The following is a 143,857-nucleotide window of genomic DNA, read 5'->3' as shown; positions in this document are numbered from 1 at the left end:
ATTAATAATCCTAGTCAGCTAGCCCACTTCTGAAATTTATTTGTCCCACTGAATTTCATCCTCTTTAAAGGGCTGACTAAAATCTGGACACATGAAGAGTATTTCTTCTTTATTTCATTGTCTTATTTACCTTTGAGCTAGTTTCTGCCTTTTTCTGATGATCTGACTTGGCTGCTAAAGCTGCTGGCATCCCCGGGGGCCTGGGAGCAAGGCAGTCATCTGAACCCTTCCCTTTACCCTGCTTTGCAACATAAATTTCAGGGAATGGTTTCCACTTTTTATTGGAACTGGGATTAAGAGTGGCTGCGTTTTGAGCGACAGACAGTACTGAGGAACTGTAAAAGCCTTCATTTCACTTACTCCTTTCTTTTCACACCGCTCAGACAGCCTTGTAAAGTTGCACCACTGTTAAGAGTGAGAAACAACTGCAAAGCAGCGACTTTTAAGAACCCAGCTGCCTTTTGGCACCTAGGCATTCGGGCTGGGATAGGCTCGAAACCTTAAGCCTGCTCACTGCCTGTGGAACACTTACGGAAAACAAAAATAATGCTTGTCCTGTTCTTCCTGGAACCAGCTATGTCTGTTGCAGTCACCTCACTGCACAATGTCATCTAACACTGATATCCCTTCAAGCTAAACTGATCACCAAGTGAAGGCAATGAAAACCCAAACTTTCAGCAGTGGCTTTGGATCTCTGCAGTAATCTGCGTTTGTTTGGCCATGTGTGTCTTTGTGGCTTTTAAGTGTCTGCCCAGGCCCTGAAGTTTCAAGCGTAAGCTAGTAATTTATTACAAGCTTTGCATTTTAAACATTTTTTTTTCACTTCAAGTTCTACTGTTATTGTCCAACTTCTGCTCATGCAGCAATGTAGGTACAGGTTAAACTGGGATATTGGTATTTCTGGAGGATATTGTTTAGAATTAAAACAAAAACTGATAAAACCCCCTAGCTTGCGGCAAGTCCTTTGTTTGCAAACCATTTTTGCTACATCTTACCTGGAATATCTCCAGCTCCCTTTTTTCCACTGGCTGGTCATGACAGTTTCCCAGAACTAATAAGCCATCCTTTCTTCTAACAAGAGGAAGGCTCTGGGTCTGCCATAATTGCTCCTAGCATCCTGGCTCTACCTGGAGTGCTTCCATCTCCTGGACGGAGTCCAGCGTCTGCTCTGCAAACCACAGTGCATAGCTTTGGTTGTTAAAAATACTAAAGATTTACTTTCTCAAATATGCCTGTATAAGAGTTCAAGACTTAACAGTTCTTACTGGCATATAAAGCAGAGTTGTTTGGTTTTGACTTTAAACTTGATGCCCATTAACACTTTGATTAAGAAATTATATTTTACAATAATTTCTTTAATAATCCTAAACTCTGTCTTTTTGCATAATAGCATTTGAAGTATTTATAGTGTGTTTCAATACAAGACAACACAGAACATACTTTTCCTCTTGATCACTCTTGTTCTTCTACTTCTCTTTAGATGAGAGTTGTTTTGTGTCTTTATTAACCTGACAGATTTGGTATAAGTATTTCCAGATTTTTATTTGCATTTTTTTTGTTTTGTTCTTTTTTAAGATAGCAACCTTGAAATCCCAGGCAAAAAGTGCTGTGTAGTTGAAAAGCTTGTTATCATTTTATAGCAAAGAAAAACTGCCAGCTTTTGTCTCAAACCAGGAGTTTGAAAAATGCCAATGTATAAGTTACAAAAGGTATTAGGTTTATCCCCTCTGCAACCAGCATGCTTCTCTGTGGCTGACGAAGGTACAGCATTGTCTGGCTGCAGTCCTGAGGGGTCCCTGCTGATGAGGCTGCTCTCTTCTCCATCTCATCTCTGCTTATCCTACTTACTGTTGGTAAACTCACTGGACTTCTGATAACGCTGTACATCTAAGCATGGGAAATGGCTTCAGGCACTTTGTCTCAAAATTTCCTTCTCTGAAAGATAACGGGTAACTGAGGACATAATATACTATTACCACCAGCTGCAGGCTGGATGTGACCCAATAACCTGGCTCACAAGTTTAGAGGCATTGGTCCCATTAAACATTGTTGTGTTTTGTTTTGGTTTTTTTAAATGGTACAGACCAAAACGAAACACAAAATTTACTAAGTCATTGCTTATATGCTGTTTCACTAAAGCATTGAATTTGTTTACTTTTCGTATTTGCTCTTTTTCATTTCACTGCTGCCTGCTATGTTGTCATCAGCATCTTCACGGCTGTAGGAGACTTTTGGCCGCGTAGCATACACACTCTAGCTGATGGAGACCTGATTATGCGGGGCAGTCGTGCAGTGTGAACCAGTCTGCCTGCACTGGCCATGCAGGATGCCTGGTATTTTTCTGTCAGCTGGATGTAAGTCTTTGCTTGCACGTAGTTTCTGCTGAGAAGCCTTGGGAGGCAGAGAATGGAACTGAAATGCACTTTTCGTCAATACTCTGCATATTTGTATGAACTCCTATACATCTGCGTACTCAGAAAGACACCCAGTGATTTACATTGCCAGCAAAGCCAGCTGTATATAATGAGTAGCCAATCCTTGTAATATACTGCTCCCCTACGATCTGCAGTGTAAAAATTATTTGTAGGAAGGACTTGGCAAACAATTTTTGAGACGTTAATACATCTGCAAAAAAACTATGACTAAACTTAACAAAAAACTAAGATTACTGAGTTTTACTTTGAAAATCCTTTCCTTCAGAACATCTTCATTTCATCACTCTCTTGTGCTGCTTTCCAATCTTTAATAAACATATCAATAATATAATTCATAAATAGAGATTTGGTTATTCAGGTATTCATTTTTCTTCATCTGTGGAAGAATAGATTTTGGTTTTATATTATTTCTCCCCTAGCAGGAATATGCATGTATGTCTCTGGTTACATGCATGTGTGCTCACAGCTATTTATTTTCCTCGTTAATATTTATGAGACAACTCTTCACAATGCCTTGTGACAAAGCACATAAACTCTGTTGTTGCCTATTCTGTTAACTTTTCAGCACAGCCAAATTGTTGAGGGAGGGAACAAATTTTCTTTAAAGAAACCACACTGCTTTGTCTGAGCAGTTGATGCTTTTTATCTCAATTTTGGACTTTGAATCTTTGAATTGACTGAAGCTATATACTGACAAACTTTCTCCAAGTAGACATCTTCCTACATCTATCTGACTTTTTTTTTTTTTTTAAACAACACCAATCAAGAAAGCCTTAGCAGGAACATTGAGAAAGAAGACTCAGGGGGAAAAAAAATAAAGATGTTTTAATCGCCATTAGAGAAAAACTGGTCTCAGTTATTCTAAAAACAACAAACCCAAAAGTATAGGATGCCAACATTTATTTCATGATGCTTCATGAAACAATTTACAAATGAAAAATTTAAAACAGCTGCTAAATTTTAATGTGCATTGTTAGGATAGATTTTTTTTTTTAAAATTGTTATTTCCTTTCTCTAAAAACATAAAAAGTATTTTCCTCTGCTTTGAAGCAGTATATTTTGAAATACCTGAATTTGCTGCCTCCTACTACAGGCTATACCTAGCTTAAGGATAAAGTGAGAATCTAGTAGTTTGTTTTGACCACTGGTTACTTAAGACCCAGTGATTCTGTTGCTTGTCCATGTTGTCTACATAGACAGTAAGTTAGTTTCCTGGAAGGTTTTTGATGATCTGTCAGCAGTTAACACAGCTATTCCTTCCCAGTTTTCACCAAACACAAAATATGGTATAAGTGTAACAGGCTGTGGGTTTTTTTTTTTTTTAATCTTCTCAGTAACTTATGATTAGGTGAGATTCTGTAGAAAAATTATGTACAAAGATGACCAGAAAAAAAAAAACAGTTTCTAATTTTTTAACAGAAAAATAATATTTTACCATGGACAAATTTATTTCATATTATTATTCTTCTTTGACTGTTTTGTCCAATATCTGACACATCATATTAGATTTTTGAGATTTAGCTCAAGCTAGATTGTCTGGCAAAATTTGTCCAAAACGCCTTGCATTTGCTGTTAACTTGGGGATCTCTAGGGATACATAAGGGAATTCATTATTCAGACGACTCTGTGCATGACTTAATTTTTTTTTTTTTTTTGCATATCTTGCTCTACTGTCTTGAAAATAGTCATTGGTTAAATCTCCTCAGTGCTACAAAAGCCTGAAATTTTAGATAGAGATTTGAAACATTCTTAAATTGCATAGCTGTTGAGGTGAAGGGGGTTAGTTTAGTTTAGCCTCTTGAGTGTACATGTCAATGGAGGCTACGTATTGGTAGAATAGTAAACCATATATATTTATCCTTTGGCCAAGGATTGGCCACAATGCAGCTTATATAGACAACACCACAGCAGTTTTTTCCAATCAGTAAACCACAAACCTTAGTCTTACTCTTACAGGACCATACTTCTCCAGCGTGAAGAGAAAACCATGTAATTCTAACAGTGTTTGGTACATAGCATCTGTACAGCCGTACGACCAAATGGATGCATGGACACTTGTGTTTTTTGAGTTCTGACCACTTGCTTTTCTTAAAATATCAATTTTTAACCTCAGCTATGGTAGCAAATAGTCCACAAATATCTCCATTTAAATAATTTGGCCAAAAATACTTCGTGTATTTCTATACACCTATTAAACACACTCTGTAAAATATTTGCTAATGCAGTGTAATCCTTTTAGGTAATTACCTATTAGGACTTGCTGATGTGTTCTTTCTCTAAGAAAGAAGAAATTTCCTTCTTACTTTTTACTTTGGTGTAGAAATACAAATTACTTATGTTCATTAGCTAAACCAGGGTGAGTATAGATCAGTAGTTACAAGATGTGGAACACTGAATTTTGATGTTAGTACAATGGGCTTTTGATAAATGATTGACAGTGTTCCTATACTGCTGTACTGAAAAAAAAAAAAAAGAAATTCCTTTGCTGCTCTGCAGGATATTTAAAGCATTGTGTGTTAGTATAGCCTGCTATTTTGAATGAGTTTCGTATCAACATGAGAAAATATTCGACCTGACTTCGTTAGTTGCAACAAAAGTCAGGCTTTGGGAATGTTATCTTCTTTGCACCTTGGATAACTAATGAGCAGGGAAAGGGATATCTTTACCTATCTCAGAAGATTGTTATAACTCTAGATGCGTTACTGTCTGTAAAGAAATGTGAGGTCTTCTAGGAACACTCTATAAATGTGAGTTTTCACAACTCATGTTCTGGCTGGTTTTCCACTTTCTATTCAGTGTCCAAAATTCTCCCCTTCTTTGGGGAATTTGTTTTCACTGCTGTGCCTACCAATCTTTTCTTTTTCCCCCCAAAGAGCTTGATAAACTAAGAAATTTTAAACCTTTTAGCTGCTGAAGTATCGTCTTGGAAATGAAACTTTGAAAAGTATGTTACTGCTTGGATTAAGAAGGGCTGCATTGTTGCTTAGAGAGCTCCCATAAATGCTGTGTTGAAGCATCTCATAACAAACAATGGATACTGGGAAGGAAATTAACAGTGATCCATTGATTTCTTACTACACTTCTGAACTGTTTGTCTGTTTTCAGCTTCTAAATAGTGAATCAATACACAATAAAGTCTTGATCTTGAAGAATAATTGCTAGTATGCAGCAGCACATCTTGTGGTTAGGGCAATAGATGGGACTTGGGAAGAGCTGTGTTCCTATTACTCGTTCAGCCACTGAACTACTCTATGGCCTTAGGAGAATCCCTTCACTTCTTTCGTTTCACTTCCTTTGTCCATTTTTTTAGATTGTTTGGCCTTTTTATCAAGGGACTATCCCTTGTTCTCTGTTTTGTCAAGGTCAGCACAAGGCCTGGCTGGGTAGTCCAGTCGCATCTGTGTAGCTCCATCTACTGTGTCCATTACTGTTGTCCTATAGGTTAGTTTCTAAGATCAGAAATGATCATATCATGTAGTTTGCTGTTGATAGGATATATAAAGATCACCCTTCTCCTCCTTACCTTGAACTGTAGCTATTTCACTCTCTAGCACTTTGCTTTATGATGAAGAGTAAAATTATTAAGTGCCTTTATAGTTAAATTTTCCTCCCTACCTTGAGGTTGGACACAGTGGGTTCAAATAAGATTAAATGTTTGGGAAGACTAAGCATAAAACCTGACACTGAGAACATTCCAGTTTTAAATCAACTTCATGTCTACTGTGCCTAAAACTCATATGCAAAATGCTGTTGTGCACTGGCTACACTGATAACAGTCCGACTGGACAGGTTTGGGGTGAAATAGGGTGGCTTTGTCGTACTCTCCTTCGGGTCAGAGTTGTCAGTGAGCTCTAGCTATGACATGTGGAATGCACATACTTTTTTTAGAAAAGAACCAGCTTAGTTGGGGGGGGTCTTCTCATCTGCAGATATTTCCTAGTGGGATCATGATTAGGAAAAAGTGTGACATGAAAAGCAGGGTAATAGGTTTCCTTCATTGTTATGTTGGTTGTAGTGCAGAGGAATAGGAGGGAAAAATGAATGGCTCTTTTAAATGTTTTCAGATTAGTTCATTGGTTTGACAAATGATGCTGAAGTATTTTCATGGCGTTTGAAAAACATAGGCTATGGTGAAGAACACAAAAAAGTAAAAAATGCTCCTTACAAAAAAAAAAAAAAATAGTCCTAAACTGATCAGTTCTTCATCTCATTGCAAATTATCAAGAGCGCAGAGTATAAATTTGTATCTGACCTGGAATGTGCCAGGGTGTTCCCTGGCTGATCTTTCTGAAACAAATAGAAGAATCAAGGTCAGAAATAACCAACTAGAAAAATATGGTGATCAAAAGAAAAAGGGAATGCTATGTATTCTACCCAGAAAATACAGTGTTTGCCTTTTGGCAGTCAAATGTAGGTGTTCAGGAGGTTGCCTTCCGCCATACACCTCTTTCTTGCTACTCGTTTGGCTCTTAAATTGCTTAGAGAAGGACTTTTAAACATGTAAAGATGGGATGTTTCATGATGGGATCCTGGGTATTTCCAAGCTCAAATACATTTTTTTTTTTTTTTCCTATGTCTGCAGTAGTATGCAGCTTTGTGCAGGCACAGAAGATCTGTTGATCAAGGATTTGATAGTGTGTTTTCTGGTGTATTTTACTGATGTGTGGGTTTATTCTCTTTCAATGTACTCAGTATTTTTCTTGAAGGAATAGAAAAAAAAAATCCCTGTTATATGACTCTGTCAGTTGTCTACAAAAAGACTTACTTAATTAGTTGACCACTCAGCCCTGCAGACATGGCTGGAATATGGTTCAGTTCCCTCGGGCTTGCATTTTAGCAGTGGGTTTAACTGTTTCATTGTGTTTTTTGTGTGTGCTCATATTTCTTCCCTTCTACTGCTGTGAAGTAGCAACCTTATAAAAATACACTTGATGTTACTAGATACCTTAGTGGATAATGGGATTTTGTGTAGAAAAGTGAATCAAAAACTTCACCTCAAAATGCTGTGAGGAAGGTCTGACTCTTCACAGAATTTAAAGCTGGCAGAGGCTATGGAAATGTTTATCCTGAACAACTCTAGTATGCAGGCCATTGAATTTTGCCAAGAATTGTATAATCTTTCTAATATCTTTTGCTAAAAATATCTTTTTGATCTGAAAAACACCTCTGCAACAGGTCAGGCATCAATTCCAGTGATTAATCACCCTCTGCATTAAAAGTGGCGTCAGCCACTAGTTATCAGTTTGATTTGATTTTTTTTTTCTTTTTTTTTTTTCTTTCCCCCACTCCCAGTGGGGAAAGGTAAAGGTAAAGATGGTTTTTTTAATTACACAGCGCTTTCTTTCTATGGAGGTTCTATTGTCCTGTAATCACATTGCCTTTTCAATTTCCTAGATTAAATAGTATAAGGCCTTTTCTTACTAAGTAAAAAATTAATTCAAAAGCTTTTTTATTTCAATTTAAGTGTTTCCTTTCTGCTACCCTGCTCTCCAAACTTCAGCTGGTCTCATTAAAATGTGGATGTTAGCTATACATGGTATTCTAGTTCACCTAACCAATACCATATATAGAGATAAATCACTTTCCCACTAAAAATCAGCACATCTACTCAAGAAATTGCATTGCCTGGAGCACATGGAAGGATCATGCTAGTTGCAAATTCCTTTTAATAGGAATTTGTCAGTCCAACTGCATTTCTTGCTTCTGGATATCAAAGCTTTGTATACCTTTTTGGACTTGCAGGAATGATTTTTTTTCTACAGGTAATTAAGTGGATTGGGGGATTTTTATCATCTGACTTCTCAAAAAAAAATCTTAAAGTAAAACTTAAAGTCTCTAGAATCTGAATCCTTTAATGACTTCCATATACTTCTTTTCCTTGTCTCTCTGTACCCTTAGACTCAAAGCTGAGGACAGACCTTCTCCATCTTACCAGTTTAAAGCCAGGCAATAGTAGTATGTGTTGCATACCACACCTGCAAGAAGTGCATGGAAAGATAGGAAGATGAATGATGTACTTCAGTACATGCAGTTGTTAACTTTTGACTTTGTTATGTTTATGTTGAATCAAGGGAACTCTTGGAGAATAAATTGACCAAATTAGCGCATACATGGGTAACCTTCCTCCATTCCGGGTTGAAGCCAGCAGTTGGAAAGCGATAATGAAAGGCTCACAGAGTAGAGGATTGATATTCTACACCTTAGGGGAAGATGCTATCAAACACACTCTCATTTTGCACGATGCCTCCCCCTCACCCTACCTACTCCATTCCTCTCTTCACATTTGGTGCATATCACGTTTCATGACAATTTAGCTTATGATCAATATGATTAGCTTGGTTCTCGCTCATAGTTTGATGTGTCTTCAGTTTCCATGCTTCTCCAATAGGCAGTTCTTACAAATTTAGGTTTGAAAGAAGGAAACGGACTAGACTTTTCCAAGCCTTACTGTGTTGTTCTGTAGGTTCCCATTTGGAAAGTTGATCTATGCAATAATAACACTGCTAAAAACCATAAATGGAAAGAAAAGCAAGACTGGAGATATCAAGTGACTAATTTGGATATAGTGTCTTAATATATTCAGGTGACAGGAAGGTGATAGAATAATGAAGAGGTTTTTTGGTTTTGGGTTGTTTTTTGTTTTAATCAGTTTACTTGCTCCAGAAATTCCATTTTATTAGCTGAAAAAAGCAGGAACGTCTTTTTGAACAGTAAACAAACTAGAATGTGCTGGCTTATATTGCAGTGCAGTTAGGCCTTTAGCACTGTACTCCCTTGATTTTGGCAAAAAAGATGTTTTAGTCAGAATAGCGACTAGATACTATAAAGCTTCCTTTAAGGAGAAATTAAGATAAGTTATCAAGCTGCACTTAATCTTTTTCAAGCATTTTTATTCTTTTTGATAGAATCTTTGATACTGCTTACACATAGAATGTGTATATGAATAAAAATATGAAGCAAAGCCTGCCTGGAAACATTCCTGCTGCAACAGGGTTCACTGCTGCTAACTGCCGTAGGGTAACTATGGAAGTCTCTCCTGAGGTACTAGAGTGTGAATTACTACTGTACATCCTAGCAGCCTTACTGGTGCGGTGGTTTTCAGGGAAAACCCTAGTGAGACCATTTCAAATTTCTCTAAGCTGTCTGAGTGGATATTCATAGAAGCAGGACTTTGTCTAGCTCTTGTAACTATTGGCTCTTAATAAATTATCAGAGGTAATTTGTTGATTATTGTTGAGTATTTAACTGGTTGGGATAGGAATACTGGAAAATGTAATGCAAGGGGAAAAAAATGACAGCACAGCTGTGCAAACAATGCTAAGATGTTCTTCATACCCTCTCCTCATTGATTTGCATCCCCCCCTGCCATGTGGTCAGAGAACACACTGTTGTATATACTTGATGTGCAGAAAATAGATGCACTTCTAATGTGGATTATTATTGGCATAACTTATTAATGATCATTTAAAGAGCACACTGAGACTTATTCTGTTACAGCCCCTAGGGCATCAGCAGTAGTTTGAGGGTCCAAGAGGATTCTAAACTATGATCAGCATGACACATACCAGTAGGTGTATCTTCAACAGAGAAACTGCCACGGGGCTATTTTTAGTGTAGCTATCAGATGTCTCAGGGTGGAAAATTGCAGAGCTCTGTTCCAAAAGATCCTACAAAGCCAGACAAGATGACCTCAAAAATATAAGTAGGTTTTTAAGACTGTACCAAGCATGAATACATTCTCAGAAAGATGAAGGGCAATTTTCGCTAGTCGTGCAGGAGAGAGGGGGAGATGTTTCCCTGAATTGTGATAAATCACAAATTTGTTTCACAGTTTGTTTCTTTTCCTCAAAGTTCATGGGGTCGAGTCCTAATACCTTCCTAATTTACACCTGCATCATGTAATCCCCTACCTATTTTAAGCCTTGGCTGTACAGACTGAGCTGGTACATTACTGCCACGTAGAGTTCAGTGCCAGCTACTGTATATTTTTTATAATAATTTATACAGTCAATGGTAATCAAGAGATCATTACACAGGACTGCATTCACTAATCCTGCAAATAAATGGATGCCATTTTTTCTTATTCTTTTATATGCGCATTCTAGCCAATAAAAGAGAATACTATTAGTCATATGCAGCTAAGTCTAAAATAAAAACTCCAGTAGCACATATATATGATAACTGCCACATTTATTTGGAATATAGAATGCATATGCATATACAAATGCATAGACACATACTCTGTGTAACTACTCCGAACTGCATACTACTGAAGAAGCATATGCTGAAGACTGTAATGAGAGAAGTAACTATGCTGCAAAGCATGGCATGTGGCTCCATGTTCTTAATTTTAGTAGTATCTAATCTCTCTGTGGCGGTAATGCAGCAGCTCAGTTTCCACAGTCAGGTGTAACTTCTTGTTAAAGTCAGGCCTGATTACATGAGAGTAGAAAAAACCTAAAGATATTTCTTTGAAATTCCTTCCCAAACTCATATATGCATATGTGAGAATGCTTGCTTGGAATGAAGAAAAATGACAGTTTATTTGAGGACAGAACTTAAATATTCTCTTGCTTCACCAGTACCATGTCATTGGTTGTATTTTCTGGAAACTTTCTGGAATATGCTGGTGTTGGTTTTCAGAAGTTTTTCTACTGTCTGAGATATAGAGGAAAAAAAACTGGTTTTACTTTTGAAATCATAGTTGTAACAATTGAGTGGCTGCATAATTGTAGTTCTGCATAGGAGTTTTAATAGCTTAGTCTTGTTGTTTTCATGCAACAATTGATACAAACTTTATTTTAATCCAGGAAATAATTGAACAAAGCCCAGATATTGGTGACTGGCAGCAAAAGGTTACCTGAAAGTGTCTGTAGTCTGATACGTGTTCATCACACTTTACTGAGTGAAGTCTGAGACTCTATTTCCTGGAGTTTACAGGTGGTAATCCATAAGGATGCTTGCAGGTTAGACTATGGAGCATCTTAACTCTCGTTTATACGTTACATTTTTTACTACTCATAGTATTAAAAGCGGTTATAGGATTGTAACTGTTTGTTTTATTGTCTATTTGGGCCCTCTCTGAAAATCAACATTTTGAACGATGGTAATGTGATCTCCCCATTTCCTGTTCAAAGTCCTTTACTGTGCTCCCCAGCTGGAATTTCTGGCTCTTTCCTGTTTCAGAGTGTTCTGTGTACGGTGACTGTCAGTATTTGTAAGTTTGCTGTTCCCTACCCTAAAGATTTTGTTGATAAAATGTTAGCGCTTTTCTGTTGCTTAATTTTCTTCCCTCTCCTTTGGCAGCTGTCCTCAGCTCTTGGCAGTTCCAGTTCTTTGTCCAAGCTCTCCAGCAGGAGATATTCTTGTTCTGGGTACATTTCTCAGAAAGGACAACTTTTGTTGCCTCTCACAGAAGCCTCATAGAAATCCACACAATGTTTTCTTTTCAACCAATAGCCTATGTAAATCTGTAGGATCCAAAGGAGTCTTCCTGCTATCAAACTGTAGCAGAGGTGAAAGTCATCTCTTTCACCTTACTCTTGACCTTTCATTACACACCATATTAAGCAGTTAATTATCAATTTATTGCAATTACACTGAGGACTGAGATTTTTTTTTTATTTTTTTTTTCCCCCTGCCAAAAGTGCTTTGCAGACATTAGATGGCCTGTTGAATGGAAACCTCAATGCTTGTGGAATTATTACACATATGAAGTGGCTTTTGTACCTAATCAGTAATAGGCTCAGTAGCTGTGTCAATTTAAATGATAATTTATTAAGGATAGGCTTAGTAAGAGCTCACTTGACTTTGGGAGTGGAGTTAGAACCTTGCTTAAAAACCCACCTAAATCTCCTGTGACTTCCCTTTTAGCTTGTCCTTGTTTCATTGTGTTCAGCTGGTCATTCAGCAGAGGTTAAAATTACACACACTGAATTAGGCACTGAATTAGAGGTTTTATTATTTTTTTTTAAAGTTAGTGTTTACTACTCCCTTGCAACTTTCAAGCTGTCTTACAAGCAGAAATGCATCGCAGTTACAGTAGCAGCTGCTATTTTCTCTTGTTCTAAGCATGCATTCTCTGCTGCTCTATTCCTATCCCTCTGCATATCCCATTTCCAAGGGAGGGCAGTTAAAGGGTTATCTTGAGGGGACATCTCCCGTACTTCAGTGGGCCTTTCCTGACTAGAAATCCAAGTGGATTTTGAATGTAAACTTTCTTCAAAAACGTCAGGAATTGTTTTGCGGAATATTCTGAAGCAAGTCCTCTTACCCACGTAGCTCAGCTTGGGTTTTGTGTGATATGGTCATGTTAATCTATTATTACCTATTAGACACTAGTATCTAACATGAATACTAGATTGCTTTAAAAAGAAATAGTGTCTTGCTCCTTATATATCAATAAAGAAGGTAAGTAATTCCTGTTAATAACTTGTATCTAGTAACCTGGCTGCACTACTAAAGCCTTTCCCTGCTGCCCACAGATCCTGGAAAAAAGATTTTAAAAATGAAGTTGCTCGACTCTTCTATTTCTGATCATATAGGTAGAAGTGAGTCTAATTTGACACAGATGGTAAGTAAATGGTTTCTTAAGCTTCTACTACTAGGACTGTAGAGTTTCAATTGATAAGCTTCAAACAAATTTTAAAAGCCTAGAGTATAATAAATTTAGAGTTCAACTCAGGGTTAGAAGCAATAGATTGCAAATGGAAGGTATATAGTGGGAGATAACACTGAACAAATGTTTATTCTGTTTTTTAATCTTGCTTACGTAGATGAACTACTGATTTTTAAAAACATGAATTGAAAGTACATCATGAGCCTACTGTAAAAGAAAACAGGAGCAGAATATTAGTAAAATATTCAGATAATACCAGATTGAGAGGAAACTGTAAATGTTAGAATGGGCTGAGAAATAACTATGGAAATAAGATGCTTAAGTAAGAAATGAACAAATTTGAATTGCTATGGATCATTGCAGCTTATATGCTGCCATTCTTTTAGGGAAGGATAGTTGGAAACTAAAAATTACAGGAGAGTGGCAATAATGTCATAGCTTAGATATGCTTATTCAATGTTCTGGCAATGAAATACATATGATGCAAGCCTGGTGTTGTAGGTGTGTTCGTTGAAGGTAGTGACCAAAACTGGTCATTGAATTCAGTACCCAGTTATTATATTTGGATAATATGGACAGACTAGAAAATATATGCAGAGGAAAGATTAAGCACCTAATTAGCACTTCATATAGTACATTAGTAGAGCCATGAATAGGGAATTTAGTTTTTTCAAGCCCTCAAAGAATTGAAGGTCTCCCTGCAGAGAATTCAAGGTAAATGCCAGCAAATACGTGATGTACACAAACATTGGTGAGTGAAGTGAGTAATTAAACGGTGGTATAATAGAGACTAACAGGTTGTAGTCAGGAAAGGCAAACTTCTCTACTCTGCTGATGGTGAACTCTATTAGACTGCAAAGATGGAGGCAGTGGAACCACTTTTTCAGACACAACAGTAGTTTGGCTGGAGCATGAGTAAATGAGTTGAGATCAGTCTTGTTTTGGCATGGAATACAACTAGACAAATCAATGATATTTCTTCCCCATTTCTAGCATCTATGATGTCACTCCTGTAAAAATATTTCATTATAGAAAAATAGATAAAAATCTCTCATCTGATAAATTTCTTCAGTGTACTGCAGGGGTGGAAAGTCACCGTGCTGACCTGTCAGAGTCCTGGAGAGTAAAACCTTCCTTTACTATTCATCATAGGCAATGGCAGGCCATGATGTGGGCCGCGATGGTAATTAGGTTTTACAGCATGTGTATCTGCGGTCTTTTTACAACCTATTGCCAGAATGTACTATTTTAAGAGGTGAGCATGTGCCTGTTGAGCATTGATCTGAGCTCACCAGCTAGGGTCTTGCACGCTACCAAACAGCTGTCAGAACAGAGAATTCGGTCCACTCCTGTACTGAATTTCATGCAAGCAGCCCCTGCACCCTGTTTATGGATCTGCCTGCACAGAGCTCGCTGAGCGATTCAAGCAGGCATCAGGATGTTCCCTGTAGCTGTTTTTCATTGTGTGTGAAGTGAGATGGTCCTTCTTTGAAGCTGGTTTACTGATGAAATACTCTGTTGCCAGGATCCTTGGAAATGCTAGAAAGAAATGATGGTGTTTCTACATATTTTCTTAATTTCTTGCTTTGAATCGATTTTCCAAATGTTAAGTTTAGAAAGCCATGTCCTGCAGGATGATGCACTGTTTCTGGCTCAACTTTGTCTATGTCCTCCTTTCCCGATCGCAGGAGCAGGCAAGCCAGGTGCCTCCAATGCAGAGCTTCCTTTGGGGCGATAATAACGCAGAAAAGCACCGGGAGGAAGGAGAGAGCGGCCTTTTCCCCACTCCCTCTGCGGCTGGGGCTCCCCGCTAGCTGCGGGGGCTGCAGCTCCCACAAACGAAGGCTGCCTTCATCCCCTCCTGCTGTTCCATCCTACGTACTACAAGGGATTTCTCATAGGAAAGAGTTTTGTTAATTATCCATAAAAATCCCAATTCTGGGGACTATCAGATTCTATCAGTTAGTCAAAAGCCTTGCCTTCAGTTTCACATCCAGAGAAGAGCTATATTTCAAGTTCATGTCCCACACCAGGACAAACCTGACAATTTCAGACAATTTCTTTGTTATTTTTAAGATGCTCCAAGGATGCTCTGTGGCCAGACAGCAATAGAAATGTGCATGAGGGATGGATCATCTTGGTTTGAACTGTGGTTCCAGCAGTCTTAGAAAAAGTGAGACCTATGCCAAGTCTTCACGTGTAATTTGAGTGATACCTGGCTGATAGAAACCGTCTTAAAATTATAGCCCTCTCCTCTGCACCAGTTTCAGAGATCACCATCAAGCCTTTCAGATGGATGTCTAAATTACATCTCCACTTGAACTGATTAAAAAAACCAAAAAAAAACCACCAAACCCCAAAACTGTGTTTCTCACCAGTCGTTTTCTTTACACTTCTCTTTGTAATTTCCATGCTTTTGCTGTTGCCCTCTCGTTAAAAAGATCCTTTTAAAATACAGCATATTAAGGGAAGACTCTTGAAGATGTTAGTTCCTTTGAAATCACTACTTTATCTGAAATATAGCAGAGAAACAGAGTTATGGTAAATCACTGGACATGTTTGACCTCTAAATAACTCAGAACTTTCAGAAAATTGTATGGGGTGAGGAACAGCCTCCCGTTTTGAGCATAGGTGAAGCAGTTTGTGGAAAAGGAATAGTGATGCCAGTCTTTAACAGCTGGTTCAGGAACTGCTGCCTGAATACCTCTGGGTTCATTCGAAAGCATATGTCTGTACTAAGTGTCTGGTAACCTCATATTACCAGGCTCGACAAGTGGTAGTGGAGCTACTCTGACACAGTAAAAATTGCTTTGACTAAGCAACAGACAAAAGACGAAACTGAAATGCCATATCGATCACTTTACATTTATGGATTTGAAAGCGCAGTTTAAATCCTGAGGTGGTCACTGTTTGAATTCAACTTGTTTCAGCTGTGGGCCTGAGTTCAGGTTCTGATGGACTCGATACAAAGATGACAAAGGTTTCAGTCAAGAGCACTTTCATTCAGCTTTGTACTGTCTGACTCTGTTGCAGTAGTACAGTAGTAAATCAGCTCAGAAGGCTTATGCATACAGCTTGTGTCTTTGAAAAAGCTTACTGTGTTGTCATGTGCAAAACAGGAAACACGTAATGGTATGAACCCCAGAGGAGAGCTGAGCCAGGGCAAACTCTCCTGACCTTGCAGAAGACACATCCATCCAAACCTCGCAGTGAAATGGAAGCATGCAAATTAACCACAGAAGTTAAGAAATATCCTTGTCTGCATTGTATTGCTTTAACATGGGAAGTTTTCTACATGAGAAGCTGAGTGACGAATAACACAGCCCGCAAGCTGATGCCGCCACACAACTCTCTTCTTCTTCGTAGAAGCCATATAGTACACCAGTTTGTTTTCATTTTGCAAGCAAAGTGGTATTTTGGAGTGAGTGACATACTTTCAGATTTACGCACTATTAAATATTGTTGCTGTCCCCAAAGAGTAAGAAAAATGTAAATACCCAGGAGGGAGAGACATGATTCAAATTAACCTGGTCAGGCAAAAACCGGATGATTAGTTAAAACTGAGTAGAGATTTGATTGAGAACAGATATTTTGCTCCAGAAATGATCTCTTCTGGACTAGACCAGTTCTCCACTCTATGTAATTTGGCACCTGTCAGAATGAACGCAAGGCATTCTTAAAACCAAGTGACCTTTCACTCTTTTCCTGCGCAGGTATAACAGGATCTAAATCATGTTCCCAGCGCTACCTCAGGCCATATTCCTTAAAATACAAGGCCAAGGTTTTACTTCATATTAAACTAGAATTAGGGGAGGAATACACTATTTGAAACCCCAAAAGCTACATTCTAGTTTTCATATAAGCTAATATTTATAATTAATTCTTTTCAAAAGCCCTGGGAATAGATTTAAAGTTAGAAACCGTGTAAACTTTCAAAGTTTTATATATTCCAACTATAAAGCCTACTACAAGAGATGTGCTAAATATTTATGGACACACTGGTATGAATATCTTCTTTTAACATTTTCGTTGTTTCAATAGTGTGTGTCTTCACCTACTGATTGAAACAACATTCCCCTAGCAGCCTTTCTGTTAAATACAATGCTGAAGTTATTCAGTGCAATGTAAACATTTAGCTCTGCAGTTTAGTCTGTAAACACTTAAAAGTTTGGAATGTTTACCTAAAATGGCCAGGCGTCCAAAACTTGCAAAGCTGATCTGTTTGCAGTGTTAACAAGGAGTAGAAAATGAAGAGTTTTACTCATCTGAAAGTGAAGAAGAAAAAAAATCTCGTATTTGGCTCCCATCAACAATTAGGTTCAGTTTTGTTTCAGTTCTGAGTTTCCTTGGCACTGGTTTGCCCATTATGACCTGATTTCAGAAAAGAATTGGTTGGGATTAGGACTGCTGCTGGAATCTCAGTGTAAACCCAAGTCCCAGTGAAAGGAAGGGAGGGGACTGATGCAGGCAATACTGCTTTTCTATTTTTTTTTTTAAAAGACTCACTTTGATATGTCAAGCTGAAAAAACCCCAGAGGCTTAGGAGTTGCTTCGTGAGAACTTACGCCTTAACTGCCATAAAAATGGCAATATCTATGAGAAGGGAGGAGTTACTGTCACACAGATATGACTGTAACTTCGCATTTTTGTCCTTATGATACTGCTAGTAAGTCACCATACCTCTAAGCAAGTAAACATGATTGCTCTTTAGTTCTTGGTTTGGTTACTTAGTATTTCCACAGAACTCTGCTAGCCCTGGCAAGATACTGTATTTATAAAGAGTTTATTTTGGTGTAGTAAGTGTAAATGTTATTTCTGCTTATTTTTTGTCTTCTTTCAATGCACTAAGATGCTGAGTCCAAACTAACCTGGAACAGATTCATATCATCATCAGATCAGCTGTTGAAATCCTCCCATCAAGTCACAAGAGTATTGGCCACTTCACGTAGAGGGTAAGCAGCAGAAACAGTAATGATCCAAACAATGGCTCCAAAATACAAAATCAACATTTTCATAGTTCAAAAGAAAGTTTGGTTCATGTCGTGATGAAAGAGCAAGTGAATTTGGGAAGGTCTTACTGTATACAAGTCAGTTCGGTTGTGATTAAAATTACACAATATTTTAATGAAATTACAATGTAGAAGAAAGTTTTTTTGTTCTTTTTTTTTCAAACTGCAGCAAGGGTTTACTGAAGAGCTGCTGTTTGACAAGATCTGGCTACAACATTAGGAAAGAACTCAGATGAGTTTTACAGTTAAACAGAAGGGAACTATATAGTTATCTGACATAATTCCTCTCAATGTGTTTAAAAGTAATTACTCTCATAGATGTTTCATAGCTGTGCCCATAGATATAATTGCTGTAATGACACAAATGGCCACTTGAATTCTCCGGTGCACTTCTAGAGATTGGTTGGCTGATATTACCCCATATTTTGATCTGCTAAATGCCCTGAGGTGACTTTATTTTGCAACCCTTTTTCTTTCTTGCTATTAGTGCAATGGTAGTTGCACAGCAGGGATACAGTCATTCTTTGAAACCTCTGTGAATATTCACTTTGATAAAGTTTTAGTAGACAGTAAAAGGACTCCCTCTATTGGCAAATCTATGTGTAACTATAAGATAATAATTATTGTGTGCATGTATCTTCCTGGGATATTTGAATTTTGTGAAATCTCAGCAATTAACGCAGTTGACATTAAACAAACAAAACCAACCAGCCACAATCTGCAACTGAACTGTAAACTTTGACAACTCTGTAATTCTGGTCTATTTACATCTCAGCATCACATACATTATTTTCTCTTAACACATTTTTCATTCCTTGCTGTAGGATTAAGTTAAAATCGAAGGAAGCAGGAATGTCAGTGACTCATATTTGTGGGTGCTAAATATTTGTGGAGGTGAAATAGCACAACTATTTAAAGACAAAATGCTTTTCTCTGTTTCCAGGAGAGGGCTCTGACTCACCACGTAATGTATTTTAATAGACTGAAGGTCTGAATCTTACATGTTAGCATTGAGCTGTCATTTCTTTGTGCTTTGAGCCACCTCAGATAATAGGTTTTGCTGATGGTGGCTGCTTTGTAAAAATCAACAAATCTTTTTTTTCATGTTGCTCCTAAATATGAAAATGCAAGTCCAGGATATAATGAGGCTCCCTCTCTTACAACTTCAATCAAAGGAGGTTTGCAGGGCTTGAAGTAAGGGTGAGGGGTGCAAAACAAACCAACCAAACAAAAAAAGTGTTTGAGGCCAACTGTAACCATCTGGGACTGGCTGAGTTAGAGAGAGAAGGAAAGAGAGAAGAATTCCTTGGCAAGCATGAATTACCGTCACACCTGAGCCTGTGTTTTGCACATGTTCCCCTGGCTCCATGCACAGAGCTGTGGTGAAAGGACACTGCTGGGATCCTGGGTGAAACTGCAGAACGGACCCATGCGATGTGGCACGGCCATCCAATGCTGTACAGCTGCACTGCTCGCTCCCCACCAGGAGACTCTCACTCCCTGCAATTTAAAGGCAAGGGAAGAAGTATGTACTGATTCAAAGTATCAGCTAAGTGGGCAATGTTTGTTGGGAAAATGCTGTAACTTTAGATCTGAATTTACCTTCTTCCCTTTATACAAATACTGCCTTATTGCTGTCAATACCGAGAACATAAAACTGATTTTACTGTTTCAGTTAAAGACTGTGTCATCCAGCTCTCTCAGGGTCTGGTCCCTAGTCCATGGTTAGGGTGCTTACCTGGGAGGCTGGGACACCTATGAAAGGCAATCTTTCAGTGCTTGCTTTTCTTAATGGTTGCAGAATATTTTGAGCAATCTGGGGTAAAAGATCATCTGTGCTAAAGATGGCTTGAATTACATGGTTTTCCCTGAATGTGGGAAAGTCTCCTGAGTGAGTCAGAGCTGAGTCATGGGAAGATTATGCTACTTCTGTGTATGAGACCAAGTTTATTATGTTCCAAAAGTTATGCCCCAAAGAAGTGTTTTCCCGCAGCAGGACGCTGCTGCAGCTGGAGGCACGGTTTGAGGAGGTGCTGACCCATATCATTTCTGAGGTGAAGGAGCCCCCCAGAACTTGCTGTGCACATATGACCCCCGCAGGCATTAGATTCAATGATCCAGAAGGTCTGACAAGTTACAGCTCAAACTGTAGTTAAAAGTGTGTTTTGGTAGTCTTGGGAATTTTTTTATTAAGCCTTTCATTTTTGACTAATAATTACAAAGAAGAACTGTATACGTATGATATTTATGTAGTCCTCTTGGTTTTTATCCTCATGCTGAGGATGGAGGAGTGATATTGATCTCCAATTTTAAGGAAGGAAATCTGAAGCATGGACAGGCTAAAGTCACATACTAGGCCTATAGCGAGCCAAAATTACCCAGATCTTGAAGTTCACTGAGTAGTCATATTTCAGCTCCATGATTGTTCTGACATACTTAATATATGAATAAGATATAGACATTCCTTTCCCCACAAAATTACCACACAAATAAGAAAGAGGGGCATATAGTAGATGAGGGAATAGAAGGATAGTTTGATATGGCGTATCCTAACATAGGATTTAAAGGGGAGGAGAGAAGAGCAGAAGATACGGGAGAGGGTTCAGGTCTAGTGAATAGCACAGTAAAGGTGAAAAGCTGTGGCCTGACAGGAGGAGCTGTAAGGTGTCAAAGCCAGAATCAAGGCTAAACAGAGCTTTGTGAGTCAGTGACTCCAAATCCCATCTCCTTTTTCTGTTAGAAGCACGAAGTGATGAGAAAGTAAGGAGGAGGTAATCATAGAAACATTGCTGTAATCCAAGAGTATGGAACAGTTACATAGGAGGCAAGGGGATATAAGAATTGAGGTCTTTGCTTTCCAGAATTGTTTCCCAAACTGTACGGTGTGACAGGTGCACTCCCTCTGAGTTAACAGTACTTTGGTTTAGGCATTACCAACAAATAGGCCTGACTGAAACCAGCTCTGTTGTGCAAACCTTGAGAAATTGTGCTAAGCTGTATCTTCTCAGGCACCTAAAGAATTTAGGTCATGTCTTATCAGGAGCGAACAGTACCAGCCTGAGCTGGGACCAGAGGAAACTAAAACTACTACGGCTGCACACTTGCATGTACACCAAAGGGGAGTTTGAATACGAGTCAATCACTTTACGCTACAAATATGAGTAGCCCCCAGAGCCTGTTGAGCTCTCCTGTGTGGCAGCAGGCTACACGGTGGTGACCTCCGCCTGAGCAGGGGCACCTCTCAAGGTTACTCCTCGAGGTCGAGAGATCCCTTACCCGGCATCTGATATCTACAGTGAGGTAAGCAACATTTTATATTAGGTCTACATTGTATACAAGCTAGCTTAATTACTAGAAGTGTAGTAAGTAGTAGAGTGTTTGACCGCCATTTAATTATTGTTTAATAACTGTTTAATCATAATTCAATCATTTAATAAAACCTTTTGGTTAACCCCACAATGATGGCTTCTTCTAATAATGCACCTGTGACATATGGAAATCAGGGTCAGTTAAGAGGACAAAATGTCACTTGCATGACTTGACAAAACATTGGCACTTTTCCCATTGTTAATAATTTGTTAATATTTGTGGGATAATAACCTTTTTCTTCTAAACCTCTAGAAATATGGAGCATGGTGTCTGTAAACACAAGGATTGTCAAGTCTCTGATATCGTAGGTGTAGGTACTTGTAATAGCTCACGCTTTCTCAGTTTACATCCAAGTTATCATGAAAGTCTTTCTTTAATATTTAAATCTGCATTTGCAGTATGGAAAATCCCAAAGAAACTGGTAGTGCCTGAGTAACAGGAAAAGCAGTGCGATACCTTGCTATTGAAAATAACTGAAAGACCAGTAGTAAACACCATTAATCTAATGCAGTTTATAGGGAACCATAGCTGTTAAAATCACTGGAGTTACCCGCTGCCAGCTTAGTACAAACCCCCTGCCTTATGCAGATTATAATGGAGTATAGGAAGTGCTAGAAAAACTGTCTTCACTTGTGTTTGGTTTATATCTTCTCAGAAATTCTGCTGCAAACCAAGTATCCTTCAATTGAAAATGCAAAGGTAATGTTTTGAAATGTGCTATTGAAATACAGTATAAGGTTGGGTAATTCTCTTCAGCTTCCAGTGAATTTATCAGAGAACCTTGCTTTTCTTCTGCCCAAGAGGAGGAAATCCTCTGCTCAACTATTGACCTGATTCGAAAACTCTCTCTGATACCGCTGAGTGTTGGGTTGCCTGAGTTGCTTCATTCTCCATTTCCTGGAGACGGGGGGGGAAAAAAAGGTAGGTATCTGTGTTTACGTCATATTAAGTTCCACCCAGAAACTTTGTGGGGCTGGAAAGTCGTTTACAATGAGGAAGCAGAGTTCAAAATGGTATTGCAAACTGCCACAGTTGACACATAGGGACTAATGGCTGATCTAGAACCCATTCAGATGGGTTTCCCAGTTACTCAATTGAATTGCGTTCAGAAGTACTTAAAAATACTAACAAATACTTATCTATTTTCCCATATTGGGAGCTTAAACTCTGCAGGTATTATCTAACTCTATTACTTGGAATTAGATGTTAATTGGAGTTCAGAATTCAATTTTGCACAACCCAAAGCAGAAGATCTAAATAAACCGTAGAAAATCTGACCTGCAAAGGGCTGAACTAGTGAATTCTATGAGTGTGTGTTGCAAGGTGTCAGCCCACCAAAGTAAGTCGGATTATGTCCACCAAGCAGTAAAACACAGGGCTATCCAATTGTAATACTTTAAGAGTTTAATGACAAGTTTGTTTTAATATGAAATGGAAAATAAAGCACTCCCATCTCTTACTCCTTGATGAAACTGTTTATTTCAAGACTGTATTCTGCTGCATGTGAAGGGTAATGGTTTACATACAAATGCACACTCAAAACTCCATAACTTGTATAGCTTGGAGCGTAGAATTAGCTCATACCTTAATTTGCATGAATTTAGTAACAGTGGAAGGTGTTCAGTTAGCCCCACAGATCAAAGCTCGCAACATGATTGTTTTGGAAAAATGCAAAATATGTGCAAGCAAAAATCCTGTGCACTAAAGACCTACTCAGGTCTAAGGTAGATGCCTTTTGACAGCACAGTCTGTATGGTCCATCACAAATTCTGGTTCAGTTTACGAAATGGCTATACTGTTGCAATCCTCAGCATACATCAAGTCAAGCCATAGGCTGTATCATCTATATTCCAGACTAGGGGCAATGCAGAGTCATTAAACATTGCTGTTTCCCACTGCAACATGAATGCACTGGAAAAACAAAGCTGGACTGCAGAAATCAGTTCAGCTAGGCTTGCCTCCAAGCAATGGATTTTAAGCAGCAAAATTTTCTCTGGAGTGTCACACAGATTGAGGGTAATGCTACCTCTTAAATATCATCGACCCCGATATGCTAGGGGGTACAAAGAACCTGCAGAGGACCAAGTAGGGGAGAGGAAAACAAGTACATGATATTGTCTTGCAGGTATCTGGTTTAACTGAAGGCCCAGTTATAAAGAAGGAAAACAGGTGCATAGAAGAGTTGCAAACTGCATGATTTGGAAACTACATGAAAAGAAAGTCAGTATAAAACCTAAGGAATGCTCAGGAGTAGTAACGAAACTGAGGAAGGAAAATGAATGCCTTTTGTTGGTTAAAAGAGAGTGAAAGGATTTGGGAGACTGTCTCCAAAATCTCCGTCAACTAACAGGACTGTAAAGAAGTGAACTGTAACCCAGAATGGCTGTGAGAGAACTCCCTTTCTCATACGGGAGAGTTGGCAAATGATGCATAACAGTTCCTCAGGGCTCAAAATCAATGTAGGCTGTATGTACATGTATTTTCAGAGAATCTGAACCTGATCAAGTTCATGCAGGAAGCCTGTGAGGTAGCCTGGACCTCTCAGGTTCCAGGCTAGCACTCCCAAAAATGTACCACAGGCTGGCTGGTGCTCCAGGTTCCTAGGCTGCCTGAAAGACAGTGTTATAATACTTGCAGAAATCTTTTTTTTGTAGTTTCTGCTTGCCTTTAGTGTGTAAATGCTCAGGTATTTTATCTTTGGGTTTTCACCAATGGAATATTTTAGTGATGGAAATGAAATACTGAAAAATGGATATGGAAAAAGGAAGAAGACAGCACCTGTGAAATCAGGGGTGCGGATGTTGTATTGATTTAACATACTAGTTTCCATCACTTGGTTCTGGTTCGTGTGCTGTTATGGCACAAATCCACTTGGAAAAGTATGAGGTTGGAACTGAAGTTTGGAAGAGACACTAGGAAAATGCAGTGCTTGCAGGAAATGTTGCTGTTATTTTGTGGGTTCTCGCACGAAGACTTCTCTGTTTGAATTGGTACTGAGTCAATACCGGCACAATGTCAGAAAGCAGTAGGAGCATGCTTGAGATGATATGCAAAGTCTCACCTGTCCCGACACCAAGGATTCTAGGCCTCATTTGCTGCTGCCTTACCCTGTCTGTGGCATCACTGTCCATACGCACTTGGTTTGAAATCCTAATACAGAATGACAGTTGTTAATATGAGTAAAAGTAAACCTTGGTTCAAAATTCATACATAACACACGAGGTTTGGGGGTTCTATCCCAGCTAAATACCAGTTTAGATATTAAAACCTTGAAGACTAAAAAAAACCCACTAGATATTAAAACTTGCTGGTAGGTTTCCTGTAATTTTAACTGGAGAAAATATCCTTGTTTTCCTCTCTGTATCAGCTGCACATCATGGCTTCTGTGGTTACCTTAGGAACTGTGTGCTGGAGTGGTTCTAATTCCAGGCTGGGTTTAGGTTTCCTAAACTGACCTGATGGAAAACCAGTCTTAAAAGGTACGTAAAGGTATGTTATATTATATACATACCTATAATACATGTAGTATCGTACGCTATACTTCATGTTTCTGCATACTTTTCCTTTTGTAAACTCTTAAGGAAAATGGTTGCAGCTACATTCTGCTCTAGAGAAGTAGTCAGTCACATTGTGACATAATATTTACTTTACCAATAAACTGTTCTAATGTACTTTTGGGATGAAATGTGTTACAAAGATATAGAGGAGAGTCCTAGTCGGTAAGAATCCCTGCTACCGCTAAGCTGATCTAACAAGGATCAAAGAAAGCCCAGCTGGAAGTGAAGGGTGGAAAGGAGAAAGTGCTTTGTCCCTTTTTGGCAGCAACTGTACTGTGAATGTCTCCGTGGGAGTATGAGATGTAATGCTGCTGAAGGTGAGCAGAAGTGGGCTTTACTTGGCATTCCTGTTAACATCTCTTTTTATTTTAATAAACTTTATGGGAAGTAATAACTTAATGTGCAAATTACGTCTAGATCTGTAACTTAAGAGATTTGCATATCCTCCTTTTGAAAATGCTTTCCATATTTTATGTAACTGTATATTTTTATACATTTGCGGTGACAAAAATTTGCACTTTTCAGATTACACTTTGTCACTTGTTTGAACCAACCACCTATAAGGTATTAAATAGAATTGAAGAGAAGAAATAGTGGGTCACAGAATTGCATAAAATACATTGCTGGAGCTAGAGCTTCATCCTTGCATAAAATACAAGAGAATGACTGGTTAGTATTTAATGCCCTGAATGTTCACTTGTGTGACTTATTCCTACATAACTGTACACACCCACGGAAAAAGGAACATAATAATATACCAAAACAGGTGATCTCTATTTTTGTGTTGTTTTTTTTTTTAATCATGAGCTATTTCTTTGAAGGACCTATCAAGAGCATGACCAATACTTACAATTGCACATGGGCATCCTGTTTGATATTTCATAAACTGTTATATCTGTGCCATGTTATTCCTTCACACATGTGTCTAAAATATACGATCCACATGAAACCATTATTATTGTTTGATATACTTGTTCTTGTGATTCTCACTGTCTCAGATTTTTGCCCAGGAATGTTGTGAAATTCAGTGGGTTTAATGATTTTTGTCAGGTTGAACACAGCAGGGGATAAGGTTCACTGCTCCGCTCTAAACAAAAGTAAGGGCCTTGCTGTCATCTGCTTTCTTCTTCCAAGAATGGAGACATGTGTCTTCCTCCAAGAGTGAAGACATGGGTGTCCCTCTCTCCAAGAGCATCAGGAATCACTTTCCCCTGTGGAGGGGTGAGAGAAGCAGAGCAGGTAAGAGCCCCAAAAGCCAGAGAATGTGGTGGTGAATGAATAGTGAAGCCTTAGTCACAACATTCCTATTGCTAACAAAATTCCCCCAGTGCTTATTTTTTGCCTCAGAGGCAGTTTGGGAATTCAGACTCCATCAAGATGCCTATGGAATTTAAAGCCTACATTTCCAAGCAGGCTATACTATATTGCTTACACTTGGATCACTGTTCACAAGTTTTCATTTATCTGTTTTCATAACCAGAAGAACGATATATAAGCTGGGATTTTGATGTAACAGCATAAATCCTTTAGTCAGAGGTACAGGCACAGGCAAATACAGAGGTTTGATTTCTTCCTGACTCAGTTTCAGCAGAATGTCTTTTCCTGTTTTAAGCTCTCCACTCTTCAAAATTCTGCCCTTGTCTAACAAAATTATAAATATTCTCAGATATTCATGCAAATTTACAGCTTGACTCAAAATCAGTCTCTCTAATGAGAGACTTCATTTGTCTCAGGCTTTAATCCATCAGCTTCACATGGGTCTCCTAACAGTTCCCCTTATTCCACTGAAAATGAAAGAAACTCACCCTAACCACTTACAGAGTGTTTCCAATATATTAAAAAGTTCTCATCTGTCACTTAATTATAAACATGTTTTTACAGAAAATTTTCCCTTAATGGTGGTGTTATGCAACTTGATGAATTTTTACTGATAAAACATGCTGCCAAAGCTACTGCACTATGATACCTTTTTCTTCTGCTGACAGGAATATTTGCTGCCCATAACAGCTTTTGCAGGAAGAGGGATTTGCTCCAGCCAAAGGTCCAAAAGAGCGTGGGCTCAGAAGTTATCATTCCTGTGGAAAAATTTCCAGAAACGAAGTAAGTTAAGCAAATGCCTCACGCCCTGACTGTCTGAAAATGGCAGCTAGCGAGGTTTCCATACAATGGTTTCCTTGTCAGAAAAATATTCCGTATGCCGCCATAGCTAGCCCAGTTTTCTGTTTATGAATGCAGCGTGAAAGGTGTGGGACTTCTATGAATCTCTCTATTTATTCAGCCTCAGTGGCTAGAAGTGAGCCAAACCTGGACCTTAGTTAAATCCATGGAACATGGCAATTGACTTCAAAGTGAGCATAACCAGGTCTGGAATAAATACCAAGCTGGTTGTAGCAGTACAAGCTTCCTCATACACCCATTCCAGCCTAAGCATGATACTCAAAGGGCTTTTCTACATGAGAAAATAACAGTACTTAAGTTGCAGAAATGTTATTTTCCAAATCCTGCTGGAAGAAGTAACCCTTTGTAGAGGTCACTGTGTCCTCATCGGCCGGGAGTAGCAGCTCCTCTGAATGGCTGCTAACCGGTTTCAGTCAGAATTATTCTGGTTAACAAAACTGTCCTGTTAAAGCTGATGTGGCCCCTTTCAGCTGGCACAAGTCAGGTAAGCGAAGTCCCACGAGCAGCTCTCCCAGCGCGCTGACAGCACCATGATCCCTGGCCGCCTTTGCATGTGAGCTACTCGGTGGGCACGTCTTAATTTTTCCATCTGCCTGCATAGTGAACATCAGCCTACACTCTGCATCAAAACCTGCATTGATGTTTAGCTTTGCCTATTAATCAGAAATGACTTTAACAGTGAGGCTTAAGATCAGCTGGGAATAAACTTACAATTTTTCCTAAACCATAATAATCCGTTCTTAAATGGAAATATAAGTGTTCACTTGCTTTGGAATACTTTAAGTTTAGCTTTCTCCCATGGGTGCAGTCTTGGCCTCTGCAGTGCCAGTTAAAATTTTGATGAGTGAAAAAAAAAAAAAAGGATTTCTTTTCTTTAGTTCCATCACAGCTGTTGTATTTCGGCGATTGGCCATGATGGTATGTTGAAGATGTATGGAGGAGAAAAAAACCCAGCCCCTGCACTGAAAGGAGTTGGTGGTTGAACAGGACATGTGCTTTAAGAAGCATGAGCACGTCCATCAATATTAGTTTAGTTCTACATGCAATTGCCTGTTACAAAGCATCCCTATGAGGGAAGCAAGCATTGGAACGGAGGTTCCGAGACTCTGCTCGCAAAAATCCCAGCTGCAAAGAAGAGTTTATTCCCCTCCCAAGTTGTATAACGCTGTGATTCAGTCAGCAATGTTATTCTGATGAGTGTCTCGGCAAAAGAAATTTTATTGGAAAATGCTAGGCCTTTTTATTTTTCATTTTTATTATTTTGTTTTGTCTCTCTAAATGCTTCCATGTGAGCAACTTCACTCATCTTTAAAGAATGCACGTAGGAAAAAAGATGTTTATTGAAGCGTTTAGCTAGTACTGCTTGTACCAGAAAAGGTCAACATGAAAAATCTCCTTCCTCTAAAATTTTTGTAGAATTTTACTGAAGTATATTATACGGAACAAAACGGGGGCTTCTGTCCCACCTTGCCTGGAAAACATGTTTTCTGAATGTTTTATGAATTCGTGGCGAAAGCAATCAGTTTTTGGGTTTAAATCTAGTGTTACGCTGAATGGTTACAACCTTGACTTGGACCGTAACTTCCTTGATTCGGTTTTGCTGCATCGTGTCACCCAGTCCCTCAGGAGATGATGTATGGCAGGGGAAAGCCCAGGCTGCCCATGTGACGGGTGGAGTTACTTTTTTCCCTGTTTGTTTTGCTTTTTACGAAACGGACCTCTCCCTGGAAATCGCCTTTTTGTCCAGCCTGTTCTGCGGCACTCGCCAACTTGTTTCCAGCCAGCAGCCACCGCGGCTGCCGGGCCTAGGGCCTCCGCCGGACGGCGCAAGCCGCTGACAGGTGCCCCACAGGCCCCGTCAAGGCGGGTCGCCGAGGAAGGCCGCCTCCCTCACGGCCACAGCGCCGGGCCTGCCCCGCGGCGGCGCTCCCCGGCCGGCCGGGACAGCTGCCGCAGCGGGCGGGGCCGGCCCGCGCTGGGCCCCGCCGCAGCCGTCACGTTTTCCACCGCCCGCGTTCGGCCGGCGTTTCCCCACCCTCGGCCCTCCCTCGCGCCCAGGCCGGCGGCGGGGCGGGCGGAAGGAGCCGCGGCCGCAGCGGCTCCGCCTCCTGTCTCTCCCGCCGCCCCCCGCCACCGCCTCGCAGCGTGACCGAGCCGCCAGGAGGGGCGGCGGCCGCAGCGGCTCCCGAGGACCCGCGGTAGGAGCGACCCCCGCGGCGGGGCGGGAGAGGGGGCGAGGGGCGAGTGCTACCGTGTGCCGTAGGGCGGGGGCGAGCGGCCCGCGCGGGGCTGCGGGCCGGGCCGGTGTCCGCGGGGTGACGGGGAACCTGCCTCCGCCTGGACGGGGCGGCCGGAGCCGTGGCGCCTTCGGGGTGACCGCCAGCGGCCCGGAGTGACAGACGTGGGCCCGGGGGCTCGGGGTGACGCCGGCTCGGAGCTGGCGTAGGGGGAGGTTCGTAGAAAGCTGCGCTTGTTTCCTAGGCAAATGGGGTGGTTTCAGAGGAAAACACGTCTTTTGCTCTTGTAGTTGCGGTTCGGTACTTTGCCTGTAGCCTCAGTTTATCTTGAGCTTTTAGTTTTGATCTGTATGGTTAACAGGAGAAGGAAGCCCAAGATGGTAGTCTGCCGGAGCCGTTACACAACGCCTTTTTTTAACCAAACGTCCCTTTTCACAAACCGCTTGTAACGCGCTTTACTTTTTCTTATGCTGCGTGTACATAAAGTGCCTTAAAACCGAAACTGTTTGAACTCTTGCTGTACCTCAGCCACGTGAAAGACAGAAACAGCATAAACGTGTCAGCATTCAGAAAAGGGAGAGCTCCTCCCTGTCCCCATCCTGTCTCTGGGGAGCAGGGGCTGGGCAGTGGGGAGTATCTTCTTGGGATATTTTTTCCTTGTTCATCAGATTAACGGTAGTAGTTCCTGGAAGTCTCTTCCTGATAACAAGGAGCAGCCGAGGGAAAAGCTGTCTGAAGGGAGCTGCAGAAGCGTGGAAAGCAGCTCAGCCAAAAATGGGGACCGATGCATTGGGCCAGGAAAGGCTGAGGTGAAGGTGTGGAGAGAAAACGGCCTGACCAGAGGGAAAAAGAAAAGTGCTGGTGCAACGTGTTGTGATGGAGGAGCTGATCAGTAGGGTTTTATGCATGTAAAAGCCTGGATGCTGTAGGAGGTGGGGGGCTCGTTCCCTGACACCCCCCAGCACTGGAGCTCTACTGGAGCACGCAGGGTCACGTCAGAACTGGTACAAAACCAGTGCTAGTCTATGGCTGCTATAAAGCTTGGGTGCACGAATGCTTTCCCCACAGCTTGGCTATTTCTATCATTTCCTGGGTCTAGAGCTGCTGTAAGAGTCATGTGGACCACTCTCCTCCCACTGGTGCAGCAGATAACTTGTACTGGCATTGCTTCCAGTTTTGCTCGTGGCCCAGCCCAGCCACATTTCTGCTGAATTTTTTCTTCCTTAAAGTGCCTCTGGAGCTACTCTTGTGATTTCTTCCCCCGCTTCCCCCAAAGCACCGTATATAATATGGTATACCGTATATTATACAGATTCAGCAAGATTTTGAAGGGCCTAATGATTTTATGTCTATGTCAACAATGATATTTATGTACCTTTTTCTTGCCAGACCTCAGTATGAGGTTAGGAGCCAAAACATCTCTGTGAATCTAGACTTAAAATTTCTAGAGTAGTCATCACCTTCATTCATATGCTACGTCACTTCTCTAGCTTGTGCTCTATAGACCCCAGAAGTTTTGAATCGTCAGACTGGAAATTCTGTGAAATGTCAAAAGTCACTAACAGAATGAAACCACAGGGGGATGGAGATATTTCATGGAGGTATTTATGTAGTCGATACTAGTATATTAAAGAAAAAAACGTTGTAAAGACTGTAGCGTTAGATGACAGCTTAAAATACATAATCTGATCTACTACAAAACGTCAAGCCAAGAAGTCTGGCTGGTTTGAAGGCTACAGGAGATGCTGTTTCCTAGACCTCTAGCAAGCTTTAGAAGATGGAGCATCCAGGGGTCTGTTCAATAACATTGCATTAATCACAGCTAAGATAAAGCCTATTTTAGTTCTGTGATAGCTATCTAGGAATAAAAAAAGGAAGCTATAATTAAAGCAGAGATGTAATGAAAAAGACCAGGTGATTTAATGGTGGCTACAGAAATAGCAGGGCTTTTGAACAAATTGAAAATTTAATTTTTTTTAGCCAAGGCTCTGTGTAGTCATCCGTAGAAACTTCTCTGTCACCTTCAAATTGCAGTTAGAGGCTTGCCTTGAATTAAGTATACAACTGAGTAACAGCACCAATGTAATTTCTTTTGTTTGTTTTTATGTCTGCTACCTTGAAACATATGTTTCTTATTGGATATATTTTTAAATTGTATTATTTAAACTGTTGGAAATAAGGACAGAGACTTGTCAGCTGTATGTAGACTTCTGTTTTGGGTTGCTTTTGAAGAAGGTAGCAGAAGTCATCTTTTTTTTTTTTTAAAAAAAAAGAAAAGACTGTATGTTTACGCTCCTGTGAGCAGCAACTTTCACCAATTTGAAACTCGAGTTGTTCTTATGCTCTGAAGCTGAGGTGGTCCCTTTGCTATTGCTGTTGTCAGTTTATTTGAAAGCAGGTGTGTTTGATGTAAATGCTGAATTTCCTTCAGGCAGTTCCCCAAGCTGGGAAAGAATGTAATACAGTGCCGCAAGTGGCAGATAAATAAGTTAAAAGCCAACAGTAATATTTACAGTGTACTTCTATTGCTCCAGATTTGTTCCAGATTTTATTAGAGCTCACTATAAAAATCTTGATAGGAAGTTAGATCCTGGCTGGGGCAAGCCTGGAGTCAGTTATGGGTCAGCGGAGACCTGCTGGTGTCCTTCTAAGAGATAATTTTATTATGTGCCTGTGATGACCAGGCAGCCAATCCTATGCTTATGCCTATCCTAAGCCTATGCTTAGCAGCTGGGTTTTTGTGCCTATGTGTGAAATTGTATCCATATTACACAGCTGTCATAGATGCTGATTATGGACCAGTACTAATAATTAGATTGTAGGAACTTAGACTGAATAGGCTTCATGTGGTTTTTTTTAAAAACAAACACAACCTCACACAGTCCTGCTACCTGACTGTTCCCTGTACAGTGCAGAGCCTCACTGTGCTGTCCGGTCAGTAGCAATATTCTTTTGTAAGAGATACAAAGAAATGCAAAGAAGTCCTTCCCAGACAGGGCTTCCTTTTTTTCTTTTTTTTTTTTTTTTTTTAACGCTACAAAGCGTGGGTGGGTTTTATTTGGAGGGCATTGGGAAAGTGTCACTGCTCAGCTGTTGTCTTGAGGAAGTACTGGAAGTACCGTTTCCTTTGTTCTTTGGAGACGTTAATTTCATCATTAGGAGAGGTGGGCCTCTGATTCAGGCTTTTGGATCCCAGCTTCTGGCAGGCTTAAGAACTGTCAACCAAATGAATCCCATATTAAAGATCCAAGTGAGTTTTAAATCTTTGCAAAGCCTCTGTTGATGGTAAATGTTACTATAGCCATTCACTCAATATGCATGTTGAAGCGATACTCATTGTGATTAATTTAGGCATCTAATCCACATTCCCAAATACCTCACTGGGTTAAAAAAGCATGTTAGATGTCTAACTTTGGCCTAGCAAGTTGCTGTAAATTAGGTGCTGAAGTTGCCCAAAGCAGGCAGTGTGAATATCCCTTTTATTTTTGCTAGAGAGAACAACTTTAAGTTTGGAAGATTCCATCATTCTGTAAATATTGCACCTATCTATAGTCCAAATAACTGGTTATTGGCTGCCCTTGACACTGTTTTGAAAATACTCAGTTTTCCATTAGCTGGGAGAATAAAGGCATCTTACAAATGTTAGGATTTAGGGGGAAAAATACTGCTTTTTCAGTAATAAGCTTTAAGGACTAAAGTTTGCTGATCCCACATGCAGACTAGATTTGAAGGCAGTAGTCTTGCTTTCTTTTAACTTTGCTTGTTTATGTTTGTTGTGAAATACCTGGAGCTCTGGTTGGCTACACTAAATTGGTTCTTTCTTCGGTAAGTCCATTCCTGTAAAGAATTAATTGATCAGCTGAAAATGAGTATTTCATTATAGTCAGGAATGAACGAAGGGTGTCCATTTGCTCATTGATGAGTAATAATCTTCCTAGTGTTGCTGGATGGCTGTGTGTGTAAGCCCTTCAGTGTCTAGAAAGCCTGAAAGCTGTCACCTGTAAGAAAAAGTTGATGTATTTGCACACTCGTATTTACCTCTTTTTCAGCTGGGGAGTCCCAAGGCTGACAGCCTGGTGCAGAGCATATAGGTTTTGTGCGCAGCATAGGGTCCATCCGTACAGCTTTTAACCAAGGTCCCAGTCGCACAAGTGTGCCTTTCTTTGGGGAGTTGCCACTTGAACAGCTTGCTGTTATTTGGCTCCTTCTGCAGTCGGAACAATGTAAACGTAGGAAGTACCGGCAGAGGACCAAATGGAAAACTTTTGTCTGCCTTTTGTTCCTGTTGCCTCGCAGGGCTGGGGAACGCTGGAGCCCTGGAGCAGGGACACTCCCTGGCTCTGTGCTTCAGGCTCGGGCGCAGCAACTAACTACAAATCGGTGGTGTGAAATGAACAATTAGGTATTTTTCTAGTAACTGTTTTAGAGTACTGAATGTTACACCATTGCTTTAGTTCTGTAGGATTTCCCACACAGAGTGTACTTTGTGAAATGGAGTAATTTGTATTTACCTATTCTGATTTGCACTGCTGATGTAAAAATTTGTTCTTGCATGGTAGAACTTAAAATAGATGAGTATAAATCCCTGAGGCATTAGTCAGTTGAGAACATAGTTCAGACTATTTATATCATGACTGTTTTCTGCAACAAATTATTTTATATGACAAGTTACCAGTTTGAAAGAGAACAATGTCATTCTATTATTTCTTCAAACATGTCATAAACCTATTTTGGTATTATTTCTTGCTTGTTGTGCTGCTAGCAAAGTGTCTTACATGTTTTGACTGTCCGTATTGTGAATATTCCAAAGAGAACATTGCAAGAGTATGCTACGAAAGGAAACACTTGGATCAGGGCAGAGTAGGAAGCCAAAGTGAAGTTGGCCTCCTGGAATTAACTCACGTTTTTGATGCACGTGGATCTCAAGAGTCCATGCAGCTCAGTTAAGTTCTTTGGGTTTTGTTGCCTTGAGTGTATATGTAGGGACTGATACGTAAACCCAAATGGGTCCCAGAAAAGTCATAGATGCTGAGTGAAGCTGTATGCTGGGGGAATAAATGCTTAGCTACATAAGCAGGATCTTCACGACGATGGAATGCTGCCACTGAGTGGTAACGTTATACTATCTTTTTCTCTCTCCCCTGTTGTCTGCTGTTTGTACCCCTAAGACAAAGGTCCATAAAGCCAAGCACAGAAGTACGTTTCTTTCTCTTCAGCCACTTGCCATCTCAGTGGTTCAGTGCTGATGAATGGCGTTACATTGCCGTCTCTGGCAGACCCAGTTCTGCTGGCAGCTAGAACGTGTGATTGGCCTGCTTGCCCTTTCAAATTTTGACACTCTGTGAAGGATGTGGGTCTTGAGTTGTCGGGGAGATGTGCCAGTGAGAGGAGAGTACGCTCAAGCTGGGATGAGCCTGTCTAATGAAGGAGACAAGGGAGCTAGTTATTGGAGCTTCTGGTTCCTGTTTGCTCCTGTGGCGCGGCAGATGCTAGTTATTGTTACTAGGTGTTGAAAGAACTTTGTCATGAAGTGGCTGAGTTGCTTGTTGCATCAGAATGATCCTTTGAAGGTTTCTGAGGTGTTAGTTGAATGTGGTGTCATTTTTGTTTTGTTTTGTTTTCTCACTAGCCAATAAAAGCGAGCAATAAAAGGTACCAGTTGTAGGTCAGAGTGATCCATCTAGGAAATTTCTTGTGGACTAGATGATCTCAGAGGTCCCTTCTAACCTAAGTTATTCTATGAAATGCAGAGTTTGTACTGGTGCAGGTACCATCAAAGCAGTTGTTTCACTGTCTTGGAGAACCTTATTTTGGTCATACGTTGTCATGCATTTCTCTGTTGCATGGAGTGTTTCTAACACTGTTCAAATTACTCTTCAAGTAGTGTTTAACAGTATAAAATATTTGAAGTGGGCTAATCTTATATGTAATTTAAATTATGAGCAGTGGTTTTAAAACTTAACTTCTCATTGCTAGTGATCTGAGAATTGCAGTGCAAATATTTGCACTTTTGTCTAGCATCCATGATACAATCACCTCGTGTTAGCATCTCCTGCAGTGGTAAGGCTGTAACGTCATGGTTTATGCTTCTGTCACTGAAAATTATCAGTTACATGAATATTCTTATTTAAAATTTTTACAGCTTGGTTGTGGCTTGTGGGTCTGTTTTCCCATTCAGCTGTTGGACATAGCATCTCTCTTCTGCTCCACCTTCTTTTGACTAAAGCTTGTCAGTGCTGCCTTTCTGATGCTTTACCCCCTGCTTTTATCCTAGCAGCTCAAAAAATGCTAGATTATCTTCCAATAAAGTATTTCTGTGATGATGATGATGCATAATTAGAAGGATCATCAAAACTGGCAGTGCTTCTGACTCATAATACTAGCAAGCAGTTCAAATGGATAGTTTTAAAAAGCCCCCTTATTTGAATTTGTTTCTGTTTCATCATCTATTCAGAGCTGTGGGTTGGGTTTTTTTTAAGGAAACATTTTTTTTCTAGGAAATGGACAATGTGTTAGTGCTCTTTAAATATACATTTTTGAATGAAGATCAGTAAAGGTTCCTAAAGGCCAACTATGAGTGATACGTTCTGTGTAAAAGAGGTTTCCTGAGTTTTGGCTGGCCTGAACTCAGCTACATTAAGCCCTGTTGGAAGGGGAACCCATTCTACTAAATTAGTTGTTTCATAGGGAAAGCAACGCTAGACAGGGAGTCACATACACAGAAGACTTCATGGAAAAGCAAATTGCAGGGCTTTTGATCTGTCAGGATGAAGACTATTACACCAGGTACAGGAGAGAACAACTTCTATGCTGCAGTGCATAAGTCAAAGATAAATCTTGCTCATGCTGGTAAAACAGCAGTTAGCTAGCGTGATGCTGAGTGTGGCTTGTCCTCGTCTTGCAAAAGCACAGTGGTGGATGCCTCAGTTCACCTCTGATGAAAATCCACAGCATATTGTAAGGTGGTAAGTTCTGTTCTGCTGGTTTCATAATCAGGCATCAATCTCAGAGCAGGTTCTGTAATTTATAGCTTTAGGCAGCCTTTTGTACTACATCCTGGTAATTAACCTGGAGGAGGAGTAAAGGCCAAGGGTTTAACTTTACTTGGTGCTCCCTGGGAAACGGGCGTAATTAAACAAATTATTTTTAACAAATATAGGTCATGGTCTTTTCATCCTTTTTTGCCCGCAAATTGTTGGACCTTGGCGTAGCTGGAGCTTGAACAGCAGCCACTAAATAAATTCCAGGAATGGGCATGAATGCAGTTGCTGAGCTTGTGTCTATTGCACCTTGAAACAGATTTCTGGCAGCCTTAAAATGTTATTCTTTACTTCTGCCATCATTGTGTAATTTGTATTTTTGTTGTAAATTCCTCCGGCTGTAGTCCTTTTCTGCCATGGGAGGAAGTGGCAGAGGAGTATGCCTGTGGCTTAGAGGAGTGTATTTTCAAGATTTGCACTGAAAGTATACCACAGATTTAATCTCTTATGAACAAGTCTGTTCCCTATTAGCTTTGCTAAAGCAGCAGGAAAATGCTCAAGAGTCTGAGTGCTTCATGGCTTGCAATGTGAAACAAGATAGCGATGTCCACTGTGGGAGTAAAACCTCAGACCTTTATTTAGAGTTTTGAGGTGGACCTCCAGGATGAACACTGGGAACGGGGAGAAGACCTTAACAGTATTTGTTCTGTATTTTCGTTAAGGCACTCCCTCTTTCCGTGTGTGGTTTGGCTGTTTGGATTTTTTTTCCTCCTGTAATGCAGTACGTCTTTTATGGCTGAGCAAACACAGACCTTGCTGCTCCTCTGTCTTCCCACACAGTGTTTGTATAGCAGGGTGGCCTTCAGCATCTTCTGTTCCCTGGCCTACATTGCCACTTTGTTGTCAGCAGGCAAGTGCTGCTCATCACTAACACTTTTAGTAAGATGTTGGGGATGTAGCAGAAGAAATTTGGGAAGATGGGCTTAGAAGATGAAATGGAGACAAGGTTGTGGGAATGGTTGGGAAAGTTAACTTTGAGGGGTAGATATTTGCTGAGTTAGAGAAACGGCCAACAGAGCCTCAATGAAGTGTGGAAAAGGTGGTGATCAGGGACGTTTCTGAACATAAGAAGTCAGTGTGTTTGTGGATCTAGTTTTCCTGGAATCAAACCAGTGTGGGAAAATTTCCCCTTGGAAGAGTCCTGGGTAAATGCAGTGTTTGAAAGAAGCAAGTGGAACATTTTTATATACATATTAACATTTTTTTTCAGATTGTTAATGAAGTTAGCCGTTATTTCTCAACCTCAGCTTTAATTGCTGAAAGGCTCTTTTAATATTTTTTCAATTTGAAATGGACATTCTACATGGGATTAAAAGCAAGCAAACAATCCTGCTAAGAAGAACAACGCCTATCCCATTGCTCCCCACCCTCTACCTTTTTGCCTTAAATCCCAAGCCTTTTTGCCTTAAATTTGTACCTAAAGCTTTATTGAAAAGGCATCTTATAATTTTTTTTTGAGTGTCCTGTCATTATTGTATTTATATGCGAAGCTTAAAATAAATAAATAAGTAAATAAATAAGGCTGCACATGAAAGAAGAAAAAATCATTTTAATGCTGTAATAATTTGTATATCAAAAATATACATATTGACTAATAAGCCTGGTTCTGCACCTGGGTCACAGCCCCATGCAGTGCTACAGGCTTGGGGACGAGTGGCTGGAAATCTGCCCCGCAGAAAAGGACCTGGGGGTGCTGGTTGACAGCCGGTGGAATATGAGCCAGCAGTGTGCCCAGGTGGCCAAGAAGGCCAACGGCATCCTGGCCTGTATCAGAAATGGTGTGGCCAGCAGGAGCAGGGAGGTGATCGTGCCCCTGTACTCGGCGCTGGTGAGGCCGCACCTCGAATCCTGTGTTCAGTTTTGGGCCCCTCACTACAAGAAGGACATTGAGGTGCTGGAGGGTGTCCAGAGAAGGGCGACGAAGCTGGTGAGGGGTCTGGAGCACAAGTCTTCTGAGGAGCGGCTGAGGGAACTGGGGTTGTTCAGTCTGGAGAAGAGGAGGCTGAGGGGAGACCTCATCGCTCTCTGCAACTACCTGAAAGGGGGTTGCAGAGAGGTGGGTGTTCGTCTCTTCTCCCAAGTGACGAGTGACAGGACAAGAGGAAACGGCCTCAAGTTGCGCCAGGGAAGGTTCAGACTGGATATTAGGAAAAAGTTCTTTACTGAGAGAGTGGTGAGACACTGGAACAGACTGCCCAGGGAGGTGGTGGAGTCACCATCACTGGAGGTGTTCAAAAAAACATGTAGACTTGGCACTTCACGACATGGTTTATTGGGCGTGGTGGTTGGGTTGGTGGTTGGACTTGATGATCTTAAAGGTCTTTTCCAACCTTAATGATTCTCTGTTTATGCATGCTAAGAATCTGGGGGTTTTTGTTTGTTTCTTGAGTGACTTGAGTAACAATTATTCTTTTTTAATTTAGAACCATGGCTACGTTTTATTACATTAAGCCAGTCACTGATGTAGTGGTGCTCTGAAGAAGTGCCAGGCTGCCTTTTCCTGACTCTTTTTTTTTTTCATTTTTATTTTTGCTGGCCTCGCTCCCCTCCCATGCACCTGTACCTGCCCGGGGCAGCAGCAGAGCAGAGCAGTGAGGGCAGTGCAGGCAGCGGGCTTTGTGCCTCCCCTGCCTACGCCATCCCAGCGTGTGGCTGGGGCCTGGCAGCTCCCTCCAGCAATCAAGCACGCCTGTGTGCAGGCTGTTAGGAGCATGGCGAAGTGCCAGGAGGGAGGAAGCTGCCTGTTCTTTTTCCAGAATACACGTTTTGCTTTCAGCTCTAATCAGAAATGTTGATTTTTTGCTTTTTGGCCTCATGAGCTTAGGGTCTTAACAGTCATGTATGGGTAACAGCAGGCATTGCTTCCAGCAGCTATGATTCCCTTGGGATAGCAATATCTTGCAAGTGCTCTTTCGATGGGTTTTATAACCTGAATTTGCATCTACTTTCTTAAAATGTTCAGCTTTATCAGGTTCTGTAAAGTTTCAGTGAACTGCGGTGGCATTTTGAAGATGTTCAAGCTGGAACAGTGTCTCTCTAGAGCATTGAAAAAGACCCCACGCAGCTGCTGCCATACCTTTTTGCTCTGTATTTAGCATCAGTGAATATTCAAAAGTAAGAATCTATTATTTTGCTGAACTGCAGGAATGACCGTGAGAGGCCTTTTCCCAAGATTTAGCTTCTAGCATTAAAAAGGGACACAGATAGGAACCACATCTTAATGTAGGATATGCATTGGGCACGCCTGGAAAAATGAACTTTATCTCCCTGACAACTGCTGTGTGTGGAGTTTGTGCTCCCTTGTGGATATTGCACAGTAATTGAATGCTGGATTTGGTGCTGCAGGTCTTATGCACTGTGTTTGCATATGAAATGAAAAATTACATAGAGTTTAGTCGTGTAGAGAAGTGCTTGTATAATCAAAAGGTTGTTGTCTTTTCAGCTGTAGCAGCCTTGATATTTAAATATTCCAAAACTCCGAGATAGCACTGCAGTGAAAGATCTCATTGGAAACCAAGTCTGAAGGAAATGTGGGAAAAACATTTACCATGTTATGGAGAGCATCTTATAAGCATCTGATATGATGTAAAAATATCTGTGAGCCTTTACTGTTCAGATATAATCTGGTTATGAACGGTGTCATGTGAGCTAGTCTATAGTCTGTTCTTACAATTGAATTTGTAGAATTGGGCCATGATGACTGTGGGTGACTTTGACTTCCCCAGACCTTTCTTGATGTTTAAATCTAGCCATTTGTGATTGACAGTTTACTGATTTAAAGCCTGATTCTGTAAAATGTCAGCAAGTTTCCCAGCTGTGTGTCCTGCTTGGTTTCCTCATGTGTGCAGCTGGGTGAATTATTAACTCTGTTAAAACCATCGGAAGAGGAAAAGGGGTTAATGGTTATACCCCTGGCTGACCCCACCTTGCCCTTCTCTTTGTAGGGGGGATGGAGAATAAACAAATGGCACAAATGGAAGGGCAGTACTTAAATTTGCATGCACAAAAATTATTTTTTTCCAGTTAAAGGCATCCCTTATAGATTCACTGACAAACAGGCTTTTTCTGATGCTGAGAAACTGCGTTCACTTATTTGTTGAGTCTCGTAGACACTTTACACACTGGAGTAGAGGTAAGGTGGGGTTATAACTTTTAGTCTACTCTGGTCATTGTAATTTCTGCTCTATTTCCCTCTATTTAAATCTAAATGAGTACATGCAGCATGAAGTCTAAACAGTTTTTAAATAAATTGAAGATTTCCTAATTGTATTTTCCTTAAAAAAAAAAAAAGTATTTTTCCATTCTGCTGTTGCTATGCAAAAGAGCCATGCAAACCAGAAAGGGAAGTTAACATGATTATGCAAAACCAAAACAGTATCACAAAAACAGCACCCCCCACCCCAAACCAAACCCAAAACAAAACTCCACAGCTGAAATCCAAAACACAGCAAAACAAGCCAGATGCAAAAGGCAGTGATTTAGGGGAAAGAAAGGAAAGGGATACTGTTTGCACAGCAGTTTAAAAATAGCCTGGGAATTGTCACTAAAAATAACCTTGAAAAAGTTAAAACTGATGTGGATGTTTTCTTCATCTGGAACAAGCTCCTTGAGTTACTTTTACCATTCTTCCTGATAGTTGTTCTGTTTAAAATAAGGCTTTCTGTATTCTGGAAAATCATTTTTGTTTTGACCTTCATTTAGTTGTCCTTCCTTTTTGACCTCCACTTCTGTTTTGGACAGGTAATGACTGTGCACTTCTGTGCTGACAGAGGCACTGTCAACTTTGAGAGATCCAATTTGTTCTACTGGGCTTATCCTTTCAGTAACCCCTTCATCTTTTATGGCAATGCTCTAAGCATGAAGTGTATCCCTTCCGCTTCTTACTCTGACTTTGCACTTTTGCAGACATTTGCATTTAAATGCCTTCTAACACTTCTCAAACAATTACTCACTTGAAGACGTGGTGGCTTGTTTGTCGGATGATTTTCTACTCTTGATTAAGATGACTGCTCTGTATCGGTTGCAAACTTACGGAGACTTTAATAGCGTAATAAAGTAAGCATTTTTAAGTAATACATTCTTAACTGCCTAATAGGCAAAGTGAGCAGTAAGTAGTAACTGAAACAAATAAGAAAAATAGTCTGAGGAGTGACTCTACAACTGCTTAGATATCTGAACATGTTTATTGGTCCAGCAAAAGGAAATGGGAAGAGGTTTCCCAGGGAAAAGCCTGTGCGACTTGTGCAGTTTATGTCTAAATTTTGGTAACTGGCTACTGCAGGCATGTTGCCTGTTCATTTTATGTGGTGTAACTAGTGAAGCATTACAGAAAATAACTGTATCACACATACTTTTCAGATCTTCGCAATGAGTTACCCTGGCTATCCCCCAGCGGGTGGATACCCACCGGCAGCCCCAGGTAAGTTATTTAGGTGAAGTAAATATTAAATGGCAGTGGTGGTCCTCTCTGGAGTGGAAAGGTGGTGTGGACGAAGAACAAGACTGTGGAGGGTTTTCTCTACTCACTGAAGCTTTCTTAGCTTTCTTGTTAAGTCCTAGTTTATCTTGGCTGGGGATTCTGATCTATATAATACGGGTGCTGCCATGTGCTCATATAAGGTCCATTTTCATTCATCTCAAATGAAGCACACAGCACTAGGAGATGGTCATAATTTGTCCAAAATCAGTAAATGTCAACAGTATCCTGTCAGTACTGAGTCTTGAAGGCAGCTGGTGAGAAAAATGAGTACGGGGAGAAATCAGTCACACAATTTAAAACCATATCCCTCAAAAAACTAGGGCTTTAATTATGACATTATCCCTAATTCACTGTTCTTAGGCAGAGGTTGTATATGGAAAGGAGAGGGCTGTTAAAAAGGATATAAATTACATATTTCATCAGCTTTATATTACTATAACTACTGCTTGGTGTCAGGGTGAACTTTACAGTTGTCGGTAATGAACCTTACAGTTGTTAGTGTTGTTGGTAGAAGGAAAGGCCTGGAGTCATATGGGTATGGTGAAATGCGGAGTTAGGCAAGCTAACTCAGGAAGGGGAAGCAGTGTACAGTGAGAAGCTAAACTAGCATGGGAGCATAAATCCTATTTCTCAGGAGAATGTTCTGGCTTAGTTAGACTGCTATGCAGACAAGATTGTACTGCTGTGTGCAGCCAAGTTTTGTGACTTGGGTGGCTGTGAATGTACTGTGTCATGCTCTGTAGACATCTCTTAAATTAGCAGCCTAAAAGGAATTAATAGTATCTTCCTACTGGAATACCCAGACAGCTTTGTAGTTTAAGAGAAACTACTCTCTAGTCAAACTACGGTGTTTACAGTATTAACTCTTGAGTGTTAACCTTCAAGTATGTTTAGAGTTGTTTTAAATGAGAACTTACAGGTTCAGTGATAACTAATGTGGTTAGAAATATCCAGTGAGGCTTCTCTTTATATCATAATTGCACTGCTACCCTGCACCTCTTCAGCTGATTTTCCTTCTCCCAAACTGCTAGTGTTGAATAGTCATTACATTAGAAATGTAAGTAGTAAGAAATAAATTTAAAAAGGTGTAGTTTCTTGTTTCAGTACAGCTGTGTTTGATTTCAGGTAGCAGTCCTTGGGGTGGTGCTGCCTATCCACCTTCAAATCCACCTCCAATTGGTCTAGAAAACGTGGCTGGCTATGCAAATCAGTTCAATCCCAACTACATGGCAGGAATGGTGAGTTTGCTTTCATTTAATGTGTTTTACTGTGACTTCCTTAAGTGCAAAGATGTATTTCTGGCATTGCCACTGAGAAGTTTATCACTTGAGTTCTGTGCCTTTATGTCTAGTCTGTTTAGGTGTTGAGCTTTCAATATCATCTATTGAAGAAAATGGTTACTGCAAGCTATTTCTTATTTTAGGAAAGCAGACCACTAGTTAAATGTTGATTTAAGAGCCTAACTTAAGAGTCATGGGCATAAAAGTAATATAACTTGGCTTTTGCTGTGCAGAGGAATAGGGGAACAGACTATTAACACTGAGTATCCACTGTTAATATATTCACATTGGCAAACACATTCCAGATTTTGCCTATTACCTGCATTTTGGCCAGTCTGAATAAGGAACAAGGCTGTGCAACTTGAGGTATCAATGACTTATACCTGAAAAGCATATGGGATCAGCTGTCTCTCATAAGCACTGATGTTTAACAGATGGCAGTAAAAACTTTTTACATTGATTGAAGAAAATGCAGACGTTTCCAACTTGACTTTTTTTTTTTGCATGGAGTAGAAGAGAGTGACGCTTCTGACAACTTAGTCTTCAGAAATCTGTTATGCTGCATAATGAATGCACAATTTTTAGGAAGACATTTGCATTATAGATGCCTTTCTGAGGCAATGATTAAATGAAGTGATTTGGCAGCCAGCAGTCAAAACGAGCAACAAACTATCTAGGGTGCACATTGCAATATCCACGGCAACTAGCTTCTTAGAGCACTGCAATCATCAAATGTCAGTTCTGGTTCCTCTGCAGAAGAGGGTCCGAGTGTGTCACATGGGAAGATGATACTGCATGTGGAGTGGAGTATCTTTGTGGCAGTTTCTGTAGATGTCTTTCCAAATGTAGTCCAGGCACTCTTGCTAGTTGTAAACTACTGATGCATCTAGTGCATCATAAAACACCCAGAGGTTGCTCATAGTAAATCCCTGCACTCAGATGATGCTGTGGTCATGTAAGGGAGCCATGGACAGAGAAGGGATAAGCATAGTTTTGTGTTGCTGGGATTAATTGGCATAAGTTTTTAGAATACGAGATGTGTGGCTCTTGGCACTTTTCTGTATGAGTGGTGTGTAATGCTGGATGCAGTGGCATGTATGTGTCTGTTAGTTCTGCTTCTTGATGTGTGGCAGCTGATGTAAAGCAAGAGTCAACTGAATACAGGTTTTTTTCTGTCTTGCTTGCTAGTAAGGCATGATTACGGCAAGGTTCCTTTGTGGATGCAGAACTACCTGTCTGTGTTGGTGGGGAGGGAGGTTGTGTGGTATTAAGCACGTACTTGAAAATCAACCGTTTGTACACCTTCCCATCTCTTGCTTTATTGGCTGTCATTGCAGGCATCCAACCTGGCAGGGACCTTTGGAGGGACAAACGTACCACAAGGCGTATATCCTTCAACACCTGGGGGTTATCCCCCAGTCCCTCCAGGTGGCTTTGGGCAGCCTCCATCAGTTCAACAGCCCTCTTATGGAGGGTATCCTCCACCTGGAGGAAATCCACCATCAGGAATGCCAGCTTACCCAGGATACCCAGGTGGCACTGTGCCAGGCCAGCCCACACCACCGCCTGGCCAGCAGCCTATGAGCTATCCAGGACAACCACCAGCAACTTACCCAGGGCAGCAGCCCATGCCAAATTATCCACCAGGCCCAGCTGTGAATCCTTCTATGCCCTCTTACCCAGGAACTACAGGGCCTACCGTCTTTCCTGTAACAGTAAGAGCATTCAGTGCTTTTGTTTTGAGATGTGAGCATGTATATGTTTCTCTACATTTTCTTTGTGTATGTAAGGGTAAACCCTAAAATTGAAAAGGAAGTCATGAAAAGAAGTTTGACTAAAGGCAGAGATGGATCCTTTCCAAATGCAAGCAATATAGGCTCATATGACTTGAAACAAATGCTCTTTTAGCACATTATCCAAGAAGAAAGATTTTACGTGAATTCAAATTTAATGAAATTTGCCTTTCCTAACTTAACAAAGTATTGCAGTTGTATATACAGTTTCATCAAACCTTAATTCATTGGACAGCAGATTTAATATCAGTGAACCTTGTTGACCTTGCATTTTCTTATAATTTGCGTATAGAAATGAACAAATTGTTTAAGGTGGGGGTGTTTCGAGTTTTCTCTCTTACTTTTCTAACAAAACCAAAATTGGTAACAGTCATCTTTCCTAAGTAGGGAAACGCAGTCTTTTACTGATAAACACTAATATGCAACTCAACTTTGTCTGATTTTTAGCATGGAAACCGAGGCACGATCGCCGATGCACCGGGATTTGACCCTCTGAAGGATGCAGAAGTCTTAAGGAAGGCCATGAAGGGATTCGGTGAGCAGTCTGTGGATTTACATTTCAGTTAAAAGTAGAATTGCAGCTTTGATTCAGCACCGATCTTTCTCCATTGTTATGTGTGTACTGAGTGGGCTAGTTCACATGTGGTTGTCCTTGGTTATCAGAAGAATTATTGGAAGTTCATGTAGGCATAAACAACATCGTGAGTTTGGTGGTTGGTTTTGCGGGTTTTTTTGTATTCCTGCTGTGTTTGTGATGGGGAGTAGAGCTTGAAGTTCTGTGGTCGTACACAAGAGGAGATACTATAGAACTCTCTCTACAATTTCCTGAAAAGGGGTTGTGGTGAGGTGGGTGTCGGTCTCTTCTCCCAAGTGACAAGGGATAGGACAAGAGGAAACGGCCTCAAGTTGTGCCAGGGGAGGTTTAGGCTGGATATTAGGAAAAATTTCTTTACTGAGAGTGGTGGAGCACTGGAACAGGCTGCCCAGGGAGGTCGTGGAGTCTCCATCACTGGAGGTGTTAAAAAAAAAAAACGTGTAGATGTGGCACTGTGGGACATGGTTTAGTGGGCATGGTGGTGTTGGGTTAATGGTTGAACTTGGTGATCTTATAGGTCTTTTCCAGCCTTAATGATTCTGTGAATTAAAGGCATGCATATCCTTTGGTGGGGTTTAGAAGAGATAGGATCAAATGGAAACAGAAAGCTGAGTCCTCATGTGACGTGCATGCTCATTCTGTGGTGTCTGTGTGCTTGTACAGGAACTGATGAGCAGGCTATTATCGATTGTCTTGGAAGTCGTTCAAACAAGCAACGGCAGCAAATCATCCTGTCCTTCAAAACAGCTTATGGAAAGGTAAATACATCATGAGAACAGAAGGAAGAAATAAGAGCCTACATTCCTTCAGTGGAAGTCAGAAGACTTAGTGTTTGAAAAAAAAGATTGGAAGTTGCTTAAAGGGAAGATGGCTCACAAGTCATAGCCTGTTTAGGGTTCTGCTTTTACGCAATCTTGACTTTTTCATGCAGTGTTTCAGATGAAACATACAAAGCAGTTTCTCTGCTAAATGGTTACTTTGACTCTTTGGTCTGTGCAATCTATTTAATTGGACCTTAATTACCTAGATGTACATGTTACATTATGCAGGTTTTAATGTTGTTAAGTGGAATAGCTTTACTTTGAAGATATATTACTGATGCTTACACATAAAGAATTCTAATTAAACTCCACAGTTTTGGCGCTTACGTTTGTCAGTTTTGGTCTTTACGCATTTTTTCCTTGTTTTTACTTCTCATTAGGATTTGATCAAGGATCTCAAGTCTGAGCTATCAGGTAACTTTGAGAGGACAATCTTAGCAATGATGAAGACACCTGTCATGTTTGATGCTTATGAAATCAAGGAAGCTATAAAGGTTTGTGTAGGAGATATAAATTTATAAGATAGAGGAAATATTTGAGCTGCTAAAATTTTTGGTAGTCATTTAAAAGTTTGAACTTACATTCCCTCCTCTCTGTCCAGATGTTCAACCCACTGTTTGACTGATCTGTACCCTGTTTCTTGGAGGTATATGATAGTAAAATTGAAATGTTATTCCCGTAGGTTAAAGGTAAAGACTATTTAACAGGTTTGTGTTGTAACAAAAATATATTAATGAATAAATACACACAAAAAGGCAGAAACTGAGTTCTAACAGTCTCTGCAGTTAATTATTACACAGTCTTGAGTAAGCCGCTAAGGCTGCTCTGTTCTAAGCCAGCTACTGCATGAGGCGCCTATGTTTCTGGGTTTTTGCTTTGAGCCATGATGGAACTGATGATAAAACTGCTCAACTTAGAGTTTTCAGTGACTTTACACTCAGTGCTCAAGAATAGTTCAGAAAAATAGGTTCATAAAAATTTTTGGCAGGGTGTACCTTCTTTTTATTTTTTTCCCCATCTAGCCCATGCTGAACCTTTCCTGAAATAATATAGAAGTATTGTGTACTTCCTCTTTTAAAGCAATCAGACTATGTTATAAACATCTAGGTTTTTAAAATAAAAACAGGTCAAACATTTGTATGTCAGACAATGTTTAAATGAAGGTGTAGTATTTCCATTACTGAGTCAGTACATACGTGTTCTTTGGCCTCAATGTTGAAGTAGCTAGGAGGATGAAGTAATATTAGCTGTACTGTAATTGCAACTGCCATCTATTATTTAGTGGAAGTTAAAATATTGGAATTAACACATTCATCTTTAATGGTAGAAAAAAATTGATTCTTAAAATGCTTAAAATCTGGTGCAAAGATGACATTTTAAAGTGAAATTTTGTTTTCATTATTATTTTAATTATTTGTTCAGTATCTTTAATACATATCTGTCTTGGAAACGTGTTATAAGTAGCATTTAAACTACTTGCTTTGACTTCTATAACAAGATTATATTCTGAATTGTATTTTGTTGTATAATTTTATTATATTTCTTTTATACTAGGTTGTAGAAGTAGGATGAGAATCTGAAGAGTGTGTTTTCTCCTTATGCTTTGTTTTAGGGCGTTGGCACAGATGAAAATTGTCTCATTGAAATCTTAGCTTCTCGCAGTAATGAGCATATTCAGGAACTCAACAGGGTCTATAAAGCAGGTTAGATTTGTTACAGTTACATCAAAATTTTTTCCCTTTTCTTCCTTAACCACTGACTGACAATATGAATTCCGGAAATGAGTAGGGTTGTATGATCATTCATGACGATGTCTCTTTTCCAGAATTTAAGAAAACTCTGGAGGAAGCAATAAAAAGTGACACATCTGGACACTTTCAGAGGCTTTTAATTTCACTTTCTCAGGTACTTGCATGCCAGGATTTTGGAGTCTGGGTTTTGTGTGTGTGTGTTTAGCAGTTTTTTTGTGTTTTTTTTAAAAAAAAAAGCCCACCAGTAACACTTTCGTATTTTCAAATTCTTTCAGGGAAACAGAGATGAAAGTACAACTGTTGACATGTCTCTTGTCCAAAAAGATGTGCAGGTCAGTAGAAATTCTTCATCATTTCTTAGTCAGCTCAATACACTGAAATTTGACTGTGTGGTTTCTGCTGTGACTTCTCCTGACGTAGTGCTTATGCTTCAGTGGATGGAAGTGTTATGCAAAGCCCTGGCAAAGCGTTAGAGCCATGTAGGTCCATTGCAGAGATGAAGCTCTTGGAAATAGTGTCCATAGCGTTTTTTAATCTCTCATTCTGTCAGCTCTCTGGTTTTTCCAGGTGTTGGGTGACTCCATTGCGCTGCTTATTAAGGGAATGGTCCAAAGAGATTTGAGGTGATATGTGTGTGGATTAAATTTTAATCTATTCAACACCTACATTAGCCTTTGCCTGTTATTTAAGGAACTCTGGATTTTTGCAGCAAATAAGGCAGCTGGAACTAGTAACTCTTGCCCTGTTACTTTTTTGTGTGTTCCATTTCACCAAATAGCAAAGAGAAAACCCTGGCTCATTTCAGCACACTGCTGTCATATAAATAGTAATGTAATTAGCTTTCTACATAATATGCCTTAGCCAAAAGATGAGAGCATACCTAGAGGCATAGAAAAAAAGCTAGACGTAAGCCCTGTTAGGAAGAACAGTTTTCAGGTACTTTTCAAACAATTTTTCCCCCCTTTAGTAATCTGGAGCTCTTGTGTTTGAGCAGTTATGCATCAGTAAGCTAGGAAGACTGCAAGCATGTTGTTTTCCAGCAGTACATAGACTGAGAAATAAGTATAAAAGGAGAAGAGGCTGTAAGGAAGCAGATCTGTAACTCAGCTTTTCAGCCTGACTGCTTTTCTGAGTAATGAAGTGTGAATTTCCTTCTGTGTTTAGGAGCTATATGCAGCTGGAGAGAATCGTCTGGGAACTGATGAATCCAAATTCAATGCCATTCTATGCGCAAGAAGCAGGGCCCACCTCAGAGCAGGTAATGGTGTCCTCTACATAAACAGTAACCTGATTTTTTTGCATGTAATGATAAAAATGTACAACACTGCTCTGTGCCTGAATTTCCTTCATCTGTAAAATTAGTGTAATGAAGCTGGAAGGAGCATGGTGACATGTAAATGGAACAATATGGTTGGTAAGATAGTATTAGTCTTTGAGACATTAAAACTTGTGTAAGTATACTGTAGTATCAAGTTGAGAAGTGCGATTGAAATGAAGCCATCCAGCATGCACCAGTGACACCTCTTTTTGTGAGGTTAACTCCTGAAATCTTTCTCTTCCATTAACAGTCTTCAGCGAGTACCAGAGGATGTGTAACCGAGACATTGAAAAAAGCATATGTCGTGAAATGTCTGGAGACCTGGAAAAGGGCATGCTGGCAGTAGGTAAGTGTTGTCTTAGCAAGTTTGTTCATGGTATTCCACTGCAACTGGCTGAGATGGTGGCATCTGTGACTCCAGCTAAGGACGTTCTTAGGAATAATGCCAGTTTTCTGCTTTTTATGTTGACCTTTCTGTGAAGTCACTTGTGGTTAGTAAAGCAGTGCACTTAATTCACCTCAAAATGACAGATGAAGCTTTTGCTTCAGGCAGCTGCAGAATTTAAATTTTGCATGTTAAAGTAGGGAGAGAATTATTAACTGTAGTTGTCATTGTTTTAAGAAGTGATGAGAACTTGTACCAACCGCTGAGTCAGTGAGAATGGAATATTTAGGACAGCTTTGGAAATCAAGCGAAAAATGGGCATTAACCCTCTAATTAGTTACCTCTACCTCTTTTTAGTAGAAAGGAAACTTAAATTTGATTGCAAAGGGGTTATTTTTTCCACATTTCCTGTGGTTACAGTTTTGTTAAATCTTTCTTTTTAAGTGCCTCCAGTACTTCTGAAGAGTAAAGACTCTTACCTCAAGTCTACTATTGTCCCTTGGGAGGTAGTCATTAGTTTCCATGAGGTTGGGACAAGGCCTCAAGTTGTTGTGCAGTAGTTTTATTTGGAATGTTTTATTCTAGGTAAAATTGTGGACTTCTTTTTCTCTCTTGTCTTTTTGTCTCTCGTCTCTTAGACAAAATTGCTCCTTTACATCTCCATTTCTTTTTCTGTTTATTACTGTGAATTCACTGTGTTATCTAGAGCTGCTGCTTTAAAAGTGTTGTTCTTTGGTTTTGAATATGGTAGTGACTAGAAAAGTGATGTAACAAAAAAAACCTCCTACCAAAATAAATAGGAAAAATGTACTTTCCATCACTTGGAAACAAGCTGGGAGAGGACATTTGGCTTAACCGCAACAGATTTTTTTTTTCATGGAAGTTTCTAACAAAATCTTGCTAAATGGGAATCAATTTTAAAAGCCTCATTTTTTTTCACTCCTGTCTTATGCATATGTGAACTGTGTAACTATTGTTCTCACTCTACTTGGCCAAACTGTCACTATAGTGGCCTTTTAATGACCCAGACTGGGTCCAGCTCTGTTGGTGTGATACATTCGCAGACTTTTTCCAGGATTCAGAATTTGTCACCTCAAAAAGTATTGTTAGAAAACCAAACTTAGGGAAAAGAACTATTTCCCAGTATTTGTAGAAAAAGATCGCCTTGGTAGAGAAACTGTACTGTCAGAGTTTGGAAGTCCTTTGACTTCATGGAGCTTTGCAGTCACTTGACAGGTCTCCATGTAGATACAGATTCAGAATTGGGACTGTAGCTTGCAAACAAGTCAGTAGCCTTTTGGGCAAGAATTGTCTTTAATATTCACTGAATAACTCCTTTATTGAATAGATTTTGTGTTGGTTTTTTTATTTATATGTATATATATATATATACACACATATATATCTATATCAGTCAATGATGTTAGCATCATTTGTTCTGTGAACCTTATTTTCAGAAAAAAGGTTTTCTAACTGAAAATATTTAATTTTGCTTTCTTTAAAGCTTTCTGGATTGTACAACTGGTAACTTACAATAACATCTTCAAACATCTTAAAGTGCAAGTGTGCCGTTTTAGCTAAATACAGTGATAAAGAAACATGCATTTCATTTGTCATTTGTTTTTGAATTATTATATGTATCATTGACAATTGTGTGTGGTGAACTGCTATCTCTCATCTACATTTTCCTATTCAGAAAATCAGTTTTTCCTATATAGAATGTGTGTTGCTGTGAAATACCTATTTAGGTTTACACCTTTTGTTCTGTATTGATTTTACGTGATTGCTTTTGATACATTTTTGTGCTATAAAATATGTCAGGTATGGTTTGTTTTCTGTGTAGTTTGCCACAGATTGCATGATTATTTACCTATAACCAACATAGGATCAATATATAGATTCTAATTCTGATGGGCGATGGAGGATTCTTTCGTTATCCTGATCAGCATGACGAATTTGATTTAAATTTTGCTCTTTCAGATTTCTAATTAACTGTGCTAATTAAATATAAAATCCAGTCATTACTAAATAAGCATGGCAAGAATTTTCAGGAGTCCTGGTGAACTTTGTGACTAAAAAAAAGTGTAACTAACTTTAAAATAAGGGTGAGGTTTCTGTCATAGGTGGCTCCCCAACTTGTGTTAGGGCAGGACTTGAATTTGTCATACCTTGCAGATGCATGGCCTAAAAATTCTTAAATTAGGAAAAAACGAGGAGCACCACTAACTATGTGTTCCTTCAAGCCTTCTGCCATCTCCTTATCCCCTCTTTTCCCTTCACAAGCAAGAATCTGGGCATTAGACTTCAAAGATTCATTATGGCTGCCTCACGCTAGGTGGTTTCTAGTGACGGAAAAGTTTGCTTTGAGCCATGAAGTGTAGTAGGTTCTTTAACTTTATTGCAGCTACTGTTTGGATTAAAAATAATTTCAGTGACTTAACTGAAGGAGTGGACGACGCTGCATTGTATCAAGTGTATGTTTATGTAAAATTAAAGCATGTGACTATCTAGGGTAAGCTCAAAAAATGACTGATTTCTGTAATACTGTTTCTTGTTGCAGTTAAGTGCCTCAAGAACACGCCGGCTTTTTTTGCAGAGAGATTACAGAAAGCTATGAAGGTAGGTGCCTGTGACAAGATTCATAAACTTAGAGTGTGGTTTGTTTTTTTTTTTTTAAATGCTTGTAACAGCTTATTGGAATGAATTGTTCAGCTGAAGGCATTACATTTTTCAGTGGGCAGATGAATAACAAGATGCAGTCATTATTATGAAAGGCTGGAAAAATCTAGCTAATTTGATCCACTTAACAGAGATGCATACAACCATACCTTCTTCACTTGGTAAAACACCAATGTGCTTAAGACTCATTGAAATTGATAACTTTTAAGTAGGGAGGTCTACCTGAAATAAATACATAGGCCATTAAACTCACCAAACTTCCCTGACCCCTGTCCCTCTGACAACCCCCTACCTTCTTTTTTTCCTAACTGTTCTTGTGCAGAGAAATGACTGTTAGTGTCCTACCAGTAAATTTATTAAAGCATGATAGGCCAAATTCTGTTTAAGCTTATTGAAGTCAATTTGGTTATGCTAGTAAATGGCCGTTTGTGGGGTGATGATTTATTTTATTTTATTTTTCTTACTAGTGCTGTATCATCCAGCATTTCCACACGTTATTAATACACTATATTGTCGTTTTTTTTGTTTCAGGGAGCGGGAACGAAAGACAGAACTCTGATTCGAATCATGGTATCACGCAGCGAGGTTGACCTGCTGGACATACGTGCAGAATACAAGCGGATGTATGGCAGATCCCTCTACACAGATATCACTGTAAGACTTAAAGATTTTATCTCCCCTGCCGTGACATCGTTTCTGCTAGTAGAACATGGATCCTTACGCTGAATAGCTATTAACTGCACTGAGTGTAGCTGGCTGTGTTTGGTTTGCTGCATTTGTCAGGAAAGTGGAGGCTGAAGTGGCAGAGAACAGACAGCACTTGCTTTTGCATGGGAGCTAGATTAGCTAGAGAAGGCAAGGAAGCCAACAGACAAGGAAGGAAAGGGAAATTGGTCCAGAGGGTTTTCAGAGACCTGGTTTTAAGTCTGGTCTCTGTCCCAATCTCTGTGTATGGTCTTGTAGAAACCACGTAGTCCTCCAACTGAGTAACGATGGTGCTCTACCTCACGTGTGTCTTGAAAGAGTGTAAAGCTCCTAATATGCTTTTAAAAGATTGCCCCCTCTTTCTCTCGAAAATACAAGATTTTGGAAATAGGCTGAAGTTCAGATTCTTTAGCAATTGATCCACCCTACTACTGCTTAACAGCTGTAGCAACGTTCAAGAGGGTGCCTGCCTGGCCAATGGGGAGGGTAATAAGAGCTGGAGGAGAGTGAGTGGTGCCACTTCCATTTACCTGGTAATGAAGGTGCCAGTGTGTTAAGCCCCTATTTATTCCTTCTGCTGTTGACATGGAGGGGCTGCAACTTGGTGGTGTTTGGAAGGAATCCTGCAAAGATAGGAGAGGGTAGCGTGCACCAAAAAGTCTTGATGTGAGTCTTCTGCCCGTAACTATATGGTCTTTCTGCCCACACGTCACAGAGGATCACCTAGCAGAAGCTTTTTCTAAGTATGTAACTCTGGAGTGAAGATGTGCTTCTACTATAGCAGTTACATGCCCTGTAACCACCATTGTGTGAGTAAAAAACAGTGAGACATTGGTGGAAAAGCTGTATGTGTCTCTTTTTTTTTTTTTAACTTCTCTTTTGATCTGGCATTAAAATAATTTTACCGTTCAGAAACAGGAACAGGCCATACCCATTTAATGGGATGAACTTACTCAAAACTTGGTTTCAGTAAATATGGCGCATGCATGTGCACAGTTACGTGTATGTAAACTCTACTTATTTCTGTAAAAGTAGAGCCAAAAACATCCTTGGAAAGGAGGGTCTTAATTCTTCTCTTTTTTGTAAGTGGACAGCAGTTCTTTCCTTTCAGTGCATATATAAACAGGAATGTTTTATATTTTGCGGATTGTGCTTTACACATGCAGAGGATTTGTCCTGATCTTTGACATGTCTCTTTGTCACTATTGTAATAACTTTGATCTGGACAAAACAGTTTTCAATCATACCTGAAGAGGAAGGGTGAGATAAATGCACTAGCTGAAACTGTACTGTGAAAAGGATTGGCAAGCCTCATCAACCAAAACTAGTTAATGAGCAGCACCCAGAGAACAGCGTTTACTCATAAGAGCACTGGGCAAAACTCGGCTAGCAGGGCCTTTTGTGATAAATTGCATGTTTGTGTGTGCATCCATACTGACATTCACTGCCCACAACATGAAAGAGATGTTCTCTAATTGTGGAAAAAAAACACGTAGATCTTTTGATATCAGGGCATTGTTTTTAATGTTTGAATATAATAAAGAGTAAACTTTCACTTGCTGCCCCTGGAAAAATATCCACATCGACTTCAAGGAAAAGGACTTCTGTATTAATTTTTCCATAATTTCATACCTTTTGCTGGAAGACAGCTTTTCAGTGAGATTTTTTTATTGAACTATTTCTAGGTAAGTAGTTGAACCTGTACACCAAATTAAATTTGCTAAAGAAATGTGTTTTCTATGGACACTTTTGGTTCCAGTTACGGAAGGAGCAGACTTTACTGTGTACTTGTATTAGAGTGATTTCTAATTAGCAGGCTTTTAAAATTTTTTTCTTTTTTCTTATTTTTTTTTTTTTAAAGGCTTTTTTTCAGCCCTGGCTTCATATCTTTTGGTCATTAATGTCGTGTTTAGGATGCTTACACTTCTTTTTCCTCTATTTCAAAGCATAAGTCTTCAACTTTTCTTTTTCTGGGTTTCTTTCCAGGGTGATACTTCAGGAGACTACCGGAAAATCCTACTTAAGTTGTGTGGTGGAAATGACTAAATGGAGAATTGAGTTTTTCTTAAAAAAAGCTGCTATTTTCATGTTTTTGCTTTAATATAACTTTTTTTCTCCAAAAGTAAATATGTAATGACCTATTTCTCCTAAAGCGATTACATTTTAAAAGATAATATTGCGTATATCTTCTCTTCAATTCAAAAATAGTAGGTAATGCCAAAAAATACAAATATCAAGCTCATGTGCCATCTGCTCAGGATTCTGTATAGTACTCTCAGCAATCCATGAATGACAGGTCATTATTTCTTTTCTGCTTATATTATGCTGAAATAGTATGTTTGGTTTATGGAATGAAAATCACAGTTGTATGATTTAAGGTTTTATTTCATATAAACATTACATGCCATTTTAATGCAAGTTTTATATATATTGTATGCAGAATTGGTTTTCATGCTAGCCTACTCCCTGATATGTGGAGATAACAGCCTTGAGTTTTTGTGTCTAGTTAAGACTGATTTAAAGAAGTTTTGTCAAGTTCTGTTTTCTTTCCTTGACTGTTTTTAAGGAAGGTATGTTCCATACTTTGTTCTCGCTAGGGCAACTGTCACAAGGTAGTAGTAATGTTGACAGTAGTAAAGATTCTATGGTTAATGTTTTAAGGTTTTGGATTGTGCCTTAAATATATGTATGTAAAAAGAGATTATGACATTAAAGCTGTCTATCTTCTAACTCTTTGCAGACCATGCTTTTTGGTGTTCATGTTGATTTACATGTGAGTGATGACTCGGTTTATGTAACTTAGTTTTTCCATAGAAGTTCTCTGCTTGAATCCATAGAATTATTCAGAAGAGTTTGGGCCTTGTGTGCTGTTGATGAGCAATTGTCTGTACATGATATGTGTAATCTGTAGTTAATGCTCACTATTTTCATTTTGCCTGTTGTAATTTCTCTGACTCTTGGAACTCTGAATTTTTATTCTCTGCTGGCATGGATGACATCTCTTCAACTTGTAATTCTCAAAACAGAAACATGTAAGGAAAAAAAAAGTACAAGGCAGGGAAGAGGTTTGGAGCTAGGTCAGTGAAAATAGACTTGCCTGTTAATCAGAAATGTGCAATCTCCTCTTATTTCACACACATACGCACGCTCACTCTCTATTCTGTAAAGGTCAGGCAGGTCCTGTTTCCTAAAAGAAGTTGTGTTTGCTGTTTGTCGTGGAAGAAAATGGGGGTGTCATTGGGGTGGATGTTGGAATTAATTCCAGGTTACATTGTCACTACAGCGAGGGAGAAGAGTGTAAAGATTACAGAATAAGGTGGCTGTGCATCCAAATGACAAATTCTGACTAGTCCCGATTCTGACTAACATGTGCAGATAGGACTCATGTTTTAGTCAACGGCAGCAATGTGACTATGTCCGAAGCCAGACCACTCCATACACTCATTTTTGTCAGACAATCTAAGCATATCTTGAGAGGAAATTGCAGCTGAAAGTGTATCTTCATTGATTTACACCAATAGCAAGAGTTCACTTTGCCAGAGAAGGATTAAGCTTTTGAATTAAGGGAAGTTTGTTAGCTATGCTTCAGTCCCGGACCCCACCTGATCTTGTTTTCTTACTGAGAATGCTGTATTTGAAATGCAGTTTTGATAAGGTAGGGCTGCTGAAAGATTTAAAATATAAAGCTTTGAAACAGTGTCTAAAAGCAAATACCTGTTTATTATAAAGCACAGGAACACAGAAGGCAAACTACAGCCGGGGATAGTTCATCCCTGCTCAAATTCTAGAAACACAAGCTTATTAAATGAATGAAAGTGCAACCGTCTATGACAACCATACTGTTACATTCAGCTGTTTTCTGTCTTCGCAGCGCTCAGCTGGTATCTGTATAGAGAAGAGTTGATATAATTATTTTTGGTTATAAGAGCAGGATCAATCTTTGTGGGTAAACATCGTTTAAAACATGAATCCTGCTACTTTAAAGTAGGGAATTGTCACTTTGATTCACCAAATCACAGAAGGAAGGTCCTATCTGCAATTCTTGAGCCATTTGGCAGTTGTTGCAAGCTCCATCTGAGTAGTGCTTACTGTAGATGTGCTGCAAATATGCCGAGGTTGACTTAGGATTTCCATTTTAAATTCACTGTAACTCTTTACTGGAATAGTTTTCTTTTTTAAATAAATTATCGTTGCCGGGCAGTAACTTAATTGTTACCTCTTAACTGCCCCTCACAGAAAACTGGAAATTTTGATGAATAACAGAGTTGGTGAGAACGTATCAGTCAGGCTGACCAGATCCATACAGCCAACTGCAAGAACTAAAAACCAACATAAACTCTCCTGCTGTCTACTTCGAGCCCACCTTCTATCGTCTAAGTGCACTATAGCATGCACATGTGTATGTACCCATGTACAGCTCTCTTAAATGAATAAACAAAAACAACACTGACAAAACTGACTTCATAAACATGTCTGTGGATGCTCATACCTTTCCACAAGATGTTTATTTGCCACCAGGAGTGTCTCTCACCTTGTTAAATGCACTATTGATATTTGGGCGAAGAATGAAGAAGAGAGAGCATTATAAGAAGCTGTGGAGGGTAGGTGGTCTCATCCAAATAATTTCTGTTGTGGTTTAATTTATTCCAAAAGCGTTTATCCAGGAGCATGTTTTGTGTCAGGGCTTGCGTGTCAAAATTGGATTTAAGATACCAAAATGGTAATACTTCCAGTAACTTTTTTTGTATTTTGTTGCTCTCCTTTGTTTCATTTGTCACATGTAAAACAAAGGAATCACAGGATCTTGAAACTGAAAGAGACCTTGAGATTTCTTAATCCATTCTGCTGTTCTAAGGAGTGATGCTTGTTTAACGTTTTCAGTGCTCGGGAAACTACAGTCATATAATTTCAGTGGTTCACTGTCCTTGTAAGCAAGCTTTGCATTGTGTTTTGCTTGAGTCTTTCTTGCTGCATTATTTCTTGTTTAATTCACTTTTGCAGTGGGGAAGAAAACACAGCTTTTGTCTTTGTGGCAGCCTTACTCATTCTGGTGGGCTACTTCGATATTCTTTAGACTAAACATCCCCCAATTTAACAACCTTGCTGTGTAGCTCATGTATCTAGCTCCTTGGTTGGGTTTTTGTTTGTTTGGCTTTTTTTTTTTTTTCCCCCTTTTCTTCCCTCCCTCTCTTTAGTGGTTGTTGAAACCTGATGTTCAAAACTGGACCCAGTATTTCAGCTGAGGCCTTAGCTGCAGTGAATTGAATGAAGGAATACTTCACATCTTGGGGGGAGAAAAGATGGCATAATTGGTAATAACATATGCAACCCTGCTTTCAACTTAGGTTATTTCCCACTAGATACTTACCGTCAAACATGTCTATAAGTGGGGTTCCTGGAGCGATGGGGATATTTGATGTTGTCTCATTGATGATGTTGAGGAGCGATTTGACTTCTGATTCTAGATGTTCCACTGTTTTTATTACCTTCTAATGAAAATAAGGGAGACAAATGGAGAAAGGGGGTAGTCGAAGGGTCAACTGGAAGGAGTTGTACCAAATGTGTTAGCGGAAGTGCAAATCTAATGTCCCATAATGCTAACAGCTAATTTAATTTGTATTGCACAGTGCAGAATTAAGTATTTCTTGTGTTATGCTGGCCTCTAGTGGCATGAAGTATTGAAATTTTCTTTTGCAAAAGTTAAATTGCAGCATCTCTGTATAAAGAATCACCCATAATTTGACTTCTTGGAGGGAGCTTTGCATTAATTTGTCTTTAATTCTCTCTCGTTTCTGAGCCACCATCATATCCAAGAAAAGAATTGGCACAGAATATGCGAGGACCTGATGGGGCAGGAAGAAGAGGGCTGGGACTAGAGCAGGAGAGAGGTAATGTTGCCATTTGAGAACCAAGAGCATGCAGTTTGGCCGCTACCCAGTTGGGAATAGTTAGCACTGGACAAATATCTTGTGAGTGCTTAACACACCAAGGAAAAAATTAAAACTTTGTAGCTTTCCTAGAATCCAAGTCATAGAGTTTACTTAGTTCTTGAGTGTCTGCAGGAGCGAGCAGAAACTCCTCCGTCAGCCTTGGAGCCACCTGTAGAATTCACGTCTAGCCATGAGCAGATGTGAAACTTTACAAGTATCAGTTCTGATATTGTTATATTAAAGGCACAGTTATAAACATTTTAGAAAAGGCTGATACACAGTAGTCAGTGATTGGTTAATCAGTTGTTTGGAATTCATCAAGATTATATGTTTCTGGTAATAATGGCTTTATGGATAGTTACAAACCATGACATCTGAAAAAAATAGTCAGATCTTGAATAGAATAAAATCAAGAAGGGACAGTGTCTAGAAACATCATTCTTCTGTTCTTTTCTTTGGTCAAAAGGGTAGGGCAGAGGTCTGGTAAGGTCCAGGAGCCAGCGCAATAGCTCTTACCTCTTCAATAATATCTAAGCGTTTGTGGATCGTATCATGTTCATTACACCAGCTTCCTCTTCCCAAACTGCCAGGTAACACGCTGACAGGATCTGCAACAGCTGGAAAAACAGCCACAGTTAATTAGCAGAAGCTTTTTAATAGTAGTCCTTACCTTTCTGACTTCTGAAGTGGTATTTTGCATGTTAAACAGCATTGTTTATGAAACCAAATGTAGAAGTCCCATCTAGAAAGTGAACCTGTCTCCCAAAAACTACAGCTATACCACAGTGCTGTGGATGTCTCCTTGCTTGTGCACGTTGTCGCGGATGGTTGGAACGAGGTGTTTTCTCTTGCCAGGGGTATTTTTTTGTTTTGTTTGTGTGTGTTTGTTTTACACAATCTGTTTTTTCATACCTGTGTAGGGTAAGTTTATAGACTGTAACTCTATGAGTATAAAACCTAAGCATTGGGAAGATCTGCCTTACACATCAGTTCCTCTTAGACTTTCTTCAGAAGTAGCAGGTACAGTAAAGCTTGGAAGAGTAGCTAAGTCTGTCCACTTACGTCCTGAAAGGATACAAGCTGGTGATTCTGCTGTGCCAGAAACTTGTCCGTAACAGTCTGATTTTGCAATGGTAAGGGAGACAATAAAAGTGTGTACAGCTGATACCATTTGCTGACCAAATCACTCATATTTGGTGCTATATACAAAGTCACTTATCTCTGTCAGTTATCTGTATTTACCTCTCAGTACTCGTAAGTTCTTGCTCTTTGAACGTTTCATTCTGCTGGCTCTGCTCCGTGAAAGGTCAGTACCTGCTGGTGTCCGTGCTTTAATGGAGCCAATTTCCTTTTCGTAACTTTTGTGCAACATTCAGTAACATTTAGATTTTAATACGTGTGCATAGAACTGTAGCGGAGTATTTTAAATGCCACTAAAGTGATAAGATATCTTGCTCCATGTAAAGTTAGGTCTTGTTCTTGTTTGAGGCCTGAAGAAGCTATGATAATGAGAAAGCAGCAGCAACTAATTTTGTTGTTTGATTGTAACAGAGACAAAGAGGAAGCTGTGAGCTTGTGTTATAATGAACAGTAAGAAACATACAAAGAGCAACTAGTTGTGTCTTCAGTACTGTTGTGCGAGAGCAGTGATTTGGAACTGCTGCAGCGCTTCATCGCAAGTCTGTGCCAAGATTTCTGGAGTGTAGGTATCAGATGATGGCAAACACATGTCAGTAAGGATTGTAGCCATTGCAGTTTGATGGGATGAGATGTACTCTGAGTTGGAGTGGTATCCTTGAAATTGGAGGGCAGAGGGCGGGGAGGAGAAGAGGATTAAAATGTGACCTGATATACTAAGCATTATTTAGAAATTGGTTTGACAAAGCTTAAGAGAGAATTTTTGGTTGTTTATTTGTAACATGATTTTGATTTGGGATTTTTTGGTGCATTCACCAGGAGGTGGTGCTGTTAGGACAGAATCACAAAGAATTAATCTACCTGTTTACAGAAGACTGCTGAAATATGGCAGGTGCTTAAACACTAGCTGCTTTGCAGTTGCCCCTTTTTTCCCCTTTGTTGCTGCTGGTGGTATTTTGGGAGCGCTGTTAACTTGTAACTTAGTGGTCAAGTAAACCATGCTAGAAGGAGAGGAAATGGCCTCAAGTTGCGCCAGGGGAGGTTTAGACTGGGTGTTAGGAAAAATTTCTTTACTGAGAGAGTGGTGAAGCACTGGAACAGGCTGCCCAGGGAGGTGGTGGAGTCACCATCACTGGAGGTGTTCAAGGAATATGTGGACGAGGCATTGCGGGACATGGTTTAGTGGGCATGGTGGGGTTGGGTTGATGGTTGGACTTGATGATCTTACAGGTCTTTTCCAACCTTAATGATTCTGTGATTCTGTGAGTCTCAAAATTTTTTCTTATTTACATGTTTTTTCTATCATGGCTGGAACAATATGGTGTCAGGAATGGAGGTTTCAAAGCAGTGGCCAGTCTTTGTTTACAAACCTTGGCTTTCCTAATAATAGAATAATAGCAAGGTAAGCTCCATTTTACTGTCAGAGATTAATAAAATATCTACCTTTCCAATATTCCCAGCTCTAGCTCTCAGCGTCAAGCTGTATGCTGAACTGCCATCCATCATGTTGGAGAGAGCACCAAGGGCAAGCAGAAGTCATGGTGATGAGGTAACTGGTGATCAGTTGTTGACTGCTGGGAACATTCCCAGATCTAACTACAAATGAACTGTGAAAAGAGGCAGCAGAAATCACTAGGTGGACTAAGAGCAAATAGAAGAATTTAAGAATCCCCCAGGAGGTTATTTTTCACTGTATTAACCTAGCTGTAGAGGGCTGGATCACAAGGTTGGATGCAAAGTTTGAGTGAAGGCCAGCACCGGTTTTATGTGGTTGTTAAAGCAGCTTTTGCCCAGCTCTAAGTTACATGCCAGGCTTGTTTAGTTTTGACCATTCCCTAGAAATGGAAGTGCAAGAGGGTTAATGGTGGCTAGCTCAAGTTAGCGTTGACCACTTCTCTTTCTCTGATCATGCATCTTGTATCATGCTGGTCCATTAAAGACAGCCCAGAGCTCTGCTGTAGGAGAAGCAGAAGTAGCTGGCTGTCCTGCCCAAATTGGACTCTGACCCGGAGACTCTCTGGTCTTTCCAAACTGCCTAACGGCATGGTGAGCATGCCTGTTGGCACTGTGCAGGGGCTCCTTTCACCTTTTTCCTGATACAGGACCTTAAATCCGCAAAGGGACTTTTTGAAGCAGAAATTATATAAGGTCTTACGCAAAATGCAGCTTTAATCATTCCTTTAGCTTAGCCCTTCTGTGTGAAAGAAGATTCTGTTCAGCACAAACCTCAGCATTGTGCTTACTGCTACTCTAGGCAGGTGTACGTGCTCTAGGCAGGGGAGGTTAGATATGATGGTGTATTGGGTTTGCGTGGCAACATTTTAGTAGCGGGGGGGCTACAGGGGTGGCTTCTGTGAGAAGCTGCTAGAAACTTCCCCTACATCTGATAGAGCCAATGCCAGCCGGCTACAAGACGGATCTGCCACTGGCTAAGGCTGAGCTGATCAGCAACAGTGGTAGCGCCTCTGTGATAACATATTTTAGAAGGGGGGAAAAACTGTGAAACGGCAGCCAGGGAAGAGAGGAGTGAGAATATGTGAGAGAAAAAACCCTGCAGACACCAAGGTCAGTGAAGAAGGAGGGGGAGGAGGTGCTCCAGGCGCCGGAGCAGAGATTCCCCTGAGCCCGTGGTGAAGACCATGGTGAGGCAGGCTGTGCCCCTGCAGCCCATGGAGGTCCACGGTGGAGCAGATATCCACCTGCAGCCCGTGGAGGACCCCACGCTGGAGCAGGTGGATGCCCGAAGGAGGCTGTGACCCTGTGGGAAGCCCATGCTGGAGCAGGCTCCTGGCAGGACCTGTGGACCCATGGAGAGAGGAGCCCACGCTGGAGCAGGTTTGCTGGCAGAGGACTTGTGACCCCGTGGGGGACCCACAATGGAGCAGTCTGTTCCTGAAGGACTGCTCCCCGTGGAAGGGACCCACACTGGAGCAGTCTGTTCCTGAAGGACTGCTCCCCGTGGAAGGGACCCACGCTGGAGCAGTTCGTGAAGAACTGCAGCCCATGGGAAGGACTCACATTGGAGAAGTTCATGGAGGACTGTCTCCTGTGGGAGGGACCCCACGCTGGAGCAGGGGAAGAGTGTGAGGAGGAAGGAGAGGCAGAAACGACGTGTGATGAACTGACTGCAACCCCCATTCCCCGTCCCCCTGCGCCGCTCGGGGGGAAGAGGTAGAGAAAATCTGGGGTGAAGTTGAGCCCGGGAAGAAGGGAGGGGTGGGGGGAAGGTGTTTTTTAAGATTTGGTTTTATTTCTCATTATCCTACTTTCATTTTGATTGGTAATAAATTAAACTAATTTCCCCAAGTCAAGTCTGTTTTGCCCATGATGGTAGTTGGTGAGTGATCTCCCTATGTCCTTGTCTCAACCTACAAGCCTTTCGTCATATTTTCTCTCTCCTGTCCAGCTGAGGAAGGGGAGTGAGCGAGCGGCTGTGTGGTGATTAGTTGCTGGTTGGGACTAAACCACGACAGACGGATGACTCTGTCATTTGTTCAAAGCAAGGTCTGCCATGATAGGTATGTATAGCCAACGTAAGGTTGTTGCATCTCACTGTGAGGTTAGCAAAACACTGCACAGCTTTTTGTGCACATGCACGTCTAGAGAACCAGGTAAAGGGGTTGCTGTGAAATGCAGGGCTCAGTAGTTGTTGGTTCCTTGGGGTGGCTGGTTCATCTCTTTTGACATGGAGACAAGACAGCTTTCCGGCACTCAGAGCACATTGCTGCATTATAAACTGTAATGGGCTTACCGAAGGAGAAGGAAGTATCTCGTCCTAGTTTGATAGGACTGTAAGATGTTACCCAGAACTACAGGACTAGTGCAGTACCTAAAAAATTTGACAAATAGTCCAAGCCTAAGTGTCTCAGGAAGCACCTGATAGCTGTTGTTAGCGAGCGATGAGAGTTAGTAGAAACCGAAGCATGTCTAGTTCCTGGACCTCACAGTATGGAGTTGGCTGAGGGCTGACCCAGCAGAAACCCTCTCAGCCAGGGCCTGCGTGTCTGTGTCTGGTTAGTGACTTTCACACCGGAGCAGAGGTGCTCTTGCACTTGGGATTGCTCCTTCACCACTATGCCAGAACAGAGTACTTCAGGTAGGCGGTTGCTGGTTCTGGCTGGGCAGCAGTGTAGTTTTCTTCTTCTGTTTTCTGAGCCTTGGCTTGAGGCTTTGGCTGCTCAAAACCCTGATTGTTGTTTTGTTGTCTGGCTTTAGCTCTTAACCCAAAGCCTTTATCTCTGGGATGGGCTGGTCACAGGACACATCCGGTCCCTTGTAAATATGACACGTATCTGGGTCACTATGGTCAGACAATTCAGCTGAAGCAATAATTTCCATGTGCTCAAAGAGAATCACATGTTGCTTATGAGTGCTGCCCTTCTCTGTATTGCAGCTGGTGGAAGAAAATGATACAGTCTGCCTTTGGCACTGACCTTCTCCAGCAGCATCTCTACCTCATGTAGTAATAGCAGTCACCTTGTAATGGGAGTGAAGAATGGAAGGCTGCAAGCCATGTAAACAAAAGACTAATGGCCTTTTAGGATACTTCCTGATACTTCCATGTACTTGTTCTCCTGTTGCTGAAGAAACATTTTTAAAATGTAAATTAGAATTTTTACTTGCCTATGTATCAAAGCACATGCATAAATGCAGAAAACTAACAGCTTTTAAAAGTAGACTCTTCTTTGTATACTGTATAGATTATGTATTTAAAATGTGTGGGTATTTGCAACTTCTGACAGCTTAAGCAAGTGTGTAGGAAGCACACTTCAATGTCTTAAATATCTCATTCGAAACTTAACGGATTACTTTATGCCGCTATTTGTTGTAATGTTTCAACATGGCAGAGAGACATTACCTTTCAGTTAATTTCCCGTCTGCAAATTCCCACCTGATGCTTCCTGCAAACAAGATGCTTAGTTCAATTCTTGAAGTCCATTCTATTTGATATATAGGTGGTTATTTTCCATCAAGAATCAGAACTCTCTTGTTCAAGATAAGAAAACGACCTGTGCCTTTTTTCCTCTGATTAAGTCCTCTGTGCTATGTTGATGGTGCCTATAAAGCTGGGTAGCTCTAAGTGCCCTGTGCTGTGATACAGTCAGACACCAGCAGATGGAGCAGGAAAATGGAGAATCTGAGTCGGTTGCTAATCAGGGTATGTTTAGTAGAAGAATACACGTAATATTTGAAAGAAGTAGCATGATGAAGAGTAAAGATCTATGTATCATGGTCAGTCTACTGTACAAAACTTGATCTTACAGCAGGGGATTGAAAGAGCAATGGTAAGAATTAAAACAACCTTAGAAAACAAGGCCTTAGTTTTAGAATACCTCTCAGTTAAGCTCCTCTGCTCCTGTACATTTGATGTATTCCCCCAATCCCCCAGGATGTTGCTTCTACACACTCCCTGAAGAAGTCCCCTTCTAGGACCGTCAGGATCCTGTCTATCCAGATGCTGTTAAATGGTTCATTTTGATCATCCAAGTAGCGTCTAATGTTAAGCATCAGAATAAACCTGAGCAACTGTCTCTTCACTGTCACTTGCTGCTGTTACTAAGACTGACAGAACTGAAGTACGCAATCACACAGATCTGGTAGGTCTTTATAAGTATCTTTCCTAAAGATGCGTTGCTGGTCACACTGAAGTTACAGGTTTGATACAGAAATTACTGGGTTGGGTTCTTTGGTCTATGTTATGGAGACAGTCAAGCTGAGTGACTATAATGTTCCCTATTGGTCTTAAAGTCTATAAAATTCCTTTTGCATCATTCTATGATCAGTATGTTTTTGAAAGTTAACTGAGAGTTCGTGTTGTGCTCAGTAGGGAGGGAGGGGTAAAACAAAGCAGGGCACAAGCCAAATGAAAGACAAGTTGAGATTGAAACAGGAACCAGATGGCAAATAAGGAAGGCTGAAATCATGTCATAGACCAAGGGGAAAAAAGGAAAACATGTATAACTCTTCAAGAAAACATACTATGCTGTGTGTTCTTGTTTGCACTGCCTTAGGTTTAGCAGTATCATTTTACTCCTGGAGTATATAGCATAAGGTGGCCAGATAGCTTTTAATGAGAAAATGAAGGGGGTAGTAATAGATTTATGTTCCAACTGGAAAAAGGTCATGAACTTGAGTGTCAAGTTCAAATTATGCACCCCCTAACCAGTCTGGGAAGAATGCAAAAGACCTCCGAAGGGATTTGCTGATCCTTGCTTAAATTATTCCTTGTCTAAATATAAGTGTTGGACTCCACTTTGACATGTGTACGTAACTTCGAAGTGTTAGCTCAAAAAATTACACAGTTTACAAAAGTGGTTGGTGAAGTTAACTTCCAGCTGAATACAGGAAAGGTTTAATTGCTTTGAACCTGAACTCATACTAATACTATCAGTATTAGTGCTTTCAGATCTAAGACCATGTTAAGCCAAGACTGTTAGTCATATTTAATTTTGAGGGCTGTTCTTAAATGGAAACTAAATTTGATGTCTTTCTGTCAACCCTTAATTATGTTGGCATCCTTAGATATGGAAGTACAAGATTAACTTTCTGTACCACTACCAGTTTCATTATCACCAGTGTGCCCAAATTAATTTTAAGCTGTATTATATATAACTTAATCTGTATCAAATTTGATTGTTAGGACACCAAAGATAATTGATTTGGATAGAACGTGTTGTATTGGAAATGTTTTTTAATGTGCAGATTGTCTTCAAATTCTTACATGCTCAGGAGCATATTTTTAACTGGACATAGAGCATCTTCCAGGCTATAATCCATAAACCACTGCCTAGCGCTTAGCTGTGATTTAGGCAACTTTTCTAGTTGCTTAAAGATAAGGGAATTCTTGCCTTTAGTGATTGCAATAAAGACTGCAGGAATTGTAATAAATATGTAAAATTTCTTAGCTTCTTATATACTGTCATAGGTTACTATGCTTTACACCGGAGGCAACTGCAGTGTTTTGCTTGTATATACATGCAAATATATATATGTACACACACCTTTATTAGGCTTCAGCTTTTATGGCAGAACGACACTGCAAATTCCAAACAGGGCAAATGTGGAATACCCAAAGTAGGAGATGGAACGTAGGCATTGTATATTAGACAGAGAATTGTCAGTAGAAAGCTGTTCTGGAATTTGGGGGGTGGGGGAAGATTGGTTTGGTTTGGGTTTTTTTAAAATAATTTCAAGAAGGTACATTGAAAGTTTTTAATGCCTGGTTAGGGATTAATCTGTAATCTATACATTCACTGTATCCTTCAACTGCTACGTAAATGCCAAGTTTTGGAAAGATTTCAAACATGGAACGAAATCCAAGGGATTCCTCTGGTATCCAAGATTCATGAGCCTCTGATAATAATGGAAACATCCTGAAATAAGTTTCTTCCATTAAATTAATTATTTTTGAAATTAATTTTAGAAGCTAAATAACCATATCAGAAAGCCAAGTTCCAAACTTGCAGACCTGGTTCATGCTCTGTTTATGAAGATGTAAAATATGCTACTGTGAATATTATTTCAGATCCTAGATCAGTTGAGATTGAACTTACTTTAATTCTTTTTTTCCTGAAAGAGAAGAACCAAAGAGGAAATCTCATGCATTATGGGGTGTATTACATTAGTGGAGGTGGGTCAGGTTATCAGCCTACCAGTTCTCACTTCTCTAACTTGTCTGTCCCGTTAACCTACATGTGAGATGCCATGTTGTGATGTGTTCTGGTCCTACTGTGCCTCACTTGTGCTTGTGAAATATGCAATATTTTAGAGATGGGACTTGATAGAAACTGTTCCTGACTAGGAGATGGCTACCATGTATTTCTGTGTAAAACTACTTCGTTTGGAGGAAGCTTTTGCTATCATGATCCGTGTCATTCTCATTTCACAAGGGAGCTTCAGCTCTTGCTTACCCAGCAGTGGAGACTGAGAGGGAGCATACAAGGTCAGGGATAGTTTGTGCTGCCAGTGGGCACTCTTTTTTTCAGGCACATCAAAATCTGGGGCCCCTGCCATGGCTGTCTGCCACAAGCAAAATTACTACTTGAAAATCCACTTTTCTTCTTCTGCTGTGTTACTATATTTGTGATTGTAAGAAGCACTTAAGTTTTGTATATTTTCATTCAAAAGAAGGAGGATAACAATAAAATGTTCCTGTGAGGGAGCTGTTGGCTTGGAATGTGTTTCCAGCATGGGGGTCTTCTGAACAAGCAGCCAGGGAATATCTTCTTGTGCTTGTTGCTGCAATCAAAAATGACTACAGGGAACAGGACTGATAAGAGACGTGAGCTATGTAATTTGCAGGTAGGTTACTCTAATTCGTGCTGTAACTTACAATGGGATACCCTGATGCTTTGGGCTGCATACAGAATTTTCCCTTTATTAGGTATTTATTTCTGTGTGAAACTAAGACCAAGTCTTAGGAGGATTATAGCTAGTAGCCGTGTAGGACATACTTGCGTGTGGAGAAGGGGATGAGCAATTTTAGGAAGAAGAGGAGTCGTGTTGTAGCATATGTAAAGAATATAAGTTGTGTAGAATGAGTCAGCTTAAGGCTGGTTTGAGAATGGAGGAGGTGAGATACATGAGTATTTGATGCCCCCATCAATTTGAGGATGACCACTGGTATCTGGAGATAAAGAGTTTTTCAATTTTATGAGGACATGGCTTTTGGTCTGTGTTTAGTAACAGGAGCTACAGTCATGGGGAGTGGGTGAGGTGAGTCTGTGACTTAGTCAGCTTTGTGATTGTGTAGTTTGTGTATGAGTAAGTTATGGTAGTAGAAGGAAGTATGATAGTACAATGAAAGAATATTCTTGTAGTGTTTTTATAATACTAAAACAAGTCTAAGAACTTGCTTGAAGATATATTTTCCTCTGGCAGACAGGTCATGTGTTCTGCAACAACTCAGGAAGTAGAATAGTGAGAGAGAGAGAGGGAGATACATACATACGTACGTACATACATACATACATACTTACTAGATTCTGGCTTTCAGGGCCAAGAGTCACAACTGCTTCAACCAGAGCAGATCAGCTGCATTTATAAATACAGTTGCATCCTGCCGATGAACAGCAGGAGTCCTGTATTTCCAAACCCCTGACTTTTTTGGAGTTTGATATTAACCTTTGCTTTACACATGGAGGTTACAAAGTCCACAGAACTTAATAAATTCCTTCTAACTAAATACAACAAAACATAGGGTTTTACAGATATATAAAATCTGTAAAAAGGCTCACTTCTGTACAGAGCCCCTGTCTTCGGATGCCTCATGGTCTTAAGAAACACGCCTACACCTGGGTACACTTTGTCGTGACAAACTTTCTTTCTCCTTCCTTGTTGGAGCTCAGAGATGAGTGTTTGCCAAGACTGTAATCCTTGCATTGGAGACAATAATGCTGGTGGGATTCTATAGGGACAGAAAATACCTATAACATGGAGTATAGGTCAAACCACTACTAGTTTATTAGTAGAGAAATATGAGTCCAAGTCTGGTTTAAGGTAGGACATCTCTCATAATTTTTTATTGTGGATTTAATTCTACACTGTGGTAGTTTAGTTTCCTGGAGGCAAAATGCTGTTCTGTGAGCACAAGTGGTCAATTTTGGGCAAAAGTAGGCTGTTCTGAAGGGATTTTTTTCCCTCCAGTTTCTAGGTGATGGTCTAGCTTATAGATCTTCTCAGCTTTGAACTGCATGTGGATATCAGAAGATCCAAAATATTCTGAGAAGTCGTAATATGTTAGCTGAATGAAGAAAAACATTCTTACACTTGGTTTACTTTAACTTGTAGTTAAAACAGAAGGAAACTTCTGCTGTTTAAAAGCAAATCATGCCACAGTATGGAGTATTGAGCAGCAATGCCTCCTCCACTAGAGCTCTCCTGTTGCTGTCTCCCTACTAGCATGCTCAGTATTTGGTTGGCTCAGCTAAAGGGAGCATGTCAGCGGGGCCAGCCTGCTTGCCAGGTACTTGTTTACCTGAGGACTCCAGGTCACCCCTCTGCCATGCATAAATATGCAACAAAGACTTTGCTGTTAGGGTGCTGCACCCCTCAGAACAATTTGCCTGGAGGTTTTTGCAAGAATGGAAACATGTTTAAATGGGGCAGGTATTGAATACACCAGTGCCCCAGGCTACGCTGTATGCTACATTTGAGCAGCACCCCACAAACTAACCTGGCAACAACAGCGAAGAAGTAGGAACTGCAGCCATTGGGCAGGAGCGCGTGGTTGCATCCAGAAGGGCCCCTGCGCCAGCCTCCTCCTGAGCTGTTTGAAGGCTGGGCTCTATGCATATGAGATTGTTCATATTAATGGCTGAATTAAAACGTAGATTCTACTTTGGCCAGCTCCGAACCATTTTTAAGAGGAACCCACAGGGGTTGGGAGGGAGGATCTGTAAGGAAATCAACAGTTAGATTCCCCAACTCAAAGGCAGCAAAGGGAAAGCGTGGATGACTGTAAGCCTGTCAGCCAGCCAGGGTACTCCCCTGGCCGTGACAGACACAAAATTCCCTATCTTACATAAAGTACACCATTGAGACAGTGAAGACTATTCCCTGACTGAGTAGCTACCACCTGGCGTGATACCGGGTGCTAGTCTCCACTGCAGTTATTATTCAAGCACTATTTTATTTAGCTGGATTTTATCTGAGTTTGCTAATGATTTCAGCTTAAAACCATACTTTTGGGGGAATAAACACAAACATTCTTCCGGCCTTTTTTTTTTTTTCTTCTTTAATTTCACAATTTTTTTCTGAAGCTTGCGAAGCTCACAAGAGGGTAGCGAGTACTTGTGGAGTGAAAACAAGTTAGAGTGCCCTTGCTGGGATATTGATATTTCAGTTCATCACTGATAAACATTACAAAGCCAGTTGGGTGGGAGGGAGTCAGGGCAAGGAAGAGTGACTAGGACTTGGGGGCAGAAGGGACTAACAGTTTTTTCAGGAAATGTTTTGATTGTAATGGAAACTTACTACCCTGCCATGAAATACAAACATTGTGTGTTGTCAAGAAGTAAGAGCAGAGGGAAAATAAAGCTGGGCCTCGCCTAGCAGAAAACACGTAATACAAACAGGCTGGGAAGCCAGGTTTGTGGTTGCACGGGGACTATAAACCCTCGAACTAGCCAAACCGAATAGCTTTCAGTCACACTGTCAGCTACAAAGTGATTACAGCTTATTCCAACACTAATCTGTTGTTAATGAGAGTAAAATTCAGATGCAAGCTTATCAGATGATCCGTGTTTATACTTTGTACTCCCAAGGCATTTTGAGAAGGTGTTATGTGCCTCAGAATCTCAGGAATAAGTAATTCAAAGCAGGAGAGAAAAAAATGTGGTGCTGTTACCAGCAAATGTAAAAAGAAGGGTTTGAATAAAGGAAAATCTTTCTCTATTCACCTTGAACTTCGCTCTCATTTCTGAGTGGATTAGTGTGTATGTTAATAAGGCTGCCAGCATTATGGAAATGCCAGTAATTATGGAAATGCAGGACACTGTCTGCAGCACCTGAATGTGGTTCTAAATTTCTGAAAATACAGTGATAGTGTCTCCCATGAGAAGTGAAAACTTTCTACCAAAGCAATATGCCTCCAGGATGGACTTTAATAGCACAAAAATGAAGTTTTTCATGGTAAAAACAATATTCCCACAGAGTTTTGACACATACCTGTGTCACCTTCGTATAAAACCCACAGAGTAAGCAATTCTTTACCTCCCTCTCCCACCCCATGCAAAGGCTTTGACCGTGCTATGGTTAAGCTATAGTTTCTGCTTTGCAAGCTCAGAATCACTTACCTAAAAGATCTCGCTCCTGCAGGGCTAAAATAAATGCCAGCACCCAAAGGAAAAGCATGGTTTCAGCCTCTCCAAGCTCTGCCGTAGTCCTGGTGGAGAGCTGTGCAGCCTCCCTCCCCGGCTTCGCATCGACTCCTCCGTCCAGCCGATCGTGCTGAGGTTTAGCCAGAGTTAGGAGGAAATATGCCCAGGCTGAGCCAAGATTCTTGAGCTGTTCTCTTCTGCTTCCCTCCTTTTAAAAAACACCCTTCCAGCTCCACGCAAAGTCCACTTACCCAGGCAAGCTGGCAGTGGTCCAAGCTCCCCAAAGTTGTTTGGTTTTTTTACCCTTGTATTTATTTACGCAGACTACAACTGGAATGTGCTGAAGAGCTTTGGATCCTGTAAATACAGCAAGTGGGGCAAGAAAAGGAAGGGAGAAAGGAGGAGGAAGGGGTGCTGGATGTTTCTTTCCCTGTAGGATTTCATCTCGGGTGGAGAAAGGAGGAACACTGGAAAACACAGCATCTTCAGATCTTGTGAGCTTACAGGGCTTTTTCCATCATTTGTTCATTTTGAAGACTGCAGAAACATCTTTTTGGGGCAGTACGAAGCGTGGCAGGGTTGTGGGAGGTGGCAACTGTCTGTGGTGCTTATGTTTGGACGGTATAGGAGCTCCTGAGGAGCCTTCTGAGCTCTTTTCAGTTTGGCAGGTTTTTGAAATAGGTTGGACTTGGTAACATCACATGCAAAAATTGTGCTGCTAATGGTATTTTGACAATGTGTGTGATTTTTAGTAAGATCTTAATTAAATGTTAGTTGTTTGTCTTGAGGGTTCATGGGTGCTGACTGGGTAAGTGTCAATCCTTGACCCTACTAGATTGGTGTTCAAAGATTTAAGGTATCTCCTTCCTGGCATTGTTCCTCACATTCATTTAAGTTGAGTTACCTTTTTTCGAACTATTGCTAGTCAAAGGTGAAAGGCCATTAAGATGTCCTACTTAATCCTAAAGGCTGTTGTCCAGGATAAACAGTGTTCCAATTATTGGAAATAAAAACCTGTGAACTAGAACAGATTTCCTTAGTCTTTACCACCTCTCTAGCAATCAGACAATCAAGTTATTTGAATAAGATATCTGAAAGTGAGCCTGTAGATATGCTATCACAGAGTTCAAAGTATAATCATCCCCAGTGACTTCCAAATCAAGTTAGATTGTAAGCTCAAGTACAAGGCAAAATAGCCTCAGTAATAAAGATTCTGTGACTGAAATTTAGCTGGTAACTTTGTGGAGGCACTGAGCAAAACAGAGCACAGAACAACCTCTGTGTGTATTGAGCCCTCAGGGCTGGTGCTAGTAAGCTAACATTTTTCTGAAATAAAAATTAAATTGGCTATGAGAACTAGAATGGCAGTGTTTTTCTGGGTGTTCTAGCTTAAATCACTACGTAGCAATACTGCAATTTTTACAAATTCTTATTTTGAGAATAAATCTGATTATTCCTGCTGAAAAATTACATAAATTTTAATTTTGTTATAAACAGGTCTTTAGAGAGGAACTGCAACAGTAACAGTGAGTCCACTCTGTTTTATTCTGTGTTTGACTATGAGATGCTGCTGTGGTAGGTTATGATTTTTGAAGTGAGAGATTATCTGCGTGTTGTCTGCGGTTTGGAGAGAAGAGACTGAGGGGCAGAAGAAGAGTATTTATGAATAGTTGGCTGCTGTTTTCTGAATGTTTGTCCTTTACCTTTGTCCTTTCTTAAGCAGAATCACCTGATGCATTCTCTGTATTGCAAAGGGAGCCTGTTTGTGGATGCTTTTCTGCATGCTTTCTGCTGTCCTCGATACCATACTATTAAAAAGCAATGAACGTTCATTGAATCGGTTTTCCCTTCAACACCCTATAAAAAATAACACAATTTCCGTTCCAGACCACCTCTGCTGAGGTCATTCACCCCCTTTACAGCACATTTCCTCAAGGTTCCTCCTGAATTGCTCTCAGGCTCCTGGAACAGTTCAGTCCCTCCAAGGCACTTGCTTATTATTCTTACATACTGTGTTATGTTTGACCATAGTGAGGTGCTGGTCTGGTAGCCATGAAGAACCAAACAAAATAGTGAGGGTTTTCTCTAGTATCATAGTAGGGTTGTTTCTGTAATGAGAGAGAAGCTTTTTCTACTGCAGGGAAATGCAGCCAGTAAGAATACTTCTGCCAAGTGGGGTTCTGGTTTTCAGTAGGACTACCTGTCCTGAGATCTCTGATCTTGGTTAATTACCTAAGGTGACTTTTGTTACTTACAAATACTCAGAATGAAGCTACAGATGAAGACAACTTAACTAGCAACATGAAGTACAAAAAATCCAGCGTGTGTGACAGAAATCATTACATTACAAAGTAGTTTTTTTCAGTGCAAGACAGAAGATATGAGAGCTGCAGAAAGAATATGTTACAAACCTATTTGTCTTCTGAAAAGTTAGTAACTGATTACCATCAGAGAAAGCATTCTTCAACACATTCATCTTGGAAATGTCCATATATGAGAATATAATGAGATCATATGAATATAGGTTTGCACAAAATCCAGCTGTTGAGATGTTCCCAAGATACCAGCAGCCAAAAAAAGCAAACCAGTGAACAGGGATGTGAATTATTGCCAGCAGGCAGTCTGGTGAAAGGGAGAGCAAACATAAGGATTAAGTCTATTTCGGGAGTGGGTTTTTTTTTTTTACAGTCTTTCTGTATCTCTTTCTTGGACTAGTCAAACGCTTGGCAAAAGCAATAAATAAGTGCACAGTGATCCCACTGAGTGCGTAGGGAGAAGGAACAGAATAAACAAAGGGCATGTGTCGGAAGAGGACATATGTGCCATGTGAAAAAGATCATATTGTTATTGGGCATGAAATCCTGCGGCACAGGCTGACAGAGGACATAGCTGAGCAAACACTTGGCAAAAATTGGAGTGCACTGTACTGCAGTTCCTTGGGACTTTAAGTGAGACAGATAGAAAATTAAGTGGAGATTACTTCAGGGAGCAAAATTAGGGTAGAAAACACATCCTTGTAGGGAGAGGAAAGTGCCTTTCACTGAAGTGAAGGAAATGAAAGAGAATAATCTCTGTCCTGGATGTAACACTGGTGAATGATGAAATCGGTGCAAGGTTCGTGTGTCCTGCCTACCTGCCCCTGGGAGAAGATTTGTGTCCATCAGGGGCTGTGGAGATTCCTTGGGCTCTTGTCACAAGCTTAATATCTGCTCGCTGCTCATGACCAGAAGTTCTTGCTACTTGGAGGCTGTTGAACGCCGTATGTAAAATGAGGCTTGGTTCATGATCCTTTTGGAAGAGGTCAAATATTTTCACTCTCTTAATTTACTTAGTTTCTGGCTGCTGGGTTGAACCAGTAGTTGGATAGATGTGGAAGCAGAATTTTGTTACCTGGAGAGGCTGATTTCCACAGAGCAGGTATGCAGCTTGTGGACTGCTTCTAAGGGAAGCAGAAGCTTGCTCTGCAACCAGTACATCGGTTTGGTGAACAGACGAAAGGCCTTTTGCAGTGGTGATTTCACCAGAATGAAGTAGGCATTGCCATTTAAAGCTTTTGATAGTAGTGACTCTTAGCACCACATCCCTGCCAGTCGCCACTGAGCCCCACGCCTCTGTTGTTCGTGGGGCAGCCCCAGTTGGCGTTACAGGTCTTGTGGGCTGCAGCCTTCAATGTGTGAATACCTTCAGGTTCTGTGCCAGTGCAATCCCCTCTCCAGTCTGTTTCAACTTGTACTAGTGTTCATTATCTTGATTTGCAAGGAACGTCAAAAAGTGTGAAGTTCTCCTGCTATTGTTATAAGGGCATAATATTTGACACTGTTAAAACCAAAAATATATCACATGGTTGATGGTATGAGATGCTGTCAAGATCAGCTCTGTCTCTAATTGTACCCTCCCTGGAGAAGTTAACAAATGTATGTGTCATGGAGCAGGCAACTCTGATCCAGCGTTCTTCAAAACAATACATTCTGTACTACACCTAAAGCCAACAGTGAGTCAGCTACAGGAATTGACTCTCTTGTGTCATCTGGATGCCAACACACTGGGCTGGATTCTGTTTGCCAGCATTAGGTAAGCATCCGATGGCTTCAGGCTGTTTTGCATCTGTGGCTTCAGCTTCCTGGGCAATCATCTGCGAGGAAACTGAATCACAAAGCTGAAGGAAAAGGTGGGTCACATGGAATAGCAGTGAATGATGTCATTTGTTTTGTATTTTAAACCAGTTGTTAGACCCTTTCATTTGACAGATCTCATGCATTTTGTGAAGCCTGGCCATGCCTCAGAAACCCCTATGAAATATGGTGTGCGGTGTGCCTGCCCATTTTAGAGAAAGGAAAACTTTGTCCTAACAAAGCTGGATTAACTATCTTCCCAGCTACATTAGTGACTCAGGAACAGACTCTTGACTCCCTGTCTTGTATTGCACACATGGTGATCTGATAATACGTGCTATATTTTCTGTTACAGAAGGCTGCATCCCTTTGCTGTTGTAACTTTATGTCCACCCATTTGAGCCACATAAAAATGTGAAATAGATCTGTAAGTCCATGGCAGCTAATATTCTAGAAAATAATACTCATGGGGGAAGTACTTGATTATTCCCAAATTAGAATTACTCAGCTGGTGTCTTTAGCAGATCAATATTGCAAACCACAGCAATTAAATGAGATAATTACTTGAAACTGGACCAACATTTTCATTCTGTGAAGGAGCAGCTAATATCTGAGAAGCTATTCATCTGTTGAATAGCACCTTGCTGAACACGAGTCACGACAAACAGCAGTAAAGCAGAGGTCTGTGTTACTTAACATCTGCGTACCTTTCTCTATTAGGCAACGCATCAGCCATGTATATGAAGCCTTTGAATATAGGTAATATTTACCATATGAGGGACTTGTGATGTGGAGATATCTAAAGAAACAGAGAAACAGCTGGAAATAAATCCCCTTTTCGATTACTAGTCAGCCAATTCTCCTTTCTTCTTAATTACTGCGAGGTCACGGACAGATGCAAGGGAAAGAATGGCTTGCCAGAGAGAGAAGCCAAGCTAATCACTCCACTGCCATTCCTCTGAAAATTTACAGTGCATGTATTATTTTACAGCCAATGTAGTAAAAATCCCAGGTTAAGGCTCCTTTTACAATACGTGTGTCGGAGGAAATATGATACTGTAGCAGGATGGTAGTAGTTCCCTTGTTATTACAGATCCCTCACACCTTTAGCTGCAATTTTTCTTCAAGCATGCTTCCGACACATGCTTCTAGGCAGAGACTGAACAAGAATGTATATGAATTTTTTCATCCTGCTGTCTGCGTGGTTAATCACATGGTGGATCCTGTCCAACAAGATTCCCCAACAGTACAGCTAGCTATTACTGTATGGTACTGGCTTCTCACATCTTTAATTCCAGCTGCAAAACTGCATTAAAAGACAACTAAAATACTTTCATAATGACACTATTTAATAGGAGAATTTGTGGTAGTTGCCATAGGGAAATTGTGTAATCGTGAATGGGAAGAGAAGTGCCCGTGAAAAAATTTCTATTAAAAGTTGATCCAAAGCATGAAAAACCTTGTGAGAATATGAACAAATTAATACATTAACAAGATTAGCATGCACAAAAAGCTCTGGAGGCAGGGCATTAATTCAGATTGTCAGAAAACAGATGTGGACTCTGGATTCTTGTGCTCCGCCCCTTATTTTGAATTTTTTTCTAATGAGATCCTTGAAGTGTGATGAGTTCCACATGTGTTTAGGGGGGAGGCTGATGCTTGTTACACCTGCTATTAGTTTGTTGCATCTCCATGGATATTCTAGTTAGTGTTAAGAATGAAACAAATAAGAGCAAGAATTATCACCTAAAACAAAGCCCTTGCAGGAAATCAGAATAGCGTGGATGCTGTTTCTAATGCCAGATTTTCAGACATCCTACCTTGCTTTAAGAGACTAGTTGGCTCTAACTACATTAAAACACAATACTCTGTCCAGATGTAGTAAAATGCTTTAAATTATGTGTCCCAACTGTTCTTTAATTCAGACCCACCACTTCAACTCATTGCAAGAATAACAGAAATATTATTTCTTAATTCAGGTATTCATCTATGTCGTTTTGTATTTTTATTTCTGTAAGTGCTTTCTGTTTTTTCCTTCTTGGATACTACTTTTCACCGTCTACACAATAACAAAGGGATAATTTTCTGTTTCACAGCAGTGACTATCTAAGGTCTCTAATTAACATTGAGAAAAGAGGAAATAGAAGATTAGAGGATAAAAAATGTGGAAGGGGAACGGATGGCTCATTGCATGTGTTCAAGGAATAAGAAGCAACAGAATTGAGGATAGAGAAGTCACGTGAATCGTCAGGATGTTATAAATAATTCTGAGGTAATCTCTTTTCTTTAAACTATCATTAGGAAAGTGAGTTAGGAGAAGCTGATAGGGCAAGAGCCTGTAGTTTGAATTTAGGAGAAGAAATTACACCAGTCCAGGGTGCAGAAAGTGTTCTGCTGTTGTTAGGTACACAGACCAGGAAACAACCGCGGGGAGGGACTTGGTTGCGCAGCCTTGACGGGGTGGGTGGAAAGAGCGTAGGACCGGGCAGAGGCGAGGCGAGGCGGTGAGGAGCGCCCCGGCAGCCGGGCACGGGAAGGAGCGCCGGGAGCAGGCGGGCTAATGTGGGCAAACACAACCTGGCAGCGAGGGAGCTGCCTCGCCAGTGGCCACTGAGGTGATCTATTTCTGTCTGTGTGGCCACCAGGTTACCCCAGGAGCTGCTCCGTCTCCCACCCCCTCTTTGGCTCGGGTAGCTCCATCGTTCTGCGCTTCCCATGACGGCACTCGACAAGCTGAGGGCCGGGCTGGGTACAGCCCAGATGAGCTGCCCTCCAGCACAGCGTGAACTGCAACCGAGAGTTCAGTCTTTTAATTAGACGCAGCAGGAGGGGAGGGAAGAGGATTTAGAGCAATGGGAGTCTAGGCCAAAGTGACAGACCCCGAACCGTTACGTACTTGACCTTGAGTGTGCTTAGGCTGGTGGGGAAGCAGAGGAGTTCACATAAGTGCTGGTGCTGAGAGGGGCTGGTGTATGGCACCCCAGCAAAGCATTGATTTATGTTCAGCAGAAACCACCGTCTGTTCTTCGCTGCTGCTGGATACCTAAGCAGTGACAGGTCAAACATCTTCAAATGCTTTTTAAGCCTCTGAAAGCATCATGTAGTAGTTATCTACAGACTGCAGCAAATCAGAATCCCTTTGAGAGTAAGTCTGTAGGAAAAAAAAAAAAGCAAGCTAATTGTGTTTCAGCTCACATTCACTTGCCATTTGAATGCTTGGTGATCTGTTAGTGAAAATAAAGTTAATGATTATAGTAGTACTTTGAAATTATATGGTGCAGCTGTGATGTTCTAATGCCATCTGAAATAGCAGAAGGTGAAGCTGCTGATCACAGTTGCTGTGCTCTGTGCAGGCAAACTAATACTTATTTTCAGGGATTCACTGTATGGCCTTCAGCCAGTGCACTTTTTCTCTGATGTGGACACAACCGCGTGACCAATGCTTTAGACCCAGAAGGACAAAAAGCCTGGAGTCAGTGGTAACGTAAGGTATCTCATGGTACCCAAAGATATCTAGATACAGTCTTTGCTAATTAACATCATTTTGTGAGGTGGATTCAAATAGATCATTGGATACTTTCATGCATCTGCAGTGCTAACTTACGGCCTCTGCATGTATTGAAAATGTTATCCTGCAAGTTGAAATTGAGATAAGCAGGATATCACAGAGCTAAATATCCCAAATAGCAATGCAAAATGTTTTGCTGGTTCTTATCAGTTATTTAGTTTTGATAATAGAGAGTGTGCATTTTTTGGTAACAGCAAAGCCCAAGCTTTGTCCTGGAGTTCCCAGTTTTTGCTCAGCTGTTGAAATGTATTGGTTCAGCATCTTAGAATTAGACCTCCTGTGGATATATTTCTGCAAAATATTTACCTGGTAAGCAGATACAGACTGTCCCACGTAGGAACTTCACACAAAGCATACTCAGGCTTCCCTCTAGCCTCTTGTGCCAGCAAATATGTTCTTTGAATGGATGCGTGTCCTTTTTCTCAGCCGCTACAAAATATAGCTTGAGGAAGCTAGCTCCGTTTCCAATGATTTCAGTCTACTTTATCAGTCTTTTCTCAGCTCCCTAAAGATAATGGGAATATGACATTTCACTACCATGGGTCACCTGCTATCTGACAAATAGAAACACTGGGGGCTGAAACTCTGGTCTGCTCCATAAATATTGATTTATGCAGAAAATGAGATGGAAGTTAAATTAGTATGCTAAATTAGAAGGAAATGTGAAGCTTTTGGGTGTCTATTCCTTCCTTTTCTTTTTTTTTTAAATGGCATTTCTTTTTGAAATGTCTATATTTCTTTATCCATACTGATTATTACAGCGGTTTACCACCACATTTGCATCGATACATTGCATAATCCTAAATTATCATTTTGGTTTTCTATGTTGCTACTCTCTGAACAACAGTTGTTTTTCTTGGCTTAACTGCAGACTGCCTCCACCCTCTTTTCCTTCTGCAACTGATCAAATTCTGCAAAGAATTCTCCGCTTTGGATGGACTATCGCTTCCCACCCATGCTGTTCGCACTGAGGTTGGAAATGTTATTAATTTTATTTAGTGTGGGGAAAAACTTGGCTAACCCTTCAAAACCATCTTTCAAGTCCTGTAATTCAATGAAGTCTTTATTTACAATGGTAATAGCTATTTTCCCAGTGCTGTCCAAACGGAGTTCTCTCTGGTTACAAGAGAATGAAGCACTGTTTTCAATTTCAGGGCAAAATGGTCCTATTTTATTTTTCAGTTTGGGGAAAAAGCAGCATACCCTTGTTTAGAAGGTTTTCTAGGAAAAGGAGCAGCTGTTACTTTCGGCAGTATGCTATCTTTTAGTGGCTTTTGCGCCAGGGACTGAGGGAGGAAGGCAGGCAGTCTCATGGAGCCTGATGAGTGTAAAACTGTTATTCTGAGACTTGGATTTTCCACTTCTTTCCAGTCCTAATCCTTGATCTTACACACTAGCACATGAGCACTGAATTTCAATTCTGTCTTTTGATTAAAGTGTTTTGGTTTTTTCCTTCGGACTCAAAATTATCTAAGTACAACATAATAATATTGTATGATGATGTGGATAAAAACACTTCTCCAGAATTGCCATTTCAGATGTGTACAGTGCCCCTGGTAGAGGCTGATTTTACTGAGGTCTCAGTTAGGTATGCCTAAAGCTGTGCAGATGTGAATGATGAATTCCTTGTGCAAACACAAGAAGTGTGAGTGGTGGCAGGATGGAAGATGTCAGTGAAACCTTTGGAAAGCTATACAGCATTGAGGCGCTGGCTTTCTTCCCTTAGGACCCACCAAAGAGCAGCTGGGAGGAGGTAGGAAACTCTAGATTTGAGAAGAAACATGATCTGGGGAAGACCTGTAACTTAGCGTCGTCCTTGACAGTTTCATGGCAATTGTGTTGAGTTTCACTTGTAATTACCAGCAACATAATTACATCTTGCCTATCTCCCCCCCCACCCGCCCCGAAAGGAAAAAGTCAAAGATGATATGTAGTTTTTCCTTCCTGCGGTAGTTGTGGTGTTTTTTGAAGCACTGTGAACAGGTTTGGAAGTGTCTATATTAAATTATTCCAGGTGGTGGTTTTAGAGAAGTAGGAAAACGGTTATTTGAAGAGTTTGGCTTATTTGGAAGTTAGATAAAAGGTCTCCAAATAGGCTATAGCTCAGATCAAATCAATGCAAAAGGTGTGCAGAAAAATCAACTCCATCGTATCCCAGGACAGCTACTTCGTTGTTCATGTGTTAATTCTTTGGTTAGTCGTATGGATCATATTTTTAAATCTTCAAGCAGTTAATGGACCGATCCCTAGATACTTAGGTAGCTTGTTCATTCTCCATACGTTTTGGTCTGCTGGTAGTAATTGGCTTGATCCTATTCAAGATGAATAAATATAATGAAAATAACGTATTTTAGTCTGTTAGCTAAGAGGCATTTGGCTTTTCAAAGCTAAGGGCCACGAGAGACATTGTATGTGAACAGTTTGCAGGATCGGTTATTAAAAGGCAGTACACTAGAGAATTTTTTTCCTGATTAAGTGCAAAACCAGAAGGAAATGAGGGCATCCTGGGCATTTCAAGTGCAGCAGGCAACAACCTCTTGCAGACAGTTGATTCAGAGGCACGCAGCCTGAAAAAGGAATTGACAGAAGGCAGTTATCAGGGAAATCGCTAACAGGATGTAGCCTTTGTAGCCAACTAGTTCAAGTGCCTAACTGGTCTACCATGACCAGTGTCCTTTTTGATGTAAATTAAGTAGATGGCACCTTAGGTAACAGGGGTTGGATTCCCTCCCCACGCCTGGCTAGGTGCTCTCGGTGGCAGTGGGAAGGAGGCTGTGCGACACCCTGCTGCTCTGACTTCCGCTGTTTGCATCCACCTTGTCAGTTGTAAAGCTCCTCTAACAATCACAGCCGCCTGCTTGGAAAAAATGTCTGAAAAGGCAATGAAATCGGGAAGGACCTGTAAGCTCCATCGTACTTTTTTTGTGATAGCTGTTAAACTATGGGTTAATCTAGTTCAAGTGTATCAAACCTTGAACTAAAAAACATAAAATATGTGCTTAAGTTCATCCCCAGCATAAGTATTTTGATGTGAGACTGCCCCTAGAAAGTGTCATTTATGGGGGTATTGCCTTCTGCTCGAGAGTTCTGGTTCTTGGACAGCAGCAACAGATCTGCCAACTCCAACTAATAATTGCATTAGTAAAGACAAAGGAAATAAATAGGAATTTCCTGGAGAAGGATATTAGGAAGAAGTAGGAGACCAGATTAACTTCCTCGATGAAGCTGGCTGAGTTATTTAAAGGATTCAAGTAACAACAGAGAGATGTCTTAGTCAGAGAAGACACACAGATACTACAAAACCAGTGCCTGTGAAAGGTGACAAAACCCAGTTGCTCCAGAAAGAGAAAGCAGGACTGCTGTACGGCCATCCTCTCTGTGTGCACAGATAGTGAGGGTGGATACATGAAGTGGCGGACAAAGCGTAAGAAGCTTGTAAGGACAATGAAGTTTGACAGGCAAGAATGAAAGGAAGACACATCTAATAATAGTGTGTGTTTAACCGTTTATCTCTCATTAAGGAAATAAGCAGCTCAGAAAATGGTCATAGTTAACTTAGAGCAATTAACAGTGATGCAGTACCTTCTAAGTCACTGCACAGTCAGCATTTCCAGCACACGCTTAGGTAAGGGCTTTGAATGAATATTTGACGTGGGCCTAAATCTACAGCAGAAATTTCCAAATATCCTTTCTCCCTAGTGGGCTGCTGCTTCTTAGGGAGTGTTTTAGAAGGACGGCAATTCAATGCTTCCTGTACTTCTGTCCTGAAAGAGCTTGGTGAATTTGTTTCCAACTGCTTGGTCACATGGTCCCAAAAATCCTTTTACCGGTTTTGCATGGTCTGCAAGTACTGATCACAGATCAGGGCCTGATTTTGTGGGGAGCTGAATTCATGTCAAGACTTGAGCTCATTGGTCTGGACTCCCAGACACCCGAAAGCTACGCATTGCGATTTTCACTGCTCTTAAATTCCCTTTCCTGCCCACCATTGCACTTCAGATGTGTTGTTAGAAAGTAATAACTCCACCTGCCTTCTCTGTCCTTCATGGCATTGGTGAAGTTGGCCTGAGCTTTGCTCTGGCTTAGAGCTGCAAGTGCTGGCAGCAGCCGACTGAGTTTTTGTCTCCTCACTTCTGGCAGCAGCTGTTGGGTTATGGCCACGTGTAGCACGTGCCACCTCCACAACTTGCACACCCACTGCCTGGAAAGGAAAGGATAAAGGGGGTTTGGGTGGGAGAGATGGGAAAAAATGGTGAATCTGGAGCTTCATCTGCGCTGACGATGTTGGGGGAGCATGGACCTGTCTGCCACACCAGCGTAAAGAAGGCTCCACCAGCACAGCTCAGAGTTTCCTAGGTATCCCAGAAGACTATTTGATCGTTTACTCTGACTCTCCCATATAAAGCAAATTATAGTATCTCTCACGGTACACTGTGGGGAGGGTTAGGTCACGGCTTGGGTTAGATTTTACGATGTGCCTGTTCTCTGTCTTGGAGGTTAAGATTTTGTACACTATCAGCAGAAAGCAGAGGGTGCTGAGGGACCACTGATACCTGGAAAGGGTCACCTGGTCAGTCCCTGAGCAGCCTAGAGCCTGTGCTCCATCAGGGCTGTATTCCAGAGGAGAGGAACTACAGAGGAGTCCCTGCTCCCATCCCCACTGCACAGGCATCCTGCATCTGGAAATGTGGCATTGCCGTTGCTAACGCTCTCTCAGGGCAATGAAGAACAGATTTAGAGGTGAGGTTTTTTATATCTGTTGCTGCAGTCTTTTCCCTAGACGATCTTTTCTTTTCTGTCTGTATGATCTGAATGTCTCTGTTTTTCTGCTACAAGGACTTGTGCCAAGAGAAGACCCAAATGAAGTAATCGGTCTCCTCTGCGCCTCAGTCGTGAAGACCTGTGTCCCTTGGTGCTGCCTTGAAGGATCCCTGCAGGTCACTCAACCACCACAAAAAAGGCATCCCTTTCTTGCTGCCTCTGCCTACCCGAGTGCATGCCCTGAAATCGTGGGCCCTGCAGCAGGTCTAGATCATGCTCCACAGCTAAGCAGTAAGTAACTAAAGCTTCAAGTGTCCTGCTAACAGAGCGTCACCCAAGCATAATCCAGGCCCTGACTCAAATTGACAAGGACAGGTTGGCCTCTGAAATAATCTCTTTAAATAGCAGCAGCCATCTCTCTCAAAGGCGCTTCCGTCGCCCAGCCAGCGCTGGAGAGCTGCTTACAGCACATCGCCCACTGCTTCCCACCCGGGCATTGCAGGGCTGGCACTTCTCACAGGCAAGTGTGTCCCCTGCCCGCAGCCTCCCAGCTTTGCTTTGCACCAGGAATTACAATGAATTTTGCAGCACAGTTTCTCTACTCCAGGGTGTTAAAAAACAGAAGTCCCAGGGACCGCTCCAGGGAAGATGAAGACTACGACCCTTTCTGGCAAAGGTTGGAGAATATTGCTGTCTGACTTAGAGCTAGAGCGCTCCTTTCTCCCCCTCAGGGGTCATGGTCAGCCCTCGGGGTCCACCCAGGGCCAGGCCCACGGACATGACAACCCCTGGACCCCTCCTGCCTCCTTACGGTGTCGTAGTTGGAGTTTTGCTTCACCTCATTGTTTATTTAGTCGCTGTGCTGTATAGGTAATGCTTTCTTTTTCTTTTCCTTACTTTCTAAAAAAAAAAAAAAGGCAATTGTTTGTAATTTTCCAATGTCTCCCAGGGTTCTGTGGGTACGAGTTGCTCTTGGAATCATCCACTAGAAGCAGTGGAGATTTGAATGCTTTAAGCCCTTGGAGTTCAGCTTTTTTATTTCTTCGTGAGTACAGTATTAGAAAAAACCCTAGACAGGCCAATGGACTGCTGAAAATTTATCTTGGGATAGCCTGTATCAGATACTGTTATTACAGGTGTTCTGCGGTTGTCTTTGTTATGGTGCCTATGGTCGTCTTGAATTCCTGTTTTCAGGCTTGAACGGTGCAGATGGAATTTGGGAGACGTCTAGTGCCCTTGCGTAGCACCAGCTGGGGGGTGTGCACCCGTACGACATGGTTGTGTTTGCACAACCTCACTCTTAACCTTTTCCATAGTTGTTTTCTCCCCCAATTTTATTATCTGGACACCGCTAGCAAGATCACAACCTGGCATTGCCAGATGTGGTATAAACGAGGGGCAATTCTCATTTCCTGCATCCTGCCAGTAGTCGCAGGTGTTGGTAATATTTAAAACATAAATTGTTTCTGTGGGCTCAATGCTGTTAATGAACGCTCATGAAACACCGAAGAAGACGACAAGATCCCAGTTCTGCATTGAAAAAAAGGCTTGCCCAAAGTCACACATGATGTGACGTGTTCTGCAGCAAACTGAGAATCTTAAACCAGTCCTTTCATGACAGGACCACTCTTTCCTCTAGTTCGGGTTATGTTACTCGTTCTTTACTACAAGTGAATTATGGAGATGTGTTAATCACCAGAGAACCTCTAAACTCAGAATACATTTAACTTAAAGAGGAAAAAGGTTTAATTACTTGAATAGTTTTAACTGCCAAACTGTGTGCAGTGTTTGATAGTGATTATTTGACACTCACAGCTGTGAATGTCCTGTAAGAGCTGCTTAGAGGGATGGGTCTGTTTGAGGGACACTTGGAAGGTGTTGAAGCAGAGGTAACCAAGAGGGGTGACCTTCTGAGTTCTTGCTTTCAGATTACTTTTTCTCATGTTACCTGTTTAGCAGCTGACACCCAGTTGCCATTGCCAGCAGTAGGCGATGACAGTTCAGTAGTGCGTACAGAAGACTGGCAATGGATTATGACCACAGATGAAGGCAGATAGAGTACTAGGCTCAGGCTCTGGTAAATCTGACTTACTGAAAGTAAGGAGATATTTTATCAGAAGTGATAATGCAGCTTGGTTGTTCCCTGTATGAGCCTGAGCTTTCTTTGCATTTGTTGCTGGTGTAACATCACACAATTTTGTCAGAACTGTATACAGCGAGTAGAGTTATAAGTGCCTGCTCAATCTCAAGGCTTGGTTATTACGTACCTATCTGTGCTGGATGGTCACGGTGCATACATCCCCTAACGTTTGTGTCGTGCAGGCTAGTAACTAAGCCCTGATCTCTTCGCCTTTAAGACACTCTGATAAGTAGCCCTGCTATGAACTTCCTGTGGGAGTCTTAGGCAAGTCACTCGATCTGTCTGTGCCCCAGTTTCTATCAATAAAGTTGAGCTAGTATTTACTGAATTTGTCTTTCTGTTTAGGGGAAGATGTTGGTGATTCCTATGTGATTTAGGAACAATCACTTTTTGTAGGGTTTGAGTATCTAAATGTCAGAGATGCATTTTAGATTTCCATCCTGTAATTGCCGCTAGTACTAGTATTATACGGTACTAGTGTTATACAAAATAACGATAATTTGAGAAAGTAATGTTTGAGTGCAGTATTGTTTTAACTGTATTGTCAAAGAGAGATCTAGTGTGTTCCTTCCCCATGCCTGGGGAGCTTACTTATCACCCTGTAGTCCTGCGGAGGGTACTCAGACACTCTACAGTGCAGTACCCTAGAACTGCTAGCAGTGAAGATGACGTTTATTATGATGCTTCTTGCCATTTGTATTTCAGCAAGCCTAAATTTTTTTATCATTTTTCTTTCATAAAGACCTGCTTGCACAAGCTGCTGAGATGCTTTTAAGAATTGCTGCTGTTGCAGCATTTGGATGTGTTTGGGGAGGGGGGAAAAAAAGTAGAAGTGGAGTTGGGATGGAACAGGAATGTTTAGGAGCTATCGGGAAAGGGGATTGCAACAAACAGGGAAGGTATCAGAGGGGTGTGGAAGGCTCAGGCATCCAGAAGGGTCAGAGGAGACAGGGCTGGGGAAGTGCAATAAAAAGGATTAATGGCACTGGGGAGGTTCTGGGTAAAAGAGGGATTTGGATGAGGGAAAGGGCCCTCTCTGTCATATCCTGGGATTACCTCTTTCTCACTCCTTTGAGAGGAGATCCCAGCCCTAGTCACATCTCACTCATAAGCCGAGCAGATTGCTACCCGCCGCAGGCTGCTCCCCTGCCTCACCCCCCAGTACGTGACCCATCTCGGCTCAACACTTTGAGGAATGAGGCAGAAGTGACTTTAAAGGGGTCACATTTTGCTGTAATAGGTATTCCAAACTTGCAGGCATAAGATCTGAGCCCATTTATCCAGAAAACAGGTAAGTATGTCTAAAACTGTATCTTACCAATGCCTGTTGCTCAGTGTGCTCCAGGAAGGTGTTCAGGGAGCCTGAAGATGATGGCAGCATATAGATATGAGTTTAAGGGAACCCCTACCCCCAAAACATTAAAAAAGAATGACATAAAAAATCCACATATAGTGAATATGCATATATGTATATGTGTGCTGATGAGTTAATTACAGGCTAGCCCCAATTAATTGGGATGTTTTGAGGTGGTATTCAAGCTTAACGCTTTGCCAGTTTGCACTGTGCCACTGATCCGTCCAAGTTAGGCACTGGAGTTTCAAATTCTTGCCGTGACGTAGACCTATAAGGATGCTAAAATACTTTACAGAACTTGTACCATACTGTCAGTCCCTCTTCGTGGTGAGTGTGTACCATTGTGAATGCAAATGATAAAAACTGCTGTAGAAATGACAAAGAAATCCTGAGTTTTCAGTCTTATACTGAAATTTCTTTTTTTCCTTTCGTGACGTTTGAATTTCTATCTGTGAAGCAGCACAGTAACATGGGAATGTAAGTCCATAATTCCAACTTCATTTCTGCCTCAAAGCGCGTTGTCGTGACTCATTTTGTAAGAGGTGTAAAAGCTGCCAAATGGGCCAAAAGCTGACCTTGGGTACATCAGCAAATCAAAGTGGCACCACTGGGTCAGACCAAAGAGCAGTCTACCTCTGTGTCTTCTCTGTAGTGGTGGCCAGTGACAGGAGCTTGGAGAAAAATAAAAGCCACCTAAGATGCTTTCTCTCATATGCTTTTGTGGAGTCTGCCAAGTAAATGCATAGGGGCTTCCTGAATCACAGATTGCTTCTTGAATTATGTGTTTATTGGTCACTTTTAGACCTACTTCCATATAGTAGCATAATTTTTTTAGGAACCCGTTTATACCATTGTCCTTCATAGCATCCTGTGGCAATGGGTTCTGAGAGCTGATTATTTTCTGTAAGAAGGGAACTTCTAAATTTTCTATCTGATACTTTCATATGATCTCCCCCTAACATTTACGCTGGGAAAAACAGCGACTAACCCTTCCCAGTTTGTTATTTTCTGGACATCCATGACTTTGTAGATTTTTTACTCCTTCAATTTTAGAAGCTGAAGAGATGCAGTATATCAGTTTAATCTGTTTAGTCCATTTCATGGATCCTGAAGAAGGCAATCTTCATGTGCTTCATCTGATAGGGACACGTAATTGTCCTGTCATTGCAGGATAACTGCATGGGCATTTCTTTCTCCTTGTAATGGAGGCAATAGTTGTGGTCTTCAGGTATAGTATACACTACTACCGCATTTTATCTTCCAAAAATTATTTTTGTTGTTTTTATTAATTACTTAGTTTATCAATATTTCTATTTTTCCGAACTTGTTTTCCCCAGTGCTATTTAACTTGATGAAAATTATCAGTATATTCAAAAAACCGAATTGGAAACAGAAAAATTATTCATTCCGAGTTGTTGCTTTCTATCATTCTAAGAGTACATTTCAGCACACACTGTCTTTGCATTGGCTTTGAAACTTTAAACTCTGTAAAGCTATCTGCTGAAACAAATGATATTTTTTCCAGTTCCTTAATTATTCGTGGAATGTCTGCATACGGATCTTCTCTTTTATTTTTTGCAGTTATGCTGAGCAGCTGTTCTTGAAAAAGTAGGTTTATAAACTGTGTTTTGATGTTTGCTTTTACTAATCACTTTAAAGGTAAAAAGTCATAATTTATAACCATGTAACAAAGCTTGCCAGCTGGATATTTGTTTAATGGCTGGAAATAACCAGACTTTTTAATGAAAACTTTCCTAGACAAATTCCAAAAAAGGAAAAGCGATCCATTTGAAAGGAGCAAAGGAGCAATGTTTTATAATGCTGGGTTTGTATTTATATTGGCTCAGATTTTCATCTGGTGGGCATGATCGCTGGAATAGGGGCCATATTTTGTTACTGTGCACGAGAAGTCACGTGCTGTCTTCTTGTGAGCACTTGCATGCTTTGCTGCCTGCTTTGACTGCTCCTGCAAAAGAAATTCATACTGAGCTGATCTACTCCAAGCATACAAACTGTTTGAGGGGAGAAATGCATCTGACCTAACAGGGTTATTAGTTGCCTGTTTGTGATGGATTATCAAACCTCAACCCGCTGCTTACCTTGGGAGTTTGAGAGCTCTCAGTGGCACACCCAGGCAGGTTCAATAGGGAAAAATGTCATTCGCTAATGTACATGAAAAATATGTACATAGAAGGAGGATAAAAATTAATCTGAAATAAATATATACAATACATGCATACACAATAGCATGATAATATTCCTTTGGTAAATGAGGCTGCTGACCTTTCAGATGCAAATGGATGACAGTTTTCATATTAAATGTTGAGATGGTAATGTTTCAGATGTGCTTTAAACCCACCTCAAGCTTGAAAAACCTACACATATTTTACAGCTGTTTGACTTTTGTTCTTTTCCTCCAATGGTCATAAGGTGTTGTCTGCATCAGGGTCCTGAGCAGATATTTACTGTTCGTGAAAGCAGTGCTGCAGATCAAGGACTGAGAATCTGATTTACTTCCCTCCTTTGTTCTGCCAAAAAACCCAAAATCTAACAGTAGGGCCAAAAATCACTACCCCATTTTGGTCTTTCTACTTGCAGATAAAAATATTTGATGGCACTAGTGTGGTGAGGCCTTACCCTGAAGTTTGTACTTTCTAGCAGAATCCTGGTTCATCAATGGACTTTTTGTGGTCATCTTTGGCTGGGGTTTTTTATGGACTTTTTGTAGTTGATTGCAACAGATGCAGGGAATATGTACGAATTTATCTCCTATCTCAAATGCCAGTCAGTAAAAAAAACCTTTGACCTAGAAAAATCACAAATTTTTGATCTACCTTTATATTTTACCCTACATATACCCTTTTAACTCATTGCCAGTGTAAGAAATATCATTCATTGCTAAAGTTTGCTAAACATTTTAGATAATATGTTTAGAGATAAGAGGTATATGTTCTTCTCTTTTTGGAGTGGTTATGGGCTACTGTGATATCGAAAAAGTTTTTTTGTGGGGGGAGGTAGGGAATGAACTCTTAACAGTGATGTGGCCCCTTAAATGATGATAGCTGTTGTTTATGCCAAGGGCTGTGCTGTAACAAGTTCACAGGGAGACAGTGTGATCTGATTCTCATCTTTGTATTAAGCTAACTAATATGCATGAGAACTAACACTGGAAGCTTAACATTTTTATGAATCGTTCCAACCCTCTAACCCCAAAGGAGCAGAAATGCAGAAAAGTATGGAATAGAGCTACTTGATAAGCTATTTAATTTGAAGGCAGAATGCCTGCTGTTTGGGGGCTTCAGCGTTAAGATATGGTAATGGGAAAACATTTTAAATCACAAGTTTCAAAATAAACAAGTTACAAATGTGTAAATACTTTATTTATCTTAAAAAATTAGCATTGATCTCATTAATGTTTGGAGAGAGAAGACCTTGCTACAAAAATTGTCCTTTTTTGTCTCCTGTGAGGCTATACAGAATGATTGGTGCTACTGGTATATTACTTGACACAAATAACAAAACCTCTTATGTTGCCCATATTGTTATGTGTAGTCCTCAGTGGAACAATTGGAAATATAAAAGGCAGCAGAGCTACTGGCACAGATTATTGGGACCACAAAGAAAATGGATGACACTGCCAAAAGTGGGGCAATTGCTCAAAAAGCAGCTGTTTCTAAATATTTTAAAATTCTTTTTGGAAATTATTACAATGCATATTACAGTGCTGATCACTGCTGTAAAACTAGGGCAACATTTGCTTTAGCCAGCCCTGCTGATGAATAACTGCATAACTTAAATCCAATTTGTTTTGTGAAAATGGTAAATTTTTTTTTGTTGGAGATGATGCTGAAATCTCTGACATAATTTAACATGTATATTTTTTAGAAAAACCTTTCTTCCAAACAGATTAATATCGAGTCCTTTGTGTAGAGGGGCTTATACTATCTTGTAATCATAGCAACAGACCAGGGGTTGTACCAGCTCTTTTCCAAATCACTGGTCTTCTGCTTAATGCTCCTTTTCCCCCACATTACTCTCCAAATTCCAAGAATTCCTGGAAGTTTTGCATTTATTTGTTAGTCGGGCTGCAAATTCCTACACTACAGTATATTATCCCTTGTGAACTGAAGACTGGACCATAGAGTAAGGCAGTTGAAGGTAGGAAAACTGGCAAAATTTTATAGCAGTGTTGTCTCTCCAAAGTTTCTTGGGGAAGGAGTTTTGTGTGGCATCAGTGTCATCTTATCTACAGGTGTTTTTATCTATCAGTAAAGATCAGGAGACCTAGTTCTTTAGCTCTGTAGCAGGATAAAATTGTTATCCCTTATCAAAGTAATTTCCTTCCCACCACGAGGCAGCTGACGACTGTCAGGAGTGTGCTCTGCAAGTATGCAAGAGCGGAGAAGCAGACCTGTTGTGTACAGCATAGTGACATTTGTTACTGCTATTAATAGTATTAGGGAATGCTCTGCAGCAGCTATTTGCCTTTTTTGAAAAACACGGAGTTGTACACAACAAATAGAATTCCAGTTATTCCAAAATTTATGGAAGCACTGAACTGGGATCATTGCTGATTGAGACTGAGTACTGAGGAAGGTCTGGCTGCCCAGACAGCATGAGTTCTATCTTTCTTATTTTCTTGGGTATGACAGTTTCCCAGTTTGTCCACATGCCAGGTTATCCGTGTCTTTCCTAAAAGCTGGCTGGTTACAGTAGCTTTCAATCCACCTACAAGATAAGGTAGTATGATGGTAATAATCCAGTCTGCCTATTTGAGACTTGCAAAGAGCAACTGAGATGTGCATCCTTCCTAAATGCTAAATGTCAAGCCTTTAATCACCCAAGCTTTCCTAACGAGTTTCTTTTATTTGTTTGTAGGGATGACAATAAAATAAAGAAACAAGATGCCCCAGCACTTTGTGATCTTCACTGTTGTAAGGATGGGCCAATAAGAAATGGCCTTATTGGGAAGAAGCCACCCTCCATCAACCCTGAGAGACTGAAAGATTTTGGTGAGGAGGATTACCTGAACGGGGATGTGAAGACCTGGGAAATGAAGATAGTGAGCCGTAATGAGGAGTTACTTAGGGATGCCCTTTCCCGCATCCCTCAGTCAAGCAGTAGGACCAGCCTGACAAGCTCTAACAAGCTGATTCGATTTGAAGATATTAGTGCAGCAGCTTTCAAAATCCAGTGCGGTGTTCAGAAAACCCCCTGCATGGTAGGGTGTTTATATGGCTTTGCATTCTCTCAGTATTTCTTTGATTTTCTTGCTAAAAGTTGATCAGAAATGAATGACGAGTATGTGCGAGTTGCAGCAGATACATCTGTGTGAGACGACTCATGTTTGTATTAGTTGTTGTTAATTGTCAATAAGCGTTTTCGTCGTACCTGTTTACACTAACCTAAATCCTCAAAGATTGCAGTGACCTGCAAACAAAGCGTAAACCACATTAGGCATAGACTTAATGCACTGTGGTATGCTCCTGGTGAAAAACTCTTGCTACAAGGAACCTGAGCTGGAGATGGCGGACTATCAGTGTTTGGGTAAGCAGTCTTGTGGGAGGTTCTGGTTTGGAACCAGCCCTTATATTTGGAGAGTTTGAAGGTACAGATTTTCCTTCCTAGCCTGGCCAGCCTGGCAAGGCTGGATATGTTCTGTAACCAGGTGGTTCTGCCACGTGTGTCTCCAACAAAACGAGGACGTTAAGATGTGCGCAGACAAATATACACACCTATCGATCAGTCTAGGTATGAAAAAAACCTGAGACACTCCCATAAATGTACAAGCATTTGCTAAAGCGTAAGAGAAGTACAGTGGCAAGCTATTTAATTTGTGGTGTGTTTCTACTGTTGGGAGCTCTTCATGAAGGCTACTGTAATCACTCTGTGGCTAATCCCCTCTTTTCCCTGCAGTGGATGAGAAGAGCGTGTTTGCCAAATGGCAATTCACAGCAGCAGCCCCAAATCACTCTCTCCACGAATCCCTCCCTGTTGCTGACGCGGGGCACCCTGCTAGCCTCCCCGGCTGTGGATTGTCTTTCTGGCCTGCACAGGGAGAGGACCTTGGTGTATGAGCCACTGCTTGGGGTTAACACTCCCTGGAGCAAAGGGGTTGGGTCTGCAAGGCGCAGCAGTTCTCCTGGTTCCCAGATGGTGCCTGCTGATCCAGAGACATCATAATTACTTTCGGTGGGGTTTTTTTAGCTTAGAGTTCCCCAAATAAGGATAGCTGTGTTTTTTGTAGCGCACTACTGAAGAAGTGTGTCTTGTGACAACGGGCATGATACAAGACTGTTTGGGGCTGTAAGGTGGCACAAAAAGACTTGCAGGGTAGTGTTGGCCGGAGTGCAGGGAGTCAAAATGGATGCGTTTTGCATTCGTATGCTGCCGGTTCCGAGCGACTCGGGAGTAACCCATCCCGCCAGCTGTACCTGGATTTCCTTTCAGAGTGGAAAAGGTGGCTTGCTCAGGAAGGCGGCAGGGGAGTGAGCAAACACAAGTGCAGCATGGGTGGTCGGGGGGCCAGGGCCTGGCCAAACAGAGGGGGGGCATACCAAACTCTGCACATCGCATGGTTTGTCACCAAATCTCTCAGACTGTCATGCTTGAGAGTACAGTCTGTGCTTTAGACAGAAGTGTCAGTCTTCTGCTTTTGTGGAGAGACTGTCCCAGGAAGAGAAGATTTGCATTTATATTGCATGTAGTGAGCAATGCGCTTCTCTGTAATTGACAGCTCTGGTCATATTTGTTAGATGGGTTTAATCTTGCTGCACAAAGGTACGTCTATGGGCAGGGAGAGGGAGAGTGTCAGGGCTTAATTTGGAAAACAGAACTAGCTAGCTCCTTACCCTTTGATAGCCTGGATCATCCCTTCTCTGCAGCTCATGGCATCGTGCACTTCTGCCAAACTAGTAAAGTCTATCTCAGCCCCATCCCCTGAGCTGTGTCCTTGCTCTCAACAAATCCTAACGCAGGAAAAGGTAAGACTGCACCACTGAGTCCCTCTTCTGCTCTTGCAGGCATCCATGTAATACAAAACTTGCTGTAAACTGAGCCTGCTCCTGCTCACAAGCAGTTAAGCTCTCTTTGGCCAATTCACACCATTTGTTCTCAGGCAGCTTTGCCCCTCAACTTAAATAGTTCTTTTCTCTTGGGTGTCCCTGGCAGATTTATGCAACACAGTGCATTTACTGTGCCAAGCTAAACAGGCTAACTCTCTTTAGTCTCTTTTTACGAACTATGCTTTTGGGATGATCAGAATAGTGGAAAACCTATATCCCCACTGGTTTTAGTGTGAAAATAGCCCATGACTGTTGCTATGCAATGTAATTGTCCCACAGAAGTCGTTAATGTATGCTTCATGCACTAATTCAAAAAGAAAGTATTGAAAGCACAGGGTGGTGTCAAGCAAAACACAGATAACCTTTGTTTTAACTCATTGCTGAGGGGTAAGAGCCCCTTTCAGGGACATTTATTTGGATTAAAAAAGCGACCATGACTATGACCCATTCAGTTACTTGAATGGAGAAACACTTTGCAGGGTGATTCCTAATCTGCAGGTAAGACCATGGGTGGAGTGTCCTGGATCCTTATGCAGGAGTTTGCCAGGAGCTCAGATGCGGCATCATGAATGATTGTAACAGATGTTATAGAGGTAGTGAGTATAGGAAAACAAGGAATTAGCACTAAATTGGGCACTTAGTGTGGTTACTGATGTAAGAACTTTAAGGGTTGTTTTGTGTTAGCTTTGTGGATGCCAAGTGGAGACTGTGCTGTGTGTTGTACGTTAGACACAGTATCTGTAGTCCTTAGATAAGATCATGGTGACAAAAGGGAAAACTTAGAGACTGGTTCAATGAGTCTTACAAGGTCAGCATCAGGTCAGTACAGCTGAAACTAGTGCTGACACCTCCTTTGTTACAAGGAATTGCTATATTTAGGCTACGTGGAAAAAAAGCCTCAGTTAAAGGAAGCGGAAAAGGATAACCTAAAGAGTTAAAATATTGAGTATCAAAATTAAAGAAAAATAACAACAATCTGAAGTACACCACCTCTGTGGTAAAGAGTGACTTAATGACACACATTTTTAACTGTAGGAGACCCAGCAACTTTATAAAGTCACAGGGTTCATCTCCTTAAATCCTTTTTCTCATTATTCACTCTAGAATCCAAGATTCTCTACAAAACCAAAAATGATAGAACTAGTACGGTATGTGAAGAACCAGTAAAGTAGTGTTTCTTGTCTAGTGTTCTTGTTCTGTTTTGCATAGGCATTCTCCATAGATTAGGCTGTTTAGGATGTAAACCATCATCCTATTAGTGTACTAAGCACTTTCCATTCTTTCAGTTCTGCAGCCAGATTCCAAAGGAGCAGCGAGTGGTAGCTCCTATTGCAGGATTTTCAGAAGCAAAGTAGAGAATCTGGCCCCACCTACGGGTGAGGAACTTAACATATGCTTGTAAATCCACTAAAAAGCCTTGAAACATTAATCTGAAATATTTAGTTTAATTGTATACCTTAAAGCAAGTATCCATTTCAGATATATTTAGTTTATATAAATTCACCTTGAAAGTCCCACAGTCTGAAAAATATTTCAGTACATAGTAATATGTACGCTACACACCATACGCATGACACTGCCAGATACTTTTTGAGATAAATATTTAAAATATGTTTTCATGCTGTCTTTTAAGCTATCTCTCTTTGTGACTTATCATAAAGGAGGGCCTGCTCCCCTAAATCCCCAGGTCCTCATTTGCTTTGGCAGCCAATGGAAGAAATAGAGCCAGTTATGAAATAGAGACACAGTAAGCCTAGGAACTGGAACCCACAGGCTTGCTGCAGCTCTATTTCATAAGTTATCTTGTTTAAAACTCTTGTTTTAGATAATATGGTAATAGGAAATAAATATGGTGATGCTCGCTGTGAGTGTCTTACTATAAAAATTGATAAAGGTTTGCCATTAGTTAAAAAAATCATGTACTTGGACACGGCATCGCATGTACTATGCTTGCTAATTACTCTCAGCTCAGGGATCCTTTCTGTTCCAAACACCGAGCATTTTCAAAGAGCTGCTGCTTACACTTGCAGTCTGGGAAATATTTTTTTGTTATTTCTATCATTCTTCAAATAAGATATGTCTTTACTAATGTTGTACTGACCTTAGGATGCAAAATGGACAATATTCAGTGGTGAATCAGTGGCAGAAACCATAGCAGAGTCATAATGGGACTCAGGGAATTTTCTAACTGCTTTTGCATCTATTAGGAGATGACCTTATTTTTTGGGTATTCAATATCCAGTTTTGGCAAGTGCTAAAATATCAGACCATAGGGTGTTTTTTGAAATCATTGGAAAAAATAATTTTAATATCTGTTTTTTGAACAGTAAGACCAAAACAGTGCTATTTTCAGAATTCATAATGGCATGGGGTACATATTTCGCTGCTGCGAGTTTGAAAATGACTTCCATAAACCAGAAGAATCTGGTAGGTAACAACACACTGTCATGTATTTCTAAAGAAACAGATTATGAAATTTACTTTTTAGAGCTCATACATAGCAGTTGAATGAGTGCCTCACGAGGGAGCTGATGGGATGTGAAAGATTTTTCTTAATTTTAGATACACCCCCGTAATAAAATTTCTATACTCCAGTATTCTAGGCTATCCAAGCAGTATGGAATGGACATCTACCTAAAGAAAGAGTTCCTCCAGTACACGGGATCTGTGAAGGAACGAGGTGTACTTTACCTTCTGACATCATTGCCTCAGGTATAACAACATCTCAACATTCAAAAAGAAATACATTAGTTCTGCTTCACAAAAATGGAGCAGAATTAAAGATAATTTTGCCCGTAATGTCCATGGAATCGCAGTGTTTCTTGCCTTTTGAACCATTGTGCTGAACAACATAGGCAGGTCTACAAGTATCTGAATGTAAAATACTTTACTACTTTCTTTACGCTTGGCCGATCTGCTGGCGAAATGCTTAAAAATATTTGAAAGAAAAGCTTGCAAAATGTCAACATCAGCATTTTTCTGTTGCATTTAGATGAAGGTGTTTGTATGCGTACTATGGTTCTGACATGTTGAAACCACCAAACTTTAAGTGATGATGAAATTGAGTTACAATGGGTGATGAGAAGGACCTAGATCACCAGTTGATTTTGTAATGAATTTCAGTATCATTACATGAATAGCTTGTTTATAATTTGTTGTAGGAGGCTTTTGAGTCTCTGCAGCAATGACAATCAGAATTGGCATGATACAGCAGCCCAGAAGCAGTGGTTATTCCTGCATTTTTGTAATAATATGAATAAATCTATTAAAGGGAAATGTGGAATGAAATAGTTTAACACAGGCAGGGAAGAGGGACCAGATGTCGGCTCTGAGGGGCCAGATATTGGCACTTCTGGGATCAGCTGGAGTTTTGCAGCTAATTCCAATGGAACAAGAATTTAACCCAGAGGAGTGCAGGAACAGAGATTGATCTTGTTCTGTCTTAGTTCTGTGTATAAGTCCTGAGATCACGTCAGACATGCGTATACTGTATCATAATATGATCAGCTAGTAGACGAAAAGAAGGAAGTCAGACCATTAGAATGATCCAGGATCATATGGGACAGCTTTGTGACACTATATAATGTGCAATAAGCAACCCTGTTTTTTAGGATCAGCAAAGAAAGGGTGTGATCGTGGCTTCGGACAGTAACTTTTCCATGGCTGTTGCTTACCATGCCTCAGAGCTCCGTATTCCAGTGTTTGTCATCATGTCAACCAGCACGTCCCCCGCCAGAGTGAAAATGTGCCGTGAGTACGGTGCCATGGTTATATCCTATGGCACTACAGCTAAGGATTCCCAGACGCACGCAAGAAGGTTGGCGCAGGAGAATGGTTACCTCTACCTCGAAGAGTAAGTGGAAAGTCAGGCTGACTAGAAAGATTAGATTAGATACTTGCACAGCTGTGCAAAAACAATTAGTTTCATTAAAATTTGATCACAGGTCATCAAAATGTTACCATTACCTGGAGTATGGACAGCTACATATTCCCAGGCACAAATCATGAATCTTTCTATAACAGCTGGGGATGGAAAACAAAAGGAAACACTCTTCTTTTCCTCCAAATTAGGCAAACTTCTTGATGAGGAATTATATGGGTTAGTATGATAATGGATATATGTTAACTCTTTGTGAGCCTTGTCAGAAAGCATTAAGGCTATCATTCATTTTTGGTCTCTGTTTGGAATAAGGGAGTTAAAAGCTAATCTTTAATGCAAAGGGTTCAGCGGCATAGTGTAGAGCAAGAGAAGGTTAATGCTGTAAATTTTTCACATATCCGGTGTGAGGGACAAAACTGTGATTCTGCCTTGTAAAAAGATGATTAAGATGCTACTTCACACATACATTTAAAGTAGCTGAGGATGAGTATAAATTTAAGTTTGAACTATTTGAGGTCATTGAACAAGCTGGATCTAATAAAAACATGAGTAGAATAAGATAAGACAGGCAAAAATATTTAGAACCGATCAATTTTCCCTTTTTGTCCTTTTCTCTCTGGAGTATCTTTTGCCTTTCCCTTCCCTTTTCTTATTTTTTCTTACCCTTTTTCAAGTAAGATTTCCAAAAGTGCAGGGGGTGAATCATTAGCGTGAGGTAGCCAGTGGTCCACCTGATGCACTGAGCTGGAATGTTATTCTCCCTCCCCATTGCTGCCTCTGTGCAAGCCTTATCTACCACTTCGTGTTCGTACGGCACCTACTGCAGTGAGTGCCCGTTTCCCTTCGGCTCCTAGGCACTACTGCATTGAACATGGTAGTAATGAGTAATGTTGCCTGGAAAGAGGATCCCAGAATCAGCAGAATGGCGGAAGTCCTCACTTCTTTCCCAGTTGGTTTATTGGGAAGGCAATATTAAAAACTGTACTCTTCAAATGCACTGTTAGCTCTGCCGACAGCAAGTGGCCCACAGGGCTTGTTGGTGTTCCTTGTGTGTCACCATGGGCACAACCTTGTTCCAGACTGAGACTGTTAAAGAAACCCAAGGGAATGAGGTGCCCTAGATTCCACTGAATTTTAAACCCATTTAGGCTTTCTTTGAAAACCACAGCTTTCCATAACTTCATGATTTCCAAATTTCTGTCAGCCATTTTTGAACTCCCAGCTGGCTTGCATCAGCTATCATGTTTGCTCGTAAGAACTAAATTATATTATTGTAATTTCATGTTTAATCTTCTCCTCCTCCCCAAATAATTATTTATGTTACATAAAGCTGCGATAAGCTCCAGGGACAATGCATGTGAAGGACTTCAGCACCTAGCATTGAGGAACTCTAAATGCACACGTTACCGTTAATAATATCAAAGCACTCTGATTTATTTCAGGTTGCATGTTACAAGTAACAGGTATTTCAGGTTAGAAGAAACGGAGTTATTCAGTCTGTTACTATGTTTAATCAAAACCTCGCAGATGCAATTTTTCACGCTCTGGAGAAAAAAATAGAAAAAACCCCTCACTACAATTGTGAGCCTTTTCATAATGGGATGCCTGAAACGTGTTTTGTTAAGTGTAGACTTGGAGAGCTTTCCCAGAGAGGTGTATGCATATATGAATAGCCAGTCTTCTTCAATATGTGTCTGACACACATTCATCGTCACTTGCCAAAGCTGTCTGTAAAACATCAGCTGATCTCCAATGCTTTAGAATGGAACTTCTGAAATGTTATTTTATTTCAGTTTAATTCAAGCTTGCGTGAAATCCCTAGCAATTTGGTCTCTGGATCTCCTTAATCGAGAACGCATTCTTTCCTTCCTGAAGTAGACATTATGTGACTGTCCTTGGTTTTACCTGCATGGGTAACGTCCTGTAGTCGGGTGTGTCAGTATCAGTTCTTCCCATTTCTGGAGTGCAATTAAAACACTGTGTTATGAAGATGATCATGCAAGAGTTCAATTAGAAGAAGGAAACTTTTTATCCAACTGCAACTTCCTGTGAAATTCCAGGAAGAAAATGTGACTTTTCAAGTTGGAATTAGACTACCTAATTGCTGCCTAAGTAACATGGGATTTTTAATAACTATAGCTGTTCAGGACCTCATTATAAATGCAATGTGAATATTGCCAACAGGTAATACAGTACCTCTGGGATGATGTGAGAAAGATTGTTTGTGAATCAGAGAGGTAAGAGTGCTACAGATTGAATGACACACCTTCCTTCCTTGAGGCCCCAGTTTTTTCCTGTGTAACTCCATATATAAATACTGATCAGACCTGATCCTCGTTCGTTTGTGATCTGGTTAGTCTGTTACTCTAGGAAGGACAGCTGATAGCTTTCGAGACCATTATTTGGAGAACAGGGGAACGGAGCCTGCTAGCTGCCATGTCAAAATTTCTTTGGGAAACTGAAGCCTGGCAGCCCATCTTTCATTGCTGATGTATCGCACGTTTCAGAAGGCAAATGGCCAAATTTCTAGCTCTGACTCAAGAATGCTTGTTTAAATCTACAGTCTTTAGATTTATCAGCCCTTTTCCTTGATTTGGCTTTCAGTGGCATATGATACTGGGATACACGTTTGCTTTCACAAAGCAAAAGTAATCAGTCACAGTGCAAGTAAAATAACCCATTTTATTATAAAAAGCTGAAAGCTGATGAGTGAACTGGTGTTCTAACTAGATGTTAGCAAGGAAAACATGATTATCTGAAACATTCATTCAAACTGCTAATAGATCTCCATGCCCAGAGCAGTCTCCTTCGGACAAAATTTCCAGTTGTTGGAGAAGTTTTACTGGTAAATTGAATATCCCAGGTCCTCATTCATTTTTTTGCAGGTCCCCATGGTTTCCCATGTAACCATGGCAGGGGTAACTCGGTAAACTCAGTTCTGAATCTTATTTGCAAATAAGACTGCAGAAGAATTGTTCAGGAGAATAGTGATATGTTTCGTGACATACTGAAGGAGCTCTCTCCTCCTTCTTATGTCTTGATAAAGACAATAAATTCAAGGGTTCAGTTACCCATCCCACTATGATTTCTTGCCTCCGTCTTTAGCTGTGCTACAGGAGTGAAAGTTCATTCATCCCATCCTTTCTTGTGTAGTTATACAGACTCTTGCCCTGAGGAATTTGCTGTGTTTTGCTAGATATGAGAGGTAACTTCTCAAGAGGACCTTGGTCTCCACCTTGCAGGTGTTCTGTGCTCCTGTGCTGAGCCTCTCTGTGCACGTCTAACAGTAATAAAAGCATAGATTCCTAGTACCTGAACATCCTGGATCAAGTAAATCAAGTGAAGTAATTGGATCTATAATTCTGTTTGCTTACCCGCCTGCCAGAAAAAGCAGAACGTACAGGCATACAGAGGTCTCATATTTTTTGTTCATATATCATTCTACATTTACCTCATTGCTAACTTTTAAATAAAACACAAAACAGTTTTTAGAAATAGATCCAAGTCAGTCGTGTGACTGTACAGTGGACTTTTCTTCACTCTTTTGACTCTGCTTGTCCCTATTCTGTTCATTATATTACCTTTGCCTGCAAGTGTTTTACCAGCAAGTATTTTGGCATGACTAAATGCTTCTCTTACCCTTCCAGAGTCTTCCAGAGTAATGTGAAGGTATCAGATATTGGCCCTGGATTGTGGAAAGAGTAGCAATCTGTTTGGTATTTGTGAGGTTGAACACAATGCTTGAATTTCATGAAAATTCCCATTTATCACAAACACCAAATTCCACTTATAAATAAAGGGAGGATATTTCCTTCTGAGACTTTGCTTTTTTATTTGGACTGCAACATTTAAAAATCATGAAGCTGAAGGAAGTGATGGCAATGGAAACATGACTTCTGTCTCACCAGCTCTGTAGACACCTGATACTGGTAACAACAGAGATAAGTGCTCTTCAGCCTGAAGGCTATTTGAGGGGTTTGTCAACGGCACAAGTTTTCTCCTGGTAGGTACCAGCACGTGATGGTCTGTCTGATGGCAGTGTGCTGTTGTATCGCCGCCTCCCTTCATTGTGCTGGTGATTTACTCTCACATATATCTTGTTCTGTTGAACGGTGTCTTTAAAGTAGTAGATTGCACTGTTATTGCATTGACAGCTGTGAACCCCGCTGAGCTGTGCCCTTCCTTCCCGCAGGGAGGATAGTGCTGTCTACCTGTCGGGCCTGGGAACCGTGGGGCTGGAGGTGTACGAGCAGGTGCCAAAGCTGGACGCAGTGATTTTCCCTGCAGGAGGCCACTGTGGCTTGCTGGCAGGCTCGGCTGCTGCACTCAAACACCTCAACCCACAGATTTCTGTAATTGTAAGTTTCCTTTCACCTATGAAGTGTTGCATTTTGATGGCTTTCACCACAGCTGTTTTCAAAAGGCACTGGTGTCTAGCGATAACACTGCACTGGTATCTAGCGATACACTGGCAGAAACTGCGTATGCTGGGGACAGGGACTGTAGGATCCCGTGGGCTTCACCTAGGAGAAGAGCCTCTGAGAACCTGGGAAGCCTCTTGTCCCTTTGGCTGCTTGGCTGGATTTAAGAAAATATGTTGGAAGACTCTTCCAACGCAAATGAAATCCCGTTTGTGTTTCAAAATAATTTCTTACTGGAAAATTTTGGCCCTAAATAAGCCACAGGATAAATTTAGTGATAGCACAGTTATTGTGCAATTTTAAATTAATTGTTAATTCTAAGAGGAGGAAACTTTGTGTAGCTTTTTTGGTGTCCACTTTGGTGGTGACTTGTGTTATAACTGGATCAATAAGAAAGTAACAACACTTGTCTTCCCCAGGGGGTCGAATCTGAAAGTTTCCCTGTACTGCAACAATCCTTAAAGGCTGGCCACCCAATGGAAGACCAGGCTTGCAGCAATCATCACTTTTATGGAGGTAAGAAAATGGATTATTCTTTTGGAGGTAAAATAAAGGTTTTAATTGATTTCTCCAACCATATTCTTTTCTCATTAATTCACTTCAAACATACTTGAAATGAAACCTCTGAAGAGTCAGAATTTAATTCATGCTGTAAGAGAAACTTCTGACACATTTCCATCACCACCACCCTGGGGTGCAATACTATTTGCAGTGCACATGAAATGTTCAGATGAATACTTAGAAATATGAGAGTATTTATCTGATCATTGTGCTCACAAGCAGCATCTTAACCAGTGGAATCAATGGGAAAACTCTCGTTTAAAAGACTAATTTGTGGCAAGGCAGGAAAATGCGGTGCTTAAATATTTACTCACAAAACTGTTCTCAGAACGACAGCATTTATAAACGATACGGTTGTTTCCACATCATTTGCTCAAAAAACCTCAGCTGTTAAGCAATTTAAGAATATCCTGTTTACCTGATGTTCAAATCTCTGGAAGCTTTGAGTTAAATGGAAATTTTATAAACAACTTCTTAACTCTCTCAGTAAGCTCTGCATGTCTCTGCACTCCTTTTCTAACTGTCCTGTTGTAGCTAACGAACCCAGTGCCATGCTTGGTTCTTCTCTCCTTCAAGCCTTGTTGAACATTGAAAAGTGCTGGGCTGCAGGGTCACTCTCGCAGTGCAACTATGCCAGTGAAGAATCATAATTTTCTTGAAGGGATCCAAAATGGCAAAATCTTCCTGGGAGATTTGGTCTTTCATTACAAAATGCATTATAAAATCAAGCAACTTAAGATCATATAACAGCAGCATGCTGCACTCATTAAGGGCACAAAACAGTCAGGATTCTAAAAAATGTTGAACTTGCCTAAAGCAGCCAGCCTCATGTTTTTGTCTTTTGAAATCTGCAGATGTGAGCGGGCTTTGCTTTGGCAGCAATTCTTTGCAGCTGACTGGGAAACTTGTGGATAAAGTTGTTGCTGTGAGGTAGGTGAAGAAAAGCAGTGAAATGAGTAATACTGGGTGGACATTGTTGTGTATGAAAAATGTGCTGTACTACAGGGTATGGTTGTTCATCTACAGTGGAGAGCAGGTTGGCAGGAGTTGCCATCATGAACACACTGTGAGAGCATCGTGGTGGTGAGGTGCCTTTGCTTCCAAGAGGGACACTGAAGACACTGAACCCAATCCCACTATCATAGAATATCTCAAGTTGGAAGGCACTCATAAAGGATCATCGAGTCCAACTTAGTGCTCCTCGCAGGACTACCTAAAACTAAATCATATGACTAAGAGCATCATCCAGACTGACCCTTTTGGACAAAACTTCACCTGCTGCTAGTAGCTGGTCATGTTCTGGGTGTAAAACTTGCCCTTGTTGTGTTCTACAACACTTGAAGGCAGCCTTTGACAAAACTCTTCTAAATCTTCACAGAAAGGCCAAGGTGGCAGAATATACTTACCAGTAGGATTTAGCTAGCACAATGGTTCTAGTAAAAAAATGCCATCTTGTCTTTCAGTTAATAACAAGACTAAGATGTACGTTCACTCCCAGCAGCACAGCTTTCTGTAACACCACCTTGGGGTCATATGTACCTGGGAGGATGGAAGGATACAGTTATACATAAATGTATTGTCTTCTGCTTTTGGTAGCTCTTTTGTTTTGTTTTCTTTTGACACAACTCTTGCCTTCAGGGAGGAGGACATCCTCATTTCGATGCTGAGATTGCTGGAGTATGAGCGATCCACGGTTGATGCAGAAGGGGCCATTGGACTTGCAGCGTTGGTTGCAGGGAAGCTGCCCGAGTTGAAGGGTAAAAGGTATGGCAGCTATTGCAAACAGGGAGCTGCGGCAAAAGCATGGGGTTGAGAGCCTTGGTCCCATGAAATGGGGAGAAGCTACTTGTTTTATGAGTGACGAGGCAGTTCCCGCCCCTGAACTGGCAACGGGTTTATCTGTGGCATCTACTTCAGGCTGAAGGGACCACTCACAGGCCAGAAGACCATGTTGAACAAGACAAATGTCAGCCTGGAGACCTGTCAAATCTTGTTGTTTTCCTGTCTTCTCAAATGGTTGGGGGAAAGGCCGTTACACACAGCTCCACGAGGTATGGTCACATCTGCCAGGAGAGCATCCTGCTCTTGTCAGCCTGTTGTCTTCGCTCATTCCACTTGTGGAAGTCAGCCCTGTCTGTGGTGGGACAGGAGCTAGGCTGTCTTCTGCAGTCGCTCAGTGACACCTGCCTTCTGGCCCCGAGAACTCCTGCCCAGATAGTCAATGGGATTACCCTTGTGCTTAGCATTAAACATGTGGGTAAGTGCTGCCTTGCATCTGGCCTTGAGTACTCAGTACTTAAGCGGATTGAGCCTTGGCTCAGGATGCAGCCCAGAATGTACTTAAATGTACATGCACTCAAGACAACATAAAATTTCCAATGCGCAGCATTGTATGCTAATATACTGCTGAGGCAGTTCTTCAGAAGAGGCTGACAGTACATGCAGAGCAGCAACAAATTTCAATTCAGTCCAACTAAAATAAAAGGGAAAATGCACAGGTTTGGGTTTAAAGGGGTCACGGTTGACTCTGCAGAGAGAATTATCATGCACTGACCGTGTGGCTCTTCGCTTGCTCTTCAAACATTTCTGTACTCATTTTGCAGGGTTGAGATGGATTTAATTAATGGCTACAGAAAGCCTTGAACATACATGTTATCTAACCGTTAAGAGGTTGAGACTCAGAATTTCCAGGTAAAAATGATGTCACATTTTGAAAATTTGAAACAGACCTACAATTCTGCAGCTAATTATCTCCAACAGGACTAAAATCTCCAGCAAATGCAAAATGAAAACAAAGTTTCAGACCCAGTAATGCAGCCAGCTTCTAGGCTCCCACTGCCTGCCCACAATTGATGCCGAGAGCCAGGAGCCCCTTTGACATGTCATACATATTTATCAAAGGGCAGTCCTAGCAGATCTTAAGCTGATATTGAATACAGTGTCTGTGATCTACAGTTCCTTTGCACGGACAAGTGCTAATCAAAAAATGCTATTTTTCTCTCTGTTTTCAGAGTGGCGATTGTTATATGCAGTGGAAACTTGGAGCTACATTTGCTGCAACAGTGCATAGCTCGTGCCCTGACCCTTGATAACAGAGTGTGCAGATTCTCCCTTGTGCTTTCTGACAGCCCAGGAGACATTTCAAAACTACTGGAGATTTTGGCTCGGGAAGAAGCAAGGTAAATCAGACTAGTAGTAAGGAAATATAATCACAGAATAGCACAAAGATTTTAAGATTTGGACATGTTTCCAAATGTCCTCTGAAGGCAAGTCTGTAACTAATTAATCAAAGGGTTTTTTCTTGTTATATTTCAGAAAAAGGTTTTATTTCCTTCATTTTTGTTTCAATGTGCAAGCCACCTTTGCAGCATAGATCAAAGGTCTAATACAGAAAGCAGCAAAAATGACTACTGTCCAAACACTTATAGTAACTATTTTAGAATGACAAAGGATTGTTGCGATCTCTAATTTATCCCTTCTTTGATCTAGAGTTTTGGATATCAAACAAGAACGCACATTTGTGACATCTGAGCTCTTCACTGTTGAGGTAAGATGAGATGCAGTTTCCATTTCTCTAGCAGTACTGGCCTCCCCTAATTTATTCTATTTTCCTGTGTCTCTATATGACTATGTTGAAGAAGTCCAATAGAGTGTGCACAGTGATTTGGGGAGCAGTGTGATAGCTAATTTCTTCTGTGTTATACAGCATCTTGCCTCACCAAACACTTAGCAGGCATATGAATAATACAGGACCTGTTTTACCTGCTATTGTGACACCGTGGGTGAAATACTCCCGCTGTTACTGTTGCAAACCTTCCGTACGTGCGTGGTGGTGTGCCGGAGGTGGTGAGCAAGCTGCAGCATCCGTCCAGAACTTGAAGAGCCAGCTGCGTAGGCTGGCTGTAATTATCCAAGATCAATTTGCCTTAAAGCAATGTGGAGAACACCCTTACTCTTAAGGAATCCTCGTTTTTAACTAGGGCCTCGGTTTTGTACCTTATCCACAAAGAGCACAGAGCAAAATCATTATTCCCTTCTTGAGTATTTGATACAGCAACAGTGAGGAGGTGTTATCAGTTCAACGCATCTCTTTAAAGGATCATCTGTCTATGGCATATGTCTTATTTCAACTGGTTTGGCAAAGGTGTGGTTCCATTGATTTCATACTACTGCTGACAGAGTCCAACCTGACTTAGTTTGTGAAATCACAGGTGGAAGTCAAATTAGGGATCTTTGCTAAACAGGCTTATAACTGGAATTCAGCAATGCTATTGAGTAAGCAAGTTCTTCCACTTTGGCATTTAAATCTAATTTCCCACCTGGATGCAAAAACCTGTTCAGTATTTTCATTTGCAAATATAAAGAATAGCTTAGATTAAAGGTGACTATAGCAAAGGACTACAATGAAGTTCATGAACGTCTTTCAGAACATGGTATTATCAGTTTTCTCAAGTGTCTAGGACTAAAACTACATTGTTCTGCAGCGTGCCATAATGATGGACCAACTTACTGGTTTGGGTAACTTGAAGATAAGGTGACACTGCATGAGGTAGACAAATGCCTCTGACTCAGCGACTAACTTAGCTCTGAAAAACCTTTTTACTGAAGGCTAGATTCGACAAACCCTGTAACTCTTCTAAAGTTTTCAATGTGATTTTTATGAAGTATGGCTTGTAATTTTTATTAATGCTACTAAGTAAATCAAGGAAAATCCACTGTCTTAGTTTTTGATTGAGAATGTTAAAACAATTTTCCATTGCTCTCGCAAGCTCTCCCAGTGAGGCAATCTTACCAGAATCTGTAGTAAATACAGTCTCTGAATGAAAAAGTGCCATGTGCTGTTGTCTGCACTTCAAACATATTGTATTTTCACTGACTGTCCACTTCAAGAATCTGACAGTGTTGTACTACAAGAGGGTTGAAGGGAGGAATTTGCATTCCTGAATAATTTAATTGGTTGTTGGATTTGCATGAAGGCTTTTAATCAGCCTGGGAGAGGCTATCGGATAATTAGATGTGAAGTACCAAGTAGCGATCCAGATTTATAGACCTCAGTGACTTTGGAGGCAGCTCTATCTGGTAACACCAAGTGAATCATGAAGCTTTTCTTTGAAAACTAAAAAAGGGTAATCAAAAAGGGTTGAACATTGAAATTATCTTTAAGCATCGAAATTAATTTGCTCTAACCAGATATAGAAAAATGTACATATTTTCATAGTAAAGCTAATACACGTGGGGGAGGTTTTGCTTTTTTCTTTGTTGCTTGTAATGGCCAAAGCCCTGTGTCAGCAAAGCATTTTAAGCATTTGCTACTAAAGCAGACCTGCGAAGAACTTTCTATCATTTTCATCAGTATAAATCACAGTACGTTAAATTAAACATGCATTTAAATCTGCATCAAGACCAAAATTATCATGTGTTGAACTGGTGGTGATAATAACAAAGGCATTACAGCTATACCCACTCCACTCTGACTTTAATATATACTTTCAACTGTGGATACAGATGAAGTGTTTGACAGAACAGAGCAGCAAATGTAGTGGCTTATTTGAAACACTAAATCAGTCCTGTCAAGATTGTCATCTCAGTATTTAATCATCCTTTTAGATTTACCCCTTCATTTCCAAAGGAGAGAAACTTGGCTTCTAGTCACTGCTTACCAGGAAGATAAAGTACTTTTTTTTTCCCTCTAGTGAAATGCCTTGCTGGGTTAGTGTTTATTCATCTGGTGCATGCTTGGAACTCTCCATGGGAAGATCCTTGCTGATAGTCTGATTGCATGGAGTAGTTAGGACTTTCTAAAAGGAAGCTTTATGTTCAAACTACACTTCTGGAAAAATAACTTTTGGAACATTTTACTGGCAAAAGTAAGAGTTTTTTTTAATTAAAAGAAAGGATTATGGCTACATTAGATTCAGCTGATTCTTAATGAAGTGCCTTGTGCAGTGTAATCAGCTGGTCACATTCTTTGGAACACTATGGGAGTTTCTTTTGGATACTGTCTGCTCATACCTCCAGTTTAGATTCTCTTTCCTTGTGGCTCATACTGGATTTCTGTCTTGCAGAGGACTACACCCTAATTCACTCTTACCTGAGCAGTTAGGAAATAGGTTCCAAAGTCCCAGTATTGAAATAGAGAACTCTTAGCACATCATACAAATAACCAGTCTGGTAGGCTTCACATTTTACAGCTATTGAAGCAGGTCAGATGACCAGGAATATCCAGACAGAAATAAAGATCAGAGCTAAGGTAAAAATCATCTAGTATCACCAGCTAACTGGATATAGAGATCTAAAGCATTACCCAGTTTGTGGGAGGAAGGTGCAATTTGCTTCTGTGAACATTCCTTATTCTTTATCAGTAATAGTCCTCAGATTCAATGTGGGACAATTTATTGCTTAAATTTCTTCCATCTGTAAACCTCTTTATAACCATTTAAATGCCTTTAGTTTCGTATTATTGTTGACTCAGAGAGAAGTCAATGAGCAACATCAATAAGTGACTTAATACGTTAAGAACTATCTTTGCTATGAAGCCACACAAGGCTCTGATACAGAACAGCAGCTTGCCTGCTTAATGGGTGTCTCATGTTTGGACTCAGGCAACTCAGCTGAAAAAGAAATATCTTTGAGCTCATCAATTTTCTAGAAAAGCCTTCTCCTCACCACTGAAACTGCAGCATAATCAGACTGGCAGGTACAGGAAGGTCCCGGAACAGAGCAGCAAGGGCCTGCAAGGTCTTGAGGTGCTCCAGCAGCTTTACAGAGAAGCAGCTGCGGCGGCAGTTTTCCCTCTGACCTGGGTCCTGTCTGACCTTATGGGGTTGTCTGGTCTGTTCACTTCAAACCTCTCGGGAGCTTAACTCTGCTGTGGTTTTAAATCACAGAATCACTAAGTAACTCAGAAGTTGTAAAAAGAACATCCATCACATTACTTCTCCCTCTGACTGTGCAACAAAATACTAATTCATAAATCAAGTGTTGCTTTTTCTTTACGATAACATTACGCATTGTCCCAGTTGTGCTGGGTTTCCTGCCTCACTTTGTGTGGTGTAATACCTGGTTTTTCCATACAGTTTATTCATCTCAGGCCAGAACTCATTAAATTATTTTAGTCTGCTCTGGTCAATTTGAGTAAATTCCTTCGGGCCAACTTGTATCTTGTAAAAGGCCAGAGGAGAATGTTTTGGATTAGAGTCCCCAGTTGCCAACATATTCCATATAATTGTCCTGTGAGGAGACTATAGAGGAGCACGCAGCTGTCCAGCTACAAGAAGGATGCTATCATTCCTAAAGCATTTCCTGCATGACCTGGGCAAGGCACTGTTTCCATGCTTCAGTTCCCCATCTGCAAATGGGAGATGTTTGGAATGAGAAGCTCAACAATAACTTTTTTCTGAGGCTCTCCAAAAGAATTTGGTCATTTTCTGTAACGGCATTCCACAGCAGTCTAACGCAGTACAGAATAGCCTGCCCCAGTTGTAGAAACAAGAACCTGAGTCTGGGGAGGCTAAGAGTAGACCTGTTGGATTATTATCTGGTTTAGGTAATGTGACGGTAACTTGTTAGTGCTCATGCTCACTGACCTGAATGCAAGAGCATGCCAAAAGATAAGGGCTCAGGTTGCATAACCAAGTGACAGCTGTTGTGCTCTTTCTCAAGCGTTGCATTGCACCGACCTTGGGGACTATCTGGCAGCTGATCCCCAAACCATAAACTGAAGTGCCACTGCCAAATAATCTGTAACGTGCAGTAACTTACACTGGGTGTACTGAATAATTCAGAAAATTGCCCAGCTGTTGATTTTTTTAATAGAAATGAAAAGCCTTGCTTTATTTATAGAACTGAAACCAGTGACTATAAATGAAGTTTTCATTTCTAATTCCAGTGATTTTTGTGCAAACAAACCTATACTGTTGCTGAGCATGGTGTATCATGAATATTAAGTTATGTGAATCCTTCGAGACCAACAGCTTAGAAGAAGGTGGTGAATATGGCTTATAGGATTAAAGAAGCGGGATACAAAGGGACATAAGGAATTGCACTAGCTAGTTAGGCTCTGTCTTTACGTGGAGCATGGAAAAGCACAAAAGACTGAAATATCTTGCTTGAGCAATGCTACTCACATTTCCTCTGCTCTCTGGCACTGGCTCAGCATGTCCACACAATATCTTTATTTGCACACACAACCTACAGATATCAGGCATCAGGGAGCTGAGAGGCACACCAAATTAAATTTTAATATCTGGGAAAATATGATCTAAAAGGCAAAGTGCCCATGTGTGACACTTGCAGTTAAAGGGGAGCAGAGGTGCCTACCCTGCTGCCCAAATTATTCAGCACAGAACTTTGCAAATTTCCTCCTTTTGTGAAGTTACAAACTTTCCTCTCTTTGAAATGGAATTAATTCCTATGAATACTTTAATGTATGCATCTGGATTTTGGAGTTGCACAGAGTAATAACTTGTGATCAATTTTTTCCTTTATCATTTTTTTCAGCCTTTGTCCTGCTCCCTCAATTATTTCTAGTTACTAAATAAAACCCATAAGACATCAATACTCAGTGAAGACTGTTTTGTCTTCCATTACTTGTAGGCCTGCTATAAAAAACCCCAACAGGCTAACTAAACCCTGAGGCTGGAATCAATCTTTAGATTACCTGCCACAGAGAGTGGAACTCCAAGCGCAGTAAAAGATCCATCTGGCTGGTTATTTTAACAGTCTTATAGGAGCAGATAATTTTTTATTATTATTTTTTAATCCAGCAAGGATATAATACGCAGGAGAAAAATGCATGAAATGTACTCATTTTTGTTGTTGTGTCAGGTTTTGTGGGGTTTTTTGATCCACAGGAAAGAAAGGTCTAATGTCTAATGTGCAAACATGGTCCTGCAGTCAGTGAGAGCTCTGTTGGATCAAAAAGCCTATGGCTTATGGGTTTCAAACAAATTTAAAGTAAAATTTTCTCTAGTTGTCGTGGGTTATCTTGTCTGGAGTATAAGAAACATCTGGCAATAGGTTTTTTCATTTGTTTTAAATAAGACCAGTTTGGAGCACTTACTCTTAGTTCATCAGTAGGTATGCAACCTCCTGTACCTAGTAGTACCTAGGTGACTATTCATCCTGGATAAATATATTCCTTATATACCTCCCCATGAATATGAGGATTGCCCTGTTGGACACTCAAGTAAATCATACTTCCCAGGTGAAGCGAGTAAGAGAGAGGAGTTCTGTGAGGGTACAACTGCAGTGTAAATTGGCTTCATCTGAGCAAGAAAGCAAATTCTTGCCATCCTTGCTGTTTAGAGCTGTAGCTGCTCTAAAGTGTAGTGTGAGTCTCTGTTCACTTCTACTGTGAGCAAATGTTCTCTCTTCCTCTATTTGACAAGTGTAAAAGATCAGGTACATTTCTGGAGTTGTTTATTGCTGCCGCTGCTGTTGTTATTACTTTTATAATACACTACAGCATATTAATGGCCATATCAGGTGTTGGATGCTCTGCACGCACAGAACAAAAAGACAGCATTTATCCAAACTGTTTACAAGCTCTCTGGCTCCAATCTATCCAAGTCTGTCTGGCTTCAATCATTAGCAGAAAGAAAAGGGCAGAGAGGAGGATAGTTAGCTCTCTAAATCAAAATGCTTTCCCATGCTTCCTCCCAGGGCAGAGCAACTGCTTGCTGCCAAACATTCAGAGCTGAACCTGGCGAGTCCAGACTGGTCCCAGGTGCGGCAATTGATTTGCTCAGGACAAGCCAGGCATGATTGCTGTGGAAGGGGAAAAAGTTTGCTTTTTTCCATTACAGACTCAGTGAGAGATGAGCACGTGCTCTTGAAGATACGACTGCAAAGCTTTAGGGATTGTATATGAGCCATGGAATGGATAATGGTTATTTGGTACTTTGGTGCCTAGATATCCTTCAGATACCTTTCACAACCTGGGTGTTCTCTCCTTTTCCCTCATTATTAATTGTCTTCTGTGACTGTCCTCGAGATTAAAGCCCAGTTTTTCAGAGGAGAAAGAAACTAGCATCTAATTTGTGTTCCAAAGAACCAAACAAGATTAGAATTATGTTCAGGATAAGAGGTGAAGAATTACAGAAACAGATCAGAAATGTGGCTTATTTCATGATGGATATTTAAGAAGCTATAGCCAGTTTTCTAATTAAGTGAGCTCATGACTGTTTAGAATAACCTGGAGTTAGTGTTTTATCTTCTTCTTTTGCTAAAGGTTTATTGTTATTTTAAGCTCATTGCCGGAAACATGAATTCACAAAGTTCTTAGTTAGAAACGTCCTCATAAACATATTTGAGTAGAGACAATTCTATTTTTTGCCTTGTTGCTTTCTGTAAAGGGTGAAGCTCTGACAGGAACATTATACAGGGCATCTGTCTCTAGTAGTCCACCTTAAGGTTACCACGACCAGTTTTTCCTCTGTTCTCTGTAGATTTGCCTGTTACAATAAACTCTCTGTTGGCGCACCGTGACTCATCTTGGATCCTTTCCTCACTAGATTTCCATATTTCTGTGAGGTCTTTCTTCCACGTGGCACTTACATCAGAGATCATTCCAGCAGGGTCAACAGTGATGGAAGTTAGTAGTCTAAAACTGTGAAGTATAATTTTCCTTCTGCACCTTCACATTGGTGCCTCACCTTTGGTAGTGCCCAGATTTTCAAATGATACAATAGAGATGCGAGTACGTAGAAAAGACAGATTAAAGAAGAATTGAAAAAATTACATTGAAGTTATTGTCTTCAGCAGCTGCGTGACAGGATCGTCAATAGTACTTGTGGAGACAAGTGAAGAATAAAAAGAAACCTATCAAAATGAGGTTTGCCTGCATTTAGTTTGATTTAGCAGCAGAACAACCATAAAAAAAAACCTAGAAGTGAATCAACAAGCAAACAAAAAATCAGAGTAAAACAAGAAGGTGTGCGAGTAGATGAAACCAGCCAGAATACTGCAGAGACAATAAAGGACTGGGGGATAACTCCATGAGAGAGAAAAGAAGAATATAAAAACTTGAAGGATGGGACAAACATTGCCCAGAAACACAGGAAATGGGGTGAGGTAAGAGTCAGGGATGGGTGAGGTGGCAGCAGCACAACATACGTACCCCAGGGAATGGAAAAGAGAAGCTGCTAATGGATGACTTCAGGGAGGCCAACAGTAGACAAGTACTTGCCCAGGAGCCAGCAGAGGATCAGTCTATCTTCTTCAAACTTTGAAGGCAATAAAAAGTAGGGCTGTTGGAAGGTTTTAAGACTGTGCAGAAGGGCTGGAAGAGCCCCAGACGTCTGCAATGTCAGTTTTCTTACCTGAGTAGACAGGGGATGTAAGGTCCAGTGTTTTTACGTTGAACTCATCATTTTGGTTTTACGAGTGTATTTTAGGATTTTGTTGGAAATGCCTTTGTCTGAGATTGCTGCCATGCCATCAGGAATGTTCCTAATTCTTTTCCCAGGTCACCTGCACTGTGGAGACCAGAGACAAGATCCATACAGCCCAGCTGAGGAACGCACTCCTGGAACGCTACCCCACAGCCGCCTGGACGGAGCGGTGATGGGCACAGCACAAGGGAAAGGGCTGAGGTCCTCTGACAAATATTTTACGGAGCCCTAATCTTGAGGCACTTAGAACAAACACTATCTTTCAAAGCTGAATGGTTAGCGAGTAGTTTCAGGATATTTATTTCCTGCTCAAAGTGTAGTGAATGTCCTTGGGAATAAAGTTGAATTCAAAACTTTAGCTTAGCTAAAAGAAACGTCTAGTCTCTGCTGGTGTTGGAATTCAATAAGTCATTATCAGCTGGCTGTCTGGATTTTGGCTAGTATGTAGGATCCAATGGGATTCAATAAATAAACAGGGAGAAAGTGTTTTTCTTTGCATTTGAACATAGACCTCTCAAAGGTCTTTTGATTTTGATGCCCCTAGTTAAAGTAATGCAGCTCCTTCTGCTGGACTTTGCCATACTACTAGTATAGTAATTTTCCATTTCCAAGCCAGAAGCAGTTCTCCATTTTCTGAATCTGCTTCAGGAGATATATACATGTGTGTGGGTGTGGGTTTGAACACACTTGTGTTCTGATCTTTGCTATCATGCGAGGAAGAATTATGCTAATAAAATGTGATTTAAACAAAAACAAAAAAACCCTTGGAAGAGAAAAGCCAATATTGTATTCTTTTTTTTTCCAAGGGAAAATGATCCTATTTATAAACTAAAGTTCCAAAAGATGTTGCAGCAATTAAAAAAAAAAAAGTATTCTGAATATAATTAGAACTCATGCAGAACACAAATTTAATTCTTCCCTCTGCTTTTGGGGACTCAGTATAAAAAGTAGCATATAAAATGCCTTGTGTTTCTTTATAAAAGGGGGTCTCTCCACCCATGTGAATTTTGTAATTAGCATTCCACTGATCATCTTAGTCTGCCTCAAACAGACTCTATCCATCTCACCTGACAGATTAAGTACACTGTTAAGAGTGAAATATATTTAAAGACCACATGTTAATATCCCAAGGCAGTGCCGGGAGAAGAGGAAGCCTAAGTCTTAGGCACATGGCTAATGCAATTAACAAGGAACACATTGACCTAAATACCCTTTTCATCACTAGCAGCAGAGACCAAGTAAGAAGGTAACAGAGTGGGATGGCAAGAAATGGAAGAGAAATTCAGGCCCACTTCTGCGTGTGCGTACAATATTCACCTTTCTACTTGGGCAAAATTCAATTTAAGGCCAGCTGCAGTAAAGTCAATATATACCATTCCATTTGGTTAAATTTAAGGAGGATTGACCCAAATTTTCAGTGTAGGTATTTTAATGAGAGGTCTTAATCCTGCATCTAGCTTATCAAGTTGATAATTAAGTATATAAAATAAATATGATGTATTTAGCAGTGCCCTAGCAGAGCCCAGCTGAAAATCCAGCAAGGTCAGAGTGAGCGTCTCCGCGAACCGTGTGGGATCAAATCATTCCGGATCCCACATGCAGAGCTGGGTGAGATGTTGCTAGGTGTCCATGAAAACCAACTTTTACTGTAGCTTTTTGGGGAGAAAGATGCTGCAAGCCCATAGTGACGCTCCTTTGTTGTCATATTATGATTTACAATTTGAGCTTCCATCTTTAGTCCTCCCCTGCAGTTAGGAATGACCTTGCTAGTACATGGCCTTTCCTGGTTCTGCAGTGGGAGACTTGTCTCTAAAGCACAATCAAGACGACACATGTGGAAGAGGAGATGCTCTGGGGTAGGCAAAAGCTTCCTCTGCCCTCTCTTAACTCTAGTCCATCTGTAGGCTAGGAAGGGCATCATCCAGAGGGTTAGAGCAACCCAAACAGAGGGTCCCTATGGACTGAGAAGAATGAACTGCATATCCAATTCTATGCAGATCTCATCTGTATTGTATCTATGACTTACGAATATCCAGCTATATCGATAACTTAACTTGTGCCTGCAAGGTGGGACAAAGAGGGCAGCATTCTGGCTGTCTCTGCAGTATTTTTTCCTGGGAAATAATCTGTTCTTTCCTTCTTATTGTGGCTCAAGAAGGAGCAGGAGTAGAGAAGAAACTCTCACAAATGCTGGGCAAATAATAGAAGTTCACTTATTCGGTCTATTTTTGGAAGGACTATTTTGGTTTGCACATGGAACTAAAAATTACTGATGCCCCGATGGTTAGTTTCTTTCCCTTCTTGCCATCCAGAACGATGGGTATAGGGCTTGGTCTCCAGAACATGTCCTGTAAATCACAGCCTGTCAAACACAGTTCCTTTCTTCACGGTCAGAAGAGCTCAAGAAACCTGCATAGAAATATGTGATGACAGACTACATATTATGTACATGCTACTTCCATTGAAAGAAGCAGTGAACCACATCATCAAAGAGCAGATTTTGGGATGTAAAACCACTATAAATAAGGGTCTAATTATCCTCTCATCTCTTCTGGCAAAACTCTCAGGAAATTTTGAGGATGTCTCAGGTATCTATGTGAGAAGAAAATGGGTTTTTATAACCAACTTCTGCTGTCCAAGTCCTTGGTTTATCGTCCTGCATGATCCTAGACTACCTTTTTTTTTTTTTTTAGAAGCTCAGAGCATTAACAACTTCTTTTCTAATCAGTGGGAACTGTATTTAGCAAGTCTTCACAAAACAGGGGCAAGAGAGGGCAGACAGAGCAACCAAAAATCAATGCACTCAAAATCACTGTATGATTTTGAAAACGTGTTTTGGCGGGGGGGGGGGGGGGGGGGGGGAAGTGATGTCTAGAAGTTACTTAAAATGTCAAACATGATATATGCAGTTTGATTTTATTTTTATTGTATTAAGTATAAACATAAATTTTAAATCACTCTTCAGTGGTAAACACTTTACATGTGAATATAATGATACCAGAGTTGATTTCCATTCTATATTGCCTTTATGTGAGTCCATTGGCTTTAAGGCTAAGATGAAATACTTCCAAGGGAAAAAAATTCAAAATTTAACATTTACATGAATGTATGCAATTGGAAAGAACACTGAAATATCTGTGCTGCTAACCTTTTTGCATTAGGAAATACAATAGGACTATGGCATTTCAAAGATCTAATAATGTGGTTTTAAATGTTTAATTTAAAGAAGTATTTTTATATGGAGTGTTCTAATGTACCTTGAAAAAAAACCTTTAATTATTATGTAAAAATTTCACAAATTGTTAAATCAGCAAAATGTAAATCTAAGCATTGTATTTATTTGAAAAATAATTAAAATTTTGCTATGCCACCTCGGCAATGAAAGATTTGTCATTCTCTCATGTGGTACTGATAGCAGCCTCGCATTAAAAATTCAGAGTTCATTTTTTTCCTTTCTCTGTCATTGACATCGACATGAAATCCATGTCGTTCATGCATGCCGAGCTCTGGGCTGCCAGGGAGGTGAGCACAGCGGGGCGGGAGTGCTGCTCTTGCCCTGTGGAGTGGGATGGGAGACTGCCAGACGGCTCAGCAGCATGACTGGGTAAGCACCTCTCCTTGCTGGCTTGGAAAGAGATTCTGTTTCACGTACTGGGCCAGGTGCAAATGCCACCCTGCTTCTACCTGGCTGTGTTCCTGGGCAATGTGTAGAGCCTGGGTACAGAGGTATCCTGGGCTGGGCTTGTGTGGGTGAATTAAGTCCACAACACCTGGTGAATCAGATCTCAGAGATACTCATCGCAAATATCATGAACTTTGGTAACCCAGTCCTTCAATTTCAGGGTGCAGCAGACTCCATCAGTTAAAATGCATGTTCGCGTCTCCAGTGGAAGAGGATGCTTTGACCCAGGTAATTCCGCTAGAGCTAAGCTACTTAGCTTTGGGAGCAGTCCTATGAATACAAGGTTTATCAGGGACACAGCACAACTTCTTCCAAGGACTGATGCAAACAAGGCATGTCTTTAATCGAAACAAACTCTCTTCCCACATTGATTCCTTAATTTCTTCAGCCAGGTCCTTCTAGCTCTGGATTAATATCTAAAGCTCTGCCAGTACGCGTTCACATAGCATCAGGAAAAGTTCATCTCCCCACGCAGGTGGCGTGTCCTCACAAGTAGCGCCTTGCCATCTAGCCTACTACTTTTGGAAGATTTAGAAACATGTCTTCCTCCTTCCCACCCCAAAATGCAGTAAGTGCGTTTGACACGCTATGTCAAACTTTGGCTAGTTCCAGACCTAGGCGTGTGGTTTAGTGGTCGGAAAAGGAAACTGCAAGACTCCGGGGTTGGACAGTAATTCCTGCCAGTCATTTATTTGATGGCCTTGGTTATCCTGTCACCTTCTTTGCTGTTTGTTTAACTGTAAGCAGTCTGCCATGTACAGGATATTGAAGTTTGGGGAGTTTCTTTCTATTACAAACCTTTGCTTTCATGTGCTCCCAACTTTTTGCTACATCCCGATGGAGGGGGAATCCTGCTGAATGTCGTGCCCTCCTGAGCTGGTGAATTCCCCATTGTTCAACAGCACTTTATTTATTTATTATAAAAAAAGCTGCAGCAAAAATTGGTGGCTGTGGTTGGAAAACGTTCTAATGAAATATGAATGATTTGAAGTAATCAATAATGATCATACGTAACAACAGGGTCCCTAAACCCCTACAGCCTGTCTCCCTGAAGAAAGGAAGAGCGGGGCAAGCCCCTAAGGGGCAGAGCCGGATCAGCCACACCTGAGCGCATCCACAGAAAGGATATGAGGGGCTCGCCCTGCCCCTGGAGGGAAGGGAACATTGGTGAGGGGGTTCAGCTGTGCTGTTGGAGTTCTCTGAAAGCTCTTCTAGATGCAGGTACTCTTATTTGCCTTTTTTTTTCCCCCCAACGGTGAGCTTTTTAATCTTTCACACTTCTGAAATTTGTGCAAAAGGCTGTTGTTAGTGTGTGGTTTTTCTTTTGGTAAGAAGTCTGGAGTGTCTTCAGGATGAGGTTCTAACTTGCGTGGTTTCTAAACTTGGTAAATTGGTCTCACTATATTCTCTCAAGGGGCACCTAAGGGGTTTTTCTTTGAGAGAACAGTCTCAAAGAATGCTGATAAATGATACAGCGATATTCCTCATACCTCTCTTTCCTCCTCTCCCCTCCTCCTTCCCAGTCATGCGTGTGCTGTAGTTATGCTTGGAGTTGCAGGAGCCTTGTAAGGTCTAGTACTGCATGCGGATTGTGCCATATTACTGTGTCTCCTCTGAAGGGCAATAGTAAAAGAAATGTTGAGGGGTTTTTTGTTTCTTTTGCTTTCAACAAACCATGACAATTTCTTGAGCTGTTTGTGCAGGCCTTGCATGCAGGCACCAGGCTAAATAAGCACGGTGCTGACAAGATAAACTGAACCTATAGGCTGTTGGCCATATGCCAAAAGTTTCCATTAGGTCCTCAAATGAGTTGAGTCATTAAAAAAAACTTCTAGAAAAATCTCTTTATTTTGTATGTGGAGATCATCTCCTGGGAGGTAGGGGAATAAAAATGTACAAGGTTGTAATTAACAAGCAAAAAAGCAATGGATTTCTTAAACTGCGTAGCCTTGTAAATAGTGAATTGAGACTGTCAGCCTCATTAGTGAGGGCTCATATAGAACAGTACTGTAATTAAAAAAAGTGAATTGATGTCCCCCTCTCTTTATTCAAACACTGAGGTATGAATACAGAAGGAACATATAATTCAGATTCTCTCATTCATGGAAGCATTACTGCATTAGTTACTTTTTTCTTTGCAAAGGTCATTTGCCTGGAAGCCTTAAAATCAGTGAGCTAAAAGTTGCTTTCCGTAACATGGTCCTCTAAAATCTACTGTATTTCTGTGGAAGGTCTGCAATTTCTGCCCCCCCTAACCCGGAGATTGTGCCAGAATGCCTGCAAGCAGCAGACCGTAGGACTTTCAAAGTCCTTGCCTATAGTGGTCAAACTTACTGCAGACTCTACCACAATGGTCAATGAGGCCATTCCCCCAGCTTTAACTGGGCTCTATTGCCTTTTAGGAGACTGGCTATACAGCCCCAGGGCAAATTAAATGTCCTTAATGAACCAACACTTGGGTATTTCCAAAGGCTGTCCCAGTTGACTCCTGTTGTGTTTAGAAAAATCTAGGTCAGCATGAAAGAGGGGCAAAGCAAGACAACAGACTGTGATTCTGAGAGAGGTTTTTCATTGCTCCCTTGCAAAAACGAGCTGCAGCCCTTAAGGCTTTGGAAACAGATGGGAGACATCTCATTGCCTCTGTTCAGGCTCAGCAGAGTTTCTGAGCTAAGGCTGCATTTCCTGACCTAGCTTCTCACCAACAGAGCTTGACTGGAGCAGTGGTTTGCGAAACGTGCTGATCCAGATTACTCGCCTTGCTTTAAGAAGCACCTTACACTCCTTTCCATATATTCCATATATTATGATTTAAAGGTGAAAATGGACCTGGGTAGTTTCTTTGTGTTTTCTCCTGCAACAGTTACCAAGTAATCACAGCATTAAGGCACTGTTGTAAGCGATGTGGTTATTTGTGACTTGTATGGAATTATTACTTTTGATCACCAATGCAGGTGAAATAAATAATGCCTTATTTTTGTATATGCTTAGAAAAAACAGGCACTGTTGTTTTAAATTTTCTTGGCATCTACTTTACATTATTAGCATAAAGCATACCCAGGTTTGCACATAGGCTTTCATGGAAAGGTTTTTTTTCCTTATGTTTTCAATTTGAAATGGATGGCTAAATGGTATTGATTTCTCTTCAGTACTGTCAACAGCCTAGTTGGCAGAAATACCCATCCTGAAAAACCTTTCTTAATGTCAGCTTAGCTTTCTTGGCGATTTACCTTCTTATTCAGTGGTGCTCTTCAATAGTAAAAGCCCTTCTCTAATTTTCATTTGGTTTTCCTTTTGGTAGGAAGTAATATTTTGAAAGTTGGTTTTGGTTTTTTTTTTTATAGTGAAGTACAAACATTTGCAAATGTTTTCTTTTGGCAGGCTGGTTGGGTTGGGTATTGATGTGGGAGATGGTTTGACACTCAGCCTAGCCTTTGAGCTGCTGTAAGAAAGGTACACTTCTGTTGCTCTCCCCTTTTGTTGTGGAAAGGGTATTTTGATTGCAGTGGAAAGAATCGCTCTACATGATTAAGAGTAATCCTTTATTGTCACTATTAGAATAGCCTAGAGAAAAGCTTATGCCTAGCATAAGCAGCGCTCTTTCCGAAGAGCCTGTTACTAGCCATGAATATATGTCTCTTTATGGGCTTAGTGAGTTGCTGACCTGGATTCATGCTTCTGCGGGCTTTTTTAACTCATCATTTTGTAAAGCGTTATGGTGTGTTTATCTCGCTGGTTGGTATCTCAATATTAGTTTGAGTCTTGTCATTCTGCACAATTCTTTTCCTTAAGGCTATTTTACCTTAAAAGCTAGTCGGCATTGCTTATCCCATGCTTCTCAGATTTTGAGTTGGGGATCTCATGGGCCTCAAAAACATTAGAAAACTGGCATCTGTTCTGCTTACAGCTCTGGGACAGAGGCTGAGAGTAAATTACTATTTTTTTTTTTAATAAGTGGAAAAAAACTGAACTGCTGCCAAGCAAGGGTAGGGAAGAGAAAACGTTTGAAGGTAGATGAATACAACATAGTTGCATTTCTGAGAAGTTTGATAACCAATGCTCAACAACCTCCAAACAGAGAGCTGCTGAGATCTGTCAAGGTAAAAAAAAAAAAAAACAAAACAAACAAAACAACCTCAGAGAGGCTTCAAAAAAAATCTACTGATGCCAATGTATGGCTAAAACTTGTTCTAACTTGGAAATATTTTTTAACTAAGGCAGTTACAAATTGATGACATTTTTTTTTCTTTTATAGCTTCCCTGGGCTGCACTGAGGAAGCTTTTACCAGTGCCTCTCTGAAAAGAAGCCCTTCTAATTAAGTTGAGTCTAACAGCAAGCTGTTAACTTCTCAAAGCTGTAATTTATCTATAGGCATTCCAGAGCCCTCATGGAAGGGCTGTGAAAGCTGTCACAATGAGCATCACAAGTGCTTGGTGTGCAGGTTGGTGGTGGGAGGGGAAGCTTCCGTAGTAGTTGTGATCTTTCTTACAGCTCCACTGACGGGATGTGAATAGTGGCAAACAAGAACAGACAAAAATGCCTGTTAAGAAAAAAAAAGTCTTTTACCACCTTTTCTAGGTCTTTAACTAGCCTTGGCATTATTGTTACATCTTTTCCTCTGTACAGGAATGTTATCATGAACCAAAGTTACTCCTTTTAACCCTTCACCTTCTTAAGTTAATGCTCATTACGCATTCAGTTAGAATTCATCTTGAAACACAAAGTATTATACCTATGCATGTTTTAGTTCCATGGAGAATTTTTTTTTTTTTGGTAGAGACAAGTTACACCAATACCTTGTCCTGTTAGAAATACTAGACTACTGTGGGACTTCAGAAAGCACACAGCCAGCTGATTCTATATGTTTCAAGTGTGAATACTGATATTGGTGTAAAGATGTTGCCTATATATTTTGCATAGACAGTTATTTCCAGGATAAATTAAAAAGAAAAACAACTTCTTCACTTTTTTGTTTAAATATTTATTCCAGGGTCACAGACTAAGATAAAAGGTTACACAGTGAAACATAGCTTAGGCTCTTGACATTCCTGTTGGACTTCTAGCCACTAAACATGAGTTTCTACTTCTCTACAAAATCTTATCAGTTCTCCGTGCTTTTAGTACCCACTGAAAAGTAAAAACCTTATGTACTTATGCTTGAATAAGACTTCTCCATCAGAAGTGTTACAGGCTGTAGGTACTGCACAGACATAAGTCTATATTTACTGCCTTATGGAGCTCTTTGTTAGAGGAAGAAAAACCTTTTCTAGTCTTTTCTTCCAGAACAGTAGCACCACAGGTGGCATGGTAAAACTTCTCCCCGCACCATAGTTAGTATTTTAAATAATTATTACTTTTAAAAGTGCTAAAACAAGACAGGCTAAATTCTTGTTCAAATACGCAAACGTAAAACACAGTATGATAAAAGGCTCACTACACATACTCTGAGGGGTACTTAAGATGGTCTCTCAGCTACAGATTTCAGGACATCAGCATCTGGGAAACAGTGTATGTTTATTCACAAATATAAAATTTTCAGCTAGGTTTTGGAATGCTAAATGATTTTTTTCTTTTTTCTTGGATAATAAATTACTTTTTGAAAAAGCTGCCCTCAAAGCTACAGGATTACTACTTTATGCTATACTAACTCAAAGATTAAAATCTTCATTCAAAAGATAGGGTCATGCTGCATGAAATTTAAGGCACATGTAGTAAACCAAGTTAAAGTGCTTTAGGTATCCAAGCTCATCACTGCACCTCAACTTGAACTGAGACCTGGTCTTTTTAATGGGCCTGCAGCAATACAGTGGTCTGTCCTTCGTGGAAGAAAGTAAGCTGACAAAACAAAGTACAAAGACCAGGCGCTAACAACAACAAAAAAGCCAGTAAAAGGTTCTGCAGAGAAAATATAGGTAAATTTAAATGCTATCACAAAACAGGTGCAAGTTGTCTTGTGGCTGTAAATAACTGTCCCTGTTGTAGAAGAAAATTCCTCCACATGAAAAGGTAATTTATCAACCACTGCTACCAGCTGTCAGGGACTTTTCAATAACAACCAGAGTATACAATCTATGTCAAAAACTGCAGAGGAGCAACTTTTGGCTTCTTGCATAATAAATGGGATTAAATTTTGGCAGTGCCAAGACTGAAGGGCTGAATTTCTACTGAACTATCCACAGGGCCCTGTGAATTATACTTGTCTTGTTTAGTAAGAGGAGAGTTACTTGGGTAGAAGGGCACTGCATCATGTAGCAGGAATGTAATTTAGCTAATTACAGCACCTAGACATGTAAGTGAGGATATTTTCCAAAAAATGAGGATGAAGAGTGTGAGAAGTGACTTCTTTCACTGTTTTCTAGTAGTGCTTCTTGGCTGAAGGTTTGTAAGACACCAGAAGACCAAAGGAAGCATACCCAAATAGAAGTGTCTGAACGAACCATTGAAACTGAATTGCTGGGTCAGTGATTCCTTTAGATCTGTAACATTAACAAAAGCATAAAATATGTCAAAAAACTCATGGTCTTGCAGACTATATTGAGATACTTGCAAAGTAAGGTTAGGTATTAACTTGCAAAGTAAGGTTAGGTTACCCATCCTTGACACATTAGACATAATTATAACATTTGAACTTACATCATTAATTTCAATCTACTGAGACTCATTTCCTGTACTAACTAAACATACCAGTTCTTGTGATTTTAGTGTATTTTAAGCTATCTACAGAACAAAGGTTCTTTCAGAGATTTCATGCAAACAATTTCCTCAATAACATACAAATTGCAATCTCAGTCTATGCTATTTGAAGTGATTTATCCTAGAATTTTATGTACAAAGAACCAAGAAATTACAGTAGCTTAGTACAAATCTTAATACCAAATCTGTATATAACTTCTTGTTGACTATGGTCACTGAAGGTAGACTGTATGCTAGCAGGGCAAAGAGGCCTGACAATTACTGTGTGATGCAGGATAGTGAAGCACTGTTATCTGAATTTGTGGCTAGAAAAATACAGGTACAGGGGGCTGAAGACACCTGACTTGATTTATGGAGCAGAGACCTTCCTATGTCAGTTAGTTTTAACTTAGCATATGCGCGTTTTTCTGTACATTACAGAAAATGTCACTTTTTCCTCCACTTTGTTGAGAAATACTACTGAATTTTCAGAGACAAGAACGAGTATAAACATGATAGCAAAACCAATGGATTTCACATTTCCAGTAAACAATTATGAAGTATAACTGCGCTCCAACTCATTAGTTTACAAGGGAGCTCCCTCTACTGACCTTTGCTCAAACAGTTCAGCTGCTAATTGTTCCATAGCCTCTACATGTACAAAATGATCATGTTGCAAGTGTTGATTAACACAATATTGTGTTAATGTTCATTCTTAAATTGCCTTACCAGCTGTGAAAACCTTTTTTTTATAATCCCAGTTGCAGTGTTTCCAAATGAGTGCAGAAACTGGAAAACTAGGGCTTAAGAAATGTACCTGCTTATATAAAGCAAGCTTACTTGAATAGACCATATGCAGAAATACAGGCCAACAGCCAATGACAGTACTACTATTGATTAACAAATTTGTATCTGCTTACTCCTTAGTTCTTCCTCATGCCTCCTTTGCAATGTTCATAAGTAGACATCACTTTTACGTGAGTAAAAAGTATACGGTGTTTGGTCCTCATAGTAAAGTACAACTGGTTAGTAATCTACCAAAGTATGCCTGAAGAGATGATGGGCAGGCAATCTACGCTCTCTCTTTCTTATGGGCTTTAACACTACTCTCTCAAAATTCATTACTTAACCTGATTACAATACACCCATTTGGTACACTGACTGGTAATCAAGTTCCCTCGTACCTAAAAATCACCTTAAGCCTATATACCTATCTATTTGCAGAATCAGAGTTAAAGTTTTGACTTTAAAGCGACGTAACTTAAAACTGGAGCCTTGTAAAAAATGTATTGCTAACTCCCATTCTGAAGGCAGAACATGTTCATCCATGTTCTGTTATCTCGAGAACCACCTTAAATAGCTTTCCATGGAACAAAATCCCTTTGCCCCAAAGAGATGTTACCTGAGAAGCCTGTGACAGGTAGCTGTGAACTGAACTAAATGAAGTATAAACCCACCATTTTTACAATGGCAAACAGACTGTCCACCTACGCTGTAGAGCGTGAAAACCAGTATCTACAGTCTCCTGAACTATTACAAACAAAATGAACGTAAGGACGATGTGTTTGGACAGCATACCTTTCCAAATAATTTGTTATCCTAACATGAGACTTAGTTGGCCTTACTTTTATAGTCTGATTAGTCAAAGTATTTCATTTAAGTAGATCTTAAATAGTCCCAAATGGAAGTGTCCAATTGTATTCTCACAATACAGATGCAATCATTTAAGCAGGTAATTAGCAGTCTCAAAATTCTAATGAGGTAAGATCTGATGAAGTTATAACACCTGAAGTTATCAGACTATTTCTACACTATCTATTGTTCCCTCTGCTTCCCAAAGCACAATGTTACCCACTGAACAGTGAGTTCAGAGGCAGACAGGCAAGCTCTGGCAAACCTTGCTGCTGCCAGTTCTGCAAGTTGCCATCCCTTGCTTTTGCCACCCTGTACAACAGTAACCACCAGCAGAATTTGCAGTAACCTCTTGTGGAGGATAGCAAACTATCACTGCAGCAAGAATTTTATCAGTATCTTCTGAACTCATATTGCTGCTGAGAACCACCAAAATCAGTCTGTAGCTTATGTCGCTTGTATCAGAAATCCTTTTCAGAGAATCTGCGTTGGGGTGAGGGGAGGGAACAACTTACTGGCATAACTTAACACCGTACAAGGCTTCTACTATGTGAATCAACCAGGATACCCAGAACCTAAGAAAAAGAAAACATGTTTTATTTTGTTGACAATTCGAGAGAAGACTGTTGTATCCAAGATGCATTATGCAAAGAATGTAAAACTGGAAGCGTAGAAGTGACATCTCATTTTAACCTAGAAAGTGAGGCATGTTTCTTATCTTAGAAAACAAACATGCATAGTCTTAAAAGAAACTAAAGTCCACTGAGAAAGTTAGAGGAACTGTAACTCATGCAATATGTCTGGACCTGCCATTTCAAGTATCCACTGCATGTTTCCAAAACTTTCAGCACTTAGATTAAGCCAAAAAGCCGAATGCTTAGTGAAAGCAGTACAAGTTAATCTTAGTTAAGCGTGCAAAATCTATCCGTTTACTTACACAAGTATTTTTAGTGGTCCTAGTGAGTTACTGAAGCTTTTATAGATTTAGTTCTATGAAAACAACTGTGTATAGATTCAGAATATATAATATGACTTGATTAGTCAAACTTGGTCTACAAATTTTCATATAGAAGCTTCTTCAAAAAAAGTTACACAGGATATTCAGTTAGGATCAATTCAATACCTTGCTAAAGCAAAAGATGTTCTGGGCAAAGATGAAGGTTTATCTTCTACATGATGCATGGTAAAATAAACAAGTCTTGCTGTCTTCCTGTCTTTACAGGAAGTCAGCAAGTGAGAGACCTGGTTACAGGGAAGTGTTTTCCAGCTCTTTTGTTAATTAAAATAACAAAAACAAAGTTTTGTAACCCAGCAAAGCTTAGCACTATGCAGTTTCTTCAGCAGGTTATTTCTCACGTGGACAGGATCACGATAAGTTAGTAGCAGGGTAGAAAATGTTCTTTAATTGAAGCTGGGAAAAGAAGACTCCTAAAGAAAGAATTAGACTACTCTAGTAACAATTTGACAAATGAACCACTTCTAGGAGGTGTTACAAATCTAAGTTTACGTATGGACTAATAACTGTGTCCAAAGGTAGTATCTTAATTTTTTTTTCCTTTCTCACTATAACACCACAAATGCCAAATTCTAAGTTGAATTTTTAAACTTTCATACTGGTCTTAGCCTGTCTAGTCTTCTACAGATTTATGACCCCACACCCTGAGTTGTAATGAGCTTGAAAGGAGAGCTCTTTAAATGTAATTAACAACTGGGTTACAGGAAAGCTTGTTAACACAGACTAAGCAGAAGAGTCAGAGAAAGGCAACAGGAGAGATGCAAAATAATTATACAATCAAATGTAACTTACCCATAGCATACCCATTTGTGGTGGTTTTCCACTAAATAGTTAAGGAAACTACCAAATATTCCCAAATAACTATAAGGTATAGTCGAAGGCCAAAGCGTTACCCACTTAAAATAAAAAGAAAAAAATAGTTAGCTTACTTCAAGGTAGAATTACTATCAATTTAACCTTCAAATTAGCTTTCTTTTTGCTCCCCCCACCCCTCATGTCTGTTGAACATAGTTTAGGGCTCATCTATTAATAGTATTTCAACTCTTTCATTCCATTAACCTTGTCCAAGACCCATATTCTTCAACAAGAAGACTGGCAGCCTTCTAAAGCACACTTACTTAAGAAGATTCAAACCTATGAAATTTCTTTTCCTTGACGTACAAGATGCCAAGGTGATAAGTTTAAGGTTGCTATCTGTGTACTAAGAGTGCATCTGCACAGTAAGTGGCATTTAAGTTTTAATCTCATTACCTATTACACACGGTAGCAGCAAAAAATACATTGTCTCTGTCCTCAAGAAGTTAATCTGATGCAACTGACCTGAAGAATGACTAGACTGAGAACTATTTAGCTGTAACTAGGGGATCAGACTTTCTTCTTCTGTCTCTTAGAAGTAAATCTGACATTTTCTTTTTTATTTTGAACAGGGCACAGAAGATAATTAAGCACGCAGCCCAAGACCAAACATGCATGCAGTGTTCAGGTATCTTTCCCGTCACCGAGTTGTCCGCAGTGCTTATCACTGTCTAGCTTTATTTTAGCCAGCTGTGGAGGAGAAGCAGGGAGTCAGTGAGCTGTGCACTTTAGAGTCCACTGGGGGTGTAAGGTAAACACTAAGCTAGGCCAAAGTTCACACTGGCTTATCTTTCCTCTGGTATCAACGCTACAGTTTCTAACCAAATGTAAAGTTGGCTATGCCAAGGATGGGGCAAGGTGATGGCATTAAACAGGGAATCCACTTAAAGCTCATTCTGTTTCTCGAAACAGTTCAAAAGCTGGTTTGTGAGCTGTTTGGCCTGCCCTGACAGTAATTTTCTCAGTGGTAGTTCTTAGGTGTAGAAAATCCATGCAAATAGAAGAAAACCTACAACACATGGAAGTCAATGGACGACCTTCATAAACTTGTCAGATATATCAAAACTGTCATTAATCTCCCCACTCCAGTAATCTGACCTATCTCAGCTGAAGTCCATTTTTAGAAATTAAGACATGGTGACTGAACTAGTCTGTTTTCCAACAACACTACCAGTTAATATAGTCCGTAACTAGAGCCATCGCTTGTAAATGCACCTTATTTATGGATATAACTGATAGCTGTCCTAGAGCGAGTTTTATTGATGCACAATGCGGTTTCAGGTTTGTGGATGCTGAAGACACTTTCACAAGCTACCTGCAATGCAAACTCCCACAAGCTACAGCACTTGGGTTGTTGTAATCATACCCAGAGATGCTGTACGCCCTCAGTGCCACAGACTTGCTTCACTTTGGAATCCACGTCAAGTATTTTATTTGTTTTCTCTGAACTTTCTGCATGGATGTGTTCTGTTCCCTCACAAGCTGACCTGGCCAAAGCAGCATTTTCCATTTCCTTTTTCTCCCGGTTTATTTCAGAAAGTGGCGTTTCCATGGACACTGGGACTGTCAAGGAAGCCTGTTCCAGAAAACCTACAGCTTCCGAGCTACCTGCGAGCCCCGCTGAGGACCGCCGCCGCTGTGGTAGCAGCAGACCCAGGGAGGTCCCCATCTGGCCCGTGCGTTTTGTAGCCACAGCTCCGAGGGTGACGGGGAGCTGCTGCTGCAGGCCCGCACGTCTTGTCCGGGGCCCGCGGGATCCCGCCGCGCCCGCCCCGCGCCCCCCGCCGCTCCTTACGCCGAGGAGGATCATGCCGAAGGTGATGGCGATCATCCAGATGAGCCGGGAGCGCTGGAAGTGGCAGCTGCCATCGCGGAGCCGCTCCGCGCCCGTCACCGCCGTCATCCTGCCGAGGCCGCCGCCGCTCTGCCCGCCGCGCCCCGCCGCCGCCGCTGCTAAGGCCGCCGCGCGAGGGGGCGGGGCCACTACGCTTGGCGGGGGGTTGGCCCCGTCCACACCTGGGCGGGGGGGCGGTGCCGCTGACGCAGCCCGGCGGCGGCCGAGGAAGGCGGCGGGGCCTCCCGGGGCTGGTGGGGGATGGCCCCGGGCGCCGCGCGGGGCAGAAGCGGCGGTGGGGGCGGGTGTAGGAAGCGCGCGGCCGCCTGTCGGTAGCCAGTAATTCGGCCGCGCTTGAAGTAACTCTGAGGGGCTGATGGCGTCACCCGCAGTGCGCGGGTGGTGCGGTGGCCCTTTGGCCGATACGGCGGCGACTTGGCGGTGCCGCGGGAGGGAGCGAGCCGTGCCCCGCGGCGGGCCGGGACGGTGGGGTGCCGCCGGCTACGGCGGCCATTAGCGGGGGCAGCAGCGCCCCGTCACTTCCTTCCGCTGAGCCGGCCCACGGCCGCCTCTCCCCGCCGCGGTATGCGGCCGGTGCCGGTCGCGGCTGCCGGCTCCCCCAGGATAGCGTCGAGCAGGTCTGCGGTCTGGAAGGCGGCCATCCCCCGCGGGCGGCCCTGCCCTGCCGCCGCGGAGGGAGAGCTGCAGCTTACGAAAGGCGGTTATGAAACGCCACACAAAACGCGGAGTGAGCTTTTCAGCTCAACTCTTTACAAATGAACTACGGCAATCTGTCTTCGGGATGGAGAAAAAGCAGACAATGTAGGAAATCGGACGAGTACAGCGAATGCAGGTCGACGTGCTCCAGGGCGCCGGTGCCGCTCGGGCCCTGCTGGACCCCACCCCGAACTGGCGGCGGTGCGGCGCTCCCCTCAACCCCGCGCGCCCGTCGAGGCCGCCCCTCCTTTCTCAGCTCGGAGGTGAACGGGGCCGTGGTTAGGCCAAGAGTGCTCTCTTGTGGCACAAATGGTAAACAGTCACACCCGGAGGGAAAATGGGGTTGGAAGGTGCACGCCGAGGGGTGCCACCGGGCCGCAGGAAGGCGCGGACCGTCTCCGGTACAAATGTGCACAGTACCACTGATGCAGCCCACCGGTACATTAAATTAGCAGTTGTTCTCCCTACTGGGCTAAAATAAACAGGTAATGACATTTCTGTCACTGAGCAGTTCAGTCTCTGGGAGGACAGGGGATCCGAAGGGCTGAGGAGCCCTGGGAAGACTTCCTGGAGGTCCAGAAGGTCTCAGCTGAGCTGGGAAAGCCTAAGCCTACACACATCATGCCCTTAGATGACCCTCAAGGCAAAACTAAAAGAGGAGCTAGAAGACTCTAAGTTAGTTTCTCCTGTGTTTATGAGATTTAACTGGTTATAAAGCATGTTGAGATCCGTGCTTTATATAAAAAAAAATATTTTAACTACTCCTGGTAAAAAATGCATATGAATATGTATATATACAATGCTATATTATATATGTATATTTATGAGACACTCCTAGAATACTACATAATACCTTCCCTTTTGAAAACTACTGATTTAAATTGTATTAAATCCAGTATTTTCTACTCTATGCCATTTTTGGAGTTGGCGATAAGCTTGTCCAAAGATGTCAGTAGGGCCTTGGGAAAGGTGCCCACAGATAGAAATGTTGGGGGGGGTGCGTCTCATGCTTTTCTTGGAGCTTTGCTACCTGCTTGCTCGACAGTGACTTTGACAGGGCAGAGAATAAATAGAATGAGAATTGTTGACTGTGCTGTTCTCTTGTTCTCTCTCCTTGCCTGAAGGCTAAGTACAGCTGCTCTTTTAACTATCTGTTAATGACATGCCTGTAAAGCTGTTTTCTTTAAAACAGTTGTTTCTTTAACAACTACTGCAACAAGTCCTGACATCTTCCAAGCAGGAGCACTGTGTTGCAGAAAAGGGTCGCTTTAGAGGGGTTGACTTTGCATGTGTTTGGGTTAGTTCCCTTCTGTCCTGGGACTGTACTGTTTCCTTGTCTCTGTGTTTCATTCCCAGCTATTCCTGCCCAAAGCACTGTGCTTTTTTGCTGAGGTGTTCTGTCGAGATCACAGGAGAGTTTGCCAAGAAACTCCTGCAGTGGTAAACTTGCTGGGAGCCCATCTATAAAAACCGTCGAGGTTGTCTACATGGAGTACCACCTGCCTGATACAGTTGCCTGAGTTGCTTTGCTGATGCAGGGGGAAAAGTGTGTGTGGCTCCACCTACAATGTCTTGGTATCTGGCAGAAATATTTAAAATTCAACACATTTTTTTGTAGCCCATTACTTAATTTCTTGCTCTTTCAAACATTCTACGCAAATTGTTTCTGCCTGCCCGTAAATCCATGTCTACAGGGATCCTGAGAAGGCCCGAGCTTTGCAGTAGAAGTGCCTAGGACTGCCCCACACAAGGAGCTCTGCCCACCCACCAAGAAGAACTTCTAAGGGCACAATTAAAGCAGTTTTATTAGAACGTAAACAAAAAGCAACGGACTTTTTAAAAGGAGGAATGTGCCGCGCGGCGTTGACTGAAGAGGGCAGTGAAGTACACAGGGAAGAAACCGTCTGTCGGCAGCCGGGCGCTGATGTAGCAGAAGGGTGTTCGGAGGAGAAAGGTGTTGCTGTCTCGGCTATGAGGTGTGTGACCCGCAGCTGGGGACGGGGAGTCAAACCCTTCCCCTTCCTACTGCTCCTTGGAGGGGGGACACATCTCTGCTGCTCACGTGTCTCTGGACATCTGCTTTCTTAGACTGGCTGGGGTGGCCAAAACCAGCCAGGTGAGGTCAGAGATGATGTCATGTTATCCCTTCTGCCACACTCTGGTGAAGACTGCCCACACTGTGTCTGTCATCTTGGGCAGAGGAGGGGTAGCTGGCTTACTCTCCTTTCTCTTTCACCGACAATAATTGATTTACCTTTTCATTAAGTGATATTCTTCCTGGCCTGGATAGGCCATGATCACAAAAACAGCTAGCCCAGCATGTGGCCCACCAGGAGGGGCCAGTCTTCATGTATGACAGCAGCCCCCACTCCTTGTTGACACAGGTAGCTCTACCAGCCCTGGGCATCTCCACAGCCTCGGACTTCAAGGTGAAATAGTTAATGAAGGCAACTCCCTGCTCAGACCTTTTGTGGGAGTGAACTTTCAGCGGTTCCATTTCTAATCCAGGGCAGTGTCTTTGACCTGACTTTTTAAAAAAGGCTGTTTGTCTTGACAGAGAGAGGAGTCTTTGGAGTATTTAAGAAGGTGAATATAGTTCCAGTTTTCATAATTTGAAGCCCGAAGTCCCATAGCATCATCTAGTCTGGCCAGCACAAGCCATTAAATGTTACCTTGTTTCTCTGAATTGAGCTCAGTAACTTGCACTCGCTTAAAGCATGCTTTTCAAGGGGTATTTTATCTTACTTTGAAGACGTCAAAAGGCAGAGAATCCACTGTTCACAATGATTAGTCTTTCTCATGTTTCTTAGGTGTTTTTAGTATGTACCTAACAACTAATTTTGAGGGAGTAATTTTCCAGAATCTAGCTGAAAAGCTTGCTCTATCATATTTGCAAAATATTTTAATTTATGCCTTCATATTTTGGACCAATAGGTTACCTACCTTTGTGGCCACAACACTGGAAATGTTATTTGTCAGTGAATTGCATTTATTGACAAGTATAATCTAAATTAGAAACTACAAATCCCAAACAGTTATGTGAATTATTGAAAAAAATGCAGAACCAATTTACTTTGCCAAGTTTACAGGAAATAAAACTATTTCTGCATGCTTTACTTCACTAACCATAACTTCTGAGATTTCTACTTTTTTCCTTTCCATTTTTCTTAATCAGCACCACGAAGCGACTGAATTAAGACCTGGCATGCTCCTATGAGTTGGCAGCTCTCAAGAGCATACTATACAGCAAAATATCACCAAGGCTGAGTGCAGACAGCCAGCTCTGGCAGCTCTGGCCATGCTTATGAGAAGGCAGATTTAGATTTATAGTTTGGAACACGTATCTCTGTTGTGACAGAGTTCCATGTTCTTTCTCAGGCCTTTCCTATGCTAGAGAGCATGCAGATATTGTTAGCTAGCAATCGGCACAGCTGCCATCATGATGACAGGGCTCTGTAAGCATTTGAAGAAGATGACCTAATCTAGCTTTGCTCTGCTTCAGGCTCTACAGACTGCTAAGCTGAGTCTATTTTTATAGTAGTCAAGGCCATAGAAAAGAGAGGGAAAGCATAGTCTTAAAAACAAGTTGGGAAGAAAAAAAGCATGTTCCGTCATAATTGCGTACAAACATTTTTTCTTTCACTTGCATCACTTGGTTTAGATTTCATATTAGTTTGGTAATTAAAGCCACAAGTACTTTTTAAGAATCTAAGACCAAAAGAGATGTTTGTTACGAGATCAACGGTTAAGGTTACTAACCATACAGTAACATGAAAATGGGATGTATGATCCTCTTTGAGATTTCAAAGACAACTGCATTAGTTTCAAAAAAAGTTTTCTCACTGAGGCTGTGTCTGTAGGGTCCTGAGGTCTCCATAGTGACTGGGTGTGTAAACTGAGATGGGTTAGTTCTGCTGAAAACAGTAAAATGGACCTGTGCATTCTTCCTGCCTAATCCCTGAGGCACGGCTGGCTCATTTCACACCGTTTATATCAGTATATCACTCTCCTAGATTTTCAAATACTAAAGTTTCTGTTGCAGCTAGTAGTGGAGAAAACTTGTTCCCCCTTCAGTTTAGAAACATTTGCTATCTCTAACTTAGAGATATTGATTATCTCACTTTCATCGGGAAGTACAAAGGGTATTTGCCGGGTAGTCTGCCTCTTTTGTTTGGTGTTCTTGGTAGATGCCAGAGACTAGATAGAGACATGTTAGCTCTTCTGTGTCTTTTAAAATTCTTTAAAAAAAAAAAAAAAGGGAGGCGGGGGGATTAGTCTAATTCAGAACAACCTTTATGGTGTGAGTCATCCTACTGGAGTCAGTGATGTGACTTGTGTAAACAGCAACTTTCTGTATAAGTAAGGATTAAGGGATTGGGATTCTTTTAGGAAGTTACTTGGAAATGAACTGCAGCCAACTTTAAACTGAATTTGAAGCTGGTATAAAAGAGATGAGATGGCATTCAGTGAAAGTTACCTAAGGAGATGGAATTATCAATAAAACATTTTTTAATCAGGGTTAAATGACACAACGCTGTAATGAAACTACTGCAAGCAATATCTGATTCCTAATGTAGTTACATTACTTAACATGTGGCTGTTCCTCTGTCATTTTTAATTTTTAATGGGGAGTTAAAAATTATTTCACTTTAATCTTTTAGTTCTAAGACTAGAGAAGCTAAGGAAAAGTACAGTCTTTAAAAATATTTCATGTTGCAGTTTGACAAGCATTACAGTTTTGAGGTTAATGGTCAAGATTTTCAGCAGATTCCCATATTTACAAAAAATTGTAAAAATATTAATGAGATGTGCATAAGAAGAAACAATGGGGTATAGTAATCTGCTTGCTTTTGTAATCAATATCCTTTGTGACTTGGAAGTAAATAAACCTTTGCACATAACTCTGCCGTATCCTTCTCATAGGCAAATCGATTCCTTGGATGTTTGATAAAACTAATTCTCTTCTATCACATTTTTAATACAATTGGGAGCATAATTCAAGTCTTGGAAATTGTCAGCTATAAAGGTCCCAGCCAAATAGTTTATTCTTTGCAAAGATTAAGAACTAAGTAATACCTATAAGCTATAAAGGTATGAATTTCTCATTGATTTTAAGACAAATTCAGTTTGTGCATTTTAGAGATGAATTTATGTCAGAGTTCTATATGCTCATCCTAACACTGTCACTGTGGGTATTCTTCTGTTATTAAAAAGGAACAGAAAGGTGAAACAGACTTTTTTATCATGATGCGCTTCAGCCAACATTGCATTAATAAGCCCTTCTAAATAGACAGCCAAAGCTCACCAGTTTGAAGTCCAGGCTGCACAGAAAGCATTGGTTTTGATAACAGTTGTGCATTTTACAGTTCTGTATTTGCTTTTACTGATGTCTGCTGGAAGTCAACAACTTTAGTCCTATTAAAAATATTTTGTGAACATCTCTGATGGCTTTCTTTTGCTGTGTGAGGTAGCTTTAAAAAATGAAAAAGTAACAAGTAACATCCATTTGAAATCTCTTTTTACAAAGGCTGGATTTATGCTACAAGTGTTTGGTGAAATTTTTTAAATTGGATATACGCTACAGGTATTTGACAGGATTTATTTAAAGGTATGCGGGGAAAAAAATATTTAATGTCATTTGGGGAGGCTATTTAATAATACTCAATGTACCTTGCAGGGATAAATTATATGTGACCAGACAGCCTTGTTCATATTGGTCATGTTGGAAAAACCTGAGTTGTTTAGAATATTCAAAACTGTATTACATACAGATAAGGGGCCATGAGTCTGCATACCAGCATCTTACAGCATTAGAGACTGAGTGGTTAAAACAGGCCACAGGAGTAAGTCTTCAGCAAACCATCTGCATTTTGATGCCTTGTTCTGTCCCTTAACCACTTGATGACAATGCATGTGTATTTTAATACATAGTATTTCGTATCTGGTATCACTTCTTGTTTATCTTTGAAGGAATTCCTAACTCTTTATTTCTGCTTCCTATTTTGAAAGACACTGCCTTAGGTTGCCAAGTTCTTCACACACATCATAGTAAACACAGGAGTGCAGTGTTAGGAAAAAGGACAGGTTTCCAATTAGTTCACTGTTCTTGAGGGTCTGCTGGGACCAGCTAATGCATCTTTATCGTGTTTCTCAATGAACAAGTTGTGTCAATTGACACAGTTTTATAGCACTGAGTATTTTTTTCCTACGTGTCTGAAATAGGAATATTGTGATGGAAAAGTTAACTGCAGTACAAAAGAGACAGCACAGATCTAGCAAAGAAATGGGGTCACTAGCAGATGGGTGAGATGGGTGGGAAGCACATTTCATGACAACCAGATGGGTGGGGATGTTATTTGGGAGATGAGAAGGAATAGGACTGACGAGGGAGGTTAGAGCGATAGTTCTTTGAACAGGGAGGAGAATACTCCAGACAACTTGTCTCCAGTCCTAGCAGACTAGCCTTAAGGCCAAATTCACTCATCTTTAGGAGACTAGTTATCATAATCAAGTTCGGCAGACTATGATGTTGAGATTTGTTGTATTTCTATAGTATCATGTGGGTGTGCTTGTATTCTGCCAGAACAAGGAAAAGATATAGTCCTTGTCCTAAAACATCTGCAGTTCAGAAGTCTGATCCTCTCAGGTGCTAAGAGTCCACAAGTGTTTCTGGGGCTGATCAGTCATAGGGCATTTGCCAGTTACACAAACAGCACAGGTGAGGACGATGACAGAGACTTTCTTACAAAGGAAAGGAGACAGGGAAGGAGATGGCAGGGAGTACGAGGGAAAGGATTACCATCAAGTAATGCAGACTGTGAACCTGACTGTACTGGGCATAAAATACTGCTACATTTAAATGAAACTGTATGTATCTCAGTGGTGCTGGAGCAAGTGAGGGCTTGCCAGACTGAACTGCATTCAGTAGTCCTCTGGACGCCCAGGCTGAATTTCAGGAGGATATTTTATACATAATTTTTTCATGTTTCTTGAGGCAGAATTTTAGTGAACACAGGTTTGCTACTGCATGGGTTCCTGTGTGGCTTTTCTACTCAGTGTTCAACAGGGTGAAGAATACTGATAATGTATGTGTTAGGCTTATTAAAAGTGGAAATTCTACTCCAGCCCATTCCTGCGCTGATGCGGACTCTGCTCTGCTGATTTGCCCTTCCCCGTGGTCATCCTAACTCTTTACAGGCTCAGGCTCAGCCTGTCCAAACTCTAGATCACTGTTCTGTGTGGCTGTGTGAGGTGGATCTGTCCCACAGAAGAGAGATTTCCTTCCACCAGAGCAGAAGTACTGTGTGAGAGTGGGAGCACTAATCACTACCTTCCCAGCAAGTCTGTGCTATCCGACATCCATCTCCCAAGACTCTTATTCTACTGCCCAAAAGAAAAATGAATGGTGTTGGGCACCACCAGGCTACCATTTAATAAAAGACACAAAGTTTGCAAATATTTTGGCTTCAGTTTTACGTGGGTCTTATTTCCTTTAAAAGTGACAGCAATCTTCTCTTTGAAAGGGATGACAATTTCTTTCAAGATTGTCACAGGACTCAAAAACTCACCAGTAGGCAGCATAATAACAGTACATGTAAGGAACCGTTTTCACGTTCGGAGAATAGATGACCATTATAACTCAGAAACAAGATCCTGGAGTTTGATAGATAGTTCTGTGAGATGGTCAAAAAAGCAAAACAAACGTTAGGAGTTATTAAGAAAGCAATGGAGAAAAAATCATTATCACCATAATAATACCTACAACACCATGATTCATCTACATCTTAAATACGGAGAATCATTCTAGTCTTCCTATCTCAGGAAGAATACAGTAGAACTGGAAAAAGTTCTGAAAAGGGCTACATGAATGATCAAAGGCATGGAGCAGTTATCACAGGGCGAATAATTGTGGATCAGCAACCGTGAGTAAAATGGGATTTTTTCAGTCTGGAAAAGAGGTGGCTGAAGGGGGAAAGTGATGGGGTTTGATGAAAAAATGGGCAGCATGAACTGCTGGAACCAGCGAAGGTCGTTCCACGTTCTTGTGTGGGAGACAGCAAGAACCAAATGATTCTAGCAAGCAACATGTTAAGGACAAATATAAGCAAGTGTTATTACATATAATACGTAGTTAAGCTGTGGAAGTCCTAGTCAGAGGATGCTTTGGAAGCTATAATTTTACATAGGTGCAAAAGCCGGCTGCATATATTCACAAAATAGAAGCATATTGTGTTTTCTGTATGCTTAGAAACTCTTATCCACCTCAGGAAGTCTCTGGGCTGAAAATAAGAGAGGTCATCATTGTCACCATTACTAGGTAAAAGTACCAGTACGTTGCTGACTGAGCTGGTTATACCTTCTACCTTCCCTAGGCAGGCCATTGCTGAAGAGTTAAATACCAGGCTAGACAGACATTTGGGCTTAGCAAGTATGGCCCTTTTTGTATGGTTGCCCCAAATTTCAGATGCTTACAATCAGTGCCATGAATTATTGTAAGGGTTAAATATAAGAAAAACTTAAGTGTGAGATTATTCAAAAGTTATGTGAAACTGGTATAATGCCTTTTTCACCTTGAAATCTATTGTTTTAATGGGAACTGAGTCAGAGCAAGACTTAACGGCTTGTTTTGTTTTCAGCAATATTGTTTTCCTCCACCTTCAAGTGTTCGAAACAGCATTCATTTCAGGTAGGAAAAAAGGCTAGAGCAATGCTTTGGCATAATAAGGGTGTTTACTGTAAGGGAAAGCTCAGTAGTGCTGGTGACAGAGCTCTCCCAAGAGCCAGTTCTGGATGCAGAATGAATGCTCTTAGAAAGCAAGGATTATCATAAGTTTTGCCCTCTTTTTGCTCAAGGTGCAAAATATGTCTCCATCCCGCTTGCCCTGACACATCATTAAAGCATGCATGTCTGGCCATTGAACTATTTTCAAAACAAGACAGGCTGCTGTAAATGCTCCTTTCCCTGAAGAGCAGGTGAGAGCACAACCATCACTGGGCTGCTCATGTTCTTTGGAGGGTTCCTGGGTGCATCTGGCTATGACAGTACTGCCCATAGGGAGAAATATTTGTGGAAGAGAATCCACGCTGTTTTGCTGAATTCCACAGTTTTCCATTTGAACATGAAATCTCTCCAGGGTTGCTTTGTAGCATTTTTATTTCGGTGATGTAAGAGCTGCCTTTTACTGCCAAGCCCATAATTAAAGCAGTGTTGACTGGTAAGTAATGGGCTGCAAAAAGTGTACCAAAAGATAATTAAAGATGCACTCCAGATAAGCAGCGCATGAGCATCCTTTTTATGAGGTGTTAATGTCTGAAGACCAACTAGTGAAATTGATCTTGCCTCCTTCAGGATGAAAGTTCTGCTTAAACATCAATAGCATTGTACTGCCCTAGAAAATGTTTGATGTAGGGATTTCTAGAGGGCTGTGCTTGTCCTAGGACTCCCCAGGCAGACGCCTGGTGATAGAGGCCATGCTGCACTGGGTAATTCAGCATCCCATTCATGCTAGCATGACTTTGGGGTCCCTTTTGCATCTTCTAACACTACTGCTGCTCTGGAAGGAGAGAGAAGAGGAGCTCCCGATGCCCTGATCAACTAGACTAGGATGGATTGAAACCTTTTTTGAGAGCCATTTTAAAGAGCACTGAGGCTAGTCCGTGTCTAACAACTGTGTTGTCTCTCCTAAATGTCCTTTACATACATATCCTTCATTTTTGTTGTATTTTCAGCATATTCCACGTATGATTTGGATTCCTCTGTAGATGCACTTATACCACGATTCTGGCATACAGGAACATTGGCAGAGGACACAGTGGGTTTCCACATTTGGGGTCTACTGAAATCTATAGCAAAATTCTATGGATTTTGGTGGGAGCCTGAAAAAAATCTATGAACCAAAGAGATGCTGTTTTGTTAAGCATGCTGCTTTGGGTATTCCTGCTTCTTTCCCCACACTCTTCCCTTTCCCATATTTGTGAAATGAATCAAAAATACAGGTGGTGGAGGGGAACAGTATTTTCCCAATACAGTTTAGAGAAGAGATGGGGAAGCTCAAAGTTGTTTTGATTATGACTGACATGCACAGCATGATGATACCAAGGGAATGTGGGCAGTAAGAGCTGGTCAGTATTGTTGCCTGGATTAGAGTATGGTCAAACTGTAGCTGTAGCAGAAATTAGCTCTTACATTAGGCAAGGTCCATATGTCTCAGCAGAAGAGGGGGAAAGTGGGAGGAGGCAAAGATTGCCATCTTCTTTCCTGGAATCTCACTTAAAAACAAAACTCGCAATCTAAGTCTCTATCAATTAGCATTGCAAAGAAAACCTCTGAAAATGAAGGGTGTAAAGAGGCTGCCTGGCAGAGTGCCTGAAACAATAACTCCGGGAAGTGTGAACTGCTCTCTCCATAGCCAGAGGATGTTAACAAAAGCCTGGTCTATTTGACCTAGCTAGTAGTGATGGACAGTCACTATTAGCAAGTAGTGCAAGTCGGTGCAAGCCTCTGCTGACTCCTCCTTATCTGTTCTGCACTGGCTGTGGCTATAAGGTGTATAAGCATGTGTTGGAGGGGGTGGCTTCCTTCTCCTTTTGAGATCAATATTGCAGGCTGCCTGCAGGGTCAGCTTTGTGTTGTAGTTACTAGTGTGAGATTATGTTTTCTGCCATGAAAATTGGAAACCCAGAAAGAAAAATGACAGCATTTGTTCTAGCCTTCCCCATGGCCAGACTGAATGAGTAAGCTCTCTTTGTACCCTACAAACATCCTTGGTATCCTTGATCCAGTTTATTATGCACCCCACGGGCAGTTGTACCGGAACTGCAGAGAGATGGAAAGGTCATATGCAATTCCATACTTTCTTGTGCCAGTTTAAATTGGGGCTCCCCAATGCTCTTTACTCTCTGCTCTTGCGCATCACTATCCCATGGTGGTGCTTGAACTAAGCTCGCCAAAAACTAACCTGGCCAAAAAAAAGTGATCAGTTTTTGGAAGGAGTAGCTCTTTGAGTTGGCTCAGAGTTGGCTCATTTTCTAGTCAAGTGTGCACTGGAGGTGGCATGTGCAGGACTGTACGCGAAGCCATATGGGGGCTTAAAGGCAGGTAGAATTGCGCCCTGCATACTTAGAACAAGGAGTAGCTGAAGCTCTATTTGCTGTAGAGAAGACTGTCAGTGAAACTAAGCCACTAAGCTTTATATGTCTGCTTATTGTGTCTGAGCCTTCATCCACCCCTCCCTACATATGTATCTGAGTATTGAAAGTGAACTAAAACTGAAGGGCTAGCAGCACACCTTGACTGTACCTAGAACTGCTGAACTGAACTGCTTGCCACCTAGCTGCTTTTTCTCTTCTCCCACATGCAAAGTCTTGCTTAAATACGAATTTATTGTTTACATGGAAGAGAAAAACTCTGAACTATGCTGGAGCTCTGAGGGAGAAAAGAAATCCTGTGGGATGTATCTGTGCTATGACAGTCCAGGCTTACGGGAATGATACAGTAGAAGAAAGGGGAGGAGTACTGAGAAAATGCTTCAAGCTGTTGTTTCCAGATGTTTTTGGATTACATGCTGCAGACATCCCTCTGAAATTCTCACTGCCTTCATATACACTTCTGCTTGAAAACATTATTTAGCTAAAGTGGTTTCTGAGGGCATTTACCCTGCCTTACAGACAGAGTTGCTAAAGGAATCCAGTCTCTGGAGTACCAGACTCACAGGGGCTGACTGTCGCCCTTGTCTGGGAGGGCATTCATTTCTGTTGTGAACCACTGTGGTGGTGTGTGTAATGTTAAAACCCTTGCCCAGCTCAACCCAAAATTAGCTGCCTGAATGGTGGACACTCTGGTCCCTGCAGAATGCAAATAGTATGCAACCGCTTGCAGACTTTGTCCTTGTACCCTTTAGCTTCAGAACAAGCTGGAACAGTCCCAAGGCTGAAAAATGAATGGGGACATGTTGAGACGAAAAACACATGAAGTAATAATGGCCTCATTTGACAAATTATTACATTAACTAATTGATTTGCTGCTGTTCTAATCTTGTTCTAACATCTAATCCTTTTTGGCAT

At 40.9% G+C, this 143,857-nt stretch overlaps 4 protein-coding genes across 4 annotated transcripts; 2 read left to right on the top strand and 2 right to left on the bottom strand.

Moving 5' to 3' along the window:
• The first annotated feature begins 29,330 nt into the window (after positions 1-29,330).
• Positions 29,331-55,983, top strand: ANXA11 (annexin A11). Its single transcript, XM_059821032.1, has 15 exons — positions 29,331-29,364; positions 41,802-41,862; positions 43,048-43,160; positions 44,540-44,917; positions 45,443-45,530; positions 46,254-46,348; positions 46,792-46,905; positions 48,024-48,114; positions 48,237-48,316; positions 48,438-48,494; positions 49,327-49,420; positions 49,731-49,826; positions 52,426-52,484; positions 53,076-53,198; positions 55,236-55,983. The coding sequence occupies exons 2-15, from the start codon at positions 41,811-41,813 to the stop codon at positions 55,293-55,295; spliced, it is 1,500 nt and encodes a 499-aa protein (XP_059677015.1). The 5' UTR covers positions 29,331-29,364; positions 41,802-41,810; the 3' UTR covers positions 55,296-55,983.
• A 967-nt stretch (positions 55,984-56,950) lies between these two features.
• PLAC9 (placenta associated 9) lies at positions 56,951-72,407 on the bottom strand. Its single transcript, XM_059821495.1, has 4 exons — positions 72,112-72,407; positions 59,696-59,796; positions 58,618-58,738; positions 56,951-57,134 (listed from the first exon to the last, which is right to left on the bottom strand). The coding sequence occupies exons 1-4, from the start codon at positions 72,167-72,169 to the stop codon at positions 57,124-57,126; spliced, it is 291 nt and encodes a 96-aa protein (XP_059677478.1). The 5' UTR covers positions 72,170-72,407; the 3' UTR covers positions 56,951-57,123.
• A 14,016-nt stretch (positions 72,408-86,423) lies between these two features.
• LOC104253480 (L-threonine dehydratase catabolic TdcB) lies at positions 86,424-106,639 on the top strand. The gene is made up of 9 exons (XM_059821322.1): positions 86,424-86,465; positions 93,010-93,291; positions 97,730-97,846; positions 98,746-98,987; positions 103,207-103,372; positions 103,855-103,951; positions 104,851-104,926; positions 105,635-105,760; positions 106,600-106,639. The coding sequence occupies exons 1-9, from the start codon at positions 86,424-86,426 to the stop codon at positions 106,637-106,639; spliced, it is 1,188 nt and encodes a 395-aa protein (XP_059677305.1).
• A 17,408-nt stretch (positions 106,640-124,047) lies between these two features.
• On the bottom strand, positions 124,048-131,149 carry TMEM254 (transmembrane protein 254). The gene is made up of 4 exons (XM_059821281.1): positions 131,039-131,149; positions 129,181-129,284; positions 127,889-127,948; positions 124,048-125,545 (listed from the first exon to the last, which is right to left on the bottom strand). Exons 1-4 carry the CDS (start codon positions 131,144-131,146, stop codon positions 125,425-125,427), a joined length of 393 nt encoding a protein of 130 aa, XP_059677264.1. The 5' UTR covers positions 131,147-131,149; the 3' UTR covers positions 124,048-125,424.
• Positions 131,150-143,857: the final 12,708 nt, after the last annotated feature.

The sequence above is a fragment of the Gavia stellata genome, chromosome 9 (genome assembly GCF_030936135.1).
Source record: "Gavia stellata isolate bGavSte3 chromosome 9, bGavSte3.hap2, whole genome shotgun sequence".
Classification (NCBI taxonomy): Eukaryota; Metazoa; Chordata; class Aves; order Gaviiformes; family Gaviidae; genus Gavia; species Gavia stellata.
The sequence above is the reverse complement of the archived record's forward strand: the minus strand, read 5'-3'. Positions and strand labels throughout refer to the sequence as shown.

Coding starts and splice junctions, on each gene's coding strand:
- ANXA11 (XM_059821032.1), top strand. CDS start 41,811: ATGAGTTACCCTGGCTATCCCCCAGCGGGTGGATACCCACCGGCAGCC. Junction 43,161..44,539: donor CCAACTACATGGCAGGAATG/GTGAGTTTGCTT, acceptor CTGTCATTGCAG/GCATCCAACCTGGCAGGGAC. Junction 49,421..49,730: donor CAGGGCCCACCTCAGAGCAG/GTAATGGTGTCC, acceptor TTCCATTAACAG/TCTTCAGCGAGTACCAGAGG.
- PLAC9 (XM_059821495.1), bottom strand. CDS start 72,169: ATGCTTTTCCTTTGGGTGCTGGCATTTATTTTAGCCCTGCAGGAGCGA. Junction 59,797..72,111: donor GCAGGAGCGAGATCTTTTAG/GTAAGTGATTCT, acceptor CTGTTTTTCCAG/CTGTTGCAGATCCTGTCAGC. Junction 58,739..59,695: donor GCTTAGATATTATTGAAGAG/GTAAGAGCTATT, acceptor TATTTTCATTAG/AAGGTAATAAAAACAGTGGA.
- LOC104253480 (XM_059821322.1), top strand. CDS start 86,424: ATGGGTCTGTTTGAGGGACACTTGGAAGGTGTTGAAGCAGAG. Junction 93,292..97,729: donor TTCAGAAAACCCCCTGCATG/GTAGGGTGTTTA, acceptor TCTATACTCCAG/TATTCTAGGCTATCCAAGCA. Junction 97,847..98,745: donor TTCTGACATCATTGCCTCAG/GTATAACAACAT, acceptor CCTGTTTTTTAG/GATCAGCAAAGAAAGGGTGT.
- TMEM254 (XM_059821281.1), bottom strand. CDS start 131,146: ATGACGGCGGTGACGGGCGCGGAGCGGCTCCGCGATGGCAGCTGCCAC. Junction 127,949..129,180: donor CACAAATGGGTATGCTATGG/GTAAGTTACATT, acceptor TCTTTTTCTTAG/GTTCTGGGTATCCTGGTTGA. Junction 125,546..127,888: donor TACGGTGTTAAGTTATGCCA/GTAAGTTGTTCC, acceptor TTAATGTTACAG/ATCTAAAGGAATCACTGACC.